The following is a 144,179-nucleotide window of genomic DNA, read 5'->3' as shown; positions in this document are numbered from 1 at the left end:
TGTCATCGTTCTGGCAGCTTCCATACTTGCGTTGCAAACCAGTGGGTATCGTGGTGGACAAATGCGTGGAGTTCATGGGTGGTGAGCTTCTTACCCCGTGTGACCTCTTCTATTGCTTCAAACAGGGCATAGTCACTGGCAGACAGATCTGGCGATTTGGAGAATGTATAAGCGCATTAAACCGTCGATCACTCACAATTGGATACAGGGGGGGCGTCTGGCATGAGGCTGCGAGTAATCGTATTGGAGCAGAACGCCGCGGCCCCATTTTCCGTGGCAGCGTTGTTGAATAAGTCGATGGGGTTGGTAGAGTGAGCTGCAGTAACGAGTACTGTTGTGTGTCGCTTTTGGAGGGAAACAATCCATCAGAACTGTCCCTTCCTGATCCCAGAAAAGTGTCGCCATGTCCACCTCTACATTCAGTTTATTTTTTGGTCTGGACGATGACATCTACCAGCATGAAAGTGCAAGGTGTCCCCCACTCACAGTGTAAGTACGTTGTTCCAAGAACACCAGTATGAGTTTACCGTTCTCCACTGGCCACCACACTCCCTTGATTTAAACCCAATCGAGAATCGGTGGTACTATCTCGACCGGGCAGTTGGAGACATGGATCATCAAACCAAAAACCTAGCGCAGGTGGCCCTTGTGCTGGATTGGGTATGGCTTCACGTCTTTATCAGTACCATCCAGAGCCTCAATTACTCGAGTTTGCGGGTAAAATTGCTACATGTAGATTACAAAAATTATATTGCACTTCACAAGCATTATCATGTACAATCAATGTGTTGAAGAAATGTGTTTGTTTGTAGCTCTTGGCAAAGGAGTTTGAAGATGAACAGGTACTCAAACTATAAAGAGGCAGAAACAGAACTTCTTATTACATTAGGCGTGTTAAAAAAAAAGAAAAATACGAATAAGAGAAAAACATGCATTAAGCAGTCGTCAGAGCAGGTCTTGCAAAAGAAGCAAATTCCTTGGTTGTACACGATCACCTTCGCTGCCAACAGGTTCCAACCACAATCATATAAGAAGAGAAGCTGTAGAGTGGATGTGAGACACAAAGGAGCAGATACAAAGTCTACCATATCTGGTGCAGTCAGTGTCACCACAGCAGGACCTCCACTTTCTGATGAAGTCAGAGCAGATTATGGATGAACTCTGTCGCAGCTGCCGACACCAATGTTAATGCGCAAACAACTGATTTTGCTCTGGTATTCCTCATAGGCCGTGCTCTCCATTGTAGCTTGACAGCTCAGTGGCTAGGACAAAACAACTCTGTATTGTGTGCGTACATTCTCGCCGAAAGCTTCTTGCATTTTTACTAATAGAGCATTCGTCAAACGAACTCAGAACTGTAGCTGTGTAAACAGTTTATTCATTAACCTTTTGATGGGAGTCGGCAGTCCACAGACAACTGTGATGATTGCCATTCAAATACCTTACTTGGAAAGCCACTTGAGGAAATTTTAATGATTTCAAATTTAGAAAAATAGTTTTGTCGAGTTAAACAAATGAGTGTTTACGTACTCTGCTACCTACTTAAACTGAAACGATAAAGAGGAAAGTAAACGACAAAAGTTTACTTACTGCACGTGGCGGTGTAGAATACACGATTATATTTATAGGTCAGTTTGGGGTGTAAAAATGTGAAAGTTTATCCTACATGAAGATGTCATATCTGGCAGCAGCAGTGACTGAGCCAACTGGGCATCGTTCCAACTGAGCTTGGTTGTCAGATACAGAGAGTCTAAAAACTTTTTTACACTGTTGTCAACTATTTTTCGAAGCGGTACTATTTTCTAAACTGGCCTCTATTGTATTCAGAAGTCTTCAGACAATATCAAAGGCCACTATAATTACCAACCCATTTTTCACTTTGTCACCAGCACTTTTATTTGACGCCTCATGTATGTGGTTACATCAACAGTTTTCCTTTTACTGTGTTTTTTTCTTCACTGGCCACTAACTACTTTCACTTCAATTCATGTCATCTACCGCTTACTACTTTTGTTTTCAGATATCCCTTTATTTTAAGTTAACACTTTATATTTACGTTCCGCTTTGACAACTCTGCGGTATTGCCAGTGAAGTTCTTTTCATAGGCTATACGATGTGTATTTCTCTCTGTTATGTTCTGCATGAGCATCAGGTCCCAATTGTCAGGCAGCGTACACCCCCCCCCCCCGTACCCTTTAGGTCTTGGCTTTCGGAATATGGATATACCTACTTATTTAAATTATTACACCATCGATGCTGTTAGCTTCTATGCTACAGACTGCAAGTTATAGTTATCGTTCATTACACACCGTTAAAGCCAGTGGCAGGAGCACAATGAGAACAGATGACGCTCGTGTTCTATTATTTCCATGTTTAGTGCTGTATTTACGACATACATACAGGATTACGTTCGCATAACCATTACGCAAGCAATAAAAACGAACCAGAATGGAGGCTCATATATCTCCATCTGGTGTAAAACTCGTAAATCTACGTTACTAAAAGATATTATTTTTAAAACGTTAGTGACAAATACATTGAAATCGGCATGTTGATAATCTTGTTGTAATGTAAATTGTAACCATGTTTCATTTCTCTTAACACGTACTAAGGAACCAGCGCAGTATGAAATTTGTGTGCTATAATAAAGGCTGAGTTACTTTTCTTATTTTTCAATTTCGGTTAATACTGAAATACCACAGAATGTATACCTCACGCTGACCGTATGCTCCAAAACTTAGTATGTGAAATAAATCTAATCATTGCTTTAAGCCATATCCCTCTGAAAATCTGATATGTATACTTAACTTATTTGACCTAGTTAAAGGTCATAACAATCCAGACACTGGATTCATGTTTAGATGCTGTTTGTGTGGTCTTTGGTTCGAAGACTGCTTTGACGCAGCTCTCCATGCAAATGTAGTCCGTACTAGCCTCATCAACTCTGAACAGCCACTGCAATCTATGTCCTTTAAAGTAATTACTGATTTCATCTCTTGGTCTTCCTCCACAATTTTTCATCTTCACCACAGACACGCACTTACCTCGAATACTGCGGTGATGATTCCTACATGTCTTAGATAGCGTTCAATCACGAAATAAGATTTTCCACAAACTTCTTGTCTCCCCAGTTCCATTCAGTGCCTCCATATTTGGTACCAGCATTCTTCTGTGGCACCATATTTCAAAACCTTCCATTCTCATCATGTCTAAACTGGAGAGACTTTCCAACAGTTAAATGGTCAGTCTCGGTAGTTGTGCGGTTAGCGCGGCAGTTTTGTGACCGAAGGGGCCTGAGCTCAATCCCCGGCGTGGTGGGCATGATCAGAGATATGCTTCTCTCGAGGACTAGCTGTCGCAAACTTTGAAGTTCTTTCTTTGTCGCCGTGAACTTTTATTCCTTTTTCAAACTTTTCTTTGCTTTCTTTTAATTTTATTCAAATTGTAGATCGAATAACATCGGGGATGCGTTACAACACTGTCGCATCTCTTTCTCAACTACTGTTTCCCTTTCATGCTCTTCGACTTTCACAACTATGTTTGGCTTTCTGGACAAGTTGTAAATAACCTTTAGATTTCTGCATTTTCCTCCTGCTACCTTCAGAGCTTAAAAGAGTATTCGCTAAGATTCTAGTCTGGCAATCTGGTTTATATGATGTTTCCTCCGAGGCACTCAAGGATCGTAAGAATGATTCATTCACAGATTGCAGAGTCTATTTCATTCCTCGTCTTTGTCCAAGCACATCCTGCACCCAATCCTTGCTCCCCCTCCTCACCCTAATGTCATTGCCGTCATCACGACATTAACGGGCGATAATTCTTCTTCTTTTATATCCCGAAGGTGCTAGGACCGAAAGAGGTTATCCTAAAACTTAAAACATAATTTGGTCTGATTTAATATTATTGCCGGCCGGAGTTGCCGAGCGGTTCTAGGCGCTTCAGTTTGGAACCGTGCGACCGCTACGGTCGCAGGTTCGAATCCTGCCTCGGGCATGGATGTGTGTTGTCCTTAGGTTAGTTAGATTTAAGTAGTTCTAAGTTCTAGGGGACTGATGACCTTAGAAAGTAAGTCCCATAGTACTCAGAGCCACTTGAACCATTTTTCATATTATTGATGATTTCCAGTACAGTCAATAGAGTTGGAAAGACAATATGAAAAGTTTATGAACCATGCAACAACTACGTAATATCCACTGATACGTGGATTTGTTTACATCCACTGCAGCATAGCATAACAAACCACAATTCACGCAATATTTTTAGTTTCTCATTGAATAACACATTTTCATCCAGATAAAGTTTGATTCTCATACTCCTAGATTTAAAACAGATTTTGCAATGCCCGTATTCAACCTAAAGACAAATAAATAGAGAAATTGTATTTGAAGCTGCGGTCTCGACTCAGCCCCCTCTGCTGGGTGACTAGAAAAACGACCATTTTTTAATGTATTATGTTATAAAAGCATGAAAGTAGAAGGTAGTGTTCCGCGTTGTGGCCTTAGACCGGCCAATAGAGTCATCCTCTGCCAAAGGCGCCATTGGGCTGGCTCTCACACTCATTACAGCGATTCTTGAACTTGGAGCCCCTAGTAATCGCTCGAGTAGCTCTTCAGTTGGCGTCAAGAGGCTACGTCCATCTCGTACTAGTTCTCCCACCAAGCAAAAATCTTTGGCAATAGTGGGAATCGAACCCGAAACCCCCTACGTGACAATCAGCTATGCTGTCTTCTCAGCTACAGCGGCGGACTTATAAAAAAAAAGCATGAGCTAGGTCCTGGATATAATTGTAAGTCTGAGCCAGGCACAAGACCTATAATCTAAAATAATTATACATTTCATATGTCCTTTTTATTATTTTTTCTTTCATTTGTAGACGAAAACTGTTTCTGTTCACCCCATTTACTAATGTTAACTTTTTTTTACTGACGAATAGAAACACTGAGACAAGGTGACCTCAGGGAATATCATTTTGCGTTCTGAAGAAATACAGGAATACGCTAGGTAATTGTGTGTAGTATTTACACATTTGAAGGTAGTTTTTCACTATTTTAACTGTAATATATTATTTAAAATTTGATGTCGTGGGAATACATTACAGTAATAGTTTGCACCAAGACGAGACTGCAGTTACACGAAACAAGAGACACTACAGGCAAACAGTAGTCGAGAAGGGAGTGAGAAAAGAGTGTAGCTTATCGCGAAGTTGTTCAGTCGGTATAACGAACTATCTGTGAATGAAACCAAGCAGAAAACTAGAAAGTGAATTAATATAGAGAGAAAAGAAATAAATACTTCGAAGTTTGTCAGACAGCAAAGAACGTGGAAGAGCAGTTGAACAAAATGAGTAGTGTATTTGGACGAGGTTATAGGATGAAAATGAACAAAAGTAAAACAAGGGCAACGGGATATAATTGGATAAAATCAGGAAAACGTTTTGGAAATTTGTTGTAAGGTCTTATGGGACCAAACTTCTGAGCCTATCGGTCCCTAAGCCTACACACTACTTAATCTAACTTAAACTAATAATCTAACTTAAACCAACTTACGCTATGTGATATGTCTGTGTAAGCAGAAGAAACTAACGATCAAAGTCCGAAAACAATTTATTGGACTTTTTCATTAACCAAAACAGATTCTGGAAGTATAACACCAACACGAAAACAGTAATCCGTTTTCGAATCACAGCTACATACAAGAATAATATAGGAAACCACTGAAATAATTTCCTATTAGTCTACACGAGAGAATTATCCGATATACCAAGCCTAATCCAGAGATCAGCGAGAAGATCCAAGCCGGGCTCCCAGTGTGGCAGCTATCCACATCTGCTGACGGTCGATGAACTGCCGCTGTGCGTCTTTTTTTCCTTTATTGTTATTTAAACACCTTTACGTAAGCTGGGCTGGCAGCAGCATACTACTCTGCTCTTCAGCCACAAGTTTGACAATGAAAATACAAAGAAGACACGTAAGATACTGAACAAAGTGGCGGGCAAAAAACAGTAGACACAGAACAAATAACATGACACTCGATGAAAAACGCACTAAAAAACTGTTGGCACTGCACACAAACACTGACGACGTAGGCGGTACAGGTGAATGTAGGAGCGTGACAACGAAGAATACTAAACCACAAGCACGATGGCACACACACGAGAAACTGATGGCGATGATTCCCGGCGCGCAAATGTCCACTTAATGTGTGCGAGTCCGGGGACCTGCCGAGAGAGGAAAAAGGGGGTGGGGGGAGAGAGGGGAGAACAAATATGCCAATGGCAGAGGAGATGGTAGGAGGAACGGAGGTATGGGCGTACGGGAAGCCCAGGGGAGGAGTGGGTAGAAAGGGAGAGGGAGGGAAGGGGGAGAGAAGGAAGAGAGGGTGCCCTAAGGAAAAAACACAGTGGGAGGGGAGGATCAAAGTTAATAGGAGGGGTAGATGGGAGGAGGGCATCGTCAGGGAGGGGGAGCTGGCAGAAGTCACCTTGGGAGAGGGTAAGGAGGGTGGAGAGATGGAGAGCAGGTGGGACATGAAAATACATGCGCGGCAGTGGACAGGGGTGGGAGAGGATGTGAGAGACAAGCGGGTGAGGGGGATCTAGTTTACGGGATGTGTATGGGATCCGTATCCGGCCGTTGTGCGGCTGAGCGCCGGCCCTTATAGCGCTTCGGTGGATGAGTACCTAGGAACTATTTTCCATCACGTGGTTTGACGTGTGAAAATAGTTCTGTGATCTGCAGCGACCTCTTCCTTCTGTTTATGTGGGCCAGTAGTCGCCCCTGTTGGACGTTGGTGTTATTTCTGTGTTGTTGTTGTTGTGCCTGTCAGTTGTGTAGTGCTTCAGTGTGCCTGCAAAGCGGGCAACCCGAGGCTTCAGGCTGTCAGTTTGGTTGCTGATACTCTAGGTGGCGTGCTGTCTGGTGGAGAAGGCCACAGCACTATGGACAACACACATCCATGCCCAAGGGAAGACTCGAACCTCCGACAGAGCGAGCCGCACGGCCATGAAGAGGCTCCCTTAGACCGCACAGCTACCCCACGAGGACATTCTGGTGGAAATGGACTAGAGAATGAGACAGTACATCAAGTAGATGAGTTTTGGAGTCTCGGCAGCAAATTAACTGGTTGTTATAGGGGTATAGAGGACATAATATGTAGACAGACTACAGCAAAAAACGTATTTTTTGAAACTGAATAATCTGTAAATATCGACTTTAAAATTATATCATAGCATGTTTTTTTCTGAAGCTGTTTGGCAGGTTTGTAGCCTTTTACGAGTAAGAACGTTGGACAATGAGAAATTAAGACAATCGAAGAAGACAATCTTTTGAAACTGATGCTAGAGAGGAATGCTAAGGATTAGATCGGTAGATCTAAAAGCTTAGATACTGACTCGAATTAGGGAAAAATGAAATTTCTGGTACCAATTGACGAAAAGAATGGAGTGTTGTAGGATGCTTGCAGAGACATCAAATAATTGTTTATTTAGTAACGGAGGGAAGTTTGGGTGTAAAACCCTTAAAGGGAAAATAAGGCTTTAATATAATAAGCAGGTTCAAGTGGATGTAGGTTGCAGCAGTCGTGCAAAGATGGAGGGGATTGCACCAAATCGACCAATGTGGAGAGCTGGATCAAACCGCTCTTCGGGCAGTAGACAACAAAAACCATACTATATCTGAATAACCTTTTCTTTCTTCAGAGGATGTATGAAATCTCCCAGCTTAACCTTCTTTATTATTTATTTATTGACTTTTCCAGTATTGGGTGTGTGAGCGGCTCGCAGGTTGGTCATGATCATGTAGCCAAGGATCTGGTGGCGGGTTGGCAACGACCATGTAGTCGCGCTCGGTCGAGGAGTTCATTGTATAATACTTTCAATTTCCATTAGAGTATTAATCATTTCATCATTACCCACTTGAACGTAGACGGTTGGCCGACAGTACCTTTTCCCTCATTCGTATCTACGTGTCCATTTTAGCTCAACTTACGGCACAGCTGTTATATCTTGAAACGGTAGTGAGGTACAAATTCTCGTCGTTCAAACAAAAGAACGAACACAATTGCACGGAGGACATGGAAATGTTATGGAGTCGAGAACACGCAGTTTTACTAACAAGGGTGCCTGAACGGAGCAGGGACACGGTCACACCTCTCGGGAGCAATAACGCACACATGCCTCCAAGCTGTCTGCCCGGCGTAAGTTGCGTGACGTGTTGGCGCAGCCGTTCCTCTGAGTTAAACACTGCGGACAAGACTCGCCACTTACCCGCCAGCATAACCGGCGATCTACGGCCGCTCACTGTCTTAAAAGATGGCGCCAGTAGAGGCAGGGCTCGCTGTGTCAACTTTCAACTTGGACTGCGCTCGTTTCGAGTATGCAAACGACTTCATAAAGGGCAACCAACTGCGCCGGTGATATATCCGTTTAATTAAGTGCGGCGGCCAGCACGTGGCGGTGCGGGATATGGCCGGCAGCCTACGCCCTGCTGGCCACTGTCGACACAGGGGCGCAGAGAAGGGGGAGGGGGAGGGGCGCCGTTCTGTGTTGTAAAAACAGTATAACGTAGTGAAGCACACGACTCAGTCGACAGAAATCCAAAAGTCATCATTACAAAAGAAAGCCATGAAAAATTCTATCTAAAACTTAATACTTGCAGAACTGTGAAGAAAGGCATCATATCCCTCAGATCAACGTCTATTGGATACGATGGCATCACAGTCCAAATGATGAAGATTATTATTATTATTATCAGCGCACTACTGATCACTGTAACAAATATCTTTAGTCACTCCACAACCACAAGTGCTTTCCCTCAGTCCTGGAAACAGGAATTAGTTTAGTTGCTATCAAAAAAGGAAGTAGCCACAGTACCCTCTGATTACCGACCTTTATGCATTCTTCCTGCTCTTTCAAAGTCCTTAGAATATGTAGTCCACGACCAGCTATCAAACTACCTAATCACAACTAGACGAACAGCAATCAGGTTTCCGTAAAAACGCAGCGCAGAATCTACATTAAAGAGACAACAAATGACCTGAAGCTTGCTATAGATACACAAGAAGCGAACATTATGTGCTTCTTAGACTTAAGCAAAGCCCTTGTCGACCTACACATTTTACTTGCCGAACTTGGCTACCAAACATTTTCGCCAAACGCAGTACAACGTCTTCGCGCATAGTTGACGTCTGTCCAGCAACGTGTTTTGTCCGCTACCATAAAGTAACAGTCTGCCTCTATCGTTAGTGTTATTATCGTCATTATTATTATTATTATTATTATTGTGCTATCACTATCTCTGATAGCAGCAGCAGTATTACAAGTACTGTCACTAGTAATTTACTCACGATGTTTCTATAGACTTTCAAATAATGTTAATACTATTTATCATATTAAAATTATTTCCATAGGTAAATATTATGTAGAAAAGGTTCTGTAAATGTGAAACAATTGTCAAATGTAAGAGTGGATCTGATGGCCCTAATCGATCAGGTTACATAAATAAATGTAAAACTATTAAAGGAATTCGGAATCGAGAAGACAACGATAGAAATTAAGAAACTTCAGAAGACTCAATATTGAAAGCAAAATATCAGGGACCAGTCATAATATTTCTAAATAAAGTCAGGTGTAAGTGAATGAACTTGTTTGTCATCTGTGCTATTCAGGTGTGTGCTAGAGAAGGAAGAGAGATAACGAGGCAATTCATCAATACCTAAGGTGATCATCAAGGAAGGAAGAAAAATAAAATCAGTATATATTGCCTATATATTTTGTTTACATTACGCTGAAGACAATTTCACCGCATAGCGCAGAAGAACAAATCAGAATATTACAGAAGCCTGCAGTCAAAGTAAGAGTAAACATGTAACTTAAAATATGAGAACAAATAGCAGTGACGCCGACAAAGTCCTAAATTTCGTAATAACACCTAAAACGAAACTATTTTAAATATAATACCTAGAAACAAAGATATGAAGAGAAAATATACTACATAAAATGGTTAAGCCATTCCATATGACAAAGAAGATACAACAAAAAATCTTTGGCCTGGAACGCAAAACAAATGTACTATCAAAGAGTGCTGAAGACCGAAACATTATATGCATCAGGATCACCTTAACCAGCAACATTTGCTTCCATTGTAAAGCTTGGAAAAGTAAGGAGACATAAAGGAAAATTGTGTTTCTTAAAATTGGTAGTAATATTCAACACATTTAGTATCAAATTGAAAGCTCTGTAGCAAAACGGAAAAGGTAACTGACGTAATGAATTATGGAAATATATCCAGAATGGGTAATAAGAGACTGGCCAAGCAGATATTCAACTTACCAAACAGTTCCAAACCCAAACCCATGCGAGTCAACGATAACGACAGATACATGAAAAACAATAGAATTAGAGCAGAAGAAGTGGAACGACACTCTCGGAGGAACATGCACTTTATACACAAAGAAGCAAATTGATTTACCATTCCCTGAAAAGTTTATTCGAATAAATCAATAAATAATGAAAAAAGTACCTTATCATTCTCATGTCATTAAACTGTTTATAAGAAACAATAGTTGTTATTTTAAATAAAATAATTGTGGGTACACAGTGTCGTTATAAAATAGTAAAGCATCTTGAAGACCGACGTTTCGACCTACTTGCTTTGGTCCTCTTCATACATATCATTGGCAATAAAAACATTTTGTGAGGGCTCGCATTCATTGTATCGCCATTCTGTTATAATTTTAACACTGGAGGATCGATAAAAGATTTGAGTAATATTGCAGCTTGCACAGCGCTGTAAGTTGGGGACGTCGAATGTGACATCTTACTTAAGGACAACAAAGGCTATCCTTTTACATCTTTTCTTCCACCCAGCGGTGATTATTACAATAATTTATTCGCAATGAACCAAAGCTTTATCTTCAAGCACTGTAGGACTGTTCTAGTGTGAACTACCACCGTAAGTATATTATATATACTAGAACGTCATGCATTCTAGCTATAGGAGTTGACAATGAAGTTGTATTGCTCTAAACTATTTTGCTCTGAGACTAAATTTTCCTGTTCACTGTTTTAGTCTTAGTATTTGTTTATACATATGAGGGCATATCATATCGCTAATAGGGAGAATTAATTATACTGAAGCTCATGTGAAATCGATTGCAAATTAATTAAAACAATGAACACAGGAATAGAATAATTACTGTAAAATATACATAATTTACACATTCTCGTAAATCATATAGTCTCAAGGTGATATTAAATTCGCCTTATGAACTGCGCTGTTAGCATTTTTGAGTATTTTTATGTTTTAAGTAGTTAAGATATGGTAGTCGGCCAGGGCCAATTGTGGACAAAAACGCTGACTTATAATTTGTCAGCACTTTTTATCCGTGATGGCAGCAGACACAGTAGTGCATATTAGTGCATATTTCGCTGACAAAAGAGTCAACCATCCTTATCTCCACCGTCATTCCATTAATCATGACATGTGGCCACATGCTAAGGTCAAGGAGGGAAGGGGATGGAAGAGCCTTAAACTTCCGCAAATTTGCATGTAGCACACCCTACAGCATAAAATGCCGCCTGTAGCAGCACCAGCAGCAGTGGAAGCAGCAATCAGTTAGGGGTGAAGAAGAATGTCACTATATATTATGTCAATCAGTTTCTAATCATTATTGTTAAAATAGTATGCTTTATTATAATTAGCTCTTTTTGCTACAGTGCTTTCAAATGCACAGCAGCAGCTACAGCCCACAGGACTTGTGACATTGTTAGACTATGCCGCAGCATAAGCACAGACATTACAACGAATGCCTTATCCACTGCTGAATGAGGCTGTTCAATCACAGCCCACAGAATGTCTTTGCGACTTTTTGGACCAGATGTCATCTCACTGTGCCATAGTGTAGCCACAACGGCCAAATCCCACAACAATACCGTTACTCACTAAAACATCAACTGTCAGTAATTTTCAATGTGTAAATGTAGGTTTCGCATGTGACAGTGACTTCGAAGTAGTTATAGAGGTAGAAAATGAACAATGTGCTGGTACTAAAATGCAATACTAATGAGATTATTGGGACTATCTATCCAGTGTGATGACGCATATAAATGATAATACGTCAGACAAGTGCGACACATCTCACATCCCTATCACACTCATATGTGTGGTCGCAGAGTGTCTGCAGTAGATATGTATGGGGAGGCAGCGCTGGAAGTAACACCTTGGGATCACGAATATGTATCCAAAACATCCAAGTGCTATCAAACTGAAAGATTCTATTGCGCATTATCAACTGCCACTGATAGACTGTGTCATTGACATACTATGTGACAGGAGTGTTCTATAAATCTGGTAAGTATTTGCGTAATAACGGTGTAATTATTGATTTAAGAGGGGCAATGCATCAGTACCTGTATTTCTCCCGTACCAAAATGAGTGAATGTTGAGCCTGTAACTACAAACTCAGCGGTGGCTGACTTTACTGAAAGAATGCCGATTTATTTAAGCACACCTATGGGCTGAATTCGAGCACATAAAATACAATTATTTGGCCCTCTCTATTCAGCTGACTGACTGCATGTAAAATAAAAGATAATCTATAAAATTGTCCTCATTTACTTATATTACTCAATACCTTTAATAGTGGAAGAATAAAATAGTTATAATAATGACACAGATATACCAAATAAACTCATGCACATTGCACAATGATTTTACTTTTTACACAACAACTGATCAACTATGCAATATTCACAACAGCAGAGATAAATTGTTTCACAATCAGTACATTTTTTCTCTGAAGAGGAGATTGCATAAAGGCTGGATGCTTTTATTTATGTAACAGCTACTGATCAACTAAATAACGTTTACGGCAGCAGAGACACGTCATACGAAAATGACTTGAAATATTTACGTTGTTTATAGTATAAAATATGTGAGGAAAAGAACCCGGACCCCAGGCTGAAAGTTACCTACAAGTTCATGGTGGCCTCCATCGGTAACGCTGGAGTTCAGTACGGTGTTTGATCACGCTTAGGCTTGATCACAGCTTCTACAGCAAAAGACATACGTTTAATCAGGTGCTGGAAGGTTTCTTGGAGAATAGCAGCCCATTCTTCACGGAGTGCTGCACTGAGGGGAGGCATCGATGTTGGTCGGTGAGCCCTGGCACGAAGCCGGCGTTCCAACACATCCCAAAGGTATTCTGTAGGATTCAGGTCAGGACTCTGTGCAGGCCGGTCCATTAGAGGGATGTTATTGTCGTGTAACCACTCTGCCACAGGTCGTGCATTATGAAGAGGTGCTCGCTCATGTTGAAAGATGCAATCGCCATCCCCGAATTGCTCTACAACAGCGGGAAGCGAGAAGTTGCTTAAAACATCAATGTAGGCCTGTGCTGTGAAAGGGCCACGCAAAACAACAAGGGATGCAAGCCCGCTCCATGAAAAACACGACCACACCAAAACACCAGCGCCTCCGAATTTTCCTGTTGTCACAACACACGCTGACAGACGACGTTCACCGGGCATTCGCCATACCCACACCCTGCCATCGGATTTCCACATTTGGTACCACGATTCGTCACTCAACACAACGTCTTTCCTCTGTTCAATCGTCTAACGTTTACGCTCCTTACACCAAGCGAGGCGTCGTCTGTCATTTACCGGCGTCATGTGTGGCTTATGAGCAGTCCCTCCACCATGAAATCCAAGTTTTCTCACCTACAGTGTAACTGTCGTAGTACTTGCTGTGAATGCTGATGCAGTTCTGAATTCCTGGGTGATGGTCTGGATAGATGTCTGGCTATTACACACTACGACCTTCTTCAACTGTCGGCGGTCTCTGTAAGTCAACAGACTAGGTCTCCCTGTACGATTTTGTGCTGTACGTGTCCCTTCACGTTTCCACTTCACTGTCATATCGGAAACATTGGACCTAGGGATGGGTAAGATTGTGGAAAACTCGCTTACTGACGTATGACGCAAATGACACCCAATCACCTTACCACATTTGAAGTCCACGAGTTCCGCGGAGAATCCTATTCTGCTGTTTCACGATGTCTAATGACTACTGAGGTCGCTGATATGAAGTACCTGGCAGTAGATGGCAGCACAATGCACCATATATAAAAAACGTATGTATTTGTGGAGTCCGGATACTTTTGATCACATAGTGTATTGGACCATGCGGTACCGTGGCATGAGTACTAGGAAAAATGTGAACAAAGGTGAAGGCGGAATTATCTAGAATTTTCCATTCAATGTTCATCTCCCTGAATACAGTTTCTGCCGTCCGCTGTGGCCGAGCGGCTCTAGACGCTTCAGTCTGGAACCGCGTGACTGCTACGGTCGCAGGTTCGAGTACTGCCTCGGGAATGGATGTGTGTGATGACCTTAGGTTAGTTAGGTTGATGACCTCAGATGTTAAGTCCCATAGTGCTCAGAGCCAAAACAGTTTTTGCGGACCTGGAACGAAATTGAAACAGTGCCTAGAGCCTTGTGATAAGGGAATTAATATCCTTGGCAATACTTGCTAATAACAGAACATTGCTCATGCTACAAATAAAGATTTTCATATTGGACATAAAATATTAGCTGATAAGGGTAGACAGCTACATTGAAGAAATAATATTGGAACAGGACATCATATTGTTGCTTTCATGGCCGATGAGGCAACGCCTGCCAAACATAAGCTGGATGCTGGAATAACCTGCGACCAAATAATGAATTAAAGTCATTGCACACTATAGAAGAAAAATATCTGCAGGAAGTTTAAAAAATTGTATCGCATCAGCACCGAACCGGGGCGAAACGTGCCTTATGGCAGAAAGGAGGAAGGAAAATTAGCGTTAAATGCCCAGGGTCTCACCAATTCCAAGACACTTGGCAGAATAATTCCGTTTCTAATCTCTACGTTTTCTGAGCTTTCAACCATTGGTTCGTTACCTGTGGGAGCTGCTGCCATAACTCAAGCAAGTAAGGAATGACCGAAACTCTGAGAACCAATTACAAGAAGCACAATGGCCTGAAGTGACCATGGAGGGCATCGATAGCGGTAAATGCCTATATTTAAAACCACACGGGGAAGGGCTTGGGTTATACATAAACAAAAAACAGATCCCATAACGATACTACCAGAGACACCGCTTACAAACGTAGATCAGCTTAAACTAGTTATTCCGAGATTCGCTGCTTGTTTATGTGGGATACATTACCTGGGGGAATGTGCAAATCCACATCATATCAAATTAAGTGTTGCGGAGTGTATTTAACTGATAGAAACCGGAACACCATCTACTACTTTGATTTATTTAGCGACTTAAGGTCGCCTTCATAGATGGAAACCAGATATTGTACTATTTTCGGCTGCACCAGGACTTAATTTCATACTTCTGTCGACAATACTGCTTAATTTGCTTAATTTTGTTGTTATATTTGCATAAAAACAGGCAGTATTCATGTCAGAGCACCTTGTGAGGTGGAGATGCGATGTCGTTCACCCTAACTCTAAACGAACTTTAACTAAATGAAAAGCAAGCAGCTCTCCTCCAATATGGCTGAGCTGGGGAAAGTAGACTAAAGCACTGATCGGTCTGCAAACACACAGCAGCATTGTTAATGTCACTGAGGTAAATAATAAATTGCATCCAGAGAGTGAGGGGCATGTGTAATACCTCCCAGCTCCTATGTCAATGGCAGTGTAAATGTATACATAAAACAATTTGTAAAAGGATTTAAACTACTTGCAAATGACAGTAGATTTGGAACAGAGATAAAAACAATAGAATATATGGTGGACGTAAGTTAAAAAGGCTCAGTAGGATGGCTGATTCTTTTCTCGGAGTGACAAGTGCTGCTGCATAATGTTGAAAAAATTTATGAGTCGCATCAGCCAATGGTCATACTGCCGATGAGTACGATTCAAAAAAATGTTCAAATGTTTGTGACTTCTTATGGGACTTAACTGCTAAGGTCATCAGTCCCTAAGCTTACACACTACTTAAACTAAATTATGCTAAGGACAAGCACACACACCCATGCCCGAAGGAGGACTCGAACCTCCGCCGGGATCAGCCGCACAGTCCATGACTGCAACGCCCTAGACCGCTAGGTTAATCCCGCGGGGCGAGTGCGATTCCTCTAGAGTATAATGTCCCAACGAAATCGTCCTTTACGACATATTAGTCCGTACTACATACACGTTCCTTCCGACAGTGAGCTCTGGTTCCAAAATTGCCGAGTTTCGGAGTAATCCCATATATCTCCCTGTGACTGTTCAGACATTAGACTACCTGAAGTTGAATACTGTAGATCAAATCGCGTATCTAGTCGAATTTTGCGGTGAAAAAATTATAACGGTCTTCATCCGAAGCTAAATAAAGCGTATTAAGTACAGAAATAGCTTATCTAATCATCAGAACACCGCTTTGCAGCGTAAGCAGAACGCGATAACATCCGAGAATTACAAGACTATTAAATACATTAGATTGTAACAACGCAGTGTCGTCACTCAAAGTGAAAACCCCGTTTCAGTATGACGAATGCATAATTACCCAGGAATATAATTCCCAGAATCCGTTTGTCTCAGCAACATTTACTAATAATGATGATGCCCGCATCTCGTGGTCGTGCGGTAGCATACTCGCTTCCCGCGCCTGGGTTCCCGGGTTCGATTCCCGGCGGGGTCAGGGATTTTCTCTGCTTCGTGATGGCTGGGTGTTGTTTGTTGTCCTTAGGTTAGTTAGGTTTCAGTAGTTCTAAGTGCTAGGGGACTGATGACCATAGATGTTAAGTCCCATAGTGCTCAGAGCCATTTGAACCATTTGAACTAATAATGATGAGGTATGAATTATTAGTCAGCATTAAGATGGATTGACGTTTCCAAGAGCTTCCTTTGTTTAGAGGGATTATTCACGCGTCGCGCAGCTAGTAAGGTCATTCCTTAGATATAATATATTGGCCTTCCTGTTTCAGGAAATAATAATCATCATTAGTGTTCTCCCAAAAGGCAGGTTTTCACATGATAGTTCTCTAGGCTGTCCGGCCTTCTGCCCTGCTCTTCAGGTCTGCATAATTTCATCTTCACTTTATGTCGTCTATCATCTTGTATCTCCTTCTTCCTCTTAGTCTTATCCCACAAACCAATCCTTCCATAGCATCTACTTGCAAGCAGTACCTTCTCAGTGAATGTCCCAACCAGTTCTTTTTCCTTTCTCTTACAACCTTCAGCAGACATCTTCTCTCACCAACCCTTTCGAATACACTTTCATTACTCATTCTTTCCATCCAGCTTATTCTCTCCATTCTCCTCCAAATCCACATCTCAAATGCTTCTACACTTTTTTTCATCCTCTCGAAATAAGACATGAGCATAATGGAGTTGAGATCGACTGCACCATAAAAGTCGTGATCACATTGCCATTCAAGACATAGCTCTCTGCAACAATATTGGATGTGTATGCTCTACAAAACACAGAATTTTTCGTAGACATATCGATAGATAACTTCTTTAGTACATCCATTCCAATAGAAATGATAATGGGCTTCTTTGAAGAGAGCAATCGCACTTTGATCAACACTAAGCAGTTGACGATTCTAGTTTGCAGCGATATAGATAACAACTCGTACATTCTAGGACATTAATGAGAACAGCATAAAACTTCTATGCATAAATTGATATTGAAAGTACCACACCTATCGCTGTCAGATGAGGAGAATCCGGAACTTTTATGTGTACTGAATTCGAAAGTGTATCTGCCATTAACTTTCCATTCATGGGTGTTATTTGAACCCGATTCTCTCAGAGCCATCTTGCCCAGCATGGATTCCTATCCAGCTGGAAAAGCCTCTATTTATTGTTATGGAATGCAAACAGGAAAGAAGTGGAGTATCGCAAAGGATTCGAGCGTATTTCGAAACTCTAATCTGCCCAATGCAAGAGTTTAACCAAACTCTTAGAGTTTTTTCCATACGATAATTTACAGAAACTCAATTGATTGATAATATCAGTGATTTTGTCTCGAATCGGCCCTGCCCTTCTACTGCGTATCATTCTCGGACGCTACAGCGAGATTAACGAAATCTACCGAACAAATCTCAAGGCGCCTTAGGATGTCCACTCATGTAGTGAGCCCTTAAGTTCATCTTAATATCACTGTAACAAAATTTGACTCAACTGTTAAAAAGTATTTTTATATATTTAATCACTGATTGACGTCCAGACTAGTCACGTCGCAGTGCAGATGATTGTCAGTTCAGGATCCTAATACAGAATCCCTCCATTCAGACGCGATTCACACTTCTTGGCATAAAAAATGAAGCTTTCCCAACACTCGTGTCCTTAAATTGAAATTGGTACACTACCGTGCTGGCCCGCAAACCATATGTAAGGTCGATCACTCCATTCAATCAAAAGCGACTGTGCTAATGAAACGAACAACTGCTGGTCAGTGTTCTTTGGTAAATGCAAATTTCGGCAAGACTATACACTGTTTACGTTAGAAACAAACGCCATGCCTGATGGTTTGGGCCGTGATTAGGTATTACTGAAAACTCTCATTGGTCAAAATTTTAATTACTACCAACAACAGCTACTAAAAAATCCTGGCAGATTAAAACTGTGTGCCGGACGAGACTCGAACTCGGGACCTTTGCCTTTCGCGGGCAAGTGCTCTCCCAAACTTTACAGAAGCTCTCGGTCCGGCACACAGTTTTAATCTGCCAGGAAATTTCATATCAGCGCACACTCCGCTGAAGAGTGAAAATCTCATTCTGGAAACGACAGCTACTACACCAAAGAATAACCTGGGACAACACACTTCGTAGAACAGATTCCAGGAAGCGGTTCGCTCTCAACCCCTCCTACATCTCTATATCCATCCCCACACTGCATGGTGTTTGTTGTTTTCTGGAAATTAAGAGAATGGTTTTTATCAGTCGCCCAGGAAACCATGCAGCATAATCCTTGCACTGTGATAGAATCTATATGATACGAAAAGCTTGTGAACCTCGTATAGATTGCGACTGACTCCCATAAGTATCGTTCAGAGATTTTTATCCCATTACGTAGCCTGTTACATATTTCAAACTGATTAAGGTTGCACGTTCTGACCAATTGACTCCCACATCGCTTTTCATATATCCCATCATGAAGGAGAGCCTTTATGATTGTGAAGCAAGTTATTTTATACATTATCACGGAGAATCAGCCACTGGAAACAAATTCTTTGTAGTATACTAACAACAGACTATTTATAGTAGCAATATACACTTAATACTAATAATAGGAACTACTTCTAGGTTAATTTATATATATGAGGGGGTAATTAACGAGAACAGTAGCTTACATGTGAACATTTGTTCGTTATAAATTCATTCATGATGTTGCAGTTGCCACGGACTGAGATGACGTGAAATCAAAATTTTCTGTGTGACTAATTAATTGAAGTTGTCCAGTCTCCCAATATCGGCCTATAGAAAAAAGAAAAAAAAGGTAGCTGTTCATGATATAAAATTACTTTACTTCGCTGTAATTTTAACATTGCAACCTAAGATTCTAATAAGTTTCATCAAGGTAGCCAAATTCCTCGACATCAATGGCGAATTGTAGAAAATTAGAATGCATTTGAAAATGATGAAAATTCGTTAATTAACACTTTACGACGATTACAATGAGAACCGCATAGTTCGTAAGATCATGAAACAAGCTCTATAGGTCTCAATGATTTTATTAAGGTTCAAAAATGGCTCTGAGCACTATGGGACATAACTTCTGAGGTCATCAGTCCCCTAGAACTTAGAACTACGTACACCTAAGGACATCACACACATCCATGCCCGAGGCCGGATTCGAACCTGCGACAGTAGAGATCGCGCGGTTCCAGACTCCGGCCGGAGATTTTATTAAGGCTTTGGTGAAACAGTTGATACGCTTTTACAATTATTTCCCTGTTAGCATAAAAAAATTGTTCAAAAGGCTCTGAGCACTATGGGACTCAACTGCTGTGGTCATCAGTCCCCTAGAACTTAGAACTACTTAAACCTAACTAACCTAAGGACATCACACCCATCTATGCCCGAGGCAGGATTCGAACTTGCAATCGTAGCAGCCGCACGGCTCCGGACTGCGCGCCTAGAACCGCGAGACCACCACGGCCGGCGCCTGTGATAACAGTTTAATTACGTAAACTAAATTCCTCGACGTCAGTGGCGAATTAGCTAATTGTGGATATTTACAATACATTTGAAAATTATGAAAACACGTTAATTAACACTTTTTCGCATATTTCCGTATTCATACGATGACTCGGAGCAGGACCGTGAAAATGGAACAGTTAAGCTTATACAAATATTGTTCATCGCGTTAGCAGAAATATGACATCCAAGCGCTACCGTAGTCGGAGACAGAAGAAAGGTCGCCACTTCTACCAACCGCACTTCTTTTTTATCCGATTTTCCTTTCAAAGCATAGTTTTCGTCAGATCTCTCGTTGTTTGTAATGGGGCTCACTCGTATATACTATAGATGTAAAAAAGAGGAAAGTAAAACGACCGCGTTTTTTCCTCAGTCTGAAGCGCTATTCATTTAAATGCATGAGAATCGAGCGTTTGATTTTTTTGTTGTTGCTGTTCCCTCACTGTATTCGCCTCTCTGCCTTCACAGGAAATCCGCACACAGGCGCTTTCTGACACAGCGGAAAGGGCTCAAATAAAAGTGAAAGGATACAGCATTCCAGTAGAGAAAGCATTATCGCTGAGGTCGGTCACCGTTTCTTTGGCGGAACAGTTGCTGGTTACTGGGAAGCATGGCACTTGGAACTGTTCTTTGGAAAGTAGAGCCAACACTGTACCATTTCATACCGAAATTCCACTCCGCTGTTCTCCAGTCCGTAAATATGTGCTGCTGTTTAAAAATATTCTACAATAGCTGTTCTTTGTTGCTCAAGTAGCCTACTGACTTCATCAGACTTCACAGACATCAAATTACCTTGCATTGTTGCTATAAATGTTGTTATGACGCAAGTTCATTTTTCGCAAGTCCTACACAGTGTATTACAATGGGCAAAAGCTCCAGGGACGAAAGAGACTTGTCACATAAATACTGACTGTTGTGACATTTTTGTACAGAGGGTAAACGAGGCGTTCAGCTCCGGTGGGGAAAAATGGAAATGTCGCTCTACATGACACTAAAATAACATTTTTTTAAATTTTGAAGGTCAACCTCCACTCACTTAGACTTACCTTGACTCTGTTCTCCTCATCAGTGCTAATTTTGAACAATATTCACAATTTCAATATGATGTGGGTGTCAAATTGTCATGTTTCGACTTTCTAAATAGATCTGCTATGAAATTTGTAAACATAGACTTAACCGTGTAGTCATTGTAAGTTAAGGTACAGCTTTTTGTAATTTAGTTACAAGACATGTAGCGGTTGGACGAAAATATGAAAACACAGCGAGAAATGCATTAACACCAACACTACCGAAGCCTGCAGGTTACGTTGTTGTATTTGATCACGAACACTAGCTGTGCAATAAGTTGCAAGTGTCAGAAGTGATGAGAAAACTCTTCTGTGTGAGTATGAGCGCTTTATGTCGGAGCCAAGTGAGTTAATACGTTGGCAAACAGTTGATGTTCGAATGGTGGGTCCTTCTGTAACCAAGGGAGCAGACGAGTTTCGTCCTTTAAGGGACACCGCATTGAAGATTTATGTTGTATACAGGGAAAGCACAAAAGTATCACTTACTGTGTCACAACTCGGATGAAAACATAAGCGAAAGGTACAGCGGCGGTTGTCTCTGTAAGTAAAATTCTTCTTGGCTGTTGACCGCATTGTCAGTATATAAAACTCTCTGACGTTTAGGCCCCTGTTAAAAGTCCTCTGGGCTTTATGCTGAGCTGCCTGAGGAAGGCCACTTGCAACAGTCGCCAAAACCTCGGACAGTTTTATACAGGGTGTTACAAAAAGGTACGGCCAAACTTTCAGGAAACATTCGTCACACACAAATAAAGAAAACATGTTGTGTGGACATGTGTCCGGAAACGCTTACTTTCCATGTTAGAGCTCATTTTATTACTTCTCTTCAAACCACATTAATCATGGAATGGAAACACACAGCAACAGAACGTACCAGCGTGACTTCAAACACTTTGTTACAGTAAATGTTCAAAATGTCCTCCGTTAGCGAGGATACATGCAACCACCCTCCGTCGCATGGAATCCCTGATGCGCTGATGCAGCCCTGGAGAATGGCGTATTGTATCACAGCCGTCCACAATACGAGCACGAAGAATCTCTACATTTGGTACCGGGGTTGCGTAGACAAGAGCTTTCAAATGCCCCCATAAATGAAAGTCAAGAGGGTTTAGGTCAGGAGAGCGTTGAGGCCATGGAATTGGTCCGCCTCTACCAATCCATCGGTCACCGAATCTGTTGTCGAGAAGCGTACAAACACTTCGACTGAAATGTGCAGGAGCTCCATCATGCATGAACCACATGTTGTGTCATACTTGTAAAGGCACACGTTGCAGCAGCACAGGTAGAGTATCCCCTATGAAATCATGATAACGTGCTCCACTGAGCGTAGGTGGAAGAACATGGGGCTCAATCAAGACATCACCAACAATGCCTGCCCAAACGTTCACAGAAAATCTGTGTTGATGTGATTCCACAATTGCGTGCGGATTCTCGTCAGCCCACACATGTTGATTGTGAAAATTTACAATTTGATCACGTTGGAATGAAGCCTCATTCGTAAAGAGAACATTTGCACTGAAATGAGGATTGACACATTGATGGATGAAACATTCGCAGAAGTGTACCCGTGGAGGACAATCAGCTGCTGATAGTGCCTGTACAAGCTGTACATGGTACGGAAACAACTGGTTCCCCCGTTGCAGTCCCAATACAGTAACGTGGTCAACGTCACCTTGTGCAGCAGCAACTTCTCTGACGCTGACGTTAGGGTTATCGTCAACTGCACGAAGAATAGCCTAGTCCGTTGCAGGTGTCCTCGTCGTTCAAGGCCTTCCCCAGTACCGAGTTATAGGCTGGAATGTTCCGCGCTCCCTAAGACGCCGATCAATTGCTTCGAACGTCTTCCTGTCGCGACACTTTCGTTCTGGAAATCTGTCTCGATACAAACGTACCGCGCCACGGCTATTGCCCCGTGCTAATCCATACATCAAATGGGCATCTGCCAACTCCGCATTTGTAAACATTGCACTTACTGCAAAACCATGTTTGTGATGAACACTAACCACCCGCGTACACTGTCAGTACCACCGAGCGAGGTGGCGCAGTGGTTAGCACACTGGACTCGCATTCGGGAGGACGACGTTTCAATTCAGTCTCCGGCCATCCTGATTTAGGTTTTCCGTGATTTTCCTAAATCGCTTCAGGCAAATGCCGGGATGGTTCCTTTGAAAGGGCACGGCCGATTTCCTTCTCCATCCTTCCCCCACCCGAGCTTGTGCTTCGTCTCTAATGACCTCGTTGTCGACGGGACGTTAAACACTAATCTCGTCCTCCTCCTCCTCTGTCAGCACCAAAACAACACGGAGGGTGCTCCAGAAACATGGAATTTCAGGACGAGCTGCAATTCCAAAACAACTTATCAGTTATGCAAATGTCAATTCCAGGAGAACGTGACGCCGAAGCGTAAAAGCGGGAAAGTCGAGCAATGACAGAAAGTCATTTGGTCGGATGAGTCTTGTGTTACACAGTTTCCAACTTTTGGACGAGTTTACATGCTAAGAGTGAAACATGGGCAAGGTTTGGTAATAATTTGGGCAGCCATTTTGCGGTTTTCCGTGGGTCGCATGATAACTCTGCGTGGTCGCGTTATTGTCAAAGATTGAGTAACTACTTTGAGTGAGCAGGTCCAATCCATGGTACAATGTTTGTTTCAAAGACGACATGGCAACAGCTCACAAAATTTGCACGGCCCAGGACTGGTTTTGTGATCACGAGGATGAAATATCGCATCTAACTAATCCATCACAGTCACCAGACCTCTGTATAGTGCAGAACCTGTATGGTCTACTTTCAACGAAGAGTGCGTGGTCGGCTTCTACCTCCAACATCTTTACCTGAGCTTGTCACTATTTTGAAGCAAGAAGGACATAATACTTCGCAGGCCGAGGTTGGCCGTTTGGTTCTAGGCGCTACAGTCTGAAACCGCGCCACCGCTACGGTCGCAGGTTCGGATCCTGCCACGGGCTTGGATGTGTGTGATGTCATTATGTTAGTTAGGTTTAAGTAGTTCTAAGTTCTAGGGGACTGATGACCTCAGAAGTTAAGTCCCATAGTGCCCAGAGCCATTTTTATGTTTTTCGTGTATCCGTATTTGTGTCCACCCCTGTAGCGATAATAAACAGGTCGATACGGCAATGAATTCATCTAATATTTAGTGATTTCAGCAATTTTGATATGACAACGTCACAGTTGAAGGTAGCAAAAAATTTACCAAGATGACTTTAAAAATAGAGACAAACAGTCTCGACCGCACAAACATTTATTTTGATGACAAACGTTTCTGCGGTCGAGACAGTTTTTGGTCATCGTTATATTACTTTTAGCATGACTGCTATTCTCCTAGAGGAACGTTCTCTGAAATTACTCAGTAAGATAATTGTAAGTAGTGTTCCAACTTCTGAGCAGGGGAATACCGATACTGTAGTTCATTGTCAACATCGTAGTCGCAAACGTCGTCACAATCACTAACCACCTGATAGAACAGAAATCAGTACCGAAAGACCTGAAGCATGTCAGAGGCAAGCACAAGGTTTTCCAACCCAAGTTGCAAAATTTTCTCCTGGACATCACCTTCTGTTGTTAACAACACTACGAGGGTTGCCCAGAGAGTAATGGACCGACTTTTTTTCATCCCAAAACAGTGCTACGAATGCGAAATATTACGTATGTATTACAGGACTCTGCTCAGTGAGTGCGCCAGCTGTCCGTCGCGTAGTTGCAGGACTGTTGCAAAATGGCGTGTGTGTGTAATGTGCGTTACAAACAACGTGCAGAGAAAGAAACTGTGCTTAAATATTTGGAGTCTATGGAGCATCTGCTGTCGGCAGAAGTACACTTAGTGGCTACGCACGGAGGCTAACGTCAGCGGAGAGTGAAATGGCGGAGTTCCACGATTTGCAGCTGTCGGAAGAACATCCTCGGCTGTCATATTTGACATGCCTGACCTAGTCCCCTCGAGCTTCTACAATGGGCCATTCAGGGATGCTATTCGTAGAAGACATTCTGGGGACAATGAGGGGGTGATTCACAAAATGAAGCACTGGTTCCGCCACCAGGGCGAGGATTGGTACCGACAGTGCATACACGCCATTGTTTCGCGCTGGAGGAAGGTCATGGAACGGGATGAAGATTAGGAGGAAAAATAGAGTGTCTAGATAACACAACAGTTGAAATGGTGCGTCACATAAATGGACATTTGGAGAAAAGGAAAATAAAAAAGGTTTTTGCTCGGTGTCACGTGTGAATTATAAATTATTTCAAGACTGTGTACGTGTCCGCGATGTATAAGGAAGATTAAAAAAGTTAAATACTATCACCAAAAATCACTAACAGCGATGTGATATACAAAAAGAACATTCTTTTTTATCTGTGTAATGCAAATGAACAAGACCAGAGACTATTGCTTTATTGAAAGCTCTCCTGTTCTTTTTTTTTTTGTTTGTTTTTTCTAGAGGTAGGCTGCCATTGTACCGCTGGATAATACTTAATGTAAGTTTGGTTGTAATTTAGTAAAATATACTTATAATTGTCAATAGAAAGTGTGTATTACTGACCTACTTGTCACCTCTCATGATCGCAACCATTAATTATAATTAACAAAATTTTTACAGAACTTCATAGCGCAGGGAGCTCATTTCCCCTTGAAGGATTTAGTCGGCGATTACTCTGACTGTATTATATAATTAAAATTTCATGTCATAATAGTAAATGTAAATGTGAGAGACTTCTCAATTTTGATCTTTCATTAATTTCAAAGTTAATAAGAGTAGTGATAGATCATTTTCCGAAGTTCACAACACTGAATGTGTTCAGTATGTTTTATTCTGGCCACCTAACGGCAGACGAGATTCTCGCCAGTTTTGCCTTGCAAATAATGAACAAGAAATATCGAAAATATTTTCATTCTATGAGATCCGTAATATCTCATTTAATCATTATGCAGTTTGGTACATAAACAACATGTAGCCCCTGAGACCCATATTAATAATTACAGGTTGGGTAAGAATACGCATATTTTCTTTTTTAAATATCAGCGCTCACGCAATCTACACTCCTGGAAATGGAAAAAAGAACACATTGACACCGGTGTGTCCCACCCACCATACTTGTTCCGGACACTGCGAGAGGACTGTACAAGCAATGATCACACGCACGGCACAGCGGACACACCAGGAACCGCGGTGTTGGCCGTCGAATGGCGCTAGCTGTGCAGCATTTGTGCACCGCCGCCGTCAGTGTCAGCCAGTTTGCCGTGGCATAGGGAGCTCCATCGCAGTCTTTAACACTGGTAGCATGCCGCGACAGCGTGGACGTGAACCGTATGTGCAGTTGACGGACTTTGAGCGAGGGCGTATAGTGGGCATGGGTGGACGTACCGCCGAATTGCTCAACACGTGGGGCGTGAGGTCTCCACAGTACATCGATGTTGTCGCCAGTGGTCGGCGGTAGGTGCACGTGCCCGTCGACCTAGGACCGGACCGCAGCGACGCACGGATGCACGCCAAGACCGTAGGATCCTACGCAGTGCCGTAGGGGACCGCACCGCCACTTCCCAGCAAATTAGGGACACTGTTCCTCCTGGGGTATCGCGTGAGGACCATTCGCAACCGTCTCCATGAAGCTGGGCTACGGTCCCGCACACCGTTAGGCCGTCTTCCGCTCACGCCCCAACATCGTGCAGCCCGCCTCCAGTGTTGTCGCGACAGGCGTGAATAGAGGGACGAATGGAGACGTGTCGTCTTCAGCGATGAGAGTCGCTTCTGCCTTGGTGCCAACGATGGTCGTATGCGTGTTTGGCGCTGTGCAGGTGAGCGCCACAATCAGGACTGCATACGACCGAGGCACACAGGGCCAACACCCGGCATCATGGTGTGGGGAGCGATCTCCTACACTGGCCGTACACCTCTGGTGATCGTCGAGGGGACATTGAATAGTGCACGGTACATCCAAACCGTCATCGAACCCATCGTTCTACCATTCATAGACCGGCATGGGAACTGGCTGTTCCAACAGGACAATGCACGTCCGCATGTATCCCGTGCCACCCAACGTGCTCTAGAAGGTGTAAGTCAACTACCCTGGCCAGCAAGATCTCCGGATCTGTCCCCCATTGAGCATGTTTGGGACTGGATGAAGCGTCGTCTCACGCGGTCTGCACGTCCAGCACGAACGCTGGTCCAACTGAGGCGCCAGGTGGAAATGGCATGGCAAGCCGTTCCACAGGACTACATCCAGCATCTCTACGATCGTCTCCATGGGAGAATAACAGCCTGGATTGCTGCGAAAGGTGGATATACACTGTACTAGTGCCGACATTGTGCATGCTCTGTTGCCTGTGTCTATGTGCCTGTGGTTCTGTCAGTGTGATCATGTGATGTATCTGACCCCAGGAATGTGTCAATAAAGTTTCCCCTTTCTGGGACAATGAATTCACGGTGTTCTTATTTCAATTTCCAGGAGTGTATTTACTAGAAGGCGGTGAGTCGCGCGTTGTGTTTAAAAAATATTATATTGTACGTACTTCGGGGCAGACGATGTCCGTACGAGTGTTATCGCGGTATAAGTTAATTAAAAGTCTCATGCTATCCCACAATATTTCAAACCAGTGAAATATATAATTATAAAAATAAAAATATATAATTATCTCATGATAAGTGCCCATCCACATCCACATGCAGTTATATAGTGATACAGTCTTTCGTGCGTGTAATTCTCATTATGTTCAATAATGCATTACTTTTTTTGCAATCCTTGTGCTTAAGGTTCACTGTGGTATGTTATAAGACATTAGCTCACTGAAATAAAATATTGTATCTACAGTGTTGTGCAAAGTACGTCGATAAAATTAACTGAATACCACGGAAACGTGCTCATAACTCATCCACACTTCGATTTCCCATGGTTTTGCCAGATCATCTCAGGCACTTGGTTGGCAGTTCCTTCTCATATAACGTGTGTGTCATGAAGGTTTCAAAAATGAAGTTAATTCTTATGCAGTATTATCATTGTTCCTTTGTTTATTTTTGGTTTGATGCATAATTTGTAGCGGGTTTCTATTGCATTTTGGAATTCTGTTTCCTGTGGATGTATATATCGACTGTCATTTTGTCATTTGGAGATCGAGGCTGGAACTGTGGACGCCATAAAATGGAGTGCCAGCTGGAGACATGGGGACTCTTCTGTTTGGCTTCAGTAGAGGGGAGAAGTAGTGACTCTCTATGTCCAGGTAGATCTGTCCAGGTAGACATGTCCAGGTTTAAAAGCATTAATCCACAATGGTCCACGTCAGCGTACACGAGAACTGTCAAATGTAACTGTGATCATTCCACCAGGGTGGGGCAGTAGCATGCAGTAAGGAGGGTTAAAAATTCGGGTGTACGGGTACCGCATGCTCTAAACCGAAATCACTGAAATCAGCGGGTGGCGATACGAGCAACTCTGCCTGCTCGTCATCACTTGACTCGTGAGCGGCACCGACCGTTCCTATCCTCTGCCGTTACTAGTGAAGAGAAACGGTGTCTTTACGCTAACATGATGGAAAGAAAGGAATGGTCGAGCCCAAACAGAGACCTGCGCGCATCCACAAAAGTTGAAGTTGTCCATCTGCACGGTGTGGTGTACAAAGAATTGCTTCTCCGAGGTTTAACCATCACCGCTGAAATTTATTGTCATCAACTGAGACGCAATACAAGAACAACAACCAGGAAGACCGCGTTAAGTGATGCTACTCCACGATAACGGCCACTCTTATTTTGCTGGACTAACAATAAAGCATTATACAGGAGTAGGAGTTGGAAGTCATTCTGCCAACACCTTATTCACCTGGTGCCTTGGATTTTGATCTATTCCGCTCTCGGCCCAACAACCTTCGAGGAACTTCCTTTCCCGATGAAAATGCCCTCCGAACATGGCTCGACGAATTCTTCGCCTCAAAGTCACGTGATTTCTATAGTTGCGTAATCAAAAAGGCGCCCAGCATTGGCAGGCTGTTGTAAATAGTGGTATATTTATGTTTTCTTTTATTTACGGACATGCTTAGTGTGTTCTCTCAGTTTTGTTCTTATGACGTTAGCATAAAAAAATTGTTCAAATGGCTCTGAGTACTATGGGACTTAATATCCGACGTCATCAGTCCCCTAGAACTTAGAACTACTTGAACCTAACTAACCTAAGGACATCACACACAACCATGCCCAGACTGAAGCGCCTAGAACCGCTTGGTCACACCGGCCGCCCCGTTAGCATAAAGATACAACTGAATAGAAAAAAGTCATTTACCTGGTTCGGTGAGATGACGCTTTTCACCTGCTAGTCATTCCTCTCTGTATGTGAATGACAATTCTTATTAATAACGTTTTACATCAGAATTCAATAGAAACTGTTTTTACAAATTATTCTGTATGAAATTAATTATTTAATTGGTTACTGCAGGGTGCTTGGCAAAACACGTCTACAGAGCTTCCTTCGTATGTTATTTTGGCAGCGAAATTGTCAATTTGCAATTGAAAAATAGATCGCTGGGCCCTGTACTAGGCAAAATTGATTTCCTCCTGTTTATCAGAAACATGTCCTCTTGAAAGTATTCTGAGGTCTGGCCTGCTCACTGAGTAAATTTTTAAAGAACCGCGGTATTTTGAATTACCATAGTTAAAATGTCTTGTATTATGTTTCTATCGTAATTATTTATCAATATCATTATCTATTTGAGTGATCTTAATGCAAGGACTTGGCCTGCAGAACGCTTAGTACGTTGGGTGAGTTTTAACTACGATTTTTCAAGGGTAGATCAAAGTCCAGATTTGCGTGGATTTGACGTTTTGGGGCATCAGACTTTGGGAAAGGTTTGAATACAATAATAAATGTACATTTCACATTTTGACATGCCCCTTAATTTATAAAAGGATAAGAAAACTTTGCGTTTTAGTTTGCTTTCAGAGTGCACACAGCTGGAGCAGAAGTTGACATGCGTGGTTCGATAAAAGTAACTGTGTGCTCAGTATTTCATTCGTAGTGTAAATCATTTACATAAGGTTTTTCTTAGATGTTACACGAGTAGCTTACGTCGTGATCTTGGCAGAACCCCGCATAAAACAATCAACATGTAGGTATTCGTTGTATCGTAGAAATTTAGATCCCTTACATCAAATGACTCTTTAATATCTTCGAAAACAGGTTAAAAATGTATGCCCTAGAGCGACAGGTGCTTTTATGAGCGTAGATAAGTAGAGCTGCTAAAATATAATTTCCCTAAATAGCTGTTGATGATACTGTGAAAGAAATATATACAATAAACAAATTATAACATCTAATTTTTGAACATACATTTTTGTGAATGGCTTCGTTCATCACTTCGTAACAAAACCTACATGACGTTCTATCTTTTCTTTTATTTGTAACTGACACCTAAAAATGAATATATTTGATGTATATAAATGGTTCTTGCTTTGAATGGCGTATATTAATCCAGCGACGGAGAGGCATGTAAGAGATTCCCGACAGACTTCCCAATCAACCTCAAATAAAAAATATAATGGATAACACTATTCCAGTAGAAACATTCAATAAACGGGTTAGAGAATCACAAATTATTTCGTGAATACATTAAGGATTTGATTGGATTGTAATTTATAAATCTTGCGTTTCCTTGTAGCATTCAATTTTTTGAACTTTGTGGAGTAGATCAGAATATTCACAATCAAATTACACTAGGAACGCAAGGCATAGGCATAGTCCCCACTACATAAAAGGACCTCATTTCGCAGTATGTGAACATGAGTGGTGTTTTGGGTACGTCTGGGATCAGTTCACGAAGGAACTCATGGTTTAGGATAGAAATATCGTAATCACATGCTAACCCATTCATAAAAATCGGAAAAGAAACTAAAGCTCCTCTACTGATAATTACTACGAAGCCAACTGCATAAATGTAGAGATGTCTCAAGCCAGCGCGAAAAAACCATTAAATTCCACAGCACAAAAATGATCTGTACATTGAGGTCTTCGTCCTACCCCAGCAAGTTTAGATTGAGTTTATCGATTAGTAAATACCAAATGAAACTGTATGGTGCCAGAAACGTTTTCAAATCTCAGACATCTACGATGTATGGATGCAAAATGAAGTGACGAATGATAATTTGTTCTAATGCCATGATTCGAAGCCAGGTCTCCTGCTCACTAGGCAAATGCGCTGACCTCTATCCCACCTTGGCACAGTGGCTTTACACAACTTCGAGGACTACCGTAAATTGTCTCCCTCGATCTAAATTCCAGTTCACGCCACAGCCCACTTCGAATACCCTCTAAACTCTAACAGCATTGCAGAAGATCTAATGCTGCATTGGAATAGCACCTTAGCATCGAAGAAGACTGAAGAGCTTGCCTGAAACCCTGTCATAGGTGATTTAATCAAATGAAACCATATGGTGCCAGAGACCTTCTCAAGTCTGAAACATCTATGATGTGTATATGCAGACTGCTGCGACAAATGAAATTTTCTACTAGTTAGTGACATATGTGCAAAGCAACCATGTCTCTTCAGTGTGAAAAATCGACTTAAATTTGGAAATGTAGTTTTCCGCTTACTTTGGAACATCATTCATTTTATTTATTTTTGTTAACCCCGTTTTCGCTTCTGTAGGACAACACAGGAACCGCCATAGCTTTATGCAGAATTTCATTACGGTCTGTTTTTGTACTTTATGGAGGGTGGCCGAGAACATCCCATTCGAATTTCTGCAGGAGTGCCGCAACTGTGTTGGCTGTATGAGGCTTTGCATTAATTTGCTAATACATTTACTATATAATTGGGGGGACCTTTAAAGTGTTCGTCTTATTATTTCCTCACTAACCAATTTAATCAAGATAAACATTAGCAGTATATATAATAAATATAAATACAAATTTCGCTCATTACAGTCCTGCCTCACTTATAAAATTGGTGTATGCTCTTACCCTGCCAGTAACCACTGTTTGAACTCGAAATATTTGTAACATTTGAAGTCCTGAAACATCTGTTTACAGAACTTTTAGCAACTATGCTGCTACTGTTAAGTAAACTGGCAATCTTTAACCAACACATGGAACCCTTTGAACTAAGACTACATTCAAATCAATAAAATTACTTCAGTTATTCTAATACAATTTAAAAAATAATACGATCGTAAAAATATTGGTGACTCAGTTCAAAGACAGGTTATCAACGTGCTGCTGGCCTTCACAATTGCATTACAAAGCAATGGTTCTCGCGTGAAAGTACAAAACTAAAACATTACTATGCCTAAAGGTGTAAGTGGAGTCGATCTTTAGTGGCGATGTTGTAACATAGTATGGCGCAGTCATGGCTCTTGATGTAATGTGCTTCATATTTTCCTCTTGGCGTCGTATTTATAAATTTAGGGGAAACTATTTAATGCTGTGCTGCTGCCGTTAACAGCTGTTTTCATCTGACACATTTTAATTCGATTTTGTAATTACCTTCAAGTCACTGAAAACTTGAGTTCACACTTTAAAGGCTAGCCACTGGCTTTTTCCGCCGGAATCATTGGGCGCGCTAGCTTCACACCTCTCCACCGTTTCACTTCGCGCCTTAATCTTCACACTATGGTGGTGCTTCACTCCGTCTTGTCCCTATAGACGAATCAGGTACATTAATTAACAATTGGTACATATATTATGCGAAAGAACATAAATTTTAAAATGGTAGTTACATAAAATTACAACTTCGCAGAAAATTACAAAATTGAGAAAAATTTGCAATTTCACTTTAAAGTAAAATAATTTATGCATAATAGAAGTATTACTACTTTAGTTGACTTGCCACGGCTTATTGGGGAATAATGTAAAGGTTGGCCTAAGGCACTACCTAAGTCAGTTTTTTATCCTGAAAAATACTGTCAATATGGTAGTCGATAGGAAGACATAGGTAATCCAGTATTGGATTCACAATTAAAATCACTCTGGACGACTTGAGGTGAAATAAGGCAGAAGTGGTAGTGACATTCCACTGGAATTTCTAAAATCATTGGGGGAAGCGATCACCAAAAACTGGTGCGCCGAAACTATCAGTTTTGCAAGGTACCTGCAGACTTTCCAAAAAACAACACCAGTACAAAAGTCCAAACATATCAGGTACACACATCTGACAGCATTGGTGTGCTGTATCCGATGTACCTGACACCTCTCTGCGTTGCTGATACAATTATGGCTTGTTTTTAGTGTATATATTGTCGCATGAGCGTGTGTTTTCTGTGAGTTAACCTCTATGTTTTCAATGGCCTGACAGCAATGTGACACACGTAGAGGCCTTATAATTCCCGTATCGGATTATCTGAAGATGAGAATACAACTTTGCTGAAACTAGTCATTCCATATGTATCAACTGCGATGTGGGAAAAAATTTCTGTTTCGAAAGCTTTTTTACATTGACATTGAGATCGCTCTCCTTTTCACAATATAAAGTAATTACAATAAAATACAGGCCTAAGAGTGGGAATGATATTCTGTGTGAAAGCATATTAGCAATAAGATTCGCTGAAGACGTTGCTGTGCTCAGTGAAAGTGAAGTAGAACTAGAGGATCTCTTGAACGGAATGGACAGTCTAATTAGTACAGAATATGGATTGAGGGTAAACCGGAAAAAGAAAAAAGTAATGAGAAGTAGCTAAATTGAGATTTGCAAGGAACTCAAAGTCAAAATTGTTGACGAAGTTACGAAATTCTCACACCTTGGAAAAAAATAACCCGTTACATAAAACGGAGTCTAGCGCAGGAAAGGAGGGAACTCTTTGCTAAGAAAAGTCTGCTAGTATCAAATATCGGCCTCAATTCCAGGGAAAATTTTCTGAAACTGTACGTTTACAGCACAGCATTGTATGGCACTAACGATAGGACATGTGATACATCTGTTAAGACGTAAGGGATAACATCGGTGGCAATAGATGAAACACACGACGTAAGGTTCTATTCTGAGATGAACGACTGGCGCAGGTGTGGAATTCGTTGCGATCACATCACACCGGTGTTAAAAAGGACGAGTTAAAAAAAAGAATAAAAGAAGAAGAAGGAGATTTTAGGCTATAGTCATTCTGCTGAACCGACATGCTTGCTGGGGGCCATGGGAATTTCATTGGTAGTAATGGTTCGGATAATAATGTTGCACAAGTTGTTTATCTGTGCACGCCACGCTGTGTTACATTTGGGATGGGGGAAAGAAAGATAGCTGGTACCCAACAAGCGAGGCTGCATTCTATTTGCAGCCAAGGTGTTTTGGTTAGTAAAAAGAGTGCATTTTAGTATGAAAGTCCAGTTTTTTTTTGTATCTTACGATGGCTATTCGGAAAATTAGGTCCAATCGATCACGGAATGGAAACTACTGCAGAAATCTAAAATGTTTTAGTTACAACACTTAATCACACCTACCAACAACTTTTCCGCATAGTCACCGCTCCGACTTAGATATTTGTCGTAGTGTTCTATCAACTTTCCGTTAAACTCGTCAAAGAAGACAATCGCTTGTACTCTGTGGCAGTTTTCCACACTGGTCTACAGCTTGTTGGCTATGCCAAAATATTGTCTTCAAAGGCAGTTGACGTAAGTAGGGATGAAATTCAGAGACGACAGTACTGTGGCTGATCACACACTTGAAATGGAAAACGCTGCAGAAGCAACTTTATTGTCTGTGCATTGTGCTACCGAGAACTGTCATGAAGAAGGAAATGCATGACGGCTATGTTATTTGGGCTGCGTCGTATCAGGCGCTATTTCTCACGAGATCCTCTTTGATGGAATACACACTTTTCTAGACAACTTAACGTGTCCACCGCGCGCTCAGAACTGAGAAGATCGATGTTACCTGATCGATGTGCATACTAGAGACGCGACCCAACAAATCTGTGCAAAGCTTCATCAGATTTTCACGACTGTACAGGAGTTACTTTCTGAAAAGCTCTCGTATATCAAAGAGATGTATGTGCGAGGCCAAGTTTCAAATGTATTTATTGATTTAAGTAGAAGAATTAACACTACTTACGTAATATTACCCAGCATTGTTTGTGCACCGTTTTGTGTTTGAGAATATAAGGAACTTATCTTACAGCTGACATTATTGACTTCTGAGCTGTAATGTGATAATGCGTAAAAGAGAAAGGGTATACTTGCGTTACTGATTTTGGATTTAACAGTCTGGACTTGTTATCTTGAAGGGGTATGGTTTCCGAAAGCTTTTTATAATTATTCTCTGGAGAACCCGGATGGTGGGTAGTGTTGAATTTTATCTGTTGCGCCTTTAAAAGAAAAAGTGGACGCAGTTAGATTGGGAAGAATTAGCATCAGGGTCATTGTGACTATTAATCCTTGCATGTCTCCAAAAAGTCGTAATTAGTGCGGTTTAGTTTCTGCTGCAGCCAAATCGGGTCTTGAAATCTTGGCACGTCCAGTTTCGGGAAGATGAAACGTCTACAGACTTAGTAATACCGATAGGAAGAATAACACAGCCAACAAAAAAGGCCTTGACTGACAGTTCGTTATGGCTCGGGGCAGGAAACAATGGCGATGCTGGTCGGCTTTTCACGTCCTACTGGAGGTAGAGTCTATGAAAAGTGGCTGAGGGACTATGAAGCCTCGAGTATCTGACAGAGTCCTCATCATGCGACGTGGAGGTCAGATACTTGCCTGTTCTGTAAAGCAGAAAAAGTAGTGATCTTTGTCGGATAACGACGGAATACGATAATTGTGCAGACTCAACTGTTTTGCAACACACCATACAATACGCAATGTTGAACAGGGGCTCTGTAGCAGACGATTCCAATGTGTTCTCATGCTAACCGAATCGACATTGTTATATACGACTGTAGTGGGCACTTAATAATTGATAATGTCATTCATGGTATTAATTCAGACATTTAGAACCGTTGTTCTAGAGAAATATACAAAACTTATTTTAACAACTCCCTCAAACTATCCGTTTCACCTACCACGGATCAACGGAAATGCGTCACTATTTTGATGGTTCAGTCCTGATACTCCATCGTCGAGGTGAATGGCTGCTCGACACTCACTCCACACCATGGGGTGAGGGGTATTATGCTATGGAGGACACATCTATGCTTCCATGGGATCTTTGGTAGCAGTAGAAGGCACCGTTACGGCTGCAGACTATGTGAACATTTTTGCCCACCTCCTACGTGCCTTCATCCTCGATGTTTTACCTGACAGCACTGGCTTCATCTAGCAGAATATCGGTCCGTGTCACAAGGCCAGACTCGTGTTACAGCTGCGCGCTGGGTATTCGGGTACATTTTCACTTGATGCACAGTTACTGCGCCGCCATTTACGTGAAGCGGTGCCGACTGGCACCACTAAGATGACACGGCCATGAGCATAACACAAAAAAGCGAAGTCTGTATTCTGCGAGAGTGCAATGAGTATCAACCAGCAGTGAGAAAAATGGAGGTGCACCGTGTGGACAGCGCGACAGGTTGGAGGAAGAAGACGAAGAGATAAAAGAGCTGCACCAACTCCTAAACAGTCGGTCCATAACAGTGTCTGATGATGCCAACGCGGTCACTTCCTGAAATATTGTGCCCATTGGACACTGTCACCTGACAGTTCACCTGTGAGCCATTTAGTTATGAATTATCCCTAAAGAATTTGAAGAATCATAGGTATTTTTTTTTGTTTGCATCTAGTATACTACCATCCCTTACGATATTGCAACCTATTCTCACCTTCGTTATTATTGGTTCATTCCAGAAAAAATGATTTTATATATCCGTTGAATTTAACATGACCCTAACTAGTGGCAATTTATGTTATCACTGTTTTCCGGACCTTACACATGTCAGATTGTTTAGTGGCCATCTGTACAAATATCTTGACCTCAGTGCTTCTCACCCCAATGTTATATGTTCAAACCTGCAAACCTCGCTTGATTGCTATAGTTTGCTAATGTAACTGTAGAGCCGGTCGGATTGGCTGAGCGGTTCTAGGAGCTACAGTCTGCAACCGCTCCACTGCTACGGTCGTAGGTTCGAATCCTGCCTCGGGCATGGATGCGTGTGATGTCCTTTGGTTAGTTAGGTTTAAGTAGTTCTACATTCTAGGGGACTGATGACCTCAGACGTTAAATCCCATAGTGCTCAGAGCCATTTGATACATTTTTGTAACTGTAGAAAAAATTTTCTATTAAATTATGCAAATTGCAAATTTGTTTTCCTACTTACTAACGAATACTACCAAATAGTGAGTAGAGTTACACCACTGTTTATCTTAAACTTTGATAATTTGCAGATTAATAAGCTATTAATAGCGGCGCCAATTTTATTGGTTTAATCTAGATGACTACTTCATTACTCCTAGCGAATAAAATTCTGTTTTAGTGGGTTTAGAATCCTATCGTTAATGTCTTGACCACCAGATTCTCTAATCTGAACGCGAAGAAATATATCTGGAACCTTATCGGACGAAAGATTCGCACTTACAAGCATCGACCCATAATTTACTGGAAGAGCATGACCTGTGAATAGAGGTATGATGCCACGTACCACTGGAAAGATACCAAGGACTTGTCCAGTCCGTGCTATGCAGAACGGTTCTGTATTGCATACTAAGGGTATGTGTGCAATAAGGGTCTGGATTGTCAGTATTTTCGCTTTAAATATATACATGGTGGACGTATCACCGATTAAAAAACAGAAAAAAACTACTTTATGCACGTATCCCCAGATATTTCCAAAGGCACTACTTAAGATGTGGTAGAGAGAGAAATTGTAGCAATGACAAGCAACGGCGGGTTACCTTGCGTGTAGGCGATGACATCTCGACATGTAACTGCAGCTTCTGTACAGTTCCTCTACCGACCGCACTAATCATGAAATCAATTGACGTCTCCTGTTAAAGACTCTCACTGCTTCTCCGAGTGCTTGAAGTCTCAGTACAAACTTTTATTATAAATTTCTGATTTGATCATAAGTGAACGTTTCTATAAAAAATGCAAACTTTTATGAATTCGGGGGAAGCTATATTGATATAGCAACCAACTATCTCGTAACGGAGGCTGTTGTGACGTCCTCCTTCATACAAAGGAATCTATCGGTCATCGTCGTCCTAGTGAAAACTAAAAAATTATGGTTAACGTAATCAGAATCTTCTTAGGAGACGAACAAGATCTAATTTCTGGCCTTTTCCCGTCTCGCGAACACGCGAAAAAATCAGTTGGCAATTTTAACACCCTCAATTAATAACTTCTTTTTTTAAAAGAAAATATAACTTTTAAATTTAATCAAGTGGCCTTAGGTCTGCGCTATATAATATTACATTGAATTCTCCATACCTATCGGTATCACACTATAGCTTCTAGGCGATCAGCGTGAAAATAAATGTGAACTGCAAAAGTACATATTCAGGGCGTGGGAAATAATAGATACTATCCGTATTCCTGCTCAATGTAATTTTTCGTGATCAAGGACTGTGGTCGATAAATCGTTTAGGTATTTCATCCAGTCTGGCGGAAAGCAAACTATTCTTTGAATGCACTCCTTTGTTACCAGCAAATGTCATGGACGAATACAATTTTACGGAGACTGGTGATTAACAACAGCTCGTGTAGCTCACAAATGCGAAGACTGACTGTGAAGTGGCGCCAACCGCCCGCTATGCCAGTTTAGTCACTGGCTTTATAAGCTCAGCAGGCGATGGCTTAATGGGAAGGCACCGGAGGGGAGGGGGGGGGGGGTTGGAAGGGGGGGGGGGGCAGGTTAGAGGGGCTGGACTGTTGACCCTCGTTCTGGCAGGGACAGAGCGACGTATTTGGCCAACGCAGGGGACTCATCAGGACGCTATTGACCTTGTCCTATCGCTAATCAGCTAAATACCAGAGCCAACGAACTGGGCTAAGACCGCGCTTACGATTAAACATGGTGTCGTTTCCATTCTGCCATCCTTATCGACTCCCCTCGCGCCCTTTGTCCCTATTTGCATTGTTGACTCATGGCATCGAACCGGTAGAGCGTAATCACAGAGGGACTTGTCAGCGGGTCTGCTGACCCACATAACGGAAAACAGCAATCAAGGTTATGTTCGTTCGTTAGACGTTGTATTGGGCTCTTGCTGTAAGAGATCTAATGAAAACAGCTTCCAATTCAGACGAGAGCTTCTTCATTGACTTGGTCACGTATAAGCGTAGATGAAAATGACTTACTGTAGAGGAAGCGATATTTCCGTGGATCAAATCACAGTAAAATACATGTTGCAACTCTTGATCTCTCTTAACACCCCTATATCCTGTACAATCTTTTTAAAGTCATAAGTGTACGAATGTGGTGGTAAATTGTAGTATCTAGCATAAAAACGCCTTTTCGTATGTTCTTGAATTTTTATGTATAAACTACTAGACGCACTTTTTCGATTAGAGTCACTCGAATTTCCTAACGTTACATTAGTTCAACCGTTTTATTCGTTGTCTAGGCACCAAAATTTCTAATAGTTTTCCACGTGACGGTAAACTGCATGATCATCAGATAATGATACGTTCTACTGACATCCACAGGTTGTCCATTGTTAAGAAAGAGATGTGTCTAGGTATATAAATAAAAGTTTTTGCGTAGCATGCATTTCCTTGCTAACTTCAACAGTTTACATAAAGCTGCTGCGAAAGAATGGCCATTACAGTAACTTGAATATGGATGTTGTTATTGATAGATGTTTTGTTGTTTTACATGCAGTACCGTTGCCAGAGGACATACAGTAATCATTTTAAGATATCTCTAAAGGCACACGTGGTGTTGGGGCGATCTAATGTGATTTCCAGTGTTAGGAGCTAAGGTCACTTGATGTGAAACAGTTTATTTCATGACCAGTTTCCACAGTAATTAAATATCAACATTAGATTCTCGTATCTCAGAGAATTATAGTAATGATATTAAGTGTATCTTAGTTTCAGTACTTGTTAGCACAATTTGTATGGCAGTGCAGTAGTAAATAAGTGTCTTCATAGACACAGCTTTGATGCATTTACTTAGCATATAATATTTCATTGAAATAGTCTCGAATTGGTATCTCAAATAATGCAATGAATATTCAATGGATATGTTTTTTTCCAGTACCCATGAAAACGTTGTGGCAATTGAACCTAGATATTTTGCAATAACTGAATGAATTGGGCTCACGTAATCGAGACTTCGTATCTGGATTGAATCGTGGGGCAGAAACAGACTTTTAGAAAAGGAACTTGTGTTGGTAGCCCTTTCCGGCCACTCGAAATTAGAACTTTGTGTCACAAACGAATATAAACTTCCAGAATGAGATTTTCACTCTGCAGCGGAGTGTGCGTTGATATGAAACTTCCCGGAAGATTATACTGTGTGCCTGACCGAGACTCGAACACGGGCATTTGCCTTGCGGGCAAGTGCTCTACCAACTTTTTTTTTTGTTTTTCGTTTTCGTTCGTTGTATCTGCTCTTCGCGGACGTCACATGACACCCGTTTAAGTTCATCGTTGAACCATTAACTCAGTTTTTGTCACAGAGGGCAGCTAACCCTCTGACCGAACACGAGAAGCTACCGTGCCCGCAACCAACTGAGCCACCCAAGCACGACTCACGCCCCGTCCTCACAGCTTTACTTCTGCCAGTATCTCGTCTCCTGCCTTAAAAACCTTATAGAAGCTCTCCTGCGAACCTTGCAGAACTAGCACTCATAAAAGAAAGGATATTGCGGAGACATGGCTTAGCCGCACCGTGGGGGATGTTTCCAGAATGAGATTTTCTTTCTGCAGCGGAGTGTGCGCTGATATGAAACTTCCTGGCAGATTAAAACTGGCCCGCGAAAGGCAAAGGTCCTGAGTTCGAGTCTCGGCCAGGATCACAGTTTTAATCTGCCAGGAAGTTTCAGTATAAATTATCTTTCTTTTAGCATTCGCGTAACCATATAAATTTCTCGCGGGTACACATAGGAAGACCTCAGGTGAAAACAGTGGTAAGGGTCAAGTTGCGCAGTAATTGTCAATAAAAGGTCATAAATAAGGTGTTTCAACTACATATAGTGTAATTATTTTTAATTCAGAAATGTTATTGTTTCAAAACATATATAAAGTAATGACGTAAAACTTCGTCAGTGGGTACTTAACGTTGTTTGCTTGCAAACCGAGTGCGCTTAAAATGGTTAGCATAGAAGTACCAACGTTTACTTGCTGGACGATGTAACACAACGTTACTGTGAATCTTATCAATAACAAAAAAATTATATGGTCCAAATTGTTTCAGGTTTTGATATAAACATTTGCATTAACTATTTTCGCAATAAGGAAGTATTGAAACCCAATATTCAACCTTTGTTTTGCTAAAATATAAAATTAATTTTAGCACGCACCCTACTGCAAGACGTAAACTGCATTAAGGGTGGCCTTTGTCATATCATCACTCTGTCACGCAAAGAACGGCAAGGGACACGACTTGCTGTTGTTCACTTGGTTACATAAACTACCTGATCATCAGTAATTTTTGAAGCATATTTGCTTTCAGGAACATATTCAGTAGCAGTTATCCACATCGTTCTCCGATTTATGAAAATCGTCTACGAAAATCATTTTCTCACACGAACACCGCGCTCGTACTACTGCTGGCAGCCATATTTATGACACCACTGTCTACATCAGGCCTTCCCAACCTTTCCAGCTGGCGGACCCCTTCTTCAGTCGAAAATCCATGGCGGACCCCTAGTCAGTCAAGAGCACAGTAATTTTCAATTTCAGAGCGAAACCCATGGGAACTGAAAGCTTCTTAATGTAAGTTCCATGTTCCGAATGTGCTCCCCCCCCCCCCCCCCCCCACCAAGTATCAATAGTCTTTGGTTTAGAAATGAATGAAAACAACTTGAAATTAACGATCCAATTATGAGACTTTCTGCAATGGTATGAGCTTTGCCTGTTTTTGTCACTCGATAACTAACCAAGAAAGAAGCTTTTAATGAATTTTCATTAATTGTTTTTGCATGAGTTTTCATGCAATGCTGAGAAGCAGCTACTTCAGCACTCTTCCTTTTGAAAAAATCGATGTCTTTAGCCTGGAAATCCGGGTGAGTACCTTCAAAATGACGGCGCAATTTAACTGGAACCATTGAACTTCGGATGGACTCGCGCACAAACCACACACTGGGCTTTACCCTTCTTTGTCTCCATAAAGCTCATTTCTAAATATCTTTCGTTGTACTTACGGTTCTTGGTTATCCCACTTCCACAGGATATTGCAACCAATGGAGTACTTTCAGCGGTTTCACATAATAAATCCGCCTGTGGAGGTTCTTGTGATTGGTCTTCCTTTGGTCGTCCTCCAACCTCATTAATTTCAACTCGAAACTTCCCTTGTGAAGGCGATGGAGAAACTGCACCCTTCTTCAATGATCCTGGCTTCAGCCACCGATCCATTTTAGAAGAAATAAACTGGTCAAAAATCGACTTATGAAGTAGATACTGCACTGCCAAAGCAGTTTAACATTTAATGATGCCCGGGGCCGCATACGTGCCAGCGAGCGCTGAGATTGGTCGACAAGGCTCGCTCGGCGCATGCGTAAAAGGTTTCAGTGCATCTAGCGGCGTGAGCCGGCGCACAAACGACCCCCGTAAGGTTTGCGAAACAGTCCATCAGAGAAGCCGCATTCTGCGGCACTAAACTGTGTATGCGTTCTCACTTAGGACCCGCAGAGGCTGCTTGGGAATACGGCCTGAAGTAAAAGTGCACATGTTTTTCACACGAAAAATAAATAGTGATGAATTTGATTTTCATATTTTTATTCAGTGATTTTACTCATTATTTTACACGATTCGGTGAAAGGTGGCCGTGGAGCCCCTAGAGAGAACCGACGGACCCCCAAAGGGTCCGCGGACCACACGTTGGGAAGCCCTGTCCTACATGAACACACCGCTACAAAGTTGTCATTAGCTGGAATCGAAAACTAGACACAGGGCTGCCATATCTCGGTATATCGTGGAACTATCAAGTAATATGAATAAACCACATCTCCGCCAATGGTTTACTTCAATAACTCAGTTTGTCATCGAGTGTCCCTTACTTTTGTGTGCAGCTGAGGTCATTTGAATGCTAATAGTGTACTTTCTGGCATACTCTGTCTCTACCGTTACGCGAGTATTCCAAAAGCCACTGCACAGTGTATGGTGATGAAAATTTCATATGAATATTTTCTGCCTTACCCCATTTACGCAGAAAGCTAGGGTAAAAGGATTACCTATTTCATCTTCATCTCGTACTCCGCAAACCATTGTAACGGGACAGAAGGTACCCTGTCTACCAGCGTCTCTTTGTTCCGTTCTTACTCAATTCATGAACGATACGTGAGCAGTAACACTGCCGTGAGTCCAAATTCCTCTCACTTTAGTGGGTGTTTATTACGAGAAACGTATTGTGGACTAAATAGTACGTTTCGTCCTTTTGGGATATGAATCTTGGAATTTTGTGGGATCCTCCATAACGTACAATGTGTTTCTTAAAACATCTCCCGATGCAATTCATTAATCATTTATGCGACGTTCTCATGTTCTATACAGAACATACAGAATCCCATAACCAATTACGCAACGCTTCAGTGAAATTTTCTGTACCTTCCGATAATCCTACTTAGAAAGGGTCATAGGCGAAGAAAATTACTTAAAAAGACTGGCAGAATGAGTTTTTCATAGGCGATGTCTTTCCTTACGAATTACACTTTCTTAGGTTTCTTCCTATAAATCTAGCATAATTTTCTCAAGGGTCGATTTGTGTGGTCTTTTCTACTTGTTGCACCAGCCAGGAGCTTATAGCTAGTTGGAAACTGTGTCTGATTTCTGTTACTAGGCGCTTATTTTGTAGTCAACCTAAATGAGATCTTCTGATCTATTCACGCATTTCATACCACATTTCCTAATGTTTAGAGTCAGCTACCAGTCCCAGAGAGGTAATCATCTTGTAGTCGTTTCAGACTTATCGCACAGCCTTGAGGCACACTGGACGCTACCTCTGTCTGAGAAGATGTCCTTTCATTACACAAGATATTATTAGATGTGTTTGCTGGGAATTCAGCCCAACCGAATACCTATACGGATAATTGGAATACATATATATTGCATACAAAGCGACGGTACGTACATGTATCGCTGGATTTCTGGAAGTCAAAAAACCGACATCAGTCTTAACCAAGCTAAATACTGCATTTTATATTTCGTGTACAAACGATATGTGCTGCCGGAAACAATTAGATTCCTGCATAATAGTTTTGTGGTATCGTTACTAGTACTATGTTTTGTTTTCACAATTCTACAAAAAATTGACTCCAGTGCGATTAGTCTGTACGACTGTACGTTGGACTTGGGGCGCTCCATATAGATCGGAATTGATCTTTAACTTCGAGGAACAATCCGTTCTCTCACTAACGAGTAGTAAAATGACGCTAGAAGTAGGGTGTCACTTTGTAGTTTAAAAAAAATCTAAATGGCATCCGATTTTATCCTGGAAAATTTCTCATGTCTTTATCATACCCGTCATTCTTCTTCCATAATGTTATTTAACAAATCGAACATTTCACGTAACTACATTACAGTAACAGAAGGCAAACTCATTGTCTAATTAATAGTCTACATTGTAGGACATTGACACTTGAGTATTCAACATGGAAGCTGTAAGAGCACTCTATATACTTGCTGTACAGTTTGTTAATGAACCCAGAGGGTTAATCAAACACCCTACTATGTCTCTATCTTCTTGAACAGTCCAGAACAAGTACTATCCAGATAGGTTTTAAATTTTATTTTGTATTTTGACTAATGTCTGTAACTCCCTTGCGCGAAGGTAAATTGTTATAATTTTACTGAGATGGATTGTTTCATGAGAGGAGTCATTGTATCATCCTGATCCCAGTTATTGCATGGAAATCAGTGTTGTAAATTTCCTTTCAGAGACAAAAAGTAGCCTCGATGAACTACTTATATTGTTAATATAATTATTATTCATTTAATTACTGCTTTGATTTTATTATTATTATTATTATTATTATGATTACAACTCATTCAAGAAATTAGTTCTTTAGTATTCAGTCTCTCTAAGAAAATCCTTTGAAATGAATATTTAACGAAACAGATCTCACAAGACTACGAATAGGTTCAGGGGATTGTGCATGGTAGACGTAGAGATCTGTTGCTGCACGTTGACTGTAAGCTGTTCTCGCTATCTCCGACGGTCGGAGATCTGCGTGCGCAATCTGCACAAAACTTCGTCTGCGTTAACTACGGTTCAGTTCTCCTTTCTATGGAAGCCTGTCCGTCATAGTGGATTTGTTTAAAAGTCCTTAAATTAAAGGTCGTATAGAGTTTTCTGGTTCGAACTTCTATAGTTCAAAGAAATGTCTTGTTGGCATGCACAAATATTTGAAAATGTGAAACCATAAGCTGGAGAATAATTTACGCAGTACACGCCTTGTTTATGCTGCCGAGAAATTGGTGTATTGGCTTATTATTTTCGCTCAAAATCAGATAATATCTTTCAATTAAAGATGGCGGTCTCGCAACAATGCCTTCTCTCGCAGGCCTTAATAAATTCGTCCATACGCATTGAGATCAGAAGTTGGACTATATATTTTTTAGCAATAGTTAACAGCGAACCAAAGCTCTCTTAATTCAAGGAATAGATTAGAGTTAGCGATAATGCTGCTTTCTCGCGGTCATCTGTGCGCGATTATTATTCAAATCATATCTTACTAATTAATGGGAAATCTCATATAAAGATGTGAAACAATTACTAACAAAGAGATAGAGGGGCTGGCCAGTACTTACCTCAGCTCAGTACAGCCGATAGAAACACAAAAAACAACCGAAAATTTAAGTTCCTAGCTTTCGGAATAAATGTTCCTTCATCAGGGAGGAGAGAGGGGAAAGAAAGGGAAGAAGGGAAAGTGGATTTAGTTACTCACAACCCAGGTTATGAAGCAACAGGGAAAGGAAAACAGGGAAGGTAGCAAGGATGGAGGCATGGTTGTCAGAGGGAAGCCAAAGATATTCTACTGCAGGTACTGTGCCAGCTTCAAACCAAAGAGGATGCATAGAGAAGTAAAGAGGTGTATAGTATAAAGATGCAGGATGGAAAGATGCATGAATGGCTAAAGAGGAAAGGGAAAGAGGAGAAGACTGAAAAGTAAATGGGAGTGAGGTTGTTTAACGTAGGTTCAGTCCAGGGGGATGGCGGGATGAAAGGATGTGCTGGAGTGCAAGTTCCCATCTCCGCAGTTCAGAGGGACTGGTGTTGGGTGGGAGAAGCCAAATGGCACATACAGTGTAGCAGGTTCCTAGGTCCCTAGAATTATGCTGGAGGGCATGCTCCGCTACTGGGTATTAACATCTCCTAGGCGGACAGTTCGTCTGTGTCCGTTCATGCGCTCAGCCAGTTTAGTTGTTGTCATACCAATGTAAAAGGCTGTGCAGTGCCGGCATGTCAGCTGATAAATGACATGTGTAGTCCCACACGTGGCCCTGCCTTGAATTGTGTATGTTTTCCTAGTAGCGGGGCTGGAGTAGGTGGTTGTGGGGGGATGCATGGGGCAGGTTTTGCAGCGGGGTCGGTTACAGGGGTAGGAACCGCTGGGCAGAGAAGGTAGTCTGGGAATATTGCAGGGTTTAACAAGGATGTTACAGAGGTTAGGGGGACGACGAAAGGCAACTCTGGGTTGTGTGGGGAGAATTTTGTCAAGGGATGATCTCATTTCAGGGTTTGACTTAAGAAAGTCATATCCCTGGCGGAGTAATTTATTGATGTATTCGAGGCCAGGATAGTATTGGGTGACAAGGGGGATGCTTCTGTGTGGTCTGAGGGTAGGAATATTGTTGTTGGACGGGGAGGAATGTATTTCTCGGGAGATCTGTTTGTGGACAAGGTCTGCAGGATAGTTGCGGGAGAGGAAAGCACTGGTCAGGTTATTGGTGTAATTGTTGAGGGATTCGTCACTGGAGCAGATACGTTTGCCACGAATACCTAGGCTGTAGGGAAGGGAGCGTTTGATGTGGAATGGATGGCAGCTATCAAAGTGAAGGTACTGTTGTTTGTTGGTGGGTTTGATATGGACAGAGGTGTGGATGCGAGCTTCAACAAGATGAAGGTCAACATCCAGGAAGGTGGCTTTGGTTTTGGAGAAGGACCAGGTGAAATTCAGATTCGAAAAGGAGTTGAGGTTATGGAGGAAATTAAGGAGTGTTTCTTCACCATGAGTCCAGACCACAAAGATGTCATCTATAAACCTATACCAGGCCACCTAAACCTATACCACTTCTCTATGCATCCTCTTTGGTTTGAAGCTGGCACAGTACCTGCAGTAGAATATCTTTGGCTTCCCTCTGACAACCATGCCTCCATCCTTGCTACCTTCCCTGTTTTCCTTTCCCTGTTGCTTCATAACCTGGGTTGTGAGTAACTAAATCCACTTTCCCTTCTTCCCTTTCTTTCCCCTCTCTCCTCCCTGATGAAGGAACATTTATTCCGAAAGCTAGGAACTTAAATTTTCGGTTGTTTTTTGTGTTTATATCGGCTGTACTGAGCTGAGGTAAGTACTGGCCAGCCCCTCTATCTCTTTGTTAGTAATTGTTTCAAATCATATCTTGTTCGACCACTAAATTCCAAATTACATGTTAATAAAACCTCTTCTTAGCATGTATTCCCAATATTGCTGTTGGACACACCTTGTCGAATGTTTCATAAGTCCTGAGATTGAATAATGCGCTATGTCCCTCTTTTGGCCAAATTATGGCGTTATTGCTATGACTAAATTCATCTGTTTTGAGGATATCCTGTATCTAAATTTCGGTGGATTTATTTTTTAAATTGTTGCCAATTTATTTTGAGTCCATAACCATCTGTACATAAAACGTTGTGTATAAGGCTGTATATCCCATTACAGGTTTTACATTAGTTACCCGACATCAGACAGCATTATTTAGCTTTTCCACTGCGTTTATCTTATTTATAAACTCACACCTAGAGGTCAGTATATCACTGATGGTGACTATAAGGTACAAAAGCGATTTAAGCAGTTTTTCGTCTTTTTTTCAATTAGGCGCTTATCTTTTCCTGCCTAGAACATTCACATCCGCACAATGATCAGCCGTAAAACTGCAATTCGATCTGTTCATTTAATTTACGTAGTAACAACAGTTTGTATGGGTCTTTGAGAACAATGTCAGTAATTCCTTGTTTTCAAATTAATGGAACACCTCTTAACTGGTGTTGTTATCTCTTTGATCAGCTCTTTTAGCCCCGAAGTGTTAGCATTCGTTTGAATTTGTTATGCATGTTTTTTTTTCCTTAGTCGCTTCATTGATCTATGGTATGTGTACTTAATATTTTCTATCTTCACAGCTATCAGTTTAACTAACGCATGGCCCACAATACGTCTGAAAATCTGCAAGAGGGTCTTTACATTTTTCTTCTCAGGTACTGAATTACCACGTATTTTTCAACAATTTTCCTGTCGCACTTTTTAAGAGACAAACCTCACTAGCGTTCGCTGATCATTGTCACTACACTAGCAGAAACGGAAGGATCGACCTGCTGATCTAATGTGTGTCCCTCGTAGGTGAGCTCATTAACACCCATAAACGAATTTTGAAAAATACACTCCTGGAAATGGAAAAAAGAACACATTGACACCGGTGTGACAGGCACACCATACTTGCTCCGGACACTGCGAGAGGACTGTACAAGCAATGATCACACGCACGGCACAGCGGACACACCAGGAACCGCGGTGTTGGCCGTCGAATGGCGCTAGCTGTGCAGCATTTGTGCACCGCCGCCGTCAGTGTCAGCCAGTTTGCCGTGGCATAGGGAGCTCCATCGCAGTCTTTAACACTGGTAGCATGCCGCGACAGCGTGGACGTGAACCGTATGTGCAGTTGACGGACTTTGAGCGAGGGCGTATAGTGGGCATGCGGGAGGCTGGGTGGACGTACCGCCGAATTGCTCAACACGTGGGGCGTGAGGTCTCCACAGTACATCGATGTTGTCGCCAGTGGTCGGCGGAAAGTGCACGTGCCCGTCGACCTGGGACCGGACCGCAGCGACGCACGGATGCACGCCAAGACCGTAGGATCCCACGCAGTGCCGTAGGGGACCGCACCGCCACTTCCCAGCAAATTAGGGACAATGTTGCTCCTCGGGTATCAGCGAGGACCATTCGCAACCGTCTCCATGAAGCTGGGCTACGGTCCCGCACACCGTTAGGCCGTCTTCCGCTCACGCCCCAACATCGTGCAGCCCGCCTCCAGTGGTGTCGTGACAGGTGTGAATGGAGGGACGAATGGAGACGTGTCGTCTTCAGCGATGAGAGTCGCTTCTGCCTTGGTGCCAATGATGGTCGTATGCGTGTTTGGCGCCGTGCAGGTGAGCGCCACAATCAGGACTGCATATGACCGAGGCACACAGGGCCAACACTCGGCATCATGGTGTGGGGAGCGATCTCTTACACTGGCCGTACACCTCTGGTGATCGTCGAGGGGACACTGAATAGTGCACGGTACATCCAAACCGTCATCGAACCCATCGTTCTACCATTCCTAGACCGGCAAGGGAACTTGCTGTTCCAACAGGACAATGCATGTCCGCATGTATCCCGTGCCACCCAACGTGCTCTAGAATGTGTAAGTCAACTACCCTGGCCAGCAAGATCTCCGGATCTGTCCCCCATTGAGCATGTTTGGGACTGGATGAAGCGTCGTCTCACGCGGTCTGCACGTCCAGCACGAACGCTGGTCCAACTGAGGCGCCAGGTGGAAATGGCATGGCAAGCCATTCCACAGGACTACATCCAGCATCTCTACGATCGTCTCCATGGGAGAATAGCAGCCTGCATTGCTGCGAAAGGTGGATATACACTGTACTAGTGCCGACATTGTGCATGCTCTGTTGCCTGTGTCTATGTGCCTGTGGTTCGTCAGTGTGATCATGTGATGTATCTGACCCCAGGAATGTGTCAATAAAGTTTCCCCTTCCTGGGACAATGAATTCACGGTGTTCTTATTTCAATTTCCAGGAGTGTATCTTTAGCAGAGATGTGCATGATTTCTCCTTTCTTACCCCAATAAGCCCTGCACACTACCCCTACATATGACCATTCTAGCAGCGCATCTATGAATTCGATGGAGCGAGCATAAGGGGAGGTGGAAAATAAATGAAACTTCACGGTTTGAGAGGGCATATATTCTTTCAGCGATTACAATATCGAGTCAAATTTACAAAGAACTTGGCAGTATGAGCTAACATACAGGGTGTCCGAAAAGTCTTTCCCTCATAACATAAATTGATAACTCAGGCTAGAAGTAAGATACAAATATGAAACTAGTGTCTAATTGTTTACAAACTATCAAAGTTTATTGTTCATGCCTACAAAGTGCAAATCGTTCAGGCCTTGTTGCCCAATGACAGTACACGTCGATATGACTTTGCGGTCGATGATGATTATCTCAGAGGAACTGCCTTTTCCGACGAAGCGACCTTTTTTGTCAGTGGAATAGTGAATCGTCATAACGTGCGCATTCGGGGTTCTCAAACCCCTGGCGAGGTTATGGAGTGCACCAGAGGCAGTCCAAAGGTGAATGAATCTTGCGCGCTATTGCACGATCGAATTATCGTGCCATTCTTCTTCGCTGAGGCTACCGTCACATCTGCAGTGTATCAGGACATGTTGCAACTGTATGCTGTTCCTCAGCCGCTTCAGTATCACCCCGATGTCTTGTTTCAGCAAGACGGTGCACCGCTTCATTGTGGTTTGGATGGCCTTGCCTATCTCGATATGACCTTTCCTAGGCGATGGATTCGACGTGACGGGCCAACGGGTTGGCCTCCACGCTCTCCTGGCGTAACCCCATTACACTTCTTTTTATGGGGTCACGTCATGGACGAGGTCTACCGAACACGTTAACCATATATTGAAACCCTGCGGCAACGGATAACCACAGTCGTAGAATCGATCCCTCCAGTGATGTTGGCTAATGTGTGGACACGGACAGTAGGATGGATCTGGGCTCCGGGCTGATCGCCCTCATGTTCTACCAAGGAGAGATCTGATGATATTTCTGACCACAGAAGAACCTCAACACATCATTAGACATTTTTAGCAATACGTATCGTTTGTGGATGAGATTTTCCCGTATAAAAATTACGCCACGGTACTACCGGATGAGAGATAATACATAATGACACTGGAAGCCCTTAACGGAAAGTTTGGCCGAAGATTTGTATCAATCATTACCAGACATGACGGGAAGTTACACCAGAAGACTCCACGCCAGGAGCAACTCCACTGTGCCTCCCAAGTACATTGGAAGTACGACGCCAGTCTTCAGGTAGTCACCAAAGGATGATGGAATGGTTCAAACGGCTCTGAGCACTGTGGGACATAACATCGGAGGTTATCAGTCCCCAGATCGTGGAACTACTTAAACCAAACAAACCTAAGGACATTACACACAGCCACGCCCGAGGCAGGATTAGAACTTGCGACCGTAGCAGGCGCTCGGTTCCGGACTGAAGCGCCTAGAAGCGCTCGGTCACCGCGGCCGGGAAATGAGCATGGAGATCTGGGTTTGGGAAAAAGGTGACTTAACACAACGCTTCCCGGTCAGGACACCACTCCAGAAGCATACAGCGTGTTGTGGTGTCAATCACACCCTAGTCCTATTGTTCAGGTCACCGGTGCCGAGCAACACATATTGTTGCAGGGAGTCCTGTACTTATCTTCGAATGGCAGGCGCAGATTTGAAGGGGTTATGATGTATGTGGTGCACATAGCGGAGATACTCCCTTGTGATGGTCAGATGTGGTTGACTTTAACCTTGATTACGATTATGCCTGCCCTCACATTCTCATGCAGCCCGACATCGGACCACTGTCACACCTGATTGCTCGACGAATTCCGATACTGCACGAATTGGAGACTCCAAAAGGGTCCTTATCTGATAACGCTGTCTCACATGAGTACGTGACATCTCCTTGTCCTTCACAGGGATCACTTAACATCTGAAGCCGTTCACTCCCCTATTTTTGTCAGGCAGACAGTAAAGGTGACTAACACTAATGCGCTCTGGTGGCCGTTGGTAGAGAATCACAAATCTAATCTTCTGGACACAGAGAATCACAAATATAATATATTATACACCCGCCGATGGTATTCACGTGTACAACGTTACATAGACATCAAATGGTGCACTCTGGATGCTTCACATTTTTGGCAATCAATAACTGCCACTACTTGTGCTGGGGTCCACGAACACTGGAGCAGAACTCATGATATTGTCGCAATTATTTGTTATTCTTTCCATTATAGATACATTTCAGTTCCTTCACTTTTAGTCTTGCACCTTCTCTACTACTAAATGTCTTTGCGAGGCGCCGAACTCCATAAGTTTACAAAAATCAGCGAATCTGAGACAACAGAGTTGTTTTCTTTGTTATAGTTGTTATATTTGTCCGCATTTGAAATGGCATGTTACTTCTAGTAACGTCAACCTAGCTAGATGCCGGGCACCGTACACTTACGAACCCCATCTGGGAAACAGTTCTGAAGTTCATATTTCGGACGTTGTGTATTACATACTCTCCTACTCCGCCCACACTTTCGGTATTCAGTCTTATGTTCTTATACATTGACGGAAAAAATCCCAACATCAAGAAGGAGTTGTGCGAGACAAACAATAGTTGGTAGCCGTGCTTCTATATCTGAAAGATGATATCTATCCCAGTTTCCCGCCAGTTGCATAGGAGTGGTGCTATCAGCGCCACGGTGAAGATGCAAACCAGGTTTCCTTCGCCAACATGCTGCAAGGTTCGTGAGCGTTAGTTACCTTTGATATTGGACGGGGCTAGTTGACGTTAGTCAAGAATGCCTTAGAGGCGACAAGATGCCGTTATCAGAACCCTGCTGCGTCTGAATGGGGACATGTAATAGGGCTGCGACAGTCTGGATGTTACTGTGGAAAGACTCGTAAGAACGTGGCCACTGTACATGATTGTGGGCAGCGATAGTCACAATAATGTACAGCCGCAACGAGCCCCACCTCCGGACTGCCACGTGGCACTACCAAGAGGGATGAACACCGTGTTTGACGTATGGCTGTGACGCACTGTACTGCATCTGCAGGAGCAATTTGAGCAGCAGTTGTCATGGCAGTGACAGCTTCAAGGATAGCTCTGAGCCAGACACCCTGAGGAGTGTATTTCACTGACCACGAACCAGCGCCATTTGCGATATCAGTAGTGTCAAGCGAGAGCACATTGGTGGAAAGTGGTTGTGATTCTTTGCTTTCTGCGTTTGCTGGTCCTCCTCTGGTGGAGAGCTTCAGGTCTTTACATAGTCGGAGAGACCTGTGGTCTGTATCTTGTAGGCAACTGTACCGACAGTGGTTACTACATACCATCATGGACATTTTGTGTGTCACGAGGGTGAATTTGTTCGTCCTGAATCGGCCATTTAACGTTTGACAATTCTAGCACGCCCCTTCGTGCCTGTGACTCAAAACTACCCAGACTAGCCAACGGTGGCACCTCACACTGAAATCTGTTGGGATATCAGGCCTCTGATGGGGAAGTTTCCCTCGTTCTGATAACCACCACGCCAGACCTTGTAGATTGCAAACTGTCGTCGACGCTTCAGGAATTACAGCTGCTGCAGCGCACCGCTCCTCGCCCACAGAGCGCCGTTTTCTTCTGGCGACTGAATCAAGGTGAAAGCCTAAATACTGCGCCACTGTAATAGCGTTGTTAGAGGATATTAACAGCTCCCTGTTCGCAGTTGAACAATTGTTTGTGGTATACTTGGTCGGAGTTGATTCCCTTTGAATAGAGTTGTGCCTCACAGAGAATTCATGTAAACAAAGTCAGACTGCGTTGTAAAAGGAATTACTTCAGAGGGCAATTTGTATAGCTTCCACGCCAATGTATGCTTTGCTAATCAAACGCCATTCCTTTTCTGATTCGTATTTGTCATTTTTGCCTATGATTTATGAGCTCGTTGCACTTACAAGAGATTAATAAAACTTGTCACTATTTTGTAAACTTCAATACGCAGCCGTTCTGCTTCATACTCCCTCAACTATGAACGGTTTTCATTTTAATGTGGTGGCACATATGAACGCCAGCAGTTTAAGGTTCAGTCTTATTAAATTAGTTAATTTGACAATTCATTTGGGTTTTGGAAGTGACACAGGCATAGGGCAACGAAGGTGGCATGACTAAATTCACTAATTCATGTACAAAAATTAAGAGTGTAGCTCACAATTTGAAGGTTATTGAGAAGATAATACTTTCCTTTAAGTAAAAATAGTAACATTTAGCATCACTCAGGCATATATTTATGATGAAAGCAATCGATAGCTTGCATTGGTTCTGCGGACATCAATGGCGAGCGGTACATGGTGATTTGTGGATGTCCAGATTGCTTGGTGGACGATCTATATCAAAATATATTGTCGCGATAAGGTCTGCTAGAAATGCTGTGGTGTTCTCTTGATCATGTTACTGGTAGTTATTCGGACTAAGGCTCGGATGAACGAGCGAGGTGACGCGATAGTTAGCAAACTGTTGTGCCTCTAGTTGTTACGAGGGGTCTCGCTAACTGTGGACACCCCAGTATGGACATCCCCATGTTTTAGTACATAAACAAAATCTCATCACTTTCATTTACAGTATGTACAGTAAAAGAAACATACACAACTTCGAAAATTTGAGTTGGAAGATTGGTAGCGCTGTGCACTGTTGTACTGTTGCCGCAAGTCTCGTGAGATTTGACAGCGGAACTCGGTAAGGGATGTCGTAAGAAGTTGCTAATTTGGACGCAGCGAGTGGAACTGAAAGCGGCGTCCTCTGGTGGAGGCTATTGTGCCACCCACTGTACTCGTGACTGAGTGAAGTGCCAACTGGCGGCCAGTCTATGAACTGCGTCCTCTGCTGACGAGGTACTTCTTGGTTCTTCCATCTTCCGCTTGTGCCGTTGTCCCGCAGGGATGCAGGGTCGGCATGGTTAATCGGATTTGGCAATATTAGATTAAGGGGTGACTGGATGCCCTTCCTGCCACCACCCCGTACCCCATGGGACGGAATTAGTGCACTCCAACCATCTACTACTAGTGTAATCCATGGAATAATGCCAAAGTGTTCAGGTGTCTGCGAGCCATGTAAATGAGGCGAGACATGGGGACCAGCCTGATATTCACCTAGGTGTATGTGGAGAACCGTCTAAAAACCACATCCATGCTGGCCGGCACACCGACCGTCGTCGTTTATCCGCTGGGTGGATTCGATCCAGGGCCATCGCGCCTACCCGAGTCCACGAAGCAGCGCATTAGCGATCTCGGCTAACGTGGCGGGTAACGTACCTCTTGAGTACGAGGTCTCAAATCACCAGTTGGTTTACAGCAGATAGTCTACCATGCAAGCGCAATGTTGGCACCAAAGGCAACACGGAGCCGGACTGGTTGTATCCAATGGCGAGCACAGCATGAGGCTACGGTGCTTAGTTGAACCGCATTGTCGACGAGCAGCTCACAACAGTGCTACAGTGCAAGTGGCGGTGGTACAAAGCAAAGAAATGGTAACGATAAACAAAGCAAACATTGCATGTGCAACAACAGTTGAAGAAGATGACATTTCGTCAGAAAGGAACCCAAGGAATTTCGCTGAGTGAGAAAGAAATATCACATGAAATATTAGCGTTTCTGCACGATGAAACAGTGGAATTTGTAGTGTCGTATACTAAAGAATGTACGGAAAATATAAATGAAGAGTACATTGATGAAGATACGTCCTCAACAGATGAAAGTGATATTGAAACAGACGTTGAGCCATATAGTTCATAATCCTTGTCAGACAGGGAGCCACAAATCCCGTTTCCACTGAAACGAATAAAGGACCATCGTTGTCTAGGCGATGTGTTATGGTTTTACAGGCCATAAATGGGACTGTAACATTTACTTACTGCATCTAGCACTGACATACGTGCGGAATGTACTTTTCTCTTTGACTTGCTATATAATAAGTTAAAAGGATTTTTACTGGCATAGGTAACCTTACCAAACATTGCTCTTACTGCATAGCTATGGTCAAAGCATGTTTACACTGATGGCCAAACTTAAACTAAAACAAACCGAAATTTTGCTAGGTTGTCTTTATTTTGCCACTAAACAGTATAAACAGGTGACACTAAAGTAGAAACTATGCAGAAATACAGAGCAAAGTACCCAACGGTAGACAAATAAGTTCCTCGTCTTTTCCCACCTTAGCCGGCTGGAGTGGCCGTGCGGCTCTAGGCACTACAGTCTGGAACCGAGCACTCGCTACGGTCACAGTTTCGCATCCTGCCTCGGGCATGGATGTGTGTGATGTCTTTAGATTAGTTAGGTTTCATTAGTTCTACGTTCTAGGCGACTGATGACCTCAGAAGTTAGGTCGCATAGTGCTCAGAGCCATTTTTTTCCAACTTAAGGGATTTGCACACTCATTCCGACAACTAATTACTGTGCTCCGAATGGGGTATGACCACCTCTGACAGCCATACAGACCTGACAACGACGAGGCATGCTTGAGGCAATAACGCCCATTCTTCCTGCACAGCTTCTCGTAAACTGGAGGATTGATTCGTGGGTGACGAGCTGATGCAATCCGTCTGCGTAATGATCCCAGACGTGCCATATGGAATTCAGATCAGAAGAGCTTCCAAGAAAATATCAACCGCATGCGTCCAATGCAGTCGAGAATTATTGTCGTTCAGTACGAAGTCTGGGCCCACAGCACCTCGCAACAACCGCATGTTAGGTCTTAAGATATCGTCACTATACTTTACAGCAGTTAAACTTTGCCGATTCACGCGTATAATTCGAATGGTCAACGTAATCCCTGCCCACTCCGTTAGGGACTCCTCGATATCGATCTTTGGATCCCGAAATCGTGTTCCAAGCTCCCTTCAGATGGGAAACCATCGAGAATCACTCTCCAGACAAATTCGAGACTCATCTGTGAGAAGAATACTGGCGCACTGTTTGAACGTCCAGTTGGCATGTTGACGACTCCACGCTAGTCGTTCCCTACTGTGAAGGCACTTCAGAGACAGCTGTACAGCAAGTCTCCCACAGTAAAGGCCATTCTGCTTAGGCCTTCTGTACACCGTTTGCCTCGATACAACACGTCTAATGGATGCTGCGAGGTCAGATGTCAGCTGCTGTGCAGTACTAAAGGGGTTCCGTTATGCCCTCTTAGACACATAACAGCCATCTCTTTCTGATGTCAAACGTGGTCGGCCCTGCACTGGTCTTCATGATACAGTTTCTGTCTCTATTTACTGTCGATAAATCCGAGAAACAACAGAACGATTCACTTTAAGCTATCGGGCAACTTCAATTTGAGAACTGTTCTACATCCGTTCTTACAATGCTTTTCCATTGCAGAGAATGTGGTAGGCGTCTTCTCTGTGCCATACTGCAACGTTTGTGACTGTGCACAAACCGATTGTAGATGTGGAGATACTCAATAAATACATACATGAAAAAGAGTTTTGCATCACCCTGGCTCCCAGAACTCCTAAAGAGAGACGTTGACTGTGGTTATTGTATCACAGACTGTTCAGAGATGTCACTAAACCCGCCCAGAGATGTGAACAACAATGCCTAAGCAGCGCCTATTTGACGTAGAGGGTCCGACAGCCGATCAGTTCCAGTCATTCCACCAGGATGGAGGTACACAGCTCGTGTTGTCTGTAGTTCAACCGTGCCTAGACGGTCAATACCGCGAAGCCACATTGTTACTTCGTGCCAGGAAGGGCTCTCAACGAGGCGTCTCAGAGTGAACCAAGGCGATGGAGGAGATACAGAATGATGTTACTGTCGATGACATGCCTCGCTCAGGCCTCCCAATGGCTACTACTGCAATGGATGGCCGCTACGTACGGATTATGGTTCGAAGGAATCCTGACAGCATCGCCAGCATGTTGAATAATGTTTTTAGTGCAGCCACAGGACGAATTGTTACGACTCAAACAGTGCAAAATAGGTGGCATGATGCGCAACTTCACTTCCGACGTCCATGGCGAGGTCCATCTTCGCAATTACGACACTATGTAACGTGGAACAGATGGACCCAACAACATGCCGAATGGCCCGCTCAGTATTGGCGTCACGTTCTCTTCACTGGTGAGTGTCGTCTATGCCTTCAACCAGGCAATCGTTGGAGACGTGTTTGGAGGCAACCAGGTCAGGCTGAACGCCTTAGACACACTGTCCAGCGAGTGCAGGAAGGTGGAGGTTCCCTGCTGTTTTGGGGTGGCATCATGTGGGGCCGACGAACGTCGCTGGAGGTCATGGAATGCTCCGTAGTTGTACGATACGTGAATGCCATCGACCGAGAGATAGTGCAACCACATCGGCCGCAATGATGAGAAGTTCTTCTTCATGGACGACAATTAGCTCCCTCATCGTGCACATCTTGGGAATGACTTCCTTCAGGATAACGACATCGCTTGACTAGAGTGGCCAGCATGTTCTCCAGACATGAACCCTATCGAACATGTCTGGGATAGATTGAGAAGGGCTGTTTATGGACGACGTGACCCACCAACCACTCTGAGGGATCTACGCCGCATCGCCGTTGAGAAGTGAGGCAATCTGGACCAACAGAGCATTAATAAAATTGAGAATAGTTTGTCACGACAAATACAGGCATGCATCAGTGCAAGAGGACGTGCTATTGGGTATTAGAGGTAAAGGTGTATACAGCTTCCTGGACAACCACCTCTGAAGGTCTCGCTGTATGGTGGTACAACATGCAATGTGTGGTTTTCATGAGCAAAAAATGCGACGGAAATGATGTTTATGTTGATCTCTGTTCCATTTTTCTGTACACGTTCCGGAACTCCTGCAACCGAGGTGATGCAAAACTTATTTTGATGCCCGTTTGATGTGTGCGCTGACGTCTTCGCTGGCGTGGTTGTCCGATGACAGGTATGCCATCTTCCGTGCGTAATACCGTCGTACGGACATCTACTGACAGTTTGTATGATTATATTGGTATTTAGACACAGGACGGGGAGAAAGAGGGGTTTGTTTATTTAATTTTGTTCACTAGTGCAGTTATTTTCTGGAGAGTTAGAGCAACGAATTATCATTCTTTAATAGGACATTATTTTTCCAATTGTGTCGCTTGAAACGTTTGTGTTTGATATGTTATGCAAAAATAGTTAAGTAATCTCAGTACTATCTAAACCCTGACTCTCATTCCAGTGTAACATCGTAACAGTGAGTGATGATGATGATTGGTTTGTGGGTGCTCAACTGCGCGGTCACCAGAGCCCGTACAAAGTCCCAATTTTTTTCACCGCCCAACAATGAGTGAAATTACGTAGCACAATGTTTGACAAACAGCATGCAAGGAAATGTAGCTCATTATCGGTTTCTTAGATCAGAGCTCAGTGTTTATTTCCAATACACCTTGAAGCGATCGTTCAAATTCCAAGAAGATTACATACATTAGCGTCTAAATACGAAGAAAGTTGAGGGATATTTTGTAGTAACTCGAAAACACGTGGGATGAAATGAAGGTGTACTGTAACTTATCACAAGGAGATGATATTTTACACCGCAGGGCCACTCAGACAAAAAGGTACAAGATCAAGGTTTAGAACCGGCAAAAGACTCGTCTTATTCGCATCATAAAGTAAGTGAAAACTATTTTATACTTGAGATAGCGATAATGTCATTGAATATTCAGCGTGATGAAGTAGAAAAGTAATGTACGACACTATAACGTGCTTCCAGTCGACTGAGTATTAGCAACGTATTGGCTCCCGCTCCAATACATGTAAGCACACAGCTCGATTCTTACCCCTGGATTAATCGTGACTTAACAGCAAGTCAACCTCGGCAGACTACAACTAACTTCGCAATCGAAAGTAATAAAAATTGTCTCCCGATTCTTTATTTTTGTAGAATTATGCATAACATCATGGATTTGCTCCAGTCAAAAGTAGTCTTCTCTCTAAGTACTGCTCCACTTCACAACCAACAAACCGGCGCAGAACAGCATATAGACTCGAATACAAATGAGTAATGATCCAAAGAGGAGAAATTACATCAGTGACTAAGCTTGTATCGTGTAATCAAAACTAATGTAAATTATGCCAAAGGTGAACACCACTATCAGTTATAAACAACATACAATGGTTGAAAATGATATCGCCTAGTACACAGGCTCTTTCGAATGTCATATACTTCAAGGGAGTTCAAGTCAATATAATTCAGATGTCTATTAATTTTCTTTAGGCATCTAGAAATACTCCATGTGTTCAGGTTGAATGCTGTGCTCGGATGTAACTTTTGGTTGTATGCAACCAGAACTTAAGTGTGGTATCCAAACGAGTACCCACTTGCCTGTATGCAAACTCTAATGCTCCTCCTAAACGACCTGCGAACGAAATGCAAAGTTGCTGATGAGTCACAAGTTATTTCTACAGGTGAAAGAGGTGATACTGTGATCGCCTAGAAGCGAGCCCAAAAACTTTTGACTTAATAATATGGTACTAATTCACTAAGACACGGTGCTCCTTTTATTAACACATAATAATCTCTAGAGTGTCACACCCCTTTTATTAATGCATCCATCAGAGTTTATCACAATATTAGGGCTCATGTTATGCGGCCTACTGTTCTGAAATATGAGACTACCACTAGCCTTGCATCTTAACCCCATATGGGCACCGATCCGAAATTTATATGGTAATAAGGAGGCGATGTCATGAAGCCTAATGCGTTAGAATATGTCGAAAATCTCAGCCCATGAATATAAGAGCAAAGGACACAGACACCAACAACATGGTTTGAACATTTGAGTGGAAACAACGAATATATCTGAAACGAAATATCCAGCGAATATATATATATATATATATATATATATATATATATATATATATATATATATATATATATATATATATATTTGTTGATGAACAAAATAAAGGTAAGTTAATGCATGAAAATATCAACTTGCATCGGAAAATATAAACAAGGTAGTTGAATCTGGAGATGGGTTAAGCAGGAATACGTGACATGGGTGGCTTAAACGTAGGAGATTTCCTCTAATAAGACATACCAATCTGATCGAATTAATTTCCTATATCAAGCCTGTGGAGTAGGAGGGTGACTTCCCACAGTTTTTACCACTATCATTTTTCAAAAATGGTTCAAATGGCTCTGAGCACTATGGGACTCAACTGCTGTGGTTATTAGTCCCCTAGAACTTAGAACTACTTAAACCTAAGTAACCTAAGGACATCACACACATCCATGCCCGAGGCAGGATTCGAACCTGCGACCGTAGCAGTCGCACGGTTCCGGACTGCGTGCCTAGAACCGCGAGACCACCGCGGCCGGCATCATTTTTCACATTCCATTTAACATCTGTGAACTTTCCTGTTTGACCGTATTGTTTCTATCGGAATACTTTGGCGAATAAACTGATGTTTGTTTCAGTATGACGAATATATTTTCTCTAACTACATGTTCCCTATTCATTCCAATAGCAGATTTGATAATGATGGCGATCGTAGTTTATTAAGGAACGGAACACGCCCTATCTAATTAATTCACTCTAAATGGTTCCCATGTGCATTTATTTACCTCAAAATAACTCTTGTACAAATCACGTAACTTTCTGAGCCAGCTCCGCCTGGTCCAATGTTTAATTTATCAGCATTTTAACGTTCCAGCATTTTAACGTATCTCTGGTGGTAACTAGTTAGAAATATTTATTCGACCACACCCCGAAAACCCGGGTGATTGCCTGTCTTCAATGACGAAACAATGAAAAAATAAATAGTGAATACATTACCGAGCAGGATAAGCCGAGTGGTCTAGGGCGCTGCAGTCATGGGCTGTGCGGCTGGTCCCGGCGGAGGTTCGAGTCCTCCCTCGGGCACGTGTGTGTGTGTTTGTCCTTAGGATGATTAAGGTTAAGTAGTGTGTAAGCTTAGGGACTAATGAGCTTAGCAGATAAGTCCCATAAGATTTCACACACATATGAACACACAAGAAACATTATTTTGAAAAAGTCGTTGAGTAAATCTAAATTGATACTCATCTGCGCTCCAACAGTGAATAGTGGAGTACGTACTTACGAGGTTGAGGGAAGGTTTGGAAAATAAGCCAATGTTATGAGACTTGTTCAAATGGTGTCTCCATGTTTGCGTGTTTGGAAGGACCGCCCACGTTAGTACCGGGCACTGTCAAGCTGGCGGTGGTGTTGACGGCTGCCATTTGTGCAAACGCGTGCTCCACTGGCGGCATATTCACGGACAAACAGCAACCGCTGAGCGAGGTGTTGTGCCATGGGCAAACATGAAATTGCGACCGCAGCCGATTTGACGCAAACCGTCGATTTTCCAGGGCACCGCTCGCAATGAATGGGAAAACAGGACACGCGCGCAGACCACATTAGCGGACGATGTTGGACGTACTAGTCTATTTACCAGTGTCCGAATTTCCACCAATTACTTTTAATCATTTATTTCCAGACCTAACCTTTTATTATTTATTGTACTGAAACCACAGCAAATACTATACCTCACATTGTCAGAGGTCTGTTCATACAGTTCTGGGTATAAAATTTGGAACAGATCGATACGGAATGAGATTTAAAACACAATTCAGGAGCATTGTAGGACACGTACAGTAACAGATCAAAGTTATCCGGACTCCTGTTGGTGGACATACTGTAGCGTGTGTCCAAGCTTCTCTTTTATGGCGCCTTGAATTGCACTTTCACTGAACTGTCTCAGGCAGCTTATTCTTCCTCAAGACCGGAAACCATTAAACGGTAGTGATGATGGACACTGGTGTCTGTAGAGAAGTTGGCTTTTTAACTCGTCTAAAAGTGTTCCACTGGATTCAGGTCGAGACTATGGCAGGCTAGTCCATTTAAGGAACACTAATGTACACATATCATTACTTCACGGAAGCTACTTTATGACAATCAGTCTTTGTCTCCTAATGGTTCCTCTACTAAAACAGGTTATACAATGGTTTAAAACGTATTCATATGCTTCCACTTTATCATTCCCCCCAAGCAAGAAATCCCCCACATTATTACATCACTTCCTCTGTTATCAGTACAGATGGTGATTCAGTATAGATAATGGTCCCCAGGCGTTCACCAAACGTAAGCAGCTCCGTCGAATTGCCTCAGTGTACAGTGGGATTCATCACTCCAAATGACTAGATTCCAGTCTTAGATTGTCCAGCGACCTCGTTCTTCACAACGTGTCAAGCATTGTAAAGCAATGAGTGACTTATGGGAAGCCCTAGGCTCCCTAGGCACAGTCATTGTGCTAACTGAACTGCTGGTAGCATTTTAGAACATACAAGTAATTATTTATGGTGATTTCATGTACCATTTTACAGCTACGCTCGAAGGATTTCCGTCGCTACGTAAGCTCTGCCTAACCTTCATTTAGGTGTGGTTGCTTCTTTGCCTTTCCATTTCGCAGTCACATCCAAAAGTTTCGTCTAGGCAGCCTTACAACAGCTGAAACGTCCTTGATGGATTTGTTACTCACCCAATGCCTAATGCATGTTCGACCCATGTGCTCTCCTGAACAACCCCGTGTGCTGTTACTGCTTCTTTATTGACCACATAATATTATCTGCCTCCTTCTACACTAAGGGGTCCACCTCTCGTGAGATGTAGTGGTCAGTTCCGTGTTACATAAGCGTGACCTGGTACTTTCAGTTAGTGTAAATAGCAATGTAGAACGGTCTATAATCTGGAAACTGAACAATCCAATTTGGCGTTAAGTCGACAAGTATTTCATTCAAATGATTTACGAACTGATGTTTGACGCCACCTCTCCAAAGTACTTCCATTACTGCTTTAAGATAGCAAATGAATATCATATTTGCATTAATGTTGTATTGTATGGTTCAGTCAAGGAATTCTTAAGTGGCTTGACATGATCAACGTCAGTAAATATTAAAAAATTGAAGGGAAAAGAGGTTAGATAATAATGTCTACATTATACCCTCTACAATTTTATCATGGTCTCAACATTAGTAGAGTTGTGGAGTGGGTTGGAGAATTATATCTGCACCAGTGTTTTAATTTTTTTTAAACATTACCTTCACCTTATCAACTTAAATAAAATGCTCGGCTATTGCGAGTAGACAAGACTCTATTGATTAATAGCAGTAGAAGGGCAGTAGCTAGGTATATATTCTTGCACTGCAGTTCTGTTTTGGTGTGTGGCACTTCATTATACCCTGTCCCTAGCGAGGGAGCTCTACCGTCATGGCAACGCCCAAGAAATACTGCATCGATACCTTAGCCTCTTGTGAGTTTTCGACTGTAATATTCATTAAATTATATTCCATGGTGATGCTGTACCACTCAACTGCTGCAATCATGGACGATTCAGACAGCAGCATGTGCAATTCAGTAGTTGCCACTTGCTATTTTAATTTGACACGGTACTTTCCAATTTCCAACTTTTATACTAACTGTCTTTAACTCTCAAAGTGAGCTGCATCAAATATGTCTATAGCCTAGCGGGATGGTTTCCAAATGAATCTTTTGTTCTCCAGCGAGTGTATTCAAGAGAAAGAACCTCATTAATTGAGCTAGTCAACAACGCGCTGGCCAACCTCTGACCCATGTGCAAGTAGCTATGCGGCTTGGCATTGATACAGTTCTTGGTTGTCCTCCTGTGGGGTATTCAGCCAAATTCCGTGGGCAACGGGCAGGTTGGTATCCCATCGCTGTTTGAAGCGTCTCCTGATACAGTTTCGTCGGTCATCTGAGCTCAGCTAGAAAAAATAAATGTAGACAATTCTATTTCAGGCCTGGAGACACCCCAGAAAGCAAGGGGATACCAATATTTCTCCTGCCAGAAGGTATGACAAACAGGAGTGGTGGTCTGAGGTGCCATTTCACAACACAGCAGCAGCCCTTTGGTTGTCATCCGAAGCATCCTTACAGCACAGCGGTACGTCTACGTTTTCCTAAAGGTCATTTTGTTGCCCGAAGTGGCAAGCCATGCTGGGCTTACATTTCAGCAAGGTAATGCCCGACCGCACACGACGAGAATTTCTACTCTTTGTCTTCATTCTTATTGAACCCTACATTGGTCAGCAAGGTCGCCGGATCTCGGACAAAATGAGAACGTTTGGAGCATTACGGGCAGAGCCCTCCAATCAGCTCAGAGCTGAGAGCTGGACAGATTTTTTCACGATATCCTTGAGGAGGACACCCACAACTCAATCAATCAGTGCCAAGAGGAATAACTGTTTACACACGGGTATGGGTTTCTTTGAAGTAGATACCTTAGGGGTTGCGAAGCAATCGCTTTACACGGGCAAGTCTTCAGGTCCAGATTGTATACCGATTAGGTTATTTTCAGATTACGCTGATACTATAGCTCCCTACTTAGCACTCATATACAACCGCTCGCTCACCGATAGATCTGTACCTACAGATTGGAAAATTGCGCAGGTCGCACCAGTGTTTAAGAAGGGTAGCAGGAGTAATCCATTTAACTACAGACCTATATCACTGACGTCAGTTTTCAGTAGGGTTTTGGAGCATATACTGTATTCAAACATTATGAATCACCTCGAAGGGAACGATCTATTGACACGTAATCAGCATGGCTTCAGAAAACATCGCTCTTGTGCAACGCAGCTAGCTCTTTATTCGCACGAAGTAATGGCCACTATCGACAGGGGATCTCAACTTGATTCCGTATTTCTAGATTTCCGGAAAGCTTTTGACACCGTTCCTCACAAGCGACTTCTAATCAAGCTGCGGACCTATGGGGTATCGTCTCAGTTGTGCGACTGGATTCGTGATTTCCTGTCAGGAAGATCGGAGTTCGTAGTAATAGACGGCAAATCATCGAGTAAAACTGAAGTGATATCAGGTGTTCCCCAGGGAAGCGTCCTGGGACCTCTGCTGTTCTTGATCTATATAAATGACCTGGGTGACAATCTGAGCAGTTCTCTTAGATTGTTCGCAGATGATACTGTAATTTACCGTCTAGTAAGGTCATCCGAAGACCAGATCAGTTGCAAAGCGATTTAGAAAAGATTGCTGAATGGTGTGTCAGGGCGCTGTTGACGCTAAATAACGAAAAGTTTGAGATGATCCACATGAGTTCCAAAAGAAATCCGTTGGAATTCGATTACTCGATAAATAGTACAATTCTCAAGGCTGTCAATTCAACTAAGTATCTGGGTGTTAAAATTACGAACAACTTCAGTTGGAAGGACCACATAGATAATATTGTGGGGAAGGCGAGCCAAAGGTTGCGTTTCATTGGCAGGACACTTAGAAGATGCAACAAGTCCACTAAATAGACAGCTTACACTACACTCGTTCGTCCTCTGTTAGAATATTGCTGTGCGGTGTGGGATCCTTACCAGGTGGGATTGACGGAGGACATCGAAAGGGTGCAATAAAGGGCAGCTCGTTTTGTATTATCACGTAATAGGGGAGAGAGTGTGGCAGATATGATACACGAGATGGAATGGAAGTCATTACAGCAAAGACGTTTTTCGTCGCGGCGAGACCTTTTAACGAAATTTCAGTCACCAACTTTCTCTTCCGAATGCGAAAATATTTTGTTGATCCTAACCTACATAGGTAGGAATGATCATCAAAATAAAGTAAGAGAAATCAGAGCTCGAACAGAAAGGTTTAGGTGTTCGTTTTTTTCCGCGCGCTGTTCGGGAGTGGAATAGTAGAGAGATAGTATGATTGTGGTTCGATGAACCCTCTGCCAAGCACTTAAATGTGAATTGCAGAGTAGTCATGTAGATGGGTAGCCGATAAACGCATTATTTACTTGCGCAATTTGTGAAGCTCTTTGTCTGGAATAACTCATCTAGTATCTCCAAAATTAAAATCATTTGTTTGTCTGCACACGTACATCATATCTACAGATTTCTCTCCTCTTCGGGTAATTCCTTCGTGGTGCGTCGTTTTTTTTTTTTTTTTTTTTTTTTTTTTTTTTTTTTTTTTTTTTTTTGGCGTGTATTTTGTTCAGGAGTGCTGGCTCTGCAAGGGATGCAAGTGAACTCGTGCAAAATGTGGAAAGATACGTGACATGAGAAGTTCAGCTGCGTGAGGGAGTTATGAGTGTTACCCTGACAGCTCAATCAGTAAGTGCATTAACTGCGAAATGCTAGGCTCCAGGTTCGAGTCCCATTCAAATGGGCGGTTTTAATTGGTCAGGGTGTTTCATCAACAAATTTCGCAGGACGTTGCATCTGCCGAGCAGGAGGCATCTACCAGTGTTTGTAAATAAGACTGAAGCGGACGACGGAGGCTGAAGGAATAGCACATCGCCGCCGGGGCGAGTTAGCCTGGGCAGGACGGCCGCAGCCGCTTCTTATCTCGTTAGGAAGCGAGATTACTGCGCAATTACGGCGTGTTAGCTCATAATTACCACTGCCGCCCGGCCCGCAACGGCCATATCACCGCGTCGCCGTGCCTGAGTTATAGGCTGACCCGCAGCGCAGTTTCGCAGGCGAGCCTGCAGCTGCTGCAAGCCGATAGACATCGGCCGCTGCTGCCAGAGCGGCCAAAGCCTACGTCTGCCAGACCGGCCAGGGCAACGCTCCTTTTATAAAAGCGATTCATCAGCCGTTACGATCGGGTTTATAGCGCGGCAGTAAAGCCTGCAAAAATAACAGCTACCGCTCCCCTTCGTTAATACAGCCGGACACAAATTTGTGATACAGCACGCCCTTCGCCCATCTGACGCTCTAGTTTCCTCGCGGCCGCTTTTTTCTTCCTACGTCCACGTTTAAGAGCTAGTGTTTCACAGCGGCTCGTAAAATCGAACATATCGCCGTGAGTTGGCTACTAAATGTAGTTGGGCTCCCGAAGTTTCCCGATATGGACAGAAATATAGTCTACGATGTCAGCGACTGTTACAGAAATTTTTCGTTTACACGGCTAATGCAGTCAAAGAAATGACGTACAGTATTAATAGGAAATACTATTCTTATATCTCCTCTTTGCCGTAGGGTTTATCTGGCCTAGCACCTTGTCCACATTTCCAGGATTTGCCCAGCTTTATCGTATGATTTATCTGTATAACCGGGGTGATCTTATTGACGCCGCAGGACTCAGCGTATCTTGTGTGTGCCACCGGTCTGTGAATTGTTGGAACACTTTTCTGTGTGTTGTCCCTTTCTTAACTGTTGAGATATCATATATCATGCACTCTGAGGGATTTGGGGTCTAGCCCAGCATTTCCCTAAAACAGCGAGGCAGAAAGCCCCTAAAACCCGCAAACCCATACTTAGGCTGGCCGATGGAGCACCCCGTGGTCGTTAACCCGCTGCGTTGATCAATCCGGGTTGTAAGAGTCCATGAGTAAGGAATTTTTTGCTAGCGCACTCGAGCAGATGTAATTTCGATGGATTGCTCACGCGCTGCCTGCGATATGTAAGCTGTAAGAGAATGTCAGACCAAAGAGCAGTATTGGCTGCAGTAGGAACTGTGTAGTCAGTAGGAGTTAGTAGTAGTTAGCAGTCGTATGTATCGAGTTGGCTGGGCCGGTCGTGGGGAGCGATAGAGGAGCATGATCGTTGTAGTATAAGGTAAAAGCAGTCTTGCGCATATATACTACTGGTGTATCAAGTCTCATGTAAATGTTTTAAAAAATCTCTTAATAATAATCTTTCTTATAAAAATTAACTTTTGACGATCATTCATCTCAATTTAAAGAATTTATTAGTTTCTGCAGTCCATGGTCATCCCGATTATTGTAAAGAAAAGTCAGTTGTTTCTTTTTATACACGACAAATATATCAGCCAGCATTATACTGAGCTGTGCCAGAAAAATATCTTACAGGAGCGGATATATACGCGTTATTCGGTGACCTTATTGAGGTACGAATTTTCAATTTATTCAGAATGATCATTCAGGGCCATGACGCAGCGCTGCTGACATCCAAAATTTACGTTTAAATTCGCAGTCAATTCACAATTTTATTGAGAGATTAGTCACGTTATTATTGTGAGGTTACGGAATTTATCTGTTGGTAGGTTATGCAGAATGTAAATGATATATAATTATATTTCTATATCTTGTTGGGAGATTACAGGGTACATTTCACCTTCCTAACTCGTAAACCAACACTCAGCACATTATGCCATATAACCAGGCCATTAATAAGAAATATGATTAAATCGGTGAATGTTAGTGCTAGATTAATTTCATCTCACATATATATGTCATAATGGGCTAATCATCTTCATCTTCTTGAACAGTTTCCAGCCCAACACTGTTTGGAACATAAGCCTCGCCATACATTGTTGTTTCCCCACCATCTTTTGGTGTTCACTCTGGTCCAGTCCTAGTCCATTTTCTCAAAACATTCCTCCACATCTTCCAGGCATCTATCCACTGGTCTCTCTCTTAGTCTTTTCCTTCTCATTTCCATTTCATGTATCTTCTTGGGAGTCCTCTTGTTTTGCGCTATCTTTATGCGCCCAGACCATCTTAACATTGATTCTTCTATCCAGGTCTGCATGGGTACTTCTTTCACATTTCCCTTACCATTTGATTCCTCATCCTATCTCCTTCTGTTATTTCTAACCATTTCTGAAGAGCTTCACTTCACAAGCCTTGTACTCTGATGACATCCCTTTTCTTCATTATCCACATTTCAGACACGTAAGTCAGTATTGGGATGCAGTAACTTCTACACATATCTTCTTTGCTTTTTTGTGGGACTTTGTAGGAATGCTTCTGGCTGTCAGCCACTTTCACTGATTTCTTTTTCATTATTTCCATTGTACTCCATCACACGGCCAAAGTACTTAACACTGTCCATCTTCTTCAATTGTTGACCACCATTCCTTATTTCTCTACTAGGTTTATAATTATTTCTAGTTGTGATCGGTATCTCACATTTGCTTACATTAAATTTCATTCCATACAGTCTCACAGTTTTTCCCAAGCATCGAGCTGTTCCTGAATTTCCTCCTTCCTTTTTCCTCACATCATCGAAGCGCACAATGAAGGGGAGCGGTGACAATGCACTGTCATGTATCACCTCATATGGTTCCTAGAACCAGTCAGTCCTTTCATATCCCTATTTCAATCACCTCAAGCTTCCACAGTCCATCTCGTCCACTCTACGTCTTGTCCCTTCTTCCACTCCTTCCATTCCTAGTGCTTAACAGACCTTCCTTCTACAGACGGTATGAAATATCTTTTCTATATCGAGAAAGGCCATCACAAGGTCTTTCCAAATACGTAGCGGTGCTCCTGGATATGCTTCACTGCAAATACGAGATCAACATTTGACGTCCCAGCCCTAAAGCCATGATGTCACTCTCTGAATCTGTTTTCGACGCTTCTTCGGATTCTGTGCTCTAGGACCTTTTCATGTGCCTTGGCACAGTGTCCATCAGTGTGACTCCCCTACAGTTTTGAAGTTCTTCCTACTGCCTTTCTTGAATGTAGACAGAATTAGTGCCCTCTTTCAAACTTCTGGAGTCTTCTTCTCATACCACACTACATCACATGATGCAGCCATTGTTTCCCAAATTCTTCTACCTCCTTCACCCTCTCGACCTTTACATAATCCACATGTGGTACTACCCCTCCTTTCATGTTGTCTTGGCATTCCGTGTCAGGTCCAAATCCATCCTCTCCACCGAGTTTAGTCTATTATCGTTATCTCCAAATGATTCTGATTTTGATAATGCTCGAAGGACTCTTTCCTCACTACCTTCTGTCTCTTTGTTATCAATCTCATTCTTGTTATTATCTATTATTGTTGCAGCTTCTCTCAAAAATTTTACCATACCATACTTTCTTATTGCCTCTGCTATCTTTCTCCATCACCTTTGTCCATTATTCCATCCACTTTCTTTTCTCCATTGCCTTATTTTCCTCTTTGGTATGTCTCTTGTACACCTATCCTGCTAATTCGGTTATTTCTCGGGACACCAGTCTTAAGGGCTTGGTCTTCCTTCCCATTAACTCATCGACTCTTTCATTCCACCGTCGTGTCTCCTTGCAACATATTCGGCTATTTGTCCTTCTGCATACATCTACTGCACCTTCCATTGTAGCAATTTAAATTTTTTACATTCCTCTTCTCTTAATGGACTAACGAATGAAGCTCGGTCACTCCGAGATGTGTGAATTGTTGTTATGACTCCTCTTGCTGCAACATTCTACGTAGTGCCAAAGCCTTCAATCAGCACATTTACTCAAATGAGACAGTAGAGGCATCCAGTAGTGCGTACAAAGTTGTCATTGACAAAGAAATCAGTTACACCACAGTGATCATTAGTGACACCGGGCAGTCTCTGATTGGAATATAATAGGGAAAGAAAAGGTCATGATCTCGGAAAGGAGCAGATGCAGCACACACCTGATGTGAAGAACGGAAATCGCAGAAATTTAAATGTTGGTTTTCGATGAAAATAAAGAATATTCAGTGCACAGACTAAAATTAAGAGAAACAGTAGGCCTTTCAGTGAGCACACTTTTCAGTCAGGATGTTTCGGATGGATGTGCATTCCTGTGTGCTGGGAAAAAATCAATCAATAATCATTTTCCTTCACTGTGGGTAAACCGCCAGCCGAAGTGGCCGAGCGGTTCTAGGCGCTACAGTCTGGAACCGCGCGACCGCTACGGTCGGAGTTTCGAATCCTGCCTCGGGCATAGATGTGTGTGATGTCCTTAGGTTAGTTAGGTTTAAGTAGTTCTAAGTCCGAGGGGACTGATGACCATAGCAGTTAAGTCCCATAGTGCTCAGAGACATTTGAACCACGTTTTTTGTGGGTAAATTATTTCTGTAACATTCCCTTTCCTCCTGAAGTACTAGTCCGGCAACATATGCAGGATGACTTCTGTAAAGCTTCGAAGATATGAGAGTGAAATGAAGGTGTAAGGGTGTGTCATGAGTCGAAACTGTATTTCGCACTTCGTCACACCCACGTCCGAAAGAGGCAAGTTCCCTGGTTCAGCATTCAGCTTTTTGCCCCATGAAGATTTGATTCACATTTAGGGATTTTAATGAACTATCTTCCATAATTAAAAACTTTCTTGCGCCACCATGGCTGCAGTGTTAGTGATTATACTATGACCAGCTCTCACAGAAATTCTGTGCCATTTTTAGATAAAGCGTGTGGACGTCAGAAACTCTAAATATAATATTAATTCTTTAGATATGACATGCAATTCATTTTTAGTACTGTTGCCCAAGAATAAGAAAATTTCTACTACACTTAGTAAATAATTTTGTTTTCCCTACCGTTTACGAGAAATTATAGCTTCTTTTTCAGTTCATAACATTCATTTGTGGTTGTACAAGCAGCTACTTCCACCGTAAAACGTACAGTTTGATTTCCGAACTGTGCTGAAAGCTCATTCAATGGGCGACAGTGTCGCTCCTGTGATAGCAGGCACTGATGTTTTTGGGACGTTACTGCCTATATGAGACGTGGCAGTAGCAGTGGAGACGTGTCCTAGGAGCGTCTAATAACTGTGCAGTTCCAGTTGACAGCACTGTCCCGGGCTGATCACGGAGTGAGAAGAGGTTCTATGATTCGAAGAAATTCATGATTAAATTCCTTACGCGGTGATAATGCTCGATTTTGTAATAAGTGGGCAAATATGCTCTTTATTGATTAGCTGCTCAACTTGCTTTCCGTGCTGACAACGTTATTACATCCTCTATTATAGCGAAACCCAGTCGGCAGTGCTGTCAGAACCTGGGTGCGCTGCGAACACGACCACTTGCTCGTCAGGTTCTTCGTGTGTATGCATATTAGACTGATGTTTATTCCTTTATTCCAGGTCAAGGAAAGTGATACGTTACCCCAATGAAGTTAATATGGCACTTGAAAAATAAATTGCTGCGCACACTGGAAACGTTATTTGACATGATGATGAACTCGTCAGGGGCCTTGCCTATTGCTTATGGCTGAAGGACCTGGGAAACTATTGAATGATTTACTTGCTGAATAATCGAGTTTGATCTGGTGAATGTAAGGTTTATTGAAACAATATAAAGTCTGTTCAGAACACATTAACACGGAGATTACAAACAATTCGAGAATGATTTTTTCATAAATAAGATAAATTTGTGACAGAAAACGGGTGTTATTAAGATCGCAAGCAGCGAGTTGCTGGACAGTTAAGACTGAAATAGTGCCCAGACGCAAGAAATACGTTTCCAACATTGGCTGTAGAGTTTTATAATTATTAGAAAAAAAACGTATGAATCCGAACAGAGCACATAACACATTGGTAAATCAAAGAAGGAACAGAAAGTATCATCAAGAGATTCATGAACTCCATTGCATTAACTCAATACCGAATTGAAACATGAATGGTTACGGAAGAAAGATACCCTTTGAAACTAGAATTACATTGCAGAAAACGTGCATACTAATGAGTGAAGAGCTTATGTGCAATAATGAAAACTAAAAGTGGAAAACGTGAATAATGTCTTCCACTTTCATTATATCGCGATCACCGACATCAGAAGTGACTGCATTTTAGATGGCTCCGTACAAGTCGTTGTGCACCGTGTTGCTACGTGTAGACGTGTAGCTGGCCTGGACTGGTTGGTATGATCCGGGTGGTGGATCTCATCAGCTTCCAGATTACCGATCGAAGGTGCCCATAAGTTCAAAGTAGATCTTCGAAAACTTAGGCACAATAAATTTTTTTTAAAAAAATGCGTAGAAGCGTGAAAGCCGAAACTGAATCAAAGTCCATAATTCGCACGAGAAACGGAAAACAGACTCAGACGGAGATTCAGAACGAGAATGTGTCTCCAAATTTTGTTAGCTTCTTTGAGACCTTGGAAAGGCACCGAACACACTCTTTCTAAGCAAGCCCAGAAATGACCTAAGTGCTCTTCCGATGAGCCGTGTGGAAGTCATTTACTAGCATCCAACATTAAGTAAAATGTGTGTCTTCCAATGAGATTCCTGTTTATGAAAACGAGAATCGAGTGTAGTACCATTCCCATGGACAGACTTGTTTGTGGGAAAGTGTGGGAACTTTGTAGAAGCAAAATGTTACCACGGAAAGGACAGAGTTTGGAAATTTCGTAGACTCACAACTGATTATATATTTAGCTTCTGGAAATGGTACATGGAGACAAAGACCGTGGGATAAAGAGAAAATGGTTCAAATGGCTCTGAGCACTATGGGACATAATTGCTGTGGTCATCAGTCCGCTAGAACTTAGAACTACTTAAACCTAACTAATATAAGGACAACACACACATCCTTGCACTAGGCAGGATTCGAACCTGCGACCGTAGCGGCCACGCGGTTCCAGATTGTAGCGCCTAGAACCGCTCGGCCACTCTGGCCGGTGGATAAAGACAAATAGGTAGCTGAAGACCCCACTGATGTTTACTGGCAACCGAAGTTCTCACCATCTCAACTACTGTTTTCCCGTGCTGCTATAGAGGACGGCAGTCGAAAGCTCCACCGACCGCTGTTCGAGGTACCTGGAGGATAATCCCTCAAAGGACTTTTTTCTGGCGCCCGTGTCATCTGCTAAAGTGAAAACCTGCACTGCGAGTGACACGCAGCTTCTCAACAGCATGCGAAACATTCCACATGCTTCTGTCCCCAGCAAAGAGCAGTTCCCCTGATCCAATCCAGATACATGAAAGGGACAAGCTACAAGCATGAAATGTAAGTTTAGGTACAAGGGTTGTGGTATTTAATTGGGTACTCATGTAATAAGCGTGCAAAATGAGTGAGAATTTTAGTGGTAAAATCCAAATCGGAAAATAATTGAAGCGAGAGAGTCTTGCATGCAAACCAGTCTGCAATTGGATAAAATGTGAGGAGAAGGCCTGAAACAGACTGCCGCGTCACAGTGCCACTGATTATCAAACATTCAATGCGAATCCCATTCGCACCATTTCGTGGTGTCTGTAAAACAACTGGTTAACAACGGGCTGTGCATGAATAATCGACTTTGCTTATACGTGTTTGTAATGATATATGCTGTGATACTGAACTCTCTGAAAAGTACAATTGCACGTATGTGTGTTCATTTACGGAGTGCAACTAGAAGCATGTAAATCGGATTGTTGATCAATAGGTGAATAATCCCAACTTTCATGCTGATGTTCTGGTGACCAGACGACTGGAAAAATCACGAGATGACTTAAAAAATCTTCGGATACCACTTGCAGGACCCATTTCTGCAGAGACAAAATGGTTCAATGGCTCTGAGTACTATGGGACTTAACTTCTAAGGTCATCAGTCCCCTACAACTTAGAACTACTTAAACCTAACTAACCTAAGGACATCACACACATCCATGCCCGAGGCAGGATTCGAACCTGTGACCGTACCTGTAACACATTTCCAGATTGTAGCGCCTAGAACCGCCACCCCTGCAGAGACAGTTACGCTCCCAACTACAATTCATGCAGTGGCAACGTTCGGCTTTAGGGGCACATGAATACCATAAAGCGTCAAAAGAAAAATAGTCTCAGCTCAGCACAGCTTAAAAGCCAGTCTGTTCAAAAGCTTTATTTCTGTCCGAGTGAATTTCAGTGCGTTGTGCGATAAACGCATTGTATGAAACGTATACCCCGTCGAGCAATGTTACTGCACTTTTTCCAGCCATCCAAGTGGCTGTACACAATGAGCGGTGGTCACATGATAATCTTGTAGCAGCGCTACACCATGTACAATGCTCCAGGCAACTAATTTGCTCATTATTTCATGTGGATCACTAATTCATTGACCACTGTATACTGCAAGATTAAAGGCCATCAGTAGCGTTATTGGCACGTGATTTAAGTACGTAAGGGGGGCAGAGAAGAATGGGGAATAATTCTAGAGGGATACGGGTCGTAAATCGGAAATGCTCTGATAAGCGACTTGAAAAAAGGCACTGTGCTAGGGCCCAGCAACTGAAAAAGAGCTTCTCGAAAGTGACAAAACTGCTTGTTTGTTTGTGTGTTACTCTTGTGAGCAATAATTACAAACCGTGGTTGAACGATGGTGATGGTACGAGAAAGCGATGTACGATTGCCGAGAGGAGACACCTCTGCGTTGTCATGATGGTTTTGTAGAACCTGCAGATGGTCTTTCGGGATTATTAAAACGTGATTAAAAAATTATTACTTAATCTTTCTGATTTACTGTTCTGTGTCTCCTCGCCAGTTTCAGCTAACGTCTCTTACCGGTGATATTGAGGAATTCCACTGGCTCCTATTGTCGGCTGAGCGCTTATGCCCAACAAGTCCGTTGTTTAAGTAATTTACCTAAGTCTGGCGGCTACAGTCTGGCAAGCGAAGCCTTTAGTGTAAGAGTATGGCCTCTTACTCGGTTGAGGCAGCTTCAGTCTCACACCAGAAGGTAACCTTCACTCATAATGTCCCATTGTCAGAAGTCCTGCAATTGGATAATAGCCCCACGAAATAAGTAAGTCACTGATACTCAGAAGTCTGTCAAGGATACAGGCGCCGGACAGCTCTTTCACCCAGCAGTTACAATGCAGTCATGGTAACTCGGATGTTGTCGTTTGGGAACAGCATTGGTATGTTCACAAGAAGTGCTGGAAAAACTAAAACATAGGGCTCACTACACCTTAATAGTCATTGAAACGAGTGCTCTGGAATGAACACCATCGATGTTCATGTCGAACTGTATTCAAAACTGGAGAACTGGGCATTTATGGGAACTAGCAGGGGCTATGGTACCTGGCTCTGTTGATTATGACCGAATGTGGCTCATTCGTTTACTACACTCCTGGAAATTGAAATAAGAACACCGGGAATTCACTGTCTCAGGAAGGGGAAACTTTATTGACACATTCCTGGGGTCAGATACATCATATGATCACACTGACAGAACCACAGGCACATAGACACAGGCAACAGAGCATGCACAATGTCGGCACTAGTACAGTGTATATCCACCTTTGTGTATATCCACCTTTCGCAGCAATGCAGGCTGCTATTCTCCCATGGAGACGATCGTAGAGATGCTGGATGTAGTCCTGTGGAACGGCTTGCCATGCCATTTCCACCTGGCGCCTCAGTTGGACCAGCGTTCGTGCTGGACGTGCAGACCGCGTGAGACGACGCTTCATCCGGTCCCAAACATGCTCATTGGGGGACAGATCCGGAGATCTTGCGGGCCAGGGTAGTTGACTTACACCTTCTAGAGCACGTTTTGTGGCACGGGATACATGCAGACGTGCATTGTCCTGTTGGAACAGCAAGTTCCCTTGCCGGTCTAGTAATGGTAGAACGATGGGTTCGATGACGGTTTGGATGTACCGCAGAAGCGACTCTCATCGCTGAAGACGACACGTCTCCATTCGTCCCTCCATTCACGCCTGTCGCGACACCACTGCAGGCGGGCTGCACGATGTTGGGGCGTGAGCAGAAGACGGCCTAACGGTGTGCGGGACCGTAGCCCAGCTTCATGGATACGGTTGCGAATGGTCCTCGCCGATACCCCAGGAGCAACAGTGTCTAATTTGCTGGGAAGTGGCGGTGCGGTCCCCTATGGCACTGCGTAGGATCCTACGGTCTTGGCGTGCATCCGTGCGTCGCTGCGGTCCGGTCCCAGGTCGACGGGCACGTGCACCTTCCGCCGACCACTGGCGACAACATCGATGTACTGTGGAGACCTCACGCCCCACGTGTTGAGCAATTCGGCGGTACGTCCACCCGGCCTCCCGCATGCCCACTATACGCCCTCGCTCAGAGTCCGTCAACTGCACATATGGTTCACGTCCACGCTGTCGCGGCATGCTACCAGTGTTAAAGACTGCGATGGAGCTCCGTATTCCACGGCAAACTGGCTGACACTGACGGCGGCGGTGCACAAAGGCTGCGCAGCTAGCGCCATTCGACGGCCAACACCGCGGTTCCTGGTGTGTCCGCTGTGCCGTGCGTGTGATCATTGCTTGTACATCTCTCTCGCAGTGTCCGGAGCAAGTATGGTGGGTCTGAAACACCGGTGTCAATGTGTTCTTTTTTCCATTTTCAGGAGTGTAGTTGTCAGCAGTCCTTACTCCATTGAGTTTGCTTAACGATTTGATACCTCCTCTTAGCTGTACTGCCAATATCCGACAGATGTTCTTAAATTCTACATATTGCTTGTTGCTGACATAACAAGTGGTAACTAACATGTATCTGCCTCTTTACCTCAGTTATTATTCTGTTCAATTAGTAACTTTTGCCCTGCGAGTGGTGCCGCTTATACAGTCGACTTACTGTGATGATTGTTTCTTTCTGTTATAAAGCTGTGTCACTGCCTCTGCCTTGTGTCAGCTGTGGCTATGCTAGTGTGAACATCAGAAAAATTTTCATTTCTTTCCCTTTCTTATTAGGTGGCGTAACAGCACCAAGATGTGTTTTGGAACACAACTTTCAGTGCACAATATCTAGGATGAGTCTCCACAATAGATGACGCTCCATGTTCCCATGTTGACCAAGAACACTGTCATTTATGTACAATTGCAGCTTTCAATGGGATAACTGAAGTTGTAACGTGGATTAATGGATGATACGAGTCGCCTGGACAGATGAACCACATTTCTTCTTATATCACGTTGATGTGCGTATCCGTATTCACCATGATACAGGCTGCTCGAAACATAGATTGCGTCATTGGCTTAGGCTGTTACCGAAGTATTATGATATGGAAGACACTCATTTCGATTTTCATAGTGCATATGTTGTAATGGAAAGCACCACTACGCCTGTAGAATTAGTGAACAAAATTGTGGAGAACCTACATTCATATGCGTTTGTTGCTTTCCTTGCCACTCGTCGCTTATTCCAACAGGATACCTGTCAATGTCACGAGACAAGAGTCTTTTTACATTGGTTATAATACTGAATTCATTTTTCTGTGTTGGCCACCAAATTCTGACGATTTAAACCCCATGGAACACATCTGGGGTGCAATCGAGCACCAGCTCAGTGACCACAAAACGCTGGTCTTTAATGTAGGGGAGTTTCACGTCCCAGTTCGTCATCTAATTAGTCATATCTTCGAGAATTTATGGAATCTATGCCACGCCGCATCGCTGCCGTCCAAAGGTGGACCTAACGCTGGTAATCGTAAATAGCAGGATATTTTGTCTGGTGAACTTAGATTTATTATTGTTTTTCTGGATTGTAACATCTCCTCTTTCATTTGAGAGTGTTCTCTTTGTTTATTTCAATTTGATTCCGGTATTAACTCAGATTTCATGGACTATTCGGTTACAGACTTCTCACGTGCTGTGGGGTAGCTGTACACCCTACCCACACAGTAAGTGCCTCTCCTGTGCCGGTGACAGCTGCTGCACAGACTATGGCTGTTACCAACGAAATCTGCCAGGCTTCTGTTAACTTTGTATCTTAAAGGATATTTTAAACTCTCTACGTCTACTACTGTGGATATCTCATGTTTTGGTTGATTTCAATGTCCTACAGGACAAATTCTTCATCATGATTTCTGCTTTGTTAGCAGGAACCTTGCGTCTCCATTTCCTGTAGTCCGTTGCTTCCTTCTTAATGATGCTGTGTGTGCTACGACTCATCACATAATCCTGAATCTGAAATCTCTTTCTCGCTTGTCTCCTCTTCCCTTCCACATACTGTAATAAAACTGATTATGATGAGATAGATGTACTAACTGGTCTCGGATCATATGAAGTGAACGATACCGCACCGAAGTCATAAAAACCCTACAGTACACTACTACATAGTAATGCCAAAATGTTTAAATGCCAACCCTTACAAATACTTAATGTAATTACAACGATCACTATGGATTAAAAAATTATGGACAATTAATTGTATTTTATTTATGAAATGAATGTGGCAAATATTGTTTAACATAAATAGATCATATGTGACAAAATTTCTTTGCTAAATGTGAATAGAGGTACATTTTTGTTTCGTTTGTGTAGTTGGTTGTACGAGTTTGAAGTGCCAGAATGGAGAACAAGTTATGCGTGTTTTATGTATTTGTACTGAGAAGTGAAATGACTGAAAATATATGTGTAATTCTGTATAAAGGCCTCCTGAATTCATATCAGTACTCAAACATCAACCGGATCATCCTCTAGAAGATTCTGAAAAGATGAACCACAAAAAGGAAATGCACAATGAGCCATCAATAAACAACAAACAACAGCGACAAAAAGAAGTTTTATTGTTAACAGAACTGGTTATTTAAATTCGTCACCTTTGATCACTCGCTGCAGTGTGTCATTGTCTCAGCGCATCAGTTCTGAAAATGTGATCGACCACCCAAGTTACTAATTTACTCAAAAATTAATAAACCAACTTGGGCAACGAGAGGGTGTGGAGCGTCATAAAATGGTGACTTCATCCTTGAAATTCTGAGTGAAATGTGAATACTGTGGGATGCGAAATTCAAATTTATACAAGACATCTTTTTTCTGTATTGTTTCACCCATACATGTTTCAGCATTTTTGTGCTATCTTCAGTGGGTTTAATTTTTATTTTTAAATGTGAAAATGTTGTTACATATTAGCATTTGTGTTGTATGTAACATTATGTCAAAGTTCCATTTATAGCTTAAATATGGATTATTGCATTAGTTAATATAGGTTACACGATCCTATTGTGCATTTATTTTGGCAGCTCTTCTGCTACACAATATACAACTTTTCATCTGCAAACAGCAAAACGTAATTTATTTTTCTGTTTGTGACGCATTTACGAACGTAAACGAGTTTTTATCACGTTTTTTGTGTGTAACTCACAGTTTTGAAATTATGGTGTGTTCTCTTATGTTGTTGGCGAAATAACTTACTTCGTGACCAGTGGTCGCTTGATACTGCACTGTTTCGATTTCTCAAAACATAGGCAGTATTTGCGCTGCCATTACGTGTTTTTGTGGCTGTCTGGTATTCATTTGTTTCCTAGCGTGTTTGGCTGCGTCAGGCGCGCGAGTTTGAATTGTATTTGGCATTTGGCGTCCGTGGCGCTTCGTTTGTGTGTGTGTGCTGTGTTTGTGTGCTGTGTGTGTGTGTGTGTGTGTGTGTGTGTGTGTGTGTGAGAGAGAGAGAGAGAGATGCAGGGACGGAGGAAGAAAGATTTTTTTTCTAAATTTTTTTCCATAAGTAATTTTGTGCAGGTGTTATTTGCATAATTCTTCTATTGTAGCGAAGAGGGTTTTGTTGCACAGTGATGTGTATTCATTGAGTACTTCCTTTCCTTGGGATATTGTTTTTAGAATGTGATAATTTTCTTCTACAGTTAATTTCTGGCATAAGCTGATACTAGTTTTTAGAATGTGTAAGTCACTTCTAATGTTTGTTGGGTGGTGACTGTGTGCTATCAGGTGGTCTGCAAGTGTTGAGTGTGAGCTCTTACTTTTCAGTGCTCTAAGGTGTTCTGTAGATCTGGTTCTGAAATTCTGACATGTTTGGCCCACATACACAGATTGATAGCAGATGCAAGTAAGATGGTATATTCTGGACTCGCTGTATTTGTCAGTGTTGGTGGTATTTCTTCCAAGTGTGCTTTGTATTGTGTTGTTGGTTCTGCATTCAATGCTGAGTCCTTGTTTCTTTAGTGTATTACCCATCCTGTGTGTTGTATGTGATTAAGTGCCAATTGTTTCTTACTGTCTGCTGATTTGTCGTGGGCGGTGTTGTCTTTTTGCCTGTGTTCCATGGTTCTGTGTTGTTTGTTTATGTATTTTGTGGTTTATTTTGTCTACTCTCTTTGCATCGTATCCATTCTCCTGAGCGCTCTGTTTTATTGTGTTCAGTTGTTGTCTGTAAATATGTTTGTTCATGGGTATTTTGTTCAGTCTTTGAAGTACACGTCTGAAGCTGACTTCTAAGTGAGTTATGAGGTGACTGGATTAGTTATGAATAATGGTCTACATCTGCATATGCATTTATACTCCGCAAGCCACCCAACGGTGTGTGGCGAAGGGCACTTTACGTGCTACTGTCATTACCTCCCTTTTCTGTTCCAGTCGCGTATGGTTCGCGGGAAGAACGACTGTCTGAAAGCCTCCGTGCGAGCTCGAATCTCTCTAATTTTACATTCGTGATCCCCTCGGGAGGTATAAGTAGCGGGAAGCAATATATTCGATACCTCATCCAGAAATGACATGATACTCGAGCAAAAGACATGTTCTAAAATTCTACAGCAGATCGACATCAGAGATAAAGGTCTATAGTTTTGCGCATGTGCTCGACGACCCTTCATGAAGACTGGGACTACCTGCGCTCTTTTCCAATCATTTGGAACCTTCTGTTCCTCTAGAAACTTGCGGTACACGGCTGTTAGGAGGGAGGCAAGTGCTTTCGCGTACTCTGTGTAGAAACGAATTGATATCCCGTCAGGTCCAGTGGACTATCCTCTGTTGAGTGATTCCAGTAGCTTTTCTATTCCTTGGACACTTATTTCGATGTCAGCGATTTTTTCGTTTGTGCGAGGATTTAGAGAAGGAACTGCAGTGCGGTCTTCCTGTCTGAAACAGCTTTGGAAAAATGTGTTTAGTACCTCAGCTTTACTCGTGTCATCCTTTGTTTCAATGCCATCATCATCCCGGAGTGTCTATATCTTCTGTTTCGAGCCACTTACTGATGTAAGGGAAGACCAGAACTTCCTAGGATTTTCTGTCAAGTCGGTACATAGAATTTTACTTTAGAATTCACTGAACGCTTTACGCATAGCCCTCCTTACGCTAACTTTGACATCGTTTAGGTTATGTTTGTCTGAGAGGTTTTGGGTGCGTTTAAACTTGGAGTGAAGCTCTCTTTGCTTTCGCAGTAGTTTCCTAACTTTGTTGCTGAACCACGGTGGGTTTTTCCCGTCCCTCACAGTTTTACTCGGCACGTACCTGTCTAAAGCGCATTTTACAATTGCCTTAAACATTTTCCATAAACACTCAACATTGTTAGTGTCGGAACAGAAATGTTCGTTTTGATCTGTTACATAGTCTGATATCTGCCTTCTACTACTCTTGCCAAACAGATGAACCTTCCTCCCTTTTTTTATATTCCTATTAACTTCCATATTCAGGGATGCTGCAACGGCCTTATGATCACTGATTCCCTGTTCTGCACTTACAGAATCGAAAAGTTCGGGTCTGTTTGTTATCAGTAGGTCCAAGATGTTATCTCCACGAGTCGGTTCTCTGTTTAATTGCTCGAGGTAATTTTCGGATAGTGCACTCAGTATAATGTCACTCGATGCTCTGTCCCTACCACCCTTCCTAAACATCTGAGTGTCCCAGTCTATATCTGGTAAATTGAAATCTTCACCTAAGACTATAACATGCTGAGAAAATTTATGTGAAATGTATTCCAAATTTTCTCTCAGCCACTAATGATGCTCATTCGGGAGGTCGATAAAAGAAGCCAATTATTAACCTAGCTTGGTTGTTGAGTGTAACCTCCACCCATAATATTTCACAGGAACTATCCACTTCTACTTCACTACAGGATAAACTACTACTAACAGCGACAAACACGCCACCGCCGGTTGCATGCAATCTATCCTTTCTAAACACTGTATGTGCCTTTGTAAAAATTTTGGCTGAATTTATCTCTGGCTTCAACCAGCTTTCTGTATCTATAACGATTTCAGCCTCGGTGCTTTCTACCAGCGCTTGAAGTTCCAGTACTTTACCAATGCAGCTTCGACAGTTTACAATTACAATACCAATTGCTGCTTGGTCCCCACATGTCCTGACTTGGCCCCGTATCCTTTGAGATTGTTGCCCTTTCTGTACTCGCCCGAGGCCATCTAACCTAAAAAGCCGACCAGTCCACGCCACACAACCCCTACTACCCGTGTAGCCGCTTGCTGCGTGTAGTGGACTCCTGACCTATCCAGCGGAACCCGAAACCCCACCACCCTACGGCTCAAGTCGAGGAATCTGCAGCCCACACGGTCGCAGAACCGTCTCAGTCTCTGATTCAGACACTCCACTCGGCTCTGTACCAAAGGTCCGCAGTTAGTCCTGTCGACGATGCTGCAGATGGTGAGCTCTGCTTTCATCCCGCTAGAGAGACGGGCAATCTTCACCAAATCAGATAGCAGCCGGAAGCCAGAGAGGATTTCCTCCGATCCATAGCGACACACATCATTGGTGCCGACCTGAGCGACCACCTGCAGATGGGTGTACCCTGTACCCTTCATGGCATCCGGAAGGACCCTTTCCACATCTGGAATGACTCCCCCCAGTATGCACACGGAATGCACATTGGTTTTCTTTCCCTCTCTTGCTGCCATATCCCGAAGGGGCCCCATTACGCGCCTGACGTTGGAGCTCCCAACTACCAGTAAGCCCATCCTCTGCGACTGCCCATATATTGGAGACTGAGGAGCAACCTCTGGAACAGGACAAGCAGCCATCTCCGGCAGAACATTAGTATCACCCGGATTGTGGGTTTTCTATAGATTGTGAATTCATGTTTGTTGTTTCTCTTGTGTATGGTGAAATCTAAGAACTTAAGTTTTCCATCTGTTTGCGTTTCAATGTTGGACTGTATTCGTAGGTGGATGGAGTTTATGTTGTCATGAAGTTGTTTCATGCGATACTGTGGTTCATCTATTAAGCAAATTATGTCATCTGCATATCTGTACCAATACATTATTTTCTGCTCTTTTGGTATTATTATTATGTCAAAGATCTGTTTTTCTCTCTGATTGAGCAAAATGTCAGCAACGAGGCCACTGATTGGAAGCCCCATGGGTAGTCCATCTTGTTCAAAGAAAAATCTGTTGTTGAATGTGAAGTAGTTTTGACCTGTATCATGCCTGAGTATGGCTTATATACCTTGTATGTTTGTTGTGGGTATGTTTCCTTGCAGTTGGAGTATCTTTCTATGATGTTGATGGTTTCTTCTGCTGGGATATGTGTGTACATGGAAATTATGTCCAATGTTGCTGTGTTTGGTATATTTTCATTGCTAATTTTTTTGTATTAAGTCTCTTGAGTTCTTTAGACTTCTGTTTCCAGTGTATTTGTATATTGTCTGTAGCAGAGTGTGTGTGTGTTTTGCTAACTGGTATGTTGGTGAAGTTTATCAATGGACATATAGGTATTCCAGGTTTCTGAACTTTAGACACTGATTGTTGGGGTGTGGGCCTTGGGATTTTTCTGTATCATTCTTTTAATCTATGTTCCTGTGAAAATTGTTTCTATGTTTTTCATGGTTTTCTGAACTTACTTTGGTATCAGTTTTTTGGGTCACTGCTGAATTCTGTGATGTTGCTTCGAACGAATTCCAATGTTTTTGAATGTATTCCTGTTTGCTTATGACTACTATTAAGTTAACCATGTCGGATTTTGTGATGATGGCATTTTCTTGTGTTAATTTTTTTGTGTAGTTTTCAGTAGGTATTTCTTCAGCAGTCCTAGTGTTTTCTTTTATGGTGGTTTTGTTCTCTTTGATTATGTTTCTTATTTAGTAGTAGTAGCTTTATTCATCTGTAGATCTCTTTTTACAAGGATATTGGACATGCCAAAGTATTTACAAGCTTAGACCAATTTAAAATAAGCTAATTCATATACACATATATTTACAGACTTCTAGTTAGAGGCAATCATTATATTTTCTCCTGCTATACAATCCTTTTTTGTAATTAACTTATTAAATAATGTAATGCCACACTGTTCACTCATATCTCACTATCAGTCGCAGCACACTCTATAAGCACATGTTTCATCATAACACTTCACTCACTACACACAAACACACACACACACACACACACATACACACACACACACACACACACACACACACACACACACACACACATACACACACACACACACACACACACACAGGCGATCTCTGGGCCACTTTCTGTACCGAAACTTCCCATTTGTTATCTTGAAAAACTGAGTCGGCATCCCTCCTTAATGAGTGAGATGTTGAGTTCAGAAAGAGGAAGAGGTGTTAGTACTGTGCTATGCATAGCTTGGTGGTAAATATTTCTAGAAAGGAGAAAAGAAGGAGGAAAACAAGGTGTAGTTGTTATGTGGAATGTTGCATGTTTTATAATCATTATTACTATTATTAATTTGTATAAGATTTTTATCAAACACCTAAACTGTTTTATCTAATGTATAAAATGTTTTGCATTAAAGGTACTTTTTAGCTGCCTTTTTAAATAAGTGTATTGATGCAATTTTTTAAATTTCTTTCAGTAATTTATTGTACACTTTAATTCCTTGGAAGAAAATGTTATTTCGAGTTGTATGTTTACTTTTTCTTGGTAAATGTAAGTTGAGTCAATCTCTTGTTGTATGGTCATAGAAAGAGCTGTTTTGTGCAGTAATTAGCAATGTTTTGATGGGTACAACTGACTGGTAAATATATTCACATGGAGCAGTTAAAATTCCTAGTGTTTTGAACAGATCTTTACTATGAGCTCTGCAAGTATTTTTGGTTAATATTCTTATGGATCTTTTCAGGAATTCGAAAACTATGTTCATATCTTCTGCATTTTTTTCCCAAAAAAAGGATGCCATAACTAAGACTAGAGTGTAATATGAATAATATATAACTAAAAGACACTGCATGTTACACACTAATGATAGCATTCTATGAGCATAACATGCTGATGACATTCTGTTTGCAAGTACCTTTGTGTGTTCAAACAACTGAGAATCAATATTCGTTCCTAGAAATTTTGCCTTTCTTACACAGTCTTTGGAGGTGCCATTTTTTCACTGTAATATTACTGGGAAAGTCATTGATATATATCAGGAATGGCATTGGTCCTAATATGTCAGCTTGTGGAACCCCTACATTAATGTATTTTGGTTCTGGTGTTTTACTAAATGTTTAGATCTATTTCAAGTATGTGTTATCTCTACTCTTTGTAACCTATCTGCTAGGTATGATCAAAACCAATCATTATCTAACCCTCTTATTCCTCAAGCTTCTAATTTATTTAATAATATCTTGTGGTCGACTGTATCAAACTCCTTAGAAAGAATCAAAAATATTCCTGTGCGCCACACTTGTCTTTATCAAGAGCATCAAGTACAACTTTTGTGAATTCTACTATGGCAGACTCTGTATTTTTGCCAGTTCAGAAAGAAAACTGTGAATCACTTAAATGAGTGCATTTATTCAGGTAATTCATTAATTTGTCTTTTATAATTGCTTGTATTATTTTTGAGAATAATGACGGCAGGAAAATTTCCTATGTTTCCTTCATTACTTTTCTTAAGCGAAGTTACAACTCTTGCCTGTTTTAACTGATCCTGAAATGTCCCTGATGTGAAGGACTAACTAAATATATTTATTAAGGGGCATTGTATAATTCCTATCCATTGTTTTAGTACACACATTGATACTTCGTCTATGTCAACTGACTTTTAATTATTTGGTCTTTGAACAGTCTTATTGACTTCATTCTCTGTGGTTGGAAGTAAAATCATTGTATTTAGTGCAACATTATTTACAGGTGTTATATTTGTTTTGGGGAATTATTGCTGTAACTTCTCTAGAATACTTGAAAAATGCTCGTTTACATAGTTTCCTAAGTGTTATAGGTCATTTATTACCTTATCCCCCTACTTTAGCAGTATGTTATTCTGTAATTGTTTGCCTTTCCTCATTTCCTTTTTTATAACATCCCAGACTGCTTTTCTGTTATTCTCTGCATTATATATTTTTTGTCATTAAATGACCTTCCAATGGTAGAGTGTCGATTTGTCCCATTTTTCCCGGGACAGTCCCGTTTTTTACCAAAATGTCCCGCTGTCCCGAAAGTTCTTTTGCAGAAGCTCAAATATCCCGTTTTTTTTATGATTGCGCTTATCTACAATATTTTAAGCGATTGGTTGTTTGACTTGCTATTAACTGCGCAATTTTTTATGCTAGGAAGTGTGTCATGACTTTCAGAATAGCCCAAACATGTACCGAACTGTCAAAAATCACAAGTAATTTTAAATACACTATAGGTTATGAATAACAAAGAACATTCTTCTCCCCTGAATCGTTCCACTGAATCTGTCCTTTCGGTCCAGAGATACATTACACCACTGATAATTGCTCTCTGGCTTTCGTCACCACACTGTTGATGTTTTGCACTGTGTAATCAATGTTTTATTATGCCAAAACGAAAGTGTAATTTTAACAGCAATATAAAAAGCGAGTTTCCTTTTAACACTGGTAGTGGAGAAACTCTAGCATGTACATTGTGCAGATCAAAATTTTCTATTGGTCATGGTGGAAGGTATGTCATTGTGAATCACATTAAGACTAAGAAACATCGCATGAGTGATCAAACGAAAAGAGCAAATAAATGCGTGAGTGACTCCTGTGTAAACTTAAAATCAGTAACAGAAATGGATAGGCAGTCAGCAGCGTAAGAAGCTACGTTTGCGTACTACAGTGCAATGCGTAACCATAGCTTTAAGTCAATGGACTGTGCTACAGCAGTTGTTAAAAAACTTTTAAATCCTAAATTCACATCTGTACACACAAAATGTAATGCAATCATTTCAAATGTTATTGCACCATATGCAGCTCAGCAGGTTTTAAATGAACGTGCTCGATTCAATTCCGATAATGATTGATACATAGCATCATCTGGATTTAAAGTTGGTTCCTCTCCTTATCAGGTATTTTCACACTGAAAATGGCATCATGGTGAAAGTGCTCTAATTCGTTAATTTAGCTGGAGAAGCTTCAGATTTACTTCAGAATTATGTGCTGGATGTTTTAAACAAATATGATCTTGAGGGAAAGGTGATTGCAGTTTCGGCAGACAACACTAACACTAATTTCGGTGGTAAGCAGAGTAAAGCAAAAAACAATTTGTTCTATAAACTGCAACAGAACACAGTGAGCAATATATTAGGTGTGGGCTGTCCAGCACATGTGGTGCACAATTCCTTACAAACTGGCTCAGATTGTAGATAGGAGTCTGTGTAGCTCAAAATGAAAGAAACATAAATTTAAGAAGTCAGTTAAAAATGACAAAGATGAGTTCATTCAAGTAGAAAACATGGATTGTGAAGAAGTCCATGAGGAAATAAGAACTGTTGAAGAAAAACGTAAATAGTCGAATTTGGACTTTCGAAACAAATACTGGCACTGGTTAAAAACAGTTTTGTTAAAGAAATGAAATGGCAGACTGCAATTTCACAGAAAATTAAACATTAAGTAACAGCAAAATGAGCGCTCTAGAAAGTGGCAATTCTGTTTTGTGTAAAAAAGTTGAAACATTGTCTAATTATGCAGTTAATCGAAATCTTGTTAACCATGTTGGTACCATGTTTTGCAACATTCCTGTGATATACACTTCTGATGAAGGTCTTTTACATTCTATAGATTTTCTGCAGCATTGCAAAGATATCTTTGTGTCTAATATGACTGATGATAAGAAAATGTAATTCCTTTTGAAGTTCCTAAAAGATGAAGCATTAAACTAGGCAAACAGTACACTAATGATGACACAACTTATATAGATTTTGAGAAGTCATTTTTAGATAAATTTTAGTCAGAGACTGACACATTAAAATTTGAATTTTTCAATGAACCGAATTACTGGGAAGGGCATATTATATAAAACAGTTTTGCAATAATCAGCACTAAAATATATTCATTTCAGCAAATCTTTTGATGAACTCAATCAGACTGATGCTTTTAAAAAGGATGTTATCAACTGAAGAGCAGTGGGACCTAGTCTAAGGACCAGATGATATAGTAGAGAAGTTTTGGAAATTTGTAGATAAATTAGATAGCGTTTTGGAAAAGAATATCAGGGTAATGCAACCACAATAGACACACACACATTTTGAAAGAGTTAGTAATGAATATTGGCAGAGTAATATTCACAACAGATGGGACCATAACGATCACAGTGGTAACCATCATCATCATTAAGAACATAATTGAGTAAATGGTAACAATTTTCAGTCTGAAAAGCTACATAGTTGCAGCGAAAACAGAAATAAAAATAAACTAAATAGTTACATGTATCTGTTCTCCAAAGCACAAAAAGGAATGTTATAGAAAAAAATATGTTTTGTGCCATATGTAAATAACTATGTAGTTACAGTTTTTCATACATTTTTATACAAATAATAAATCATGGTAAGTTCTTGTTTTTGCTGTGTTACTTTCCTACTGGTTGTGAATAAGTCATGACTTGTATCTTATTAGGTTCTTGCGTGAAGCTCAAGTCTCAGATCATTCCTGAGTATTTATTCAGTTCTCAATACAATTTTCTTTGTGGTATATAGGAAGCTGAATGTCATAATGCTCGATTTGGAATCTGTAACATGGTAATGAGGAAATGATTGTTATGCTACTGTCATGATGTTTTTGTAAGGGAAGTTAATAGTTATTGCTAACGTTTAATGATTAATTGTAACATGAGAATATTTTGTGTTAAGTGAGAATTAATCAAAATATCTTATGGGTTTATGATGAGAATAATGATGATTATGTTGATGTATTGTGGAAAACGATGTTGAGGAAGCAATGCCATTGAGTAATTGTATCAAGTATGCTAATAATTTACATTCAGTAAATCATGTAAAATATTATTGCTGACTATCTGTAGCTGGAGAAAGCCACTGATGGCTGAATCTAAGACAAGGGTAAAATAAAATTTTAGCTGAGTTTGAAAGTGTAGAACAATGTAGAATAATAATTTACTGAGCTACTACATAAAGAGGAAAATAACTACCAGCTGTGCTAAGTAAAGAATGACATTGAAGCAAAGTAGAAAAGAAACACTGTATCATACAGTGAAATGATAAAGAGAGACGAGATCACTGCTACTAAAGATGTGGAAAATTTCCTACTGTGTCAATATTGGCTATCTGATTTATTGTTTTTATTGTTTTACCTTGTAAATATTGCTTCATAAATTTGAATTGCCATGATGTAGGGTTTGTCTGTTAGTTTCTTCTTCTATAATTATATTATACTGCACACTTATCTTCTCTGTATCGGTATAAGAAAAGTATGTTAATCTAGTAATCTCATACAACTAAGCTTATATGCACTTAAAAGAAGATTTAAAAGAAATATATTTAAACGTTTTACAGCTGTAAATTGGCAAGAGTGAGAAAATATTACAGTAGTCAGGTAGTAGTAGCAATGGCGAAACATCTACTGCTTTAGTGAATAAAAAACGTTTATGCAAAAAGAAAAAGTAAGAAATTTGTATTTCAGTTCAATTATTATTGTGGTGGCTTTGTGAGGAAAAGGTGTAATGGAGAGCGTTGATTATGAGACCTCTGTGAAGTTAATGATTAACGTATTTTCCTTGGTTTACAACACACGTTGTACTATTATGAATAGAATACAAGAATTATAATTCAGAGCGGTTTTTCTGTTTTGAGGCACATTGATTTTATTATGAAGTTTTGTGAAATACTTTGTGATGTTGATGAGGTTTATGTTGAGATGAAGTGCTGTGTGAAAGCAGAGTTAATTGTATTGTGAACTATAATGAGTATGTGAAATTTATGAGTTTTATAATGATATTAGACAAATGAAATGTTAAGGGGTTTATTGGTGCTCTGCTTTTATTGCATTGTACTTTGGAGTATGATGGTATGCTGTAGAAAATTCTGAAAAATGGATATAAGGAAGTTAGAAAGAGTGATGTTGAGCATTAACCTTTAATTAAATGATTGATGTATACGAAAGATTGAGCTGGCGTTGATTTCTTGAAAACGTCTGAATTTATTTAACAACTGTATGGTTCCATAGCACTGGCATTAGAAAGAGTTACTATTGGTGGGTAATAATTTACATGTACTAAATATCTTACTGCTGACTATAAAATATTAACACCTTGCAAAGTTACTTCTATGCTAATTTTGATATGATATTTGTGTAAAAAACGACTCTGGTAACTGAAGAATGACCTTTAGGGCCTCACCTTTTGCTGTCTAGAATTTTTGGTAATCGAATGAAGCCTGACATTTCTCTTGTACTAGTTTGGGAATGTGTGTGGAAGGCTGCACAGAATTTCTCACAAAATAACTGCAATTTCTGGTTCTTTATATAATTTTCTTTTATTTACTATGATAGATATTTTTATATGTAATACAATTTTGTATATGTTTTGAAATTTCACATTGCCCCATAGAATCAATGAAAGTTACCTAGATGTGAAAAAAGAATTTTAAATGTAACAGTGACAAATAGTTAATGAACAGTACCTTAAAGCAAATTTTAGTGAGGTTGCATAATTTATAGGCCATATTTTTTTTAAATAAGTGACTAAATAATTTAGTATTGAGAAATCTTATAAGAATAATCTAGTTGTCTCATCCTGCAACATTGTTTGAAAGACCTGAAAAGTAATTTTTCATATGCTATTGCATAATCTATTATGTTATATGAAAATTAACGAGTGCAAAATGTTTGTAGCAATCACATTCTAAAGGACCACATAAATGATAAAATTTGATATTTTTTCAGAAGGAATAGTTAGGGGGTCTGTTGACTTTGGTAGGTACACCACTTGGTGAGTGGTGCCTGCCCTAACTTGTTTATCCATACTTAATTTCTGGTGCACCCTATTCTAATTCTTTTGTATGTGGGCTTTATTCTGACTGTGCTCTTAAATTTTTTTTACAGTTTATTATCTAGGTCCTGTCCTATTTTCTTTACTAAAACGTCTGTGAATGATCCTGTTAGACAATACTAATCTTATAGTATCCACCATAGTGCACAAAGAAATGTTCTTGCAAAATAAAGCAAGAAATAATGTTGGTTATAGCACACACCATGTTGAGTAAAAATTTCTTGCAAAATAGTGCAAGAACTAATTTCTGTTATATATTTTTATGTACTGAGGGTTCAGTGGTCAATCTAAGAGGTAAATTTAGAAGTAAGACATTACAAAATCTTTTCACAAAGATATTTCATTGGTGTTATGAGAAGAAGAAATTATTTCCTAATTAAGTGCCTTACTTTTTAGGTAAATTTGCATGTATGACATTGTAAAAAGTTGTAGCAAAAAAATTTCATTGGTGTTTTGAGATAAAGGATCAAGTGGTTCCTAACTTACTACAGTAATTTTGTCCTGTGATCTGAAGCATTTAGCTACATATTTAAAGAAAAACCTTCAGGTAACTCTGTGCAGACTAAGATGTTTTCTTTTGATCATGGGGCATTACCAGTCAATGATATTTCACCTATGAAAGACACGTTTATAGATATTCATATACAGACATTTTCATGAAATACATTTGAGGGTGACAGGGTAGGTAAAAGGTCAGAGTTTGTGTCAAAAGAACTCAGTAAAGCGAAATTTTATTCTTGATCTCATTTGAATGAAGTGGATATGCTAAGCGAGTCAAAATGTTTTATATCTTGTAATGAAGAACCGCTGAATATTGATTTGTTGTATTCCAAAACTTTTTGGAATAACTACTTTTACTATGTTCTTTCAAAATTGTTCTCACAATTTATGCTTTCAAAATTTTTGGGAGCTGTTGTAATAAAACTGCTTATGATTAGGTAAATGTACCAAACCATCTTCAGTCATATGAAGTGAACGATACCGCGCCGAAGACATAAAAACCAAAAACACATCACTATACAGCTATGTGAAAATGTTTAAATGTCAGCACTGGCAAGTACTGAATGTAATTTCAACATTGATTATGGACTTCTCAAGAAAGGTGGACTATTACTTGTATTATATTTATGAAATATATGTTCCTAGGATTGATTTTACATAAATAGATCGATATACATATAGTAATTTCCTTCTACATGTGGTTACAGATAAATCTTTGTTCTTTTGTGCAACTGCTTGTAAGAGTTTGAAGTGCGAGGATGGAAAACGAGTTATTTGTGTTTTACTGATTTGCACTGTGAAGTGAAATGGCTGATAATATATGTCTATTTCTGCAGAAACTCCACCAGAAGTCATACTATTATTGAAACCTCAACCCAATCAGCCTCTAGAACATTATAGAAAGGTGAACCATAGAAAGGGAAAGCACAACGAGCCATAAATAAACAACAAAGAAGAGATCCAAAAGTGATGACTATTTTTTCTGTTAACGGAAATGGTTATTTAAATTCGACTGTCCGTGTAACTATCTCAAAGTGGCAAGTGCTGTGAATGTGTGATCATCCCTCTCAAGTTACTAACTTACTCCAAAATAAGACGCTACACAGCGAGGACATCGATCATGTCACATTAGGGAAGGATGGGGAACGAAATCGACCATACCCTGTCAATGGAACCATCGCGGCATTTGCCTGAGGCGATTTAGGGAAATCAAGGAAAACCTAAACCATGATGGCCGGACGCGGATTTGAATCGTCGTCCTACCGAATTCGAGTGCAGTGTGCTATCCACTGCTCCATCTCACTAGGTTATAGAGGAAGATACTCGGTTCTAAACATTTATTATTCTTTTCGTCCATTCTTCATAATTCTACAGATGGCTGTTCTATTCGTGCAAAATGCCTTTTCACCGTTGCTGTCCTGGTTTCAACTTCCTTGTAGCTCTTCCACTCGCTTTCTTTCTTTCTTAATTTCTACGTTTTCAGAACTTTGCATTTCTTCTAATATTCCTTCATCCGTCACTGTCTATACTCTTTTCTTTCCTCCACCACCATTACTTTTATTCACTATGTACGGGCCGGGAGGGGTGGCCGAGCGGTTCTAGGCGCTACAGTCTTGAAATGCGTGACCGCTACGGTCGCAGGTTCGAAGCCTGCCTCGGGAATGGATGTGTGTGATGTCCTTAGGTTAGGTAGGTTTAAGTCGTTCTAAGTTCTAGGGGTCTGATGAACTCAGAAGTTAAGTCCCATAGTGCTCAGAACTATTTGAACTATGTACTGATTTTCATTCTATTTCTATTTCTGACTGAAGAAAAAACACACTCCCTTATTCATTCGTTGTTGATAGTATTCAGAGAAGAGGGGGCAGCTTTCGGAATTGAACGGGTACCTTAGTGAAGCGAAAAGTACGCAGTCTTCGGTACTGCAACATTCAGTACTGCGAGATTGCGCCACATTTTTGCTCTGTAGCTGGCACAGCGACAAAAGCACATCGATATCGGAAGCATCTGTGTACCGAGCGAGCAGCAGTTTGAATTCCCCCGGCGGTGTTACCACGTCGTGGCTTGTCGTTTCTCATGTACGCCGACCAGCCACGCGAATCCCGCGAACCGTTCCGTTCTTTTGCATTTTACTACCGGCCACGCCGAAATCGATGCGCTCACTCCCATACAGGGGGCCGCGGCCGCTACAGGCCACCCACCTGCTGGCGGTGCGGCCGACCGCCACATCCACACAGCGGGTTCTTCTTGTCTGTCAGTAATAGCAATCCACGCGTGAAGAATGACACGCCCGAAGTCTGCAACTTCATCTACATCTACATTTATACTCCGCAAGCCACCCAACGGTGTGAGGTGGAGGGCACTTTACGTGCCACTGTCATTACCTCTCTTTCCTGTTCCAGTCGGGTATGGTTCGTGGGAAGAACGACTGCCGGAAAGCCTCCGTGCGCGCTCGAATCTCTCTAATTTTACATTCATGATTTCCCCGGGAGGTATAAGTAGGGGGAAGTAATATATCCGATACCTCATCGTGAAACGCAACCTCTCCAAACCTGGACAGCAAACTACACCACGATGCAGAGCGCCTCTCTTGCAGAGTTTGCCACTTGAGTTTGCTAAACATCTCCGTAACGCTACCACGCTTACCATATAACACTGTGACGAAACACGCCGCTCTTCTTTGGATCTTCTCTATCTCCTCTGTCAACCCGATCTGGTACGGATTCCACACTGATGAGCAATACTCAAGTATAGGTCGGACGAGTGTTTTTTAAGCCACCTCCTTTGTCGATGGCCTACATTTTCTAAGGACTCTCGCAATGAATCTCAGTCTGGCACCCGCTTTACTAACAATTAATTTTAGATGATCATTCCAGTTCAAATCGTTGTGCACTCATACTCCCAGATATTTTACAGAAGTAACTGCTGCCAGTGTTTGTTCCGCTATCATATAATCATACAATAAAGGATCCTTCTTTCTGTGTATTCGCAATACTGTACAATGTATGTATTCGCAATTTTTACCCGTATACACTACAGTTTAAAGGGCATTTTAAACTCGGGGATTCTGCCAAGAAGCGAAAGCCATTTTTTGGTGGTCTCAGATCTTGTGTCCGGTTTGTGTATCTTTCCTGTTTGTAGATCGGCGACAAATGTAAGAAAGCTGGCTTGAGCTGCTTGACAGAAATCCTCATGTCGTCATCTAAATTGACCACCATAAAGTCAACGAAAGTTCGAGCTAGCGAGGCTCCCACAGCACTCATGAACTCTAGAGCCCCTAATTAGCAATATGACTTTATGTTTTTTAACATATTGCCTCTTTCCGTATAAAAACAAAGGTAACATCTAATGAAAGAGCACTTTCACCCCGCCACGTCATTCTCGGTGGAGGATGCAGATAGGAGGGGCGTGGGGTAAGCACATCACTATCCCGGTCGTAAGATGTTATTCTTAACCGAAGCCGCTACTATTCCGTCGAGTAGCTGCTCAATTGGCATCAAGAGGCTTAGTGCACCCCCAAAATTGGCAACAGCGCATGGAGGCCTGGATGGTCACCTATCCAAGTGCTGACCACGCCCGACAGCACTTAACTTCGGTGATCGCACGGGAACCGGTGTATCCACTGCGGCAAGGCCGTTGACAATGGAAGTGCATTTATCTAAATTAAGAACTAGCTTATCTCTTACTAGTAATTAGCCTCTCAGCCCTAGAACTGAGATAACGTTTCCGTACTATCACCTACACATAGTGACCACTTGTGAGTTAACGTATATACTATATTGGGCGTGGATACTTGTAGTGTCTGAGAGAGGAAGGAGCGAAGGCAGCCAGCGACAGATAAAAGCTGTCAGAAAGTAGTTCCTGTGTGTTGCTGCTATTTAGCTCATTACACTGTTCTTCCACTTATTCTTCTTCTTCTCTTCTTCTTTTGTGTTCAACTCTGAGGATGATTTGCAGCAGTACTATTTCACTCTCTACTATTAAGTTGTGTTACTTGTTAACTTACGTGCTAGAGAAATCTAAATTGCAATTTAACCACAGCTACTCAAAGGAGATAGGAAGCTAGGGGTCTTTGCTGATGGACAAACTTGTCATTGGTACATAATTTTAATTTCAACTAAAGAACAAGTTCCATAATTACAGAATCAGAACAACAATATAGGAATTTAATTCGGACCTTTGTCCTCTTAAGAAAATATACAAGTAATTTTGACCGTCAGCACCTGTTAAAAAAGAAATTAACAAAGATCAGTTCTTGAAATTTCGGACGCTTGTCCTTCACCAAAGTTAGAAAACTATGTGATTAGATCCTGAATTAATATAACAAACAGTATTTTAAAAATGATAACCATATCTGATTGCAAAAGGATCACAGGCAGTCACCACTATAAGCACACTATCAAGTTCATTGCTTACATAACCAAAATTTACACCACTCTAATGATTCACCTTGACTTACTTGTGAAAAGACCTGGTCCGTCCCGGCGGACTGGCCGGATATTTAACTATAGGACGGAAGCGCTGCTAATACACAGTGGTACTCGGAACAAACGAGTAGAAAGCAACCGCCAAGCAATTTCGAAGATAATCAGGCTTGTAATGTTACGTGCATGAAATTTACAACAATACTGTTTGCCCTGTTATTAATTCGTGTTAATTTTCATTTACATACTGAGGAAATTAATTTATTTAAAAAAGGAAAAGAATAACGTTCCATAAAATAATTTGCACGAACACGAAAGAAAAATTTTGGATTGAAAACTGTATATCTGACGCTAAATTTGAAACATAAAACTGAGGAAAAAAAAAGAATGGTGAGTACAGAAATTTACATTTTTTCCAGTTTCAAGCAGACATCTGTACTTCCTTTATTCCGATCCATTTATTTCGAAATTATTTTTTCCAAATTGTAGTTAAAATTGATTTGGAATTATTGCAAATGATAAGTGAAGAGCATATTCACAGTCATTTATTTGTGAGAGGGAAATTTCAGGACCAGTTTAATAATTCAATTTCTAATTAAAAATCATATAGAAATATCCATTCACTCAATAGAAATTTATGATTTCCTCATATTATACTTTTAAAAAAATTTCCCATTGAAAAATTTTATTTGCAATTAATTACGAAAATCGCAAGATGGACGCTAGACGCGTAGAAATTGTTTCCGCGGACGAGCTTAGTGAAAGTGACACGTACATAAAGAAGTCCGACAGTGAAATGAATATTAAACTTAATAGTGAGGATGTTCAAGACATAATTTTACCGGATCGATTAAGACAACAACCCCTATATTTAAACAGATATACAGGCGAATGGAGAGTGCGTACTACACGGCAAAACGCGACATTGACAACGTCAACTTCAGAATCAGACATCAATCAGACACGAAAAAAAAGACGAAACTAAGACACAGGACTCTGACAGTGACAACTTAAAGAAATTTTCAACAGACGGAGAACAATGGAAACAGTTCATCCTACAAGAAAATTATAATTAATACTACGTTTCTAACAGACTAATAAGGTAGATTTCAACTAATCTTTGATGCTATTCCGTACAGTCGCTTTTTGTAGTGTTGCCGATCCGGTCTGCCATGCACGGTCAAATTACAGCACTATCTCAATCAATAATACGAAGTCCGCCTTATCCGTAACTTATTTCATCAAAATTCAAAACCAAGTCAGATTTTCTGTTTTATATTTGCACGGCAGAACCACGAGGAAAGGAAACACTATAGGCTGCAAGCTAGGGCAGAAAACACGCCGAAAACACACACATGATCTAAGGCCTGTCCGGCTAAACCAACAAACCCCATCTGCTCCACATACCAGACCATTTCTGCAAAAGCAAATATTTCACGTGGCAGAGACATTGAACTCTTGATTCCCCTTTTTCAAGACCATACAAGGCTTACTAACTACGTGACTATCTGTAACATAACTGAAAACCAAACTGAGACATTTACCGAATAAAAGAACAATTAAAATTAAACTGACTGAACAAAAGCTCTGCCGTCTAAAACCAAAACTGGGTGAAGAGCACACTAATTAACGTACTACATCAAATTAACACTGCAAGGAACCTTTAAAATAAGCATTTGGCGAAATAAGTAGACTCCGCTACGAGCAAACAACACTTCGTAAGTTCCGTATAACACTCTCTTATTCCAAACCATTCTTAACAGATCTCCGGTAGATACATGCCACCATAAGTTTCACAAATCTTCACATGTTAACAGCAGAATAAGAATCACAATTAACTTCATGCTTCCAGTTACGTGATGAGAAGATGTACAGCATGAGACAACGCACCCGCCACCGTTTCGCACGCAAACGCGTCGATTAATCAGCATCTTACACCCGACGTGCGGCAAAACGCCAAGAACGGCGAGGCCCAGGCACAGAGGATGGAGACGAGGGCCTGCCTTTATAGCATGTTGCCTCGTTGAACGCCGACCGGAGAGAGACTCCGGCCACAGGCTAAGCCGGAAAACCAAAGGCGGAACAGTCAGAGATACAAGACCAGACGAGTGTCTATATCAGCGACTTAAGTGGAGCAAAACTAGCGCCAGTGGCCACGGCTCAACCATCCTCATCATTTCCGCATACGTATCACATCTTACATCACAATCGGCTCCATGTATCAATCACATCCTTTTACGTCCCCATCTATCCGTTTCCTCAGTAACCCCTTCTGCCAATGTTTCATTAATACACTCCTGGAAATGGATATAAGAACACATTGACACCGGTGTGTCAGACCCACCATACTTGCTGCGGACACTGCGAGAGGGCTGTACAAGCAATGATCACACGCACGGCACAGAGGACACACCAGGAACCGCGGTGTTGGCCGTCGAATGGCGCTAGCTGCGCAGCATTTGTGCACCGCCGCCGTCAATGTCAGCCAGTTTGCCTTGGCATACGGAGCTCCATCGCAGTCTTTAACACTGGTAGCATGCCGCGACAGCGTGGACGTGAACCGTATGTGCAGCTGACGGACTTTGTGCGAGGGCGTACAGTGGGCATGCGGGAGGCCGGGTGGACGTACCGCCTAATTGCTCAACACGTGGGGTGTGAGGTCTCCACAGTCTCGATGTTGTCGCCAGTGGTCGGCGGAAGGTGCACGTGCCCGTCGACCTGGGACCGGACCGCAGCGACGCACGGATGCACGCCAAGACCGTAGGATCCTACGCAGTGCCGTAGGGGACCGCACCGCCACTTCCCAGAAAATTAGGGACACTGTTGCTCCTGGGGTATCGGCGAGGACCATTCGCAACCGTCTCCATGAAGCTGGGCTACGGTCCCGCACACCGTTAGGCCGTCTTCCGGTCACGCCCCACCATCGTGCAGCCCGCCTCCAGTGGTGTCGCGACAGGCGTGAATGGAGGGACGAATGGAGACATGTCGTCTTCAGCGATGAGAGTCGCTTCTACCTTGGTGCCAGTGATGGTCGTACGCGTGTTTGGCGCCGTGCGGGTGAGCGCCACAATCGGGACTGCATATGACCGAGGCACACAGGGCCAACATCCGGCATCATGGTGTGGGGAGCGATCTCCTACACTGGCCGTACACCTCTGGTGATCGTCGAGGGGACACTGAATAGTGCACGGTACATCCAAACCGTCATCGAACGCATCGTTCTACCATTCCTAGACCGGCAAGGGAACTTGCTGTTCCAACAGGACAATGCACGTCCGCATGTATCCCGTGCCACCCAACGTGCTCTAAAAGGTGTAAGTCAACTACCCTGGCCAGCAAGATCTCCGGATCTGTCCCCCATTGAGCATGTTTGGGACTGGATGAAGAGTCGTCTCACGCGGTCTGCACGTCCAGCACGAACGCTGGTCCAACTGAGGCGCCAGGTGGAAATGGCATGGCAAGCCGTTCCACAGGACTACATCCAGCATCTCTACGATCGTCTCCATGGGAGAATAGCAGCCTGCATTGCTGCGAAAGGTGGATATACACTGTACTAGTGCTGACATTGTGCATGCTCTGTTGCCTGTGTTTATGTGCCTGTGGTTCTGTCAGTGTGATCATGTGATGTATCTGACCCCAGGAATGTGCCAATAAAGTTTCCCCTTCCAGGGACATTGAATTCACGGTGTTCTTATTTCAATTTCCAGGAGTGTATTATTGTGTCCTAAAGTGTGCTCTACGAGTTACTACCTTCTTTGTTTGGATATAACCGAGAGAAGGATCTCGTTCCCTGTGTTTTTCTCTGTGCAGCTCTACATTGATAACTCTGTCCCTCTTAATCTTCTACATACTTCTGTAGTACTTAATGTCTTGGACTCCGAGACGTTTCGTCTCTTGTTTTATTATTTTCCAAATTTCAAAACCCCAGAAAATGCTTTCATTATCCGTTTCATTATTCACATACTGATGTTCTTGGTGGTGAGTGAAATAATCCTCAAATTAAATGCAGTTTTACCTGTCTGTATCCTGCTTACAATACCCTTCCGTTTTGTAGATTCTCTTGTGATCCTGCTTCCAAATAAATGCATTCCTCTAGCACTTCTTATTCCTCTCCTCCAATTCTCATTCTTATATGTTCACACATTGTAGCTTAATAGCCTTAGTTTGTAAAAGTGTGAATGCAGTGACACAGTATATGGCCGAGCGCGTGTGCACATCGGGTAGGTGCCAGTTTGGACACTGCACACAACGGTTTGCAAAGTTCTTCTATGCGATCGTATTTGGAGTCAGTTTCTGGGAATCATCAAGGCTGCACAACTTTCATCATTTCGAGTGAGTTTCGATTTAACACTAACTTCTCACTGTATAGTGCATCGGGATAGAGAGTTGATTGCTGTGGTTAATATGTCCAAATCCATAAGGAAAATCACGCGCTAGATCGAGCCCGTTAGGATGAAGCATATTATGCTTTCAAACACTATCGTCGGCTATGTCAAAATCTGACGATATATTTGTGGAGCTCTCTATTACCAGAAAAGGTAATTTACTGCCATCTTTAGAAATGTAGGTTTATCAAAGGTTACATTGTATTTCCTGAGCATGTACCGATAGCGAAGAATGTATTCTGCATTCAACTACACAAGACATATTCCAGTGTTTAGACTTCTGTTGTTTGTGAAGCTAATGTATGGTTCTACTCTGATTTCATGAGAAGAAGCAAAATTACCTCACCCACCAATCAAGAAAGTCTCCACTCAACCTAATTTTGTTACAAACAACTCTTAACCTTTGTTGAGACTAATTTTTAAAGTTCAGTACTGAATTCGATAGTTACCTGATGTACTTTCTCTGTGCTTAGACGGTGCAGAATCCAACAGTAGGGGGGCAAGAGTATTTCTACATTCCTTTGTCCGTGTAGGATGCATACGTTCAGGGGCAAACCTGACTGATTTATGATCTTAACCAAGCTTTTGGCTAAGGGGTCTATGACTCCCTCAGGGTTGAATTATGATCCCTTTGGGATAATCCACCCTTCTGAAAAACCTTCACCTCTCCCCACCAGCATACCTCTGGGAAATCACCAACCCTCTCCCCTGCCCTTGGCTGATAGAAGCACACTTTCGATATAAGATTGGTTGACTAATTAATTAAATCGATAAATTAATTATCTGCACCCCCTCTGGAAAATTCTCCAGCACTCCCCTCCCATCTCCCATTCTCTCTTCACTCCCCCATCCAGAAATTGGCTGGAAAAGGACTCGGTCTGTGTTGTAGAAGGAGGATCTTAAGATATAAAATTGTAATGAATGTCAATTACATAGCAAAGACTACACTATTTGTTTTTAAAATACAATTTCCAGTTGATGCATCTATTCATTTGGAAGGAGAAGCTCACATCAAGGAACTAAATGTTCTAATTATGCAATTACAATGCTACAGAATTGAGATGTTGTCTTGCTGGAATATTTTCATGTGTGTGCTCACCTTGACTTGCAGGGATCGACTAAGCTAATGGACAACGTCACCACCAGAGAATGTCCCACCACCAGCCATCCCCCACCCCTCATCCCCCACCACCCCCAGAAAAAATGTGCAGCAAAAAGACTGAATCTGCGTTGGATAGGAAGGATTTCATGACACCAAATTCAAATCAATGCCAATGATCTATTGGTGTATATTCTTTATTTAATCAGTTTATGGGAGACAGGACTTCCGCAACTTGAGTAGAGATGACATTTGCAGTCCCACCCCTACTTCCCATGACGTGATAACTGTTAGCACCAAGGAATGGAATGAAATGCCGTATAGAGCTACAGCTTGGGCCTCATGTTTGTGTGTTTGTCGTCCAGCCACCAGCATGGTGGTCACAAACTGCACACGGTTCCACTTCCACATCATGATTGTAAGTACCGCTAACAAAAAAAAATCACGAAGTAAAGGCATTCGATTAATCAATAAATTGTGGACTTGCTTTCTGTCTCTCTGTAAAGGCCACTTCCTGTTTGTGTCAGTGAACCATCATCTCCAAGCATGCAGGAGGAGGTTGTCATCTTTCTTCAGAATACTGCGCTCCCATTAACTAAAGTTGGGGAGAAAGAGGGAGCTGACTCCATTTAGATATTAAAAATAGAGTGAAATGGCCCTTTAGCACCATGCATTGTTTAAAAATTTAAAGGGGTCAAACCCGACCCTTCAAACACTCACCTCCACCTTACGATGATACTTCTTCATAATAATACATATTATCTACGTTTTAATATGGCACACAAAACGTTATGCTACCCGAGTATTTAAATATAAGCAACTAATAGCTTGTAGTGCAAAATATATCTCAGGTCTCGTATGCACTGACGTTTGGCAACAGAAGCACCCTCCTCCATCACAACGTTTTCGGTGAACATACTTGGTAAAAAGATCTTACCAATCACACACACTCACAATCACAAAGAGCATGCCGCCTGCTCACTGCTGAGAGGTGCAATCAGGCCTTCTGCCGGTGGAAGGGACATTACATCACCTTGCAGGTGCTGATCAGGAAAGACCCGCGCACACATTCGCAGCATGCCCATCACTTGCCAGCCACACACTGGTCCTACGAAACGCTCAGAGGTTGGAGAGAGTGACACCAAGCAGTCAACTGAACATGTACATGGGGGAAACAATCGTCCACTGCACTCACCCATCACTTTGAATCTTCTTATGTTTCACACAAGTTCGCTTCTGCTTCCGCTCAACCTGCACACTGGTCGCTTTGCTGTCCGCTGCTGTCATGAGTAAGAGCAGACAGTCGGTGCATACTTAGTACACAACTGCCCATTACGGAATAAGCTAATCTATGACTTTTAGTAGCAGACATCCCGTGACCACTCTCGCGGCCAGCCATGGGACATTGGAAGTCAAGCAGCAGCAGCTTGGATGTACACAACAGTTGTAACCAATTGTACCCATACATAGACCTCCCAGTTTAAAAAAAATTCACTTTACCCTATTTCAGACAGGGATGCTGTTGATCATACATCTCGAATTACTCCCGTGAAATGTAGATTTTTCCCTGTTATATGATGTATTTTCGAAGACTGAATAAACTGGGGCACACATGCTTTCTCTTATCGCTAAAGTACCGTTATTTGTTGGGAAGATCCTGTAAGAATAAGTTCACAACTGTTTTTTCCGGATCTAAGAGAACCAAGCATCGATCACTGAGCAATGAGTCTTTTACTTTTTGAAAAAATAAAGGGTCGTTCTTGCGACGCAAGCAATGCGATGGAGTTGAGATCTGTGCAGCATTCGGTATGAACTGAATATAATAGTTCATTTTCCTTTATACTGACTACATTTCTGTGATATTGCGAGGAACTGGCAGGACTCATATAGTAACGAATTTGATTGAAGAGGATGCACACCTTGACTGTTTATGACATGACCAAGACTCTGGAATACAAGTTTTAAAAAATCACACTTGTCCAGTCTACAGTTTAGTTCTGCATCCGATAACACATGAAGAAAAACACCCAAATTTGCAATGTGTTCTTCAGGTGTACGAGCTGCTATTACAATAACGTAGAAGTTGTAGGAACAGTTTGGTACTTGAGCAGTCAGCTTTTCCAAATACCTTGAAAAACGACGGGTGTGGAATCACTGCCAAAAGGGAAACACAAATATTTAGAGAAGCACAAATGAGTGTTGACAACACACATGGTTTGCGATTCTTCATCTAGTGGTATTGGAAGATACGTGTCGTGCAAATCAAATTTTTGAAAAGTAGCGACTGGGGCCTAATTTGTCCATGAGATCCTCTCGGCGTGACAGTACATAAGTATCAGTCACAGTTTGTGGTTAGACTGTAGATTTATTGTCAATACAGAGACGAATGCGACATGAAGGTTTGGGAAGCAAAATAGTGGACTTGCCTATTTACCTAGCTTGTATGGGTGCAATAGCTCCGCTATCTTGCAATTCTTCAAGTGCAACAGCATTGTCCCATAATACAGTGGGAGCAGTTACGATCTGGCTAAATTCCAGCTGAGCATTGTCTGTCATAGTAATATGTGCATCAAAATTGTTAGCCTTGCCTAAATCTTCAGAAAAGACTTCAGGAAATTCTTGAGCAAGCTAGCTGCACGGTCTTTGGCATTGAATGCAGTCACAGACAGCACTTTCTGCTGAATTTGAAAGCCAGACAAATCCAACAAATCAAGGCCAATTGCATTCTCACAATCGCGTGATTCTGGCACAATGAAAGTTACAGTCCGGCAAAGTACACTTTCTGAGAATGGGAATGACCTGTCGGTTATAAACCATCATGTGTGTACCAATTTTATACCGGCGTTGGGAGCCTAGCAGTTGATATGTGTTACCATTTAGCAATGTAACAGAGGCATTCGTGTACAACAGAAATTTCACACATTTGCCACTAATATCCAAATGAACAAAATGTTGGTTGGACTGGTGTAACACTGAAGAAACTGTTTGTTTGCTAGTTTTGCTAATGCATGCAGCAGACTTTGAATACACTGAACTGATTACATGGGCCTTGTGACGAGAATTATGTGAGTTGGCAGAATTCTTATGTTTGTTCTATTGCTAACATATGGACTGTATACAAGCTTTCTTGTCACAAACGTAACACCGTGCTTGTTGGCCTGGGCGGTCTTTGCGTTTTAGCTGTGAATGGTGGCAAGGGCATGACTTAATTCTGTTTGTCTGTCTAGAGAACTGTTGACGCAGCGTGGCACGCATGGGTTGTTGCTGCCTAATAGGCTGGTAGTGAGCAACGGACGACTCAACCCAACAAATTGGTGGCTGCTCAGATTTATTGGGCAACATGGCTTCTGAATCCTACTGATCTAGTAATCGCACTACGTTCTGAAATGATGCATCTGATGATTTCAAAATACACTCCTGGAAATGGAAAAAAAAACACATTGACACCGGTGTGTCAGACCCACCAAACTTGCCCCGGACACTGCGAGAGGGCTGTACAAGCAATGATCACACGTATGGCACAGCGGACACACCAGGAACCGCGGTGTTGGCCGTCGAATGGCGCTAGCTGCGCAGCATTTGTGCACCGCCGCCGCCAGTGTCAGCTAGTTTGCCGTGGCATACGGAGCTCCATCGCAGTCTTTAACACTGGTAGCATGCCGCGTCAGCGTGGACGTGAACCGTATGTGCAGTTGACGGACTTTCAGCGAGGGCGTATAGTGGGCATGCGGGAGGCCGGGTGGACGTACCGCCGAATTGCTCAACACGTGGGGCGTGAGGTCTCCACAGTACATCGATGTTGTCGCCAGTGGTCGGCGGAAGGTGCACGTGCCCGTCGACCTGGGACCGGACCGCAACGACGCACGGTTGCACGCCAAAACCGTAGGATCCTACGCAGTGCCGTAGGGGACCGCACCGCCACTTCCCAGAAAATTAGGGACACTGTTGCTCCTGGGGTATCGGCGAGGACCATTCGCAACCGTCTCCATGAAGCTGGGCTACGGTCCCGCACACCGTTAGGCCGTCTTCTACTCACGCCCAAACATCGTGCAGCCCGCCTCCAGTGGTGTCGCGACAGGCGTGAATGGAGGGATGAATGGAGACGTGTCGTCTTCAGCGATGAGAGTCGCTTCTGCCTTGGTACCAATGATGGTCGTATGCGTGTTTGGCGCCGTGCAGGTGAGCGCCACAATCAGGACTGCATACGACCGAGGCACACAGGGCCAACACCCGGCATCATGGTGTGGGGAGCGATCTCCTACACTGGCCGTACACCTCTGGTGATCGTCGAGGGGACACTGAATAGTGCACGGTACATCCAAACCGTCATCGAACGCATCCTTCTACCATTCCTAGACCGGCAAGGGAACTTGCTGTTCCAACAGGACAATGCACGTCCGCATGTATCCCGTGCCACCCAACGTGCTCTAGAAGGTGTAAGTCAACTACCCTGGCCAGCAAGATCTCCGGATCTGTCCCCCATTGAGCATGTTTGGGACTGGATGAAGCGTCGTCTCACGCGGTCTGCACGTCCAGCACGAACGCTGGTCCAACTGAGGCGCCAGGTGGAAATGGCATGGCAAGCCGTTCCACAGGACTACATCCAGCATCTCTACGATCGTCTCCTTGGGAGAACAGCAGCCTGCATTGCTGCGAAAGGTGGATATACACTGTACTAGTGCCGACACTGTGCATGCTCTGTTGCCTGTGTCTATGTGCCTGTGGTTCTGTCAATGTGATCATGTGATGTATCTGACCCCAGGAATGTGTCAATAAAGTTTCCCCTTTCTGGGACAATGAATTCACGGTGTTCTTATTTCAATTTCCAGGAGTGTAAGTTCACTAAGTTTTACATCCGTTACATGTACACAGTCGTATCACGCAACATAGTACAGCATAACGTCTCAACAGTAAGCACCACAAACACACATCTATTTGCATTTTCTCGCCACACCCTACATATCTGTTACCCATTCTTGATACGTTTTTCTGACTTTTTCTTGCACTGAGAGCTTTGGTACCTATCTGTCACCATATTCACTTGTTGGTCACAATAGTTAGGGAATCTACAACCTGATCAACCGAGCGAGGTGGCGCAGTGGTTAGCACAGTGGACTCGCATTCGGGAGAACGACGGTTCAATCCCGTCTCCGGCCGTCCTGATTTAGGTTTTCCGTGATTTCCCTAAATCGTTTCAGGCAAATGCCGGGATGGTTCCTTTGAAAGGGCACGGCCGATTTCCTTCCGAATCTTTCCCTAACCCGAGCTTGCGCTCCGTCTCTAATGACCTCATTGTCGACGGGACGTTAAACACGAACCACCAACCACCTACAACCTGATCATAGGAAATGTTCACCCAGGAATTCTCATTTCTGAATGAGGGTGAACACTGTACCTCCTACTGTTGACAAAAAGTAATGTAAAACTCCCTGGCAGACGAAAACTGTGTGCCCGACCGAGACTCGAACTCGGGACCTTTGCTTTTCGTGGGCAAGTGCTCTACCATCTGAGCTACCGAAGCACGACTCACGCCCGGTACTCACAGCTTTACTTCTGCCAGTATCCGTCTCCTACCTTCCAAACTTTACAGAAGCTCTCCTGCGAAACTTGCAGAACTAGCACTCCTGAAAGAAAGGATATTGCGGAGACATGGCTTAGCCACAGCCTGGGGGATGTTTCCAGAATGAGATTTTCACTCTGCAACGGAGTGTGCGCTGATATGAAACTTCCTGTCAGATTAAAACTGTGTGCCCGACCGAGACTCGAACTCGGGACCTTTGCCTTTCGCGGGCAAGTGCTCTACCATCTGAGCTACCGAAGCACGACTCACGCCCGGTACTCACAGCTTTACTTCTTCCAGTATCCGTCTCCTACCTTCCTTTCATATCAGCGCACACTCCGCTGCAGAGTTAAAATCTCATTCTGGAAACATCCCCCAGGCTGTGGCTAAGCCATGTCTCCGCAATATCCTTTCTTTCAGGAGTGCTAGTTCTGCAGGTTTAGCAGGAGAGCTTTTGTTAAGTTTGGATGGTAGGAGACGGATACTGGCAGAAGTAAAGCTGTGAGTACCGGGCGTGAGTCGTGCTTAGGTAGCTCAGATGGTAGACCACTTGCCCGCGAAAGGCAAAGGTCACGAGCACGAGTTCGAGTCTCGGTCGGGCACACAGTTTTAATCTGCCAGGAAGTTTCATATCAGCGCACACTCCGCTGCAGAGTGAAAATCTCATTCTGGAAAAAGTAATGTAGTTTGACAGTACCTGGTACGATGTGAGTAAATACATGTGCTTCAAACTATTGCAACCTCCCGAGCCATTCATAGTCCTTTATTCATTAACTACTGAAAGGTGGTATGACGCTCAGAGCTAGAGTTGTTGCCTGTTGCACTGTAGTGGTAGCTTCAATGGTGACTACCTGCCGTACTGTGTTCAAATGGCTCTGAGCACTATGGGACTTAACATCTGAGGTCAGCAGTCCCCTAGAACTTAGAACTACTTAAACCTAACGAACCTAAGACATCACACACATCCATGCCCGAGGCAGGATTCGAACCTGCGATCGTAGCAGTCGCGCGGTTCCGTACTGCTGCGCCCAGACCGCGTGGCGTACTGTGTTCACCAGCGTATCGATCTGTTGCATGTGAAACTGAAACATCTGTGTTAGCAGTGTTGATCTATCGCTTACGGCTGACGTGACTGAGCAGGGAGTGGGAGAGATGGGTTGCTCATTGTGGGATACGTAAATGCCATAAAGAGACAATGCAATCAATGAAAATAAGCACATACGCAAAGAAAATTTCGGCAACGCCCACCGTGGTAGAATTAAGGCGCCAGCAAGCAAAAATGGCCACGACAAAAAACAGAGATCTGTAGTGGCTGGTTAAAAGATTGTCGGTATGGGTTCTTCTTACAATTCGTCGCCAAATGTCAAATCCAGCTTGGTTGTCAAATATGAGGTGTCTAGGAAACCTGCTTTCTCGGATCGCTAGACGGCATTTAAACAAATAATATTAATGAGTTTTATTACAAAATGAAAAAATACAGCACCTAACTTTGTGTTACACAGATGTGTTGCAAGCAAAAGGTGACAGACCGAACAAGAAAGCTCTTCAGTATAACAATTCCCAAGTCCACGTTACATTGACAGTACAAGCAAGTGATTAGAGTATATACTTATATTCAAGTAGCTAGTCTTGAAACAGCTTTAGAGCAGGGTCGTAACCAGTCGGGCACAGCGCTTATTTGTGCATAGGAGTCGCTCCTGTCGTGTTGCTATCCTGGAGGGGGGTCGGACACCATGCAATTTGCTGACATATTCTCAAAGGCCTCTCTGTTCTATCGTTCCCGACTGGCATGTCTGCACTTGAATCTATGTCTAACACACTCTCTGCCCCTCTCCTAGTTTTTTGATCATCCAACGGAGTAGAACAACAAACTATAATATCTTCGGTAATTTCATCTGGTAGAGAACTCAATAAGACTTTACCGCAACCTTCTCTCCCGATACGTTGGGCAATAAATACTGTCTGCACATCACATCAATCATACTTGGTGATCCCATTCTCCGCTGGAGCAGGCGACCACTGATCAAAGTTGCTTCCACGGACCTGTGTGAAGAATTATCGCCTATATTGGAGGTAGAGCATATCGACTATCAGTCGCTAGGAGAGGGTTTTTGTTCATAAGCAGTTTGATATACATCAAAGCAGTGTATGACTACAGCTGTGTACAAAGCCATACATTTGGTTTTTTCTACCATGAGTTTGAGGTCTATGTCAGATGCTAAATCAACATTAACAGGTTTCAATATATTCGCAGTCTCACAAAACTGGACATGAGATTGTGTAAATTACGCTGCTCCCACAACACACAGGGTAGTTGAGATAAAAGACAGAGGAGGTGTTTCTTACTGACAGAAATTTGGAAGACCCGCAACATATGCAAACTGGAAGAGTTTGCGGCAATGTGGAGCGTTTCCAAACAGCTGTCTGAAGGTGATATCTACATTCCATCTCGTCTTCCAGTGGTGGGTTTGTTTCCCAGGTGAGCTCCACCAAGACTCAATCCATTTCAAGGAAGTTGTGTCAGTCAATCTTTATGTGGTAATCAACAGCATATTGTGGATGGATGGAATGGAAAAGACACAATCAATATGGGACAATGTACTGTAAAAAGTATCAAAGCAAATACTGCGATCAATTTTAGTAATTCTACCAGTTTTCCTGTGATTTCAATGCCAGGCAATGACACAGCAGCATGCTTCCCAGTTTCTGTATCGTTGCTAAACCACAACTCCACTACTTTTGCGAGTACCATATAGTACATTGCAAATGTAGATAGATGCCTGTGCTGTATGTCCATTCATGGATAATTCTCACACATACACACCAAGATATTAGACAGCATCCTATATCAATGCAGTTAGGCTACCTACATATTTCTTGCACTTCGATCATGACTGGAATTTACAATTACAGCTGGCCATCTTTACCTATGTGACTGTGATTCCCAGAGTATTTTGTAGGATAAATTTGGAGACTAAGAAATCTCCCCACAATGTCTTTGGCCTATCCTCCCTGGAACAATGTCACCGATTTCATTTGCAACTGACCAGATGTAGATGGGTACTGTGGACATTACACTCAAGGTCTCATGAAGCAATAGAACGACCTCAGTCCATAATTGCTGCTCAGCAAAGACTGTTGGGCAGCAACCTGACTCAATGACCCCGTCAAAGAGCACAGATGTCTCCAGATGTGGGCATGTCAAGAATGGTAGCATCCCTTATTGGTGTGTAGTAGATGTTAGAGTGTTGCGGTGATTTAAATGACAGTTAAGAAGTAACATGTTGTTACACATAATAGAGCTCTAGACGGATGGAGTTGAAGCATTTTACATAAACCAACTGTGCTATCAACTCTGAAGTACCGTTCTAGTGACAGGTGTCAGTACCTAGAATGTATTGGCAAGAGAGACGTGATTATAGAACATAAGCACATACACTTATGAGGTACACAGTTCTGCACTTGGATTGCAGTGCCTTAATACTCAATTACAGGACTTACAGGGTGATTCAGAAATGCATGTAAATATTTTAAGGGTGTATTTGTGAGGTAAATATAAGACAAAAATGTTCTATAAATGTTTTTCCATAAACGTTTAATTCCAGAGTTATCGTTAAAATACTAAAGTCATGTCCATATCAAAACGACGTCAGTGCAAACAGCAGGATGCCATATTCTCGTACGTAATGCACATACGTATCTCCCAACAGTTGATTCGAAACTGCATGAATAGTGTTTGTTTGTGTTTGCAATTGCTGTTTACTCCTACTGTACAGAAGATGGCGCTGATCTTGTTGGTAACGGAAACGTACTTCCTGTCGTTCATTCATCGCCGGAAGGCTACAGGTTTCGTGCACATGATGTACTCAAACAGTGAGTATGCTGATAGGCACCTTGTGTATGGTGCAGCAGATGGAAACGCACTTGCAGCAAGACGAAGGTACAGTGAGCTGTTTCCAAGACGACGGTTACCAACTCATCAGACGATTGTATCTGTGGACAGACGTATGCGAGAGTATGGCATTCGTCCTGGGCCACATTCAGATCGACCACTTGAGCATGCAGTGAACGTCGAGGAACATGTTTTGGACCTGGTAGACCAAGATCCAGCCATCAGTACGAGACAAATTAGTGCAGCTGTACGACTTCCACAATCTACTGTATGGCGGCTGCTTCGGAGACTACAGTTGCATCCATTTCACCTGCACAAAGTGCACGAATTGACACCTGCAGACTATCCTCGCCGTCAGAAATTCTGCCAGTGGTTACAAGAGCGTCATTTGAATGATCCAATGTTTATTCGGCGGATATTATTCACAGATGAGGCCATGTTTACTCGTGCGAGTGTAATCAATTCGCATAATATGCACCAGTGGGCTGTCGAGAATCCTGGCGCGAGAATTGTGCGTGGATATCAACATCAATTCTCCATAAACATTTGGTGTGGTATTGTGGGGAATGACTTACTCGGACCTCATGTTCTACCTCCAAGGCTGACTGGGCACGCTTACCGCGAATTTTTGGAGGGGGAATTGCCTGGATTGTTACAGGATGTCCCTCTTGCAACACGAGCCACCTTGTGGTTTATGCACGATGGTGCTCCTGCCCATTACAGCCGCAACGTAAGGGCGTACCTCAATGATGCGTATCCACATCGATGGATAGGTCGCGGAGGACCAATTGCTTGGCCAGCCAGATCACCTGACCTGAACCCTTTAGACTTTTATTTATGGGGCCGACTAAAGACATTGGTGTATTCTTCTGCAGTACCGAACAGAGAAGTGCTACAACAAAGAATTGAAGGTGGTTGTGAAATTATTCGTGGAGAGTTGAACGGACTGTATAATGTGCAGAGATCATTGCGGCGACGAGCACGGGTCTGTCTGCAAGTTCAGGGACAGCATTTTGAACATGCATTGCATTAAGATTTGTGCAAATACAGTACAGTACAGTCTGTAAATTCTTCACGTATTTTCCTTAGTTATTTTGCATTGATTCAGTTCAATCAACAGGAACTAAAGTAATACAGTATTCGCGAGGAATTGTTTCAGTTTGTTACGTCACGTTTATTTACCAGTTTGCGTTTTTAGTCCAAATGCACTGTAATTAAACTGTGAACTCTGGGAAGTAAATACTTTACGTTGTATGTTTTGTTCATAACTCTGTAATAAGCCAAGTATAGCAGAAATTGTATAGAACATTTTTGTCTTATATTTACCTCACAAATACACCCTTAAAATATTTACATGCATTTTTGAATCACCCTGTATATGTCCAACATCTGACATACATCCACCCTACAAGTTTTCTATGCCACTCACTACAGTGACGCTTCTTAATATGATAAAACTAACATAGATTCTTCGTGATACATGCACATTATACTTTCCAGAGGTGTATAGCACCCATCCATCTCACCAGATTAAGGTTCGGAAATTATGCTAGGCTGACATCCGTCCTATAAGAAGATGGCCAGCAATGAAAGATGCATGATATGAGGAAACAGATGTATTCATACAGCGGTGTTTGACCTGTGAAATTACACACCATGCTGTACTAACTCTGTAAACAGGACAGCTGTCAAGAAAATGTACACAGAGGATTTGCAGTATCTCACAAACCACTGTCATTGACCAAGAATAATAATTTGAAGAATTTTACATAAATCACTTGTGCTAATAATTGTGAAGTATTTTTCTAGGGTCTGGTGTATATACCAAGAAGTATCAGAAAAATGAAATGATCATGGGAGACGAACACATTCCAAGGGCTACACAGTTCTGTACTTAACCACCACGATAATGCTAGAACTGTGCGCTTTCCGACCTATTAGTCGTTTGGAGTACAAGGGTGATAATATTCTAATATAAGAAACGTATTTCGGGTGTATAGCATAAATTCCTCGTTCAAGTTTCTCTCCAAAAAATTATGTTAGACAAACTGTAAGGTGATGAAACAGCTACCCTGCACACCAAAGAAAACACCGATACTTTGTAACAGAAAGACTACAAAGGATTCCGGAGGAGTAAGACGCCTGCTACTAATTTCAAGTTGAAGCTCGACTATAGTTTGTACATCACGATATGTTCTCAACAGTCCTATGAAGTGATCGTTCGCAGCTGAAAATGCACACAAAGAAACTGTGACATCCTACAAAGAAATAAACACCACGATCAGTAGCCAGAGGAGACGTGACAGTCTTATCGCTGCATACCACCACCGCTGGTAACCTTCCTTTTCCACACAGAAATCATGGTGCTTAGTGAGGCTGTGCTGCTAATGTGCAGGATCATATGGCCGTCGCTGGAACTCCTCTTCTGCCCATTATTAAGGTATTTACATGTAACATAAGTCCACTCTCCTGCAGAACACGCAGTTTTCTTTGTATTACAGAGTATGTCTCCCTGGCTGCGTCGGTTACGGACATACATTTTGCAAGCTACGCGTCCGAACCACAAACAGCAATTGCTGACAGGCTACACACATATAAATAGAGACTACGCACGCATATTATCAATCACGAAATCTCGATTTCAACCAGTTGTACAATATTTAGACAGTTCTACAGCTCCGAAAATAGCGCAATACTCTTGGCAAAACGGTTCTACATTGCGTGTAAGCACATTTAACTTCATCCTGCTAAAGAGTGTAACCTCTTCGACATAATTTAAATTTCCAAAATTTGTAAGAAACTTGTCTACATTGTCCAGTAATAACAACCATTCAAGGTATCCCGCTGCCTCTATCACACCTCCTTCTATACTCTAAAGATCCACAAAGACAGCATGTGATCACCCCGATTACGCCATTTTCAGTGCTAGACGTCCATTGTATGGAGCAAGACAATCCCTCGTCAATATCATTCTTATGTACGAGATAGAACAGCAAATTATATGGTATAGCACTGTACTCGAATGCATGCAGTCACTTACAATCACATATTCTACAGTTCAGCTGTATTTTCTCTCTTTTCTGTATGTCTGTGTTTATGCTGGTCACAGATGGCTCTCTGTGTCCCCAGTAGAAGAACATATCATCCCCAGAGGCTCATAAATCAGCCATTAGAAGGTCATAATAGGTTAAGGTCATAAACAAAGTTTTCTCCTCAATGTATGCTTCTCCCTGAATGTATGCATGCCCCTGTATGGTGTATGATAATTATGTATAACAATTGCGTGTTATTTATGATAGTGTATAATAATGAAGTGTTATTTATGGTTGTTCGCAGCAAGGATCTGGTAGAAAAACACGTAAAGACTTATTAGAGGTTAACAGGACATTTTCGAGACTTTGAGACGTTAAGCCACAATATTCGGAAGCGGCAGTAGTCGAACAAGGGGGCCGATGACCAGCGGAGTTTGTGCAGCTGCTGTCGGCACTTCGACAGATCAACGAACAAACATGTGGGCAATGGTTCCAAGGAGAACAACGACCAGCGCAGTTCGCACTTCAGCGGTCAATGCTACAGGAACCGTCAGCATACTGAACTCTGGTGTGTGACGTGTCTGGATATGCAGAGGAGGACGACAGGGCAATGCCCTCCCATGCCAGCATAAAGATAAAACAATGAAAGCAGGCACGTGTATCGACACTGGTCATGTTTCTGCCAATGTGAGAGGCATAGATAGAAACAGAAGAGTCATCTGCCGCCCTAGAAACTTCACGATACTGGCGAAAACACCAGATAATTTTATTTATTTTTTTTTGGGGGGGGGGGGGGGCAATGTGCCTTCTGACTGGTTTCATGCGTTCACCCCTCGAATTCTTCTTCTATGCTAATATCTTCATCTCAGCATAGCACTTGCAATCTACGTCCTCTATTATATGCTGGATGTATTCGAATCTTTGTCTCCCTCTACAGTTTATGCCTTCAGCACCTCCCTCTGGTACCATGGAAGTCATTCCCGCATGTCTCAATAGATGTCCTACACCCTGTCCCTTCTACTTATCAGTGTTTTCCACATACTCCTTTCCTCTCCGATTCTGCACAGAACCTCCTCATTCCTTACCAGTCAACATAATTTTCAACATTCGTCTGTAGCACCACATATCAAATGCTTGGATTCTCTTCTGTTCCAATTTTCCCACAGTCCATGTTTCACTACCATACAATGGAGTACTCCAGACGAACATTCTCAGAAATTTCTTCCTTAAATTAAGGCCGATACCTGATATTAGTAAACATCCGACAAATGGGCATGAGGAGGTCCTTTGAGGGTAGAAAGACGAGATGAAGAAACGTCACCTGGTCGGATGGAAGCTTGGTTAGTCAGCGGGCCCTCGTACTTTGCTGCAACGACGTAGCCGCTACGCTGCTTGACAAAAGAAGATGTCAGTACCGCACCAATAGGTCAACGCAGAAAATTGCATCCCAAATGTTACCAGAAAGAAGTTCATGTGGTACTTACCCAGGTCGCTGGTGAGGACAAAGGGACTGCGGCCTCACCGAATGTGTTACCTGTGAACCTAGAGGTTGATGACGTCCCCCAGAAGACGCCGGACCTGAGGTTCGCTGGTTCGATTCTGGGACAGAGCGCTCCGCGCCATGCTGTAGTTGTTAATAATGCAACGACCGAATTCGCAAGGAGAGTGTCGAGCCGCCGCCACAGTGGGTCATGGTTACGTTACTGAATGGAGGAATACGCCACCTGGGCCCCCTCTGAAATAAGAGCCGTTGTCACATCAGCAGTCACTAAAATCTGCACGCTACGACTCTGCGTCGCACGGCTGCCACAAGGAGCTGAGCGAGTTGGTCTGTTTAATGGGTGTTATGAGTCAGTAAGTGACTGACAGTGGAACCACCAATGTTTCACACGCAACTGACACACTAAGCCAAGGAAAGAACACATTCCAATGCCCAAAGAGTGTCGCTTTCTTTCCCGCCATCCCTGACAAAATATTGCCCTCTACTCTCATCTGTCATTGACGCTTAGCATTAGTCCCACACTATCCTGACCCGCTACACCCCTAAGTGTGTCCAAGACGCAGTAACAAAGTGACGTGGAACGAACTTTTCCCCCTACATTCAACTCTGTGTCTGGAACTGGCCCATTTTGAAGTGTATGTGCTCCAACAGATGTGGATACAAAGCAAAAAAAAAAAAAAAAAAATTGCATATTTGTGCCTAGCGCGCTCGGCGCCACTCATGTAACACATTATACCTGCTACGCCCAAGGTGTACGTTTTTTTTTCACAAGGCGAGGACGATGTAGTGACATCTGTTGTTATAGATTCACGTGCAAGCGTGCGATGCCTGACACTGGTGGTGCTAAATAAAATATTGTAATACATAATCCTGTAGAGTAACTCCTTTCTTCAAATTTCGCATGATTGTCATGTCCATGACACTTCATCTATTTGTCAGAATCGTCTTTGAGGCGTACCTTGTTACAGTAGAGTCAATGGACCCATTTACTGAGTTTTTACGTGTGTGACATGATACAATTCTTGCTCTTTGTTCCAGGTGAGTTTACTGTTGCTATGCTGAAGAATTGTATGGATAACACAAATGAGGTGTAGTAGGTATCACAGGTTTTCTCTGCTGACAAATGTTTCGTCCCAACAGCCGTACCCATCTTCATACAGTGTGCTGAAGAGGTCCACACTTAAGAACTTCCTTAGCTTAGTTGCACCTGTCCCATTTTCTACCAATCTGATATCTTATCATTGTTTAAAGGTGCTGTTTTCGAACGTGTACTGTGATTCGATGTGAATATTTCTTGTGTAACTGTGTGACGCGTTCCAACCTTGTTTGTAGCCAGAAATAGTCCTTAACTAATATCAAACGCTACACGTCACCACAAAATTCTTGGTGTACATGCTGTTCACTTCTTAAATTACGAAAAAGAAGAACGATGAACATATACCATATTTATGCATGTATAAAACTGACATGTTTTTGGTATAGAATAAGGAACATTAATAAATTAACTCACAAAGATAACCCCCATTTCAATTGCCCCAAAAGCAAAGCCCCTTTTTTGAAAAATGTTCAGCACAATTAAAAATAAATGTTTCACAAACACTAACGCTACTGAAATCTGCTAAAAACATTAAGTTATTCTCCTTTATTTACACCAACACCCAGTCTGTAGTTATCCAGTCTGTCTTCACCGAGTAGTGCCACACTCACTTGACAGCTATGAGCTAATCATTTTATATGTTTAATCTCAGAGTTCATGCTCTACTTTTGTCTGAGGACATGCGCAAAGCTGTTCGTGGATAGACAATAACACTCACCTTACAGTTAGGAGAGGTCTTTTTCTGTTTACTCTCTGTGTTTACATCTCTTATGTCAACGCGCACGTCCTGCCTTGTTGTCGGACAGATAGTGACGTCACTTAGGCTGACACGTCAACAATACCTATGTCGCACTGTATCACGCTCTGACTCTCACGCTTGTTAACGTTAACACACTCGCACTTGAGCGCTAATAAAGATGACATCCACTATGAATTTCCTGTGCCCTCTCATCTTCGCTTATTAGAAAATTATCCACCTGTCGCCTGGCTTCACCTGACTCATCCAGATGATTCTTAATTCTTTGAGTCGTCACCAGATCAGATCCTCTTTGTCGGTAGTGGATACCTTCAGTGGTAGTTTCATTTTCGTCCTCTTCGTCATTAATTACGAAACCTATTTTCCGAGTTGGTTGTGTTCCTTCTTTCCCTGCCATAGTTTCACATTTTTCCTCTTTTACATTAATTGGGAAATAAATTTTTCAGGTTTATTGTGTTCTTCCTTTCCTAATTACATGACCAGCTCAATCCGTCGTTACCTTCTGACTGACCCTGCCGAATTTCAAGAATGTCCTACATCTTCAAGTTTATATAAGTTCTGATCAAATTTTCTGCTGCTGCTGCTGCTAAATATTCCCTTTCTCCGTCGTCTCCTTTAATATACTATTCTATATCTTCTTTCTTATCATTTATTCATCTTCATCCTTCTCTTCATCTCCATCTACCTTCTTCTTTGTCATATTTTGTCTCCTCATCTTCTTTCTTATCTTCTTCTTTCCAAAAATATCATTTTGTCTCTAGTGATTTCTTCATCTAACTTATTATTGACTCAATCCTGTTATAATTTTCTAGCATCACTGAGGCCTCCTCATGAATCCTTCTGCTTTTATGCCATCCAAAAGTAGCCACATTACTCCTTTCCTGTTCTAATTCCTGCAGTGATCGTCTTTTCCTCTTCATCACTTTCTCCTCCCATTCTTTCTTTTTGTCCAGCTAAAGATCAAATTAATCGAACTGTTATTTCATTTTACAGGAGACTAGCTCATCGTTTTGTTTCCTCTTCCGTCTTGTATACTTTTGGCTATAATTTACTGTGCTAACATTTATCCTGTCGTCTCCTCATTTCGTATCTCTATTTCTACATGTGTAATGAGCCACTTTTGTCTGCATAACTGCTGTAAACTGACGAGGATACACTGTGGCTGATTCCTTAAAACGTACCAGTCTTCAAAATATTAACTACCTTCTTGTTCCTTGTTGGTTTCTTAGTGGAACTTTTCTCTTTTGGTTTGGCTACGTTTTCCTCTTCTATTTGTCCTCTTATCCCTCCTATTGTTCTCATTTTCTTCTCTCCTCCATTATATCCTCAACGTCCACTAGCCCCATTATTCCTTTGCATACTGTTTATAAAATTAATGCACAGTTCAGATGCACGAACACAGTTGTAGGACTGAAGAAAAAGTAGGTTAGTGTATAACCACCCGTCAACAGCAAGGTCATTAGAGACGAAGCAATAACTCGGATTAAGGAAGGAATGGGAAATAAATAGGCCATGCCGTTTCAGAGGAACCATCCCAGAATTTACCATGAGTAATCTAAGGAAATCAAGAAGGACGTGAATCAGGATGGCTGGATGCGTGTTTTAATTGTCTTCCCCCGAGAGCGCAAGTCCCCTGTACTAACCACTGCGCTGTTAGCTTGCTCTTTGCAGGAGTTCATACATTACCCCAAAGGCTTCCTCCTACTAGAACAGGTACTCATTTGGTGGTTCTCCCTCGGAGTTCTTTTAGTCTTAGTTCGCCTCTTAACATATCTTATGTTTAACGAAGTTTGCCCCACATTCTCTCGCATTATGTTATGATACAGCTGCCGCTGTCAACTGGTATCCACATAAAATCTCTTCCCGCGTTACAATGTAGGTCGGCAGATCAGAGGTTTCGATAAATTTTTGTTTGAACTGATCGTAACTCTGGTTCTAATCTTTAATTTCACTTACCAGTCGCTGAATATTTTCTTTCGTCGATCTACAGAATTAATCCACCTCTCTCACTTTCGATTAATGAGTTGTCATGTTTCTAATCAAATATGTTACAGGGTTTGTTGAACCTTGCATCAAGGTGAAATATGTGTGGTCTATAAGCCCCCCCCCCCCATTTTGGGTCCCTACACAATATTCAAACAAATCGTATTGACGAGTTTTATTACGAAATGAATCAATGACAATACTTAACTTTGGCAATAGCCCAGAAGTGTCGCCAGCGAAAGGGCGACATGCAAATAAGATATCTCTTCAGTATATACAGTTCCTAAATCGCTGGTCTTGAAGTGTCTAGTCTTGATGCTGCTGCACAAGTGGGCCTCGGCCAGTCGGCGCGGCACTTACGTCCTCTTCGCATAGAGGCCACTGCTGTCGCGTTGTTGCCCTGGAGAGGGGTTAGTCAGCGTGCCACTGATGTTTTCTCGCAGCCCTCCCTGCTCCATTCCCCCCCCCCCCCCCCCAAGGCGACGGACCGTCGTCGTATAAGGAGGACGACAGCGGCGAGGGAGGTGGGAGAGTGGACGCTCTGAGGGACTGGAACCTGTCGCTGCACGGGTTATCAGACTTCAAGTGGTACCCCGCTCTGATGGAAACAGTAAGGCTATACCAACTTGCAAAGCATCATCGCAGTACAGAGTTCTTTATGCTATTGAGCGAGTTCAAATTGTGCGAATGTATTTTAGCAAAATGTTCAAATCTGAAACCATCCGTAGTCTGTGCATTTTCCTATAGTTCAGGGGAAAAGACTGAAGCAATTCAGAATCTGGGCATCGCTGTGACAACAGGATACAACAGAAGCGTCCAAGTCTGTATCAGGGCCAATCGGAAGACGTAAAAGTGCGACCGCATTACCTTGCTGAGCTATCAGGTAATACACAATCTCGTACTGATTTTGAGACAACAACAAAACCCATCTTTGCAATTTTTTAAACGTTGCGACCAGCGCCTAATATGTCCATGAGATCCTATGGGCGTGGAGATGGGTAAGTATCAATCACAGTTTGTGGGTTGACTGTAGAAGCAAAGTCAACACAGAGGCGAATACGACCTGAAGGTATGGGGAGCAAAAACAGTGTCGTTGCCCATTGACTAGCAGATATGGACGCAATAATTTTTGCAATCCCTTAAGTTTAGCCGCCACTTTGTCTAGTAATGTAATTGGAAAATGTCTGTCCCGGCAAAATTTCGATTGAGCATTGTCTTTCATACGTAGTAATATGTGTGAAAAAACTATTAGCCTTGCCTAAACCTTCAGAAATGAGTTCAGGGAATTCTTTAAGCAAAGTGTCTCTTGCATTGAATGCAGTCACTGACAACAGATGTTACTGAATTTTAAAGCCAAACAAATCAAATGAATCGAGGACAAATATATTCTCACAGTCGGGTGATTGTAGCAAAGTGAAAGTCACAGTTCGCGTATGCGAGCGATACATGGCAGGCAAAGAACATTTCCCGAGAACGGGAATGTCTTGTGCATTATAACGCGAAGTGCGTGATAGTTTTAGATAGGCGTGGAGAACCTAACGGTTCATATGTGTTACTTCAGCAATGTACAGAGGAGCCCCGTGTACAACTGAAATCTCACACGTTTTCCACTAATATCCAAATGAACAAAATTTTGGTTAGACTGGCGTAGGACTGAAGAAACTGTTTGATCGTTAGTTTTGCTAATGCGTGCAGCAGGCTTTGAATACACTGCATGGATTACATGGGCCTTGTGACGAGAAGCATGTAAGTGGGCAGAATTCTTATGTTTGTTTCTTTGCAAACATTCGCTTTGTATGTAACCTCTCTTGCCACAAGTGGAACACTCTGCTTGTGTGGACGGGCAGTCTTGGCGTTTGAGCCGTGAATAGCACCTAGGGCATGACTTAATAGTGTTCTCTTAATTAAAGAACTGTTGGCACAGCATTGAGAACTGTTTACGTGGCGTGGCAGGCATGAGCTGTTTCTGTCTAAAGGGGCCATTCGCTAGCAAGGTACGACTCGGCCCTACAAATTGGTGGTTGCTCAAATTTATCAGCTGATACGGCACCTGAATCATAATGCTTCAGTATTGGCACCACGTGTTGAAATGATGGATCGGAATGCTTCAAAGCTGTTCTCTACGTTTGACATCTGTTACATTGCACACGATCGCATCACGCAACATATCATCTGAATATAAAACACCAAAAGCACATTTGAATTTGCATTTCCTCGTCATATCCTCATATCCTACAAATCTGTTACCCCCTCGCGCTATGTTTGTTCTGACCGTTCCTTGTAATTAAAGAAATTGTACCTACCTGCTACCACACTTACTTGTTGGTCATAACAGGTATTTAGCGAATCTGCAACCTGATCTTGGGAAACACTGCACTTCCTACCATTCACAGAATATAATGTACGTTGTGAGAAATTACGTGAGCGTCAAACTGTTGTATTTGCTCGAGCCATTCCTCTTGCTGTTCATTAAACTGGCGAGAAGGAGATGATGTACCGTGTTTAGCAGCTTGGTTATTTGTTGGGTCCGAAACTGAATAATCTAGGTTAGCTGTGTCGTATCTATCGCAGATGAGGTGCCTGAGCACGGGGCGGGAGAGGTTGGTTGCTTATAGTGGAAGAGAGAAATGCAATAAACAGGCAAGCAAGCAATAAAAATAATCACTCAAGCAAAGAAAATCTCTGCAACGCCAACCCGAAAACAAGGATTAACCAAAACACTATAAAGACACTATTAAAGCTAGTAAAAACACCCCTGCAATGAAAAGCCAATGTAGAATTAAGTCGCCAGAAAAACACAAAAAAAAATCCTTGGCCGCCAGGCACTGGGTTATTCTTAACACTCGTCGCCAATGTTGAATCCTGCCTTGACGTCAAAGACGTGGGGTCTAGGAATGTTTGCTATTAGCGGTTGAACAAAAAATGCACCTGCCTGAAATCGGCCTATTCCACGCACCAATTTTTTTTCTTTCGGAGTACGGGTTATTGTGCCGGTGCTTTAGAGTAACATACAAAATTCAAATGAAAGTTTGAACGCGTGTGTTTGGAGGTTAGCCCACAAGCATTAGCATGATGCGAAGACTGTGGAGATTGCGACTTTTCTGGCAGTGAGCAGCTTCATCGAAGGATATTCAGCATTTCTGAAGACCATGACGATGGACGTCACCCTGGGACCCTATTCGACGCAGTTTGCCAAGCATTCGGACGACCACCGGATTCAAGCGGCCGAAAACCGCTTGTCACCTGCCGTACGAGCTTTTCTGGAGCAGCGCAGGATGGCCCAGATCTAGGAGGAACTGGAAGGACTATTTTACGGACTAGCAGTAGCTGATTGAACGTAAGCTGCCAAATATTGCATTTATATGTAGGAAAATCTTCAAACGCGGTTTTCTCGAAATGACATTTTTTTATCGCGCGGTGTGGTAATTTTAAATCTACTGAACCGATTGGCATGATTCTTTGATTCCGACGAATCTAAGTAAATGGCCTAGGAGCTGTAGCACTTTTATTCCGATCCATCAACTATAAATATTTTTGCTTGGCCGGCGAAGTCGAAAAATCGGTGGAAAAACACTATTTTTCTTCAAATGGCCACCATTTTGTTTCATATGGTCCAAATAACTTAATCGAAGTACAGCTCCTAATGAATCTTATATACTTCGCTACCGTCAATTCAATTTTGATTTCAGACAAGCCGGCTAACCAGTGACATACGAGGTCTACATCGAAATTTTGTTTCCTTCCGACAGCTCTTCGGCCTTTGCTCTTGTGCATTTCGTGTCGAAAAACTTCCGCAGATAAAATATCAATAAACATTTTGACCAAATTTGACATTGATATCTATAACCCATCCCGAGAAAAAAATTCTCAAAGTACATGCTTTCGGGCCAAAGATAGTCGCTTATGTCCTCAAATGGCTCTGAGCACTATGGGACTTAACATCTGTGATCATCAGTCCCTTAGACTTAGAACTCTTTAAACTTAACTAACCTAAGGGAGGCAGGATTCGAACATGCGACCGTAGCAGCAGCGCGATTCCGGACAGAAGCGCCTAGAACCGCGGCTGGCACACTTATGTCCTCTTCTCATAGAGGCCGCTGCGGTCGCTTTGTCGTGCTGGAGAAGGGTCGCACAGCGTGTAATTGGCTGACGTTTTCTTTACAGCACTCCCCGCCCTCTCGTTCCGGACTGGCGTGCCGGTGCTTAACTTTACGCCGTAACAGGGTGCAAGTGGTACACAAATGCTCCTTTCTCAAAATGTAAGGCATTGAATTTCACCTGTCCATAATTGGTTTCGAAATTTTCACGCGCAGCTCCTCACCTCATAAAAAGCTTCGTACCACCTTGTGGGCGCTCTACTGCGCCGTTTGTTTGGTGTTCTACCTCTGCGGTACATTCTTTGCTTTCACCGTGATATCGTCTGTCTTTTGTTAATCTTTTTCATACTATTGTACTCTCATTCACGATGAATTGGCCTTATGCATATTCTATGAATCTCGACATTATCTTTCCCATTGCGTTTCTCTACTCTTATTTTACTCCTGTGCCCTTTCTTTCTAACTCTTGTACTGAATTCCTGAACCCACATCCAATACCTATTTGCTGTTTTTCACTCCAATTTTGCTATATTCTAAAGGACTCCGACTGGTTTCCGCTACTTTCGTCATATTTAAGCACTGACACAACAAGGTGTCTCTAGTTACTGCCGTGTTCTGTCTTATTTACACAGCACTTACTATAGCTAGTTCTTGTCTCTCTTAGCGAAGCCACGAGGGGTAGCCATGCAGTCTTAGGCGTCTAGCCACGGTTCGCTCTGCTGGCCTCGTAGGAGGTTCGAGTCCTCCCTCGGGCATGGGTGTGTGTGTTGTCCTTAGCGTTAGTTAGTTTAAGTTAGATTAATTAGTGTGTAAGGGGACCGGTGACCTCAGAAGTTTGGTCCCATAGGAACTCACACCAAATTTCCAAAATGTTCTCTTAGCGAATCGGCCCGTCTCGATCTCACGCTGAACTACAGTAGCTTTGACCACGTCATTAATAGTGTCGACTACAGATGTCATTTTGCCTCTATTTAGTTTTGCCTGTTGACTGGTATTCACAGACTATTCAGCAATTACTAATACGTATCGAAAGTTTGGTGCCCTGATCGAGACATTCTCCATATCGGTTTTGCCAATATTAGTGTAGGTCTCCATAGCCGCCATACATCAGTGTTCACTCGTTCCTTCCTTCTCATTGATATGAAATTCTCTAAGCTTAATACATAAGTTGTGAAAGATACCCGTGTAAAACAGTTTCAAACATCAAAAATTTGCATATCACATATAGCAAAACAATGTTAATTTTAAAGGACATAAATAAATATTCAATCGAAAATTCCATCTCAGTTTCTACATTGGTGCTGTGGAGAACCACCAGATGTACACGAAGTCCGCTGCTGTTTCTTTCCGTTATCTGTTCATATCAAAGAACTAATTCCCTGACGGCAGAACTGTTGGTATAAAATAACTGAAAAGTTGTAATTGATCGAATACTTTTAATGTATAAATTACTGGACGAAACGGTACAAGTAATCGTTACCAGATTAATGGAAAGAAAGCTAGTAAGTATCTAACTGATTAATATTTCCTTCTTTTGCCGTCCATAAAGCAGCAATTACTAACCATACGTTTCAGCTACAGAAGGTTCATATGAACATTGCGACGTCCACTGATGATCAGTCTATTCTGTAGCATCGCCATCAGTAGAAAGCGTCGGCATGTGATGTAGGTTCAAGACTCCTAACCGATGTACATTACTCATCGTTAATCACAGGGGTGGATGTATACCGGGTGAGGTAGCAAAAGCACACGGGTAAGTATTTCGAAGTACGCTTTCATCTATGTCAGAGCATCTACTGTTGCATATTTTCTCATGTACGGTTCATTCTCTTAAGTCATCCTGTAAAATGAGTGATTGTTACTATGCTTTGGAAAATCTATTGAAGCAATAAACGTAAATCTTTTCCACACTGATCACTGATTCTTCAACAAGGATTTTTGAACTTTTTAAGAAATTCAGTCAAGCTTGCGAATCATATCTAAAGTAAAATAACTAACAATTTGATTAATCTATTGGGTATTTCACAATCAATAATAGCACAGTTTTTAAATCTGAAAATAGTGATGTGTGACGGACCGTTGAAGCAAACACGTAATTTTCTGCAGTAAGTAATTAATAAATTAAAATAAAAAATAATTATGCTATTACTCCTTGCACACACAGCCGACGAGGAATTCAGTCAAACATCAGAAATATATCTCTACTAGTGTGCCCGCAATCCACATCATCAAACACAATGTTTTTCTGCATTTCAGTCTTGTGGGTATTAAATTCTTCGATCCATTTTAAACATACGATTTTACTGTGTAGCATCCAGAGCTTAGTTGACATCTCGTAAAAAAAGCATTTAAAAATTTTTATTTATCTTCTAAAGAACTTCTAGAAACCGCATTATCTGTTGATAGGCAGCACAGTTGAAGAGGAATGGACATCTCTAAAAAGGGCCATCACAGAAGTTGGGAAGGAAAACATAGGTAGAAAGAAGGTAGCTGCGAAGAAACCATGGGTAACACAAGAAATACTTCAGTTGATTGATGAAAGGAGGAAGTACAAACATGTTCCGGGACAATTAGGAATACAGAAATACAAGTAGCTAAGGAATGAAATAAACAGGAAGTGCAGGGAAGCTAAGACGAATTGGCTGCAGGAAAAATGTGAAGACATCGAAAAAGATATGATTGGCGGAAGGACAGACTCAGCATACAGGAAAGTCAAAACAACCTTTGGTGACATTAAAAGCAACGGTGCTAACATTAAGAGTGCAACGGGAATTCCACTGTTAATTGCACAGGAGAGAGCAGATACGTGGAAAGAATACATTCAAAGCCTCTATGAGGGTGAAGATTTGTCTGATGTGATAGAAGAAGAAACAGGAGTCGATTTAGAAGAGATTGGGGATCCAGTATTAGAATCGGAATTTAAAAGAGCTTTGGAGGACTTACGGTCAAATAAGGCCGAAGGGATAGATAACATTCCATCAGAATTTCTCAAATCATTAGGGGAAGTGGCAACAAAACGATTATTCACGTTGGTGAATAGATGGTATGTCTGGCGACATACCATCTGACTTTTGGAAAAGCATCATCCACACAATTCCGAAGACGGCATGAGCTGACAAGTGCGAGAATTATCGCACAATCAGCTTAACAGCTCATGCATCGAAGCTGCTAACAAGAATAATATACAGAAGAATGGAAAAGAAAATAGATAATGCGCTAGGTGACGATCAGTTTGGCTTTAGGAAAAGTAAAGGCACTAGAGAGGCAATTCTGTCGATACGGCTAATAATGGAAGCAAGGCTAAAGAAAAATCAAGACACGTTCATAGGATTTGTCGACCTGGAAAAAGCGTTCGACAGTATAAAATGGTGCATGCTGCTCGAGATAATGAAAAAATGTTGGCGTAACCTATAGGCAGAGACGGGTCATATACAATATGTACAACAACCAAGAGGGAATAATAAGAGTGGACGATCAAGAACGAAGTGCTCGCATTAAGAAGGGTGTAAGACAAGGCTGTAGCCTTTAGCCCCTACTATTCAAACTGTACATCGAGGAAGCAATGATGGAAATAAAAGAAAGGTTCAGGAGTGGAATTAAAATACAAGGTGAAAGGATATCAATGATACGATCCGCTGATGATATTGCTATAGTGAGTGAAAGTGAAGAAGAATTAAATGATCTGCTGAACGGAATGAACAGTCTAATGAGTACACAGTATGGTTTGAGAGTAAATCGGAGAAAGACGAAGGTAATGAGAAGTAGTAGAAATGGGAACAGCGAGAAACTTAACATCAGGATTGATGGTCACGAAGTCAATCAAGTTAAGGAATTCTGCTACCTAGGCAGTAAACTAACCAATGATGGACGGAGCAAGGAGGACATCAAAAGCAGACTCGCTATGGCAAAAAAGGCATTTCTGGCCAAGAGAAGTCTACTAATATCAAATACCGGCCTTAATTTGAGTAAGAAATTTCTGAGGATGTACGTCTGGAGTACAGCATTGTATGGTAGTGAAACATGGACTGTGGGAAAACCGGAACAGAAGAGAATCGAAGCATTTGAGATGTGGTGCTATAGACGAATGTTGAAAATTAGGTGGACTGATAACGTAAGGAATGAGGAGGTTCTACGCAGAATCGGAGAGGAAAGGAGTATGTGGAAAACACTGATAAGGAGAAGGGACAGGATGATAGGACATCTACTAAGACATGAGGGAATGACTTCCATGGTACTAGAGGGAGCTGTCGAGGGCAAAAACTGTAGAGGAATACGTCAGCAAATAATTGAGGACGTAGGTTCCAAGTGCTACTCTGAGATGAAGAGGTTAGCACAGGAAAGGAATTCGTGGCGGGCCGCATCAAACCAGTCAGTAGATTGATGACAAAAAAAAAAAATCCTTTATTCCAAGGTACCACGAGAAGTTTCGCCGTGTTGTAATAGAATCTTCTACTGAAAAAATCTAAGAGAACACACAATGTGGATTAGGAGCAAATTAATAATATAAAAAATATGGAGTATCTGAACCAATAAAACACGCAATGAAGTATTTATTTAGGTAATTTAACGTTAGATCATTCAAATAGTACGGTACCCTGACCTTCGGATGGCATTTCCCGTTATAACTGCCTCTTAAAGTGGATGTCGAGTAATATAGAAAAGAAAACCAAGCATTAGTGGTTGTAGAACGTGTACCTGAACGCTGCTAGTCGAGTTGATAGACCTAAAAAAGTCAGATGGCGTATGGAACCTGAAAAAAATGGCAAAATCACAAACTTGTTTTCCTACGTGAAACAGATGCACATTTGGCATTGAGCGCATTGCACAAATGTGAAACTTTCTCATCCAGACAACATACATCTGAAATTACTTCAATGAGTCATAGCCATCATTTTTGGTAGATGCACGGCGTACTACTTCTATGCTGTTGGTAAAGGCACAGGCCTGGGAGTTCTGTGGCACTTCTACATTGGAGCTCTATCATCTTTGTAATTACATTCCCCGTTTTCTTCTTCAGTCTCTTCTTCCTCATGGAATCTCTCTTCTGAATGTGAAAGCATAGGTCGTTGCCGAAGGTATACTCAGTGCTTCATAAAAAAAGATACTTATGTATTGTTGTGATGATATAGATAATAAATTATATGATAGTTCCGAATTACTAAACCCAAACGAGTATTTACTTCTCGAAGCCACTCCCATATTGCAATAAGCACCATTCTTCAAGGAGGAGTGGCCACCAAATGGGAGCTTGGAGAAACAAAACATCCACAGAAAGCACAAGATGTCAAGCACAGGCTACAATTAGGCACAGAAAGTTCAGGTAAATCCCTGCATCCAGCGTATATGCTATCTAAGAGCTGAGAAAGATATCACAGTGAGAGGGTGGTCAGGAACAGTGTTAAAAGCTTGTAAGGGTGTTGCAGGGTAAGTGTACTGAAAAATAATTGTTTCCAAAAAAAGTCTATAAGTCGTGCAGTTTTCGAATTAATAAAATTGAAGTTAGCCAGTCAGGCCGTTATACTCTCAAATTGAAGCAACTAGCCAGAGACGGTACCAGGTGTGTTCTTCGCTTTATTTCCAAAAACCAAAAAATAGAGCGACAGAAAATTGGACATAGGATGGTAGTAAGGATCGAACCCGGGCCCAAGACAGTGCTGTCTTGTGCGCTGTCGTCTACAGTATGAAGCCAACACACACTAATTGTATAAAAGCTTGAGTCTGCACTTAGAACGGCATTATTGGCTAACCTCAATGCCAGTAACTCAGAAAAAACTTATTGTAGCCAATTCTCTTCTTCACAATTGTTTCTCAGCACAGGCTATCCTGCAAAACTTTCTGACCAACCTGTATATAATCGTTCATGTATTTGGGACTGTATGTCACAGATGTGACGCATAGTGTAGTTGGGTTATATGATGATTTTTGCTATGGTATCCTTGAAACTACAGCAAATACATGGGCTGCACTCCAGCCATAATAACAGCAAATGCAACTGTAGTGCACGCAATATACCGTGGCCGCTGGATGCGCAGCCGGCTGGGGAAGCGTAGGGAGACCAGCGGTGGTGGGAGGTCACACAGAGAGCTGTAGGGGAAACGCCGAGCGCTGAGAGGAAGTGCCATTCTAAAATGAAACGTACACTTACATTTGTGGTAAATATCAAGTGGCCCCCCTCCGCACCCATAGTTGCTTGGCAACCATTCCAAAAAAAAAAGTCTCCTCTTCTTCAGTTGGTATCTAAAAAGAAATCCAGCAAAAATGCCGTGATATATTTCTGGCTGCTTTGTTAACATTTTTAACGTTCAGAGAAGAGTCATGAATGGGGAGTTTTGAGTAAAATATACACTTCTCTCTTGTTGCGACATACACTTCTCTCTTGTTGCCATGTTATATTTCCAGTTGGTTTGTTAACATTTCTAACGTTCAGAGAAGAGTCATGAATGGGGAGATTTGAGGAAAACATACCCTTCTCTGCCGTTGCCATGTTAAAATATGATTCTTTAGTCAAAACGCAGCGGAGTTTTCAAAGTCTCGCCTCAATAACATGTTGCACAGATGCAACTACAGGGGGGTTCTGAAACTGTGTTTCACAGAATTTATTGAGTGTGGAACTGAGGAAAAGTAAGGTCAGCATCTTATGGACAGGCACATCCTTAGTAGAAACTAAGTGTGTAATGTCTTCACTTATGTTGTTGCTAAAACTATATCGTTTCTCGCTTCACCAGCTATCGACAGCCCTTAAAAATTACATTCTTCCATCGGAAAGTCTGTAGTTAGTGGAACAACACGCTAGATAAAGAAGTTTTGCATCATAACGCGAAAAATCACTCTCCTCCTTGTGTGCTGTCATTTGTCAAAGTCGCATTTCAATATCTCAAACCGTTTATTACATAAAAGGAAATGTTGCGGACATTTTACTGTGACCTTACCGCTGGTGCTGTGCGGCCGCAAATGAGTGAGCTACGTCAGATCAGTTTTCTCAAGACCTCCAACCCATTCTAAACAAAATTTCAATATGTTAGCTAAATTTCATACGCAGCAACATATTATGTAATATGCACCAGACGCAAAATCATAGCGATCTTTCTTTTTCATTGCAAACTTATTCGAACTGCGCACAGCGTCTTACTTCGACGTTAATATCCAAATAACTATGACCATTAACGAACTGATAGACATATCGTTATGAACCTGACATACAAAGCTACAAGCAAAGCAAAAATTGAAACGGAGGACTTAGAGAATGTAGGAAAGTTGTGGACGGGGCCTAATCAGTTACCGTTGGTTGCACAGGAAACACGTACATTTCATTTAAAAAAAATCTCGCAACAATCATTTTGGAAGATTTGACTTCACTGGCGACTGAAAGCCTTATTAGAAGAATTGCAAGTTATTGTCGGCTGATGGACACAAGCAATGTTACACACAATCAACGGCTGAAGGCCTGATTAAGATGGTTCAGAATTATTCGGCGGCTGAAGGCCAGAAGCAATTTCCAAAATACACAACGGTTGAAGGCCTGAATTACAAATAAAATGGACGGTTACACTTTGAAAAATACTAAAACCCTTTCTAATAATCTTAATAACTTGTAACAAGCTATAGTGACGGCTGAAGGCCTCACAAAAAGAGGATTGAAAATTATTTGTCGGCAGGAGCCCACAAGCAGTGTTACAAACAACTAAAGGCTGAAGGCCGGAATTACAAGTGGGAAAGTCAATAACATGTTAAAACGTTAGGGTAAATTTTAAACAATTATGACAACTTGTCCAAATAAGACGGAGTGATCCACAGACAGTGCTTCCTGGATCGACCTGAGGAAGGTGACTACAGCAGTGTAGGCGGTGAGACAGGCAGCCAAGAGCTGTACTCACGTAAGAGGATGGCAACTCACACTAGGTGTAGCTTAAATGCCGACCGACCGACTAAGCAATCCGGCTAACGTCAGATCACCGGTACAACGATAGAATATTATTAGACAAGCGCGAAGAGACGGGCAGGACTACGTCTTCAGAAGAACGCCCAAGGCGGCAGGAAACACTAGAACCAAGGTAGACCTCCCAAAAACATATGCACAATACAATTCAAGAGGCTGTTGAACTACACACGGTGTCGGACAGCATCAACACGACGAGGAAAGGTACACTACCGGAAAAGTACACTAACCTCCAGAGCAGGTAACTGGTGCGTTAGCGGCCACAAGTCAGAAAATATTGCTCGTTGCACTTCACTAATAAGAATAATAATCCAAACTAAGGCGGCTAATAGCTTCCGCCAATCTGACAGACTCCACTTATTACGATTGGTCTCGCCTACCTTGGGAGCCGTAACACGCAAACAACAGCGAGATCTCAACAGTGGAGGTAACAGTACTGGACACGGTTCACCCGACTTCAAACGTCCTGGGATCCGTCGTCGGCTACAGCCCCTCGATCAGACAGCGTCAGCACGCCACCAGCGGTTCCGGCCTGCTCCCACGCTGCGGACCTCCTAGCTGCTAATCCTAATCGAACTGCTCTCCATTCGCAACTCCTGACCAAATCCAGTACGCAGACAGCATTAAAATAACGGCTCATTCAAAACCACAAGATTCACAGTGATCCGAGAAAACAAATCCACCAGCTACTCACAATACTTAAACCAGGCACTGTGAAACAACACGGACGAATTATAAGTCGGCACAAACACAGAGGAGCCAGAAGCGGTCGGAAGACCAAATGCACGTCGTCCGCAGCGACGACCGACCGAACGACCAACCAACGGTCGACCCCACTCAAGTCGGGCACGGGAAAGATACTAGTATAAACTGAGGTCATTTCGACGGGCGGACACACATACACACACCAGTGAATGTTGCACCACTCGAATTTCACGGTCCATACACCTAAAACTCGCTGAATCCGGTCCTCGACCTGGTCGTGCACTCCCGCGACCACATCCTTCCGACGGACAGTGCATGTGTGTCGCCAGCGGTCGGGCGAGTACTGGTTGTCCGGCCCTCACTGCTGCTCCGTCCCAACTCAACGCGCTCACACACGACGACCTGAAAATAGTAGAGCCAACTCCAAAGATGGTACCACATTAAGCGCTACTGATAATCGCTGTTGCTGCCACTCACGGACAGACAAGGCGAGCAAACGTACTGGCGCCAGTGAACACACTAAGAATACGAGACGCCACTATCACTATTACAAGGTGCCAAACTATGACCGGATTCAACACGGGGCGCACACGGCTCAAAAATGAAATTTTTTTTGCTAACAGTTTGCATAAAATCGGCCGAGAAAAATTTCAGGGTGTGCGAGTCGATTCTGTCATTGCCGAGTAATGGAAACGTGGCAAACACTTGTAGGCCTCCCCTTATGAACAAACGAATGAACTCGCACAGCTCTATGGACAAAAACTAGTAACTTCGCACCACCCACCGTATCCTGTCTTACCTATACCTGGATTACATATTGATGAAAATGGTGAGAAATATACACTACTAGCAATTAAAATTGCTACTCCACGTAGATGACGTGCTACAGACGGAAAATTTAACCGACAGGAAGAAGGTGATATGCAAATGATTATCTTTTCAGATCATTCACAGAAAGTTGGCGCCGGGGACGACACCTACGTGCTGACATGAGGAAAGTTTCCAACCGATTTCTCATACACAAACAGCAGTTAACCGGCGTTGTCTGGTGAAACGTTGTTGTGATGCCTCGTGTAAGGAGGAGAAATGCGTACCATCATGTTTCCGACTTTGATAAAGGTCGGATTGTAGCCGATCGCGATTGCGATTTATCGTATCGCGACGTTGCTGCTCGCGTTGGTCGAGATCCAATGACTGTCAGCAGAATATGGATTCGGTGGGTTCAGGAGGGTAATACGGAACTCCATGCTGGATCCCAACGGTCTCGTGTCACTAGAAGTCGAGATGACAAATATCATATCCGCATGGCTGTAACGGATTGTGCAGCCACGTCTCGATCCGTGAGTCAACTGATGGGGACGTTTGCAATACAACAATCGTCTGCACGAACAGTTCGACAACGTTTGCAGCAGCATGGACTATCAGCTCAGAGTCCAGGGCTGCGGTTACCCTTGACGCGGCATCAGAGACAGGACCGCCCGCGATGGCGTACCCAACGACGAACCTGGGTACACGAATGGAAAAACCTCATTTTTTCGGATGAATGCAGGTTCTGTTTACAGTATCATGATGGTCCCATCCGTTTTTGGCGACATCCTGGTGAACGCACATTGGAAGCGTGTTTTCGTCATCGCTATACTGGCGTATCATCCGGCGTGATGGTATGGGTTGCCATTGCTGACACGTATCGGTCTCCTCTTGTTCGCATTGACGGCACTTTGAACAGTGGACGTTACATTTCAAATATGTTACGACCCGTGGCACTACCCTTTATTCGATCCCTGCGAAACCCTACATTTCATCAGGATAATGCACGACCGCATGTTGCAGGTCCTGTACGGGCCTTTTTGGATACAGAAAATGTTCGACTGCTGCCCTGGCTAGCACAGTCTCCAGATCTGTCACCAATTCAGAACGTGTGGTGAATGTTTGCCGAGCAACTGGCTCGTCACAATACGCCAGTCACTACTCTTGATGAACGGTGGTATCGTGTTGAAGCTGCATGGGCAGCTGCATCTGTACACGCCATCCAAGCTCTGTTTGACTCAATGCCCAGGCGTATCAAGGCCGTTATTACGGCCAGAGGTGGTTGTTCTGGGTACTGATTTCTCAGGATCTATGCACCCAAATTGCGTGAAAATGTAATGCTATGTCAGTGCTAGTAGAAATTATTTGTCCAGTGAATACCCGTTTGTCATCTGCGTTTTTTCTTAGTCTAGCAATTTTAATGGCCAGTAGTGCACATTTTCTTTTACGGCTCTAGGGAACGATTTTCAGTGGCAGGTAGAGATTCACACTTAAAGGCGTCCTAAGATCTGACAACGCCTGCGAAAGGTTGCGTGCGGCCGCAGGTGGTAATGCAGATGTACGAACACGTCTGACGCCTTGACGGCGCGCTGTACGAGACTCGTCTGCCGTCACGAACGCGGCTACAGTCGCAAGTTGCCGCTACACGAGTCACGTCAGCGGGCAATTTGAATTTTATACGGGCCCGCGCGCGTGGCATCTTTATGGCGGCGGCACAGACGGCTGCACACTGCGGCAGCGCCCTAAATAAGGCGAGCAGCACGCACAGCAAGTAGCGCACCGCGGCGGCGAGCTGGGGCTGTGGAGGACCGGCAGGCACCCGTGTCGCGGCAACAAATAGCGCGCGACGCCGCCTGCAAACTGGGGCGCACCTCTTGTTCCAGGCGACGCGGCGCCTCCGTCTTATAAACAACGCCAGCACTTAGTTGTCATACGATCCAGACGGTTCATTTAACGTGCCCTCTTATGAAACTACCAGCCAGCCCTCACTTTTGCCAACCTGACAGGCTACGTGGGCTCATGTTATCACTTCCGAAAGATAATGTTCCGTACTTAATATTTGTTGTACGTATGCAGTTGAATAACTGGAGGCCTATATATAGAGGGGTCCATTGATCGTGAGTGGGCCAAACATCTCAAGAAATAAGCGTCGAACGAAAAAACTATAAAGAACGAAACTTGTCTAGCTTGAAGGGGAAAACCAGATTGCGCTATGGTTGGCCCGCTAGATGGCGCTATGGCGCTGCCATCGGTCAAACGGATATCAACTGCGGTTTTATAATTGGAACCCAAATTTTTATTATATGTTCGTGTAGCACGTAAAGAAATATGAATGTTTTAGTTTGACCACTTTTTTCGCTCTGTGATAGATGGAGCTGTAATAGTCACAAACACAAGGCTCACAATTTTAGACGAACAGTTGGTAACAGATGGGTTTTTTAAATTGAAATACAGAACGTAGATACGTTAGAGCACTTTATTTCGGTTGTCCCAATGTGATACATGTAACCTTGTGAACTTATCATTTCTGAGGACGCATGCTGATACAGCATGATTACCTGTAAATATCACATTAATGGAAAATGCTCAAGATGATGTCCGTCAACCTCAATGCATTTGGCAATACGTGTAACAACATACCTCTCAACAGCGAGTAGTTCGCCTTCCGTAAAGCTCTCACATGCACTGACAATGCGCTGACCCATGTTGTCAGGCGTTGTCGGTGGATCACGATAGCAAATATCCTTCAACTTTCCCCACAAAACGAAATCCGGGGACGTCAGACCCGGTGAACGTGCGGGCCATGGTATGGTGCTTTGACGAGCAATCCACCTCTCATGAAGTATGCTATTCAATACCGCTTCTAGCGCACGAAAGCTATGTGCCGGACATCCATCATGTTGAAAGTACATCGCCATTCTGTCATACAGTGATACATTTTGTAGTAACATCGGTAGGAAATTACGTAGGAAATCAGCATGCATTGCACCAGTTAGATTGACATCGATAAAATGAGGGGCAAATTATCCTTCCTGCCATAACGCCGCACAACAAAATAACCCGCCAAGGTCGCTGATGTTCCACTTGTCGTGGATTTTCCGTTACCCAATAGTGCATATCATGGCGGTTTACGTTACCGCTGTTGGTGAATGACGCTTCGTCGCTAAACAGAACGCGTGCAAAAAGTATGTCATCGTCCCGTGAATTCTCTTGTGCCCAGTGGCAGAACTGTACACCATGCAATTCCTGGTGCCTAGATATATGGTACGGGTGAAATCGATGTTGATGTAGCATTCTCAAGACCGACGTTTTTGAGTTTCCCGATTCTCGGGAAGTTTGTCTGCTACTGATGTGCGGAGTAGCCGCGCCAGCAGCTCAAACACCTATTTGTGCAACATCATTTGTTACAGGTTGTGGTTGACGTTTCAGATGTGGCTGGACACTTCCTTGTTTCCTTAAATAACGTAACTATTCGGCGATCGGTCCGGACACTTGAATGATGTCGTCCAGGATACCGAGCAGCATACGTATCACACGCCCGTTGGGCATTTTGATCACAGTAGCCATACATCAACAAGATATTGACCTTTTCCGCAATTGGTAAACGGTCCATTGGAACACGGGTAATGAATCACGAAGCAATTACCGTCCGCACTGGCAAAATGTTACGTGATACCACGTACTTATACGTTTGTGACTATTACAGCGCCATATATCACAAAGCGAAAAATTGGTCCAACTAAAATATTCATGTTTCTTTACGTACTACACGAATATGTCATAAATATGGGGTTCGTATTTAAAAAAAAAACGCAGTTGATATCCGTTTGATCTATGGCAGCGCCATCTAACGGGCCAACTATAGCTCCATATGGTTCCCCCTTTCAGACTAGACGAGTTTCTTTCTTTGTAGTTTTTTTCGTTTGACGCTTTTTTCGTGAGACATTTGGCCCGGTCACTATCAATGGACCACTCTATATACTGAAATCACCGCTCCGCTTATCGATAAAGTTGAGTGTCGATAAAGTTTTGTATCGTGCGGTAACTCTTCTTCGGCACCAGTGGAGATGTTGCAGCTGTGTCCAGCAAATGCAAAATTCTAAAACCCTTTTGCAAACACACACACACACACTTACACACGCTCTTTTTATTCTTTGTGATTGTGGACAACTGTACCACAGAAATAAAAAAAAATTTCAATCCTTGGATTCCGTCCGAAGTTTTCGGGTATTTGACAAAATGGAACACCTACAGCCGTCATTATGATTTTATTTATTAGATGGCTACCACCTTGTGGCTTAACTGAACCTAAGGGGATTCACTTAAATCGTATACACTATTCACCAGTGACCAACATTTATGAACTGATTTTAGCAGGCTACCTGTAACGACGATGTGGAGTCTCCAACCATCAGCTACCAAAGCTGTGTACTTGCAGGTAGTTTGCTTGCAGATAGTTTGCTTAGACCAGTTCATAGATGTCGAACTCTGACGAATCTCGCTTACGACTGAAGTTAAACCCTGGGCGTCAGCTAAGACCTGAAGATGGTGCACTGTAGCTCCGAATCTGGTAGCCATACAATAAATAACATCTAAAGGACGACTGCAAATATTCCTTTTATCATATAAGTGAACGGCCGAAGTCCGTCAAACCTCCACTCAAAAGTATGGATACACACAAACTTGAAGGTTTGTATAGTTTCCCTTGCTTGTAAGGCCAACGGTATTTCTCTTTGGTAATTTCTCTGCCCCACTGCCAGATAGGCTGGAAATTTGCTGACAGGAACTGGCGCTCTATAAGGGGCTGTCAAACGAAACCGAATACCGGACCAATTCCTGTTTCGTAGAACACCGTCGGGGTTCCACAACCTCACCCACTCTTTCACCTCCTCGTCGAACTGAAACCGACGAACCGACATCTATGCTTGTCTTTCTTCAAGTCGCCAACCACACGGCAACCACACTATGAAAGATGCGAGCCCTACGAGGATGATGTTATGTTTCACAACAATATCGCCGAAGTGTACTCCACGTTTGATTGGCAGTGTGGGGGCGAAAGTTATCGTGCAATAAGACGCTTCCGTGCGACAAAGTTATCTGAAATTTTGATTTTTATGGCGGGTCGCAATTTCTGCAAAATGTCTTCACTGCACTGCGCATTGATCGTGGATTCGCGATCGTTGAACTCGACGAGCAGAGTTGCACTTTAACCTTCTCCCCCAAAGTGTCAGTCGGATGAAATTACTCTTCGGCAATTTGGTTGGAAAACACTGCATCATCCTCCTTACACCCACGATCTTTCACAGAATGGTTTCTAAATCTTTGGCGATATGAAGAAGGACAAGCAAGGCCATCGTTCGTCAGTTTCGTTGTAAGAGCAGGTAAGGTTGTAGGTCTGTCAGAGGCCAATCCAGTTCTACGAATTGATCGTCTCTTATCCTAGTGGGACGAATGTCTCAATGCCTGTGGAGATAACTTTTGTATGGAACCATTCCAATGTCCTCACCCTTTTTCATTTGACTGCCCCATAAGAATGACCAAGATCTCAATAAACTTGCTCTAGACATTCCAGATAACAAAAGTACAAATAAATTAAAAAAATAAAATGCATGAATTTTTCCACAGGAAAACTAAAGCAATAGCGTTTTTAAATGTGTAAGTGTGCAAATCACGTGCAGCACCAATGTCGATATACCGCAAATTGCTTGTGTTTCATTTTGTGGTCTGAAGGTTGCTTTTCGACTTCTGCAGGACCTGCCTACTACTATAAATAAGAGTGAAACCAGTGTGGTACGATTTTTAATGTTGGTGTCTAGTCACGCCTTCCTCCCAGAATACTGAGTCGGTGTTTTCAGTCCGTGGAAAGTTCCAGTGTCACTAATTATTATTATTAACTCATTACATGGTCGCTGTAATGTACCCCTTTTTATCTGTTCTCGTCACATTAATTTTGTGGCGCATGAAAAGTGTGTGCCAGTCGTCGCTTAATTACACAGCTGTACCACACAGTCCCACTCATACACACCCATCAATCCACGCGCGCGCACACACACGCACACACACACACACACACACACACACACACACACACACACACACAAACACACACACATATTTACACTGCACAACAAAATTGAGCCATAACTTTTTCAAAACCACATAATTCCCATCCATTACGAAGAATAAATGTAAAATTTGGCGCAGGCATGCGTACAACGTTCCTCTGTAACGGTGCAAAAGCGTGGCGCCTTGCGACGTCACTCGAGGGCTCGACGACGGTTGCCACAGCCAGGTGTCCACACATGCGAAATACAGGCCGGAACACAGACGTTCACGTGACGTGCAAGGTGGATTAACTAAATCACGATGGCACCCGCTTTCACCACGATTCTGCCCAATGCCACCGTCAACCTGTCACACGATAAGCGGTCGTCACACCTCCTCTTACCCACATTTAAACCTTGGCGTTAGGCATCTGCGATGGAGCACAGAAGAACGACGTCTGCTGTTGTAATAACGCTGGTTTCTTAACAGTGTCCAAGAAGAACATTCCAGGCTTACCGCCGCTCAGAATCGGCACTAAGAGGTTTCAGATGACGGGGTAAAGGGCATCAGTGAAACCAGACTACTTGCTAGGGCGTTGATTCCCACACATTTCTGGTCAAAAACTGATGTTCGCAGTGCAATGAGCAGCAGGACTATGTCTGGAATCTGGTGGGTCACCTTGGCGTCAGCATAATCAGCTGTCGGTTGGGTCAAGACAGTTCAAACGCCATTCACAGTTAAAAAACAAAACTGCCCAGCAGTTATTTAAAAATTGGGTAATAAGTCAACGAACTGATAAAAAAATTGTCATCAGATTATCACCTTCAATCAAAGAATAATTTGCAGTTTCCTAGTAACAAAATTATTTAAACATTGGTAAAAATTTGGTGCCCCGTGGAGTGGCGGAGCGACCTATGGGCGCCATGTCACGGCGCCCCTCCCGCCGGAGGTTCGAGTCCTCCCTCGGGCATGAGTGTGTGTGTTGTTCTTAGCATGAGTTAGTTTAAGTAGCGTGTAAGAGTAAGGACCGATGACCGCAGCAGTTTGGTCCCTTAGAAATTCACATACATTTGAACATTTCAATTATTTGGTAGTTTTTTTCTTAGATGATCGCCTTTTGCAATAAGAACTAACTCACGATTCATTGGTAGCAAAATTATTTTATTCTGGTTACAATATTTACAGACTTCGGAGCATGCTTGTTTAGGTACGCGCCTTCGGCAACAAGAACGGCGGGAGATCCCACTCGCCGCAGCAGTATGACGCAATCGCCCCGTAGGGTCGGACGAAAAGTTAACAACAAATCGCTACAACATACTAACATGCAGGATTACATTTCACTTGTATGAAGATTCTCAATAACATTTGCCCTCCCACCTCCTTTGTCTTAATCCAAAATAAAACGGTTTGAATTTCTTAAACTATGGCACAATGAGAAGCTAATGTAAATGTTAAATAGAAAGGCTTCCTGTTTCAACAGCACTAATCATAAGACATGTAGCACAAATAGTTTAAACAACTTCAGAGCAACTACCCGCCTGGGGTAAATTTAAAACTTTTTTACAAGAATTTATTTCCCAGAACGGCCGCAGCCCATTAGAAAATTAAATTTATATTTACTTGGTATGTCAGTCCTTGCAATGCACCTGCCATTAGTGAACGAGATCACCTGAAGGGAAGGGGCGTTCAGACTCTAGCACGAGGCGCCTATCTCTGCCAATAGTTCAAGAGAATATATTTACATTTATTATATATTGATATTTATTTATCCTAATAAGAACCATGAAAGCTGTGTGAAATCTCTGAGGACGTTGACTGAATTATTTATCCCAGACTGACAGTCGAAGTTACTTACAGAACCTCAAACACACGAAGTTACTATACTTATTGAACAGTGCGTCTGAAGCAAAATTACCATTTTCATCAGAAGGCAAGGAGGATCGAATTGATGACTATATACTTTGCAATGTTTATCGTAATACAACATGTGTAGCTATTACTACAGCTTTCGCTGTTAATCTGAACTTGGGTTACACGTTGGACTGGGTTGACTTACACATAGCGTTACAACGCCATCTTACACTCACCACAAAAAACGCTCACCAAGGAAATGTAGTATTGATGACAGGTAAGTACATTAATCCGTCCGTCCTCATTCCCATTCCTCTGGTACATGAAATCCAGAGACAAATGTGGCACCGATCAGGGCCACACGGTACATCCCAATAACCACGCAGATAACTCACTCTACGATGCCGGCCGACTAACTTGCCAAAGGCACGGGACAACATCTGGCCACCTGCTCGTCGCTTTATCGCTCCTCACTTTCTGGCATATGGCGGAGCCTTCGTTGCCTTTCCCGTGGGAAAAAGAAATTACTGGAAGCCGTTCCCATCAACGTTCTGTGCAACCGCTGACACTGCTGACACCCTCGGGAGTTTCAACCCTCCTTTACGAACATTTTACAGCTGCATGTTCATCTAACGTGATCGCACCCATTTGAAGTGCAGCGCGGTGCCAATATTCGCTCACGTACACGGGCTGGAAACACTAGGAACCATTCGACGATATCTGAACGTTATCCGAAGCAGAACAGGGTGCTTATCCTTTTTTTGCGCTCCTATTTTGTGTCTTCATTCTTCATGTGGCATGGCCACTGGGGGAGGCGGAGGTGTATGCACCATTGACACAACCGTGAATAAAACAGCAAAGGGTGTCTGTAATACCCACAGTTCGGAAAATCTCTCGGTGGCACCCACCCACCTTTATTGAATTTTATACAAACGTAATTGTATAGACAGAAACTGTTGGGAGAGTGCCTGGCGCCTGCAGGTAGGCTTCGATGTTGGTCTTTCGTCGCCAGACCGTTGTTCTTGCTCCTAATTATATCTAACTGCAAGCCCTCTGGTCTTGGAGATTGTCAAACGGATTGGGTGCCTGTAAGTGCCTAGCATTGCGGAAAGAGTTCTCTCACTGAAGGTACATTTTTAAAATTGTCTTTAAAAGTGGGCTACTGTCACGGAGTCTTTTGCCGAGTTGTGAGTTACTAGAGGACCCCTTTACTGATTTACTCACGCATGTGTCAGTCGCTCCCCCCCCCCCCCCCCCCTTCCCCTTCACCATCTTGACGCCACAGGTAAACACAAATTAGCAGCACTGGAAAGGTATAAGCACCCTTTTCTGCCTTTGGTCACTTTCAAATTTCATCGAATGGTTTTCAACACTTCCTAGTGATTCCAACCCAGACACAACAGCAAACTTTACGGTGCGCTGCCCTCCGTAAGGGGCGAGCAAGTTGGATAGAGGAGCAGCCCCACATTGTCCTTAGAGAAGGGCTGAAACGGCTGAGTTGTCAGCAGTGTCAAAGGTTCTGAAGAATGTTTTCCTATTGCTCATCGCAGTGGGTACTGTTGTTTTAGACCGTTAAATATTTAGGAATGAACATTCCAGGAAGAGAGGTGGTTTAATTGAACTCAGTGAGGTCTTTTCATGCCGATGCTAAAGGGCTGGGCTGTCTGTT

The 144,179-nt window shown here is 42.4% G+C and overlaps 1 pseudogene; it reads right to left on the bottom strand.

Annotated features, from left to right (window-relative positions):
* Positions 1-96,863: 96,863 nt before the first annotated feature.
* LOC126274467 (5S ribosomal RNA) lies at positions 96,864-96,981 on the bottom strand (annotated as a pseudogene).
* Between the last annotated feature and the right edge of the window lie 47,198 nt (positions 96,982-144,179).

Source organism: Schistocerca gregaria, chromosome 5, assembly GCF_023897955.1.
Source record: "Schistocerca gregaria isolate iqSchGreg1 chromosome 5, iqSchGreg1.2, whole genome shotgun sequence".
NCBI lineage: Eukaryota > Metazoa > Arthropoda > Insecta > Orthoptera > Acrididae > Schistocerca > Schistocerca gregaria.
Note: the sequence above shows the minus strand (reverse complement) of the source record. Positions and strands in the feature narration are given on the sequence as shown.